General features: G+C 41.9%; 1 protein-coding gene across 3 annotated transcripts; it reads left to right on the forward strand.

Moving 5' to 3' along the window:
- The first annotated feature begins 20,294 nt into the window (after window positions 1-20,294).
- Window positions 20,295-106,183, forward strand: ets1 (v-ets avian erythroblastosis virus E26 oncogene homolog 1). 3 transcript variants are annotated; one of them, XM_048562172.2, is made up of 10 exons: window positions 20,295-20,413; window positions 21,361-21,442; window positions 23,439-23,580; window positions 73,478-73,597; window positions 74,804-75,004; window positions 76,793-76,879; window positions 77,213-77,455; window positions 81,947-82,207; window positions 100,258-100,376; window positions 102,611-106,183. In XM_048562172.2, exons 2-10 carry the CDS (start codon window positions 21,368-21,370, stop codon window positions 102,824-102,826), a joined length of 1,464 nt encoding a protein of 487 aa, XP_048418129.1. In that variant the 5' UTR covers window positions 20,295-20,413; window positions 21,361-21,367; the 3' UTR covers window positions 102,827-106,183. The 3 variants fall into 3 exon arrangements, with proteins under 3 accessions (XP_048418129.1, XP_048418130.1, XP_048418131.1); XM_048562173.2 differs by lacking the exon at window positions 21,361-21,442; XM_048562174.2 differs by lacking the exons at window positions 20,295-20,413; window positions 21,361-21,442; window positions 23,439-23,580 and adding an exon at window positions 46,199-46,609.
- The last annotated feature ends 37,996 nt before the right edge of the window (window positions 106,184-144,179 follow it).

Genomic DNA, 144,179 nt, shown 5'->3' on the forward strand with positions numbered 1-144,179 from the left:
ACAATGATAGTCTCTTAGTTTTCCCAGTTATTTACTGTACCTCAAGCTATCCTCTTGTGGTCCAAACACAAGGCTATCTCTGAACTCTGCAATCTCTTACCGTTTTGATAATATTTCTCATTCCTCTTGACAAAAGGGACAATTACACATTTTCCCACATTATACTGCATTTCCACATGTTTTGGCCACTCACTTAACCTATCCAATTTTTTTTCAAAGATTCTGAATCCCCTTCCCCTCCCCTATTTCTGAAGAAGCGTCTAGGCCCGAAACGTCAGCTTTCCTCCTCCTCTGATGCTGATTGGCCTGCTGTGCTCATCTAGCTCTACACCTTGTTATCTCAAAGAAGTAGGTCATCTGTTTTTGGTAGGGGTGCTTGATGGAGAATTCTTGCTCCAAAGAGCTCTGCTGATCTTCTCTGTATTGTAATGTTCATATGAATAGAGAGAGAGGGAGAGAGAGGCAGGTGGAGAGACAGAGAGGGAGAAATGGGGCTCTTAACATCACATCTAACAAAGACACTGCACCACTCCCAAAGATGGTAACACTGATTGGCCAGAATTTTCCACATCTTCAGGGCTGCCTGGAGTCAAAGTGAACGTAATTGTAAAATTAGGTGAACTGGAAAGGAATATCATGCCTCTTACCTTCTTGCCAATGTTGGCATTAGCCATCAAAAGTGGTAGGCGATGACCACTCACCTCCACAGGCTACTTGACCTCAGTATTAATATCCAGTTAAGGGTCTGCTCCCACTGTCATTGTTGCTTTACCTGTGGCACCTGGGGACTTTGCCCCCTGAGGAGGCAATGCGCTGAAACCTGGTGGCCTCCCTCTAGCTTCAAGATACAGCATCCTGTGGTCCACAGGGCACTCAGACCTAGTTACAAGAGCCATCCCAGCCCATAGGCATCTTCATGATCAAACTACCCAGCCCCAACCCCACTCACCCATGCCCTGCGACCAATAGTTGCAGCCAGCAACCCCACCCCCCACCCCCCACCCCCCACCTCCCAACAATTCCTTTTGTTCTTCCTTCATCATAGCTGCTCCAGGGACTGCTGTAGTTCCACTCCTGTGGTGGCGCTGCTGGGACTGGGGAGCTGCCCATCCTACGATTCAGCAGCTCTTAGAGAAGGCCAACTACAGATTCATCATTTTCAGTGCTGGGTGAAATGGAGCTGCTCCTGGCTTTCCAACTGGTGAACAGGGTCACTGCCTTTGTACAAAAATTCTCAGTGCAGAACCAAAAGCAAAAACCTAGGCATTATGTTCAAGTCCATGGTGCTATTTGATCCCACAGCCATGTGACTCCAAATCTCCAAGTTTAGAACACTACCAATTGAACTAAGAGATATAGTAAGAACCGCTGATGCTGGAGACAGAGACAACAAAGTGTGGAGCTGCAGGAATACAGTGGGCCAGGGAGCATCAGAGGGGCAGGAAAATTGACATTTCAGGTTAGGACCCTTCTTCACTACTACTTCTTTTACATTAATTCTAATACTTAAATATTATTATTCTGCTCGGTCTCGTCACCATGCCAACTCTGGAACTGTTTCCAATTTATCTCAGGTGGATGGTAAAAACCCCACATCACCACTTCAAAGAAGAAAAGGAGATTTATCCCAGGTGTCTTGACAGATATATTTATCCCTCAAGCACCATGGCCAAAAATAGATCATCTGGTCATGATCATATTACTGTTTGTGGCACTTGCTGTGCACAGGTTGTCTGCTATGTTTCCTATATTTTAATAAGCAAGCACATTTTCTAAAAGTAATGAATTAATCACATCTTAAAGAACACTTTTCTATCTCCTCCACTATTAACACCAACAAGAATTACAAGGATTTCAAAGATCAAGGCCATGCAAACAGCTGCCACTGACATCCCCATCCTTAAGTACATTGAAGTCTACCCGCTTGTAAATGAAATCTAACACAATATTATTAACATTGTTATGTGCAAGACAATTGAGGCTGGAAGACTACACTGCTTTTCTGTTCCCACAACATCACAGGTCACAACATAAAACAAAAATGCTTTACTCAGCCACCAAGAGGCCACTTTAAATACCTTTTCTTCACCAGTTTTCAAACAACAAGATCTATCATCCAAGCTTCTTTAAAAAATCAAATATGTACATATTATTGAACTAAAATTATTCAAAACTAATGCAATAATTGGTTGAGATAACAAGGTGTAGAGCTGGATGAACACAGCAGGCCAAGCAGCATCAGAGGGCCGCTTTCTTATTCCTCTGATGCTGCTTGGCCTGCTGTGTTCATCCAGCTCTACACCTAGTTATCTCAGATTCTCCAGCATTGGCAGTTCCTACTATCTCTGTAGCAACAATTGGTTAACGTGCACAGTCAGCAGTAAAGAAGTAAAAATCCTTCAAAGCGTCTGCAATACATAAACACACATGCATGCACACACTCGGTTTTAGGAAAAGTGGGGAAAAAACTGATTTCCTTACAGAGATTGGCCTCTGAAAGAAGAAGCTTTTTGCACTTTTTTGCCAATGAGAAAGTGTAGAATGTTGTGAAGTCTATTTCTCTAATATTCCAGCTGGTTTGGTCACATCACAAGTCACATATGGTTATGTCTAAAGGCTTGCAGACACAGCTTGCTAAGAAATATAAGATTGAGAAGTTTCTTGTCTCACTCTTTCAGAAGAACAAATCCCTGATCTGATTGAGAGGTTTTTTTTTTCCCCAGAAATGAGAGAGTTCAGTTTCACAGTTTGTTCCTCACGAGCATTCTTCAGACTCAACTTATTCATTCATGGGATTTGGGTCAGCATTATTGCCCATCCGTAATGCCATTGAGAAGGTGCCAAGCTGCCTTCATGAACTGCTGCAGTTCATTTGGCTGTAGGTAGATTTGCAGTGCTATCAGGGAGGGACTTTCTGAAGTTTACCCCAGTTGCACTGAAAGATTGACTATATATTTCTGAGTCAATATGATGATTGACTTGTCGGGGGCAACCTGCAGGTGTTGGTGCTCCCAAGTATGGCTTGCCCTTGTTCTTCTCGATGGCAATGGTCATAAGTTTAAAGGTTCCTTCATGAGTTAACGGCACACACTGATGCAACGGTGAACTGTGTGGAGGAAGTGAAAGCTTGTGGGTATGATGCCAATCAAGTGGACTGCTTTGTCCTGAATGTTGGCATTGTTGGTGTTTTTGGAACTCCTTCAAGAAAGTTATTCATTCACAAGCTGAGGGTGGCATTGGCTAGACAAGCAGTTATTGCCCATTTCAGAGGGCAGTTAAGAGTCAACCACATTGCTTTGAGGCTGCAGTCTCATGTCGTCCCGACCAGGTATGGATGGCAGCTTCCTTCCTTCAAAAACATTAACTTGTTTTTCCAACAATTGACAATTAAGCTTTTATCAAATTCATATTTCATCACCTTCCATGATGGGATTTGAGCCCAGATCCCCAGTAGGATCATAGAGTCACAGCATCATACAGTCACGCAACATGGAAACAAACCCTTTGATGCAACCAGTCCACGCTGACCATAATCCCAAACCAAACTAGTCCTACCTGCCTGCGCTTGGCCCATATCCCTCCAAACACTTTTTATTCATGTACTTATCCAAATGTCTTTTAGACATATTAACTGTATCCACACCCATCACTTTCTCTGGAATTCATTCCACTCGTTTAAAAAAAACATTCTTAAATCTTTCTCTTCTCACCTTAAAAATATACCCCTCACCTTGAGATCAGATACTCTTCATTCACCCATCTATGCTCCTCATGATTTTATAAACTTCTAAGGTCACCACTCAACCTTCTATGCTCCAGTGAAAATGAGTCCCAACCTATCCAGTACATTACCTGTGAGTCTACATTAACAGTCCTGTGATAATACCACTAGGCATCATCCAATCATAATGCCACAACACCTCCCCTGAATATTTCATTGTGCTTCTGATGTGAACCTTGTTGATGGTGAACAGGCGTTGGGAAGTCAGGAGATGAGTTAAGCACAACAGGATTCCCAGACTCTGATCTGCTGTTGTAGACATTGTACTTAAATGGCTAGCCCAGTTCAGTTTCTGGTCAATGGTAACCCAGAGCAGGCTTTCTTTCAACTCAGCTTGTTCTTAATAAGCTTCCCTCTAAGGGAAACATATAAAACAAGCACCTTTCCAACTGGTCAACTCGAAGTATGCACCGAGAATTGTACCCTTCTGTTATACAAACCATGTAAATGAGATCAGTAATATGACCAATTTGACTGACTGACTACTATTTAGCATGAAAGTGAACTCAACTAGGTTGCTACCGTTCAGAAAGATAACTTTATTCATTGTAAGGGACTTAATTTTAACAAGAGAAATAATGGAAAGGGTTCCTAATTAGTTCAACCTAAGTTGTGGCCCTTCAAACCATACACCCACAGACACTCAAAACGGTTACGACGGACAAACAATAAACAATTTACCACATGCACAGTGAAAAACAAATACAACTTTTCCTTTTTATCTGTGGATTCTTTTATTTGTGGATCCATGTACTTGTGAGATCCTTTTCATTGGTTACAAAGTCAGCCCAAAGAATGGAAACGTGTAACTGTTCTCACAATGCTATTCAAAAGGTCAGGAGGTCTCTTGTCTTTGGAGTGTAGCATACAAGCCAAAAGGGATATTAAAAGATGCTTTGGCTCCATATGCAGATACTTATAAGGAATCAAAGAAAAACATCTTTGCAACTCCTGATAAAATTATTCCTTACAAAAGTGAAGCAAGCTACAAATCACAGAATTATTATGGCACACACTTGGCCACTGTGCCTGGAAAGAATCACAATCCCTTACTTCTTCTTTGTTGCCATCTTCTTCCCAGCCTCCTGTACTGAATATGTCAGCTTTGCTGTATCCATGGACCTGCATTTTTTTCAGTATCATGGGATATCTTAGATTCTAATCCTCATAGCAAGAACTCACTGGATACATGGGGTGAACAAACCTCTGAAGGACAGAAGTCCAAACTATAAAGTAGAAAGTTACTTCCCTGACAGTTCTTTTAACTTTGTGCAATGAGGGTGACAGTTATGCTTTGATTCAACAGTTGAGCAGGTGGATGTAGACCATTTGTTGTATGAACACTTTCTTTTTAGCCTATATGGCCTATATCTTTCCCCTACAAAAAGAGAAATCAAATGCGTGCGAGAGAGAGAGACAGGTATTTTCTGTTTACAGGCTTTGGATGTTTTTCACTCTCTGCTGCATTTTAATATTTTGCAACAAAACCAATCAAAGGCCTGCTGCCAGGTAGAAATTCCTTAATTCAAAAGATTCTTGGTGCTATTTAGTCTCTCATTTCTTTCCTTCTACTGCTTCCAAAAGCAACATTGCATTGCGCAGCTCAACAGTTGATTTCCAAATAGCAAAGAATTTCCTGCTATTCTAATTACAACAATCATATCCCCATTTCAGGTTATAGTCCTAAAGTCTTATACAGCCAACTTTGTTTTAACTAGAATCTTAAGAACTAGCACTCTCCATAAACCAGCAAAAATTATAGACTTGAAATGCTGGAGGTTTACTACATAATCACAATCTCCAAATTGTCTGGGTAGCCAGCTAAGGGTGTAAGTGAGAGGTTCTGTGCTAGTAAGTTTTATTTAAGGCAAAGTTGCATTATTCTTTAAGTGATTTAGGCTGTAAGTAATGTATAACAATGATGCAGAAACCGAAAGTACTGCTAATGCTGTAAGTCAGGAACAAAAACAGAAGTTGCTGGAAAAGCTCAGCAGGTCTGGCAGCATCTGTGAAGAAAAAAATCAGAATTAATGTTTTGGGTGACCTGAAGAAGGGTCACTGAACCCAAACCGTTAACTATAGCAATGATGCACATCGCCCTTGTATTACATTTCTATTATCTAGTGTGTGGTTTTCATATAAATATGTGGATCCCTTGGTCAACCGCAATATTTGATCAACTGGCTCGCTCCTGGTCCCATAGATGCTGGTTAATAAAGGGTTTTTTCTAATTCTTAAAATAAAGGTATAATTAAACTTTTAGTTCATCTCCATCCCACCTCGCCAGGAACCTTTACAGTACCTTTTTTAAACTATTAATAATCAACCATGAAAATGTAACTCCTTACTTTCTCATCCAACACCCCCACCCAATCCCACAGTCCCTTCCTCTTGAGGTATTAGTCTCCTACAGCATTCTCAGCTTTCTTAGAGCATGTACAAGATGTGAATGGCTCCTTGTCAGCCCACAGTGCAGATAGAGACCATTTGACCCATCAAGCCTGTATGTTCCTTCCAGGGAGTATTCCATTAAGACCCACACTGCCCGTTCATCCCTATAACACCATATTTATCATGACTTATCCACCCAAACTGCACATCTCTGGACTGTGGGAGGAAACCAGTAGAAACCCAAACAAACACAGGGAGAACATGCTACATCCACGCAGATAGTCACCTGAAATTGAACTCAGGTCTCTGGTGCTGTGAGGCAGCAGTGTTAACCATTGAGCCACAGTTGTGCTGCCCTCAAATCATTGACTGGGAAGTTTAGCTCAAGGTTAATGTGTGATAACAGGTTTCTTGCAGGTCTGAATCTTTCTGGAGATTCATCAAACAGTAGAAGTACTTCATCATTGATGAGGAAATAAAATTCTGGACTAGTATCTTTAGAATTGTGGTCTATTGACCAAATGGAAAAAATAGTACAATAGGCTGAATGGTATCTGTTAATACCATATGAACTCTGTGATTCAGTGCTTTACAACCTTAAGTATCTCTAAATATTTATTCAAAATTGCCACGCTATTCTGTACATGCTCTCTCAACTTACTTCTGCATGATAGTCAAGATTCACAGTGATCTTGGAGCCTTGAACTTTTCTGTGAAAGAAAAATCTTTTTCCTCTATTTGCATTTGTCACTTGTATGATTTGGCTATCTATGCACAAGATGTTTGGAAAACTTCTGCAAACTTGTCCTTCCTGTCTCTGAGGTCTTATTGCAAGGTCCAACTGCTAATACCTGTAATTTTAGGTCTAAGCCTCTTCGAGGTGGTTAAACTGCTCCAATTCCTGTTTGATTTCAATCTGTTTGAGGTCCTTTTGATACTTGAATTTAAGCGTCATTGAGGTGTTATGTGTCTGTGCAAGCTCTATAGCATAATTCTCTGTCCATCTGCTGAGTAAAGCCTTGAAGGCTTCCATGGAATGCTGATGAGTCTTAGCTGCAGACGTTAGTTGGCTTTTATTTGGATATTTTGGAGCCAACCTTTCAGAGGTGTTATGATACACCTCTGGCAGGTGTAGATGAGCAGATGAGACTTGAACTCAGGTCTCTTGGCTCAAAGGTAAGGACACTTCCACTGCACCATAAGAATTTTTCAATCTTGAATATTAATATCTTTGTGTTTGTTCTTAAGCAGACACTTTTCTCTGGATAGGTTTACATTAGTTACTTGCTATTCTTCTCCCAAGGAGAATCCTCTTGGTCTTTAGCGGCATCCATTTATTGGACAATGCAGAACTGAAGTGTTGTGTTTTGAGATGTTTTGTTGTTTCTTGCTGCTTCACCAAACCATTTGAAAAAAAGTTTGTATAACTTTCCCAAAATAGCATAGACAACAACCAATAGCAGAAGTAGAACTATCTGCCCCTTATGGTTGCTGTTTGCAGCTCTAAGATTAGTCATGTGGACCCTGACAGACGGAATAGGCTGGCCCCAGGAAAGTTCTCTGTTCCCTTTAATAAAATATATTTTCTGCTTTCTAAATACTGTCTGTTGGTGAACTGCACTATTTGTGAAAATACAAAACCTTCTTTAGGCTGTGAAATTTCTGATTGAGTCTCATCTGGGGCAGCACAGTGGCTCAGTAGTTAGCACAGCACCAGGAGCCCAAGCTTGATTCCATCCTTGGGTGACTGTGTGGAGTTTGGACATTCTCCCCATGTCTGTGTGTTTTTCCTTTGGGTGTTCCTGTTTCCTCCCACAGTCCAATGAAGTGCTGGTTAAGTGGATTAGCCACGCTAAAGTGCCTATGGTGTCCCAGGATGTGCAGGCTAGCTGGGTTAGCCATGGCAATGCAGAGTTACAGGGATAGGGTGGGGGTTGTGTCTGGGAAGTATGTTCTTCAAAAGGTCAGTGTGGACTCAATGGGTCAAATGGCCTGCTTCCACAATATAGGGGCTAGATGATTCTGTGATCCCGCAAGCCCACTTGAAACCCACAAGAACATGATACTGACAATTGTCAATGAGAATAAATTATTTTCCCTGTTCTCTTTTGCTCGTATTAAACTTCACTTAATCTATAAGAAGGATTTACCCTCAACTGAAGTAGGATTTGAAAGCTTTAATGCATTGTCATAGATTGCAGTGTCTGCAGCCATGCTTTATCTGGCAACAGTAGCATTGTCACAGTATTGATCAAATACGACAATGGTCTGTGTCTGACTTTGCATTAAGACCTGAAGGAGCATGCTAATTGCTAAACTGTCAACATTATTACCCACAATACGTGGCCTGGCCAAGTCCCACATATTTTCTCAATAGGCTAGTGAAGGCAAGATTCCTTCTCCGTCGTCGTTATATTTGCTACATGCTCGATGGCAACTGAAATGCTGCTGTTGCTTTCCTGTGTTTTTCCAAATTTCAGCGTGGGCCTTTGCTTTCCGTAGTCTATTCTGCAGGTCACCTCTTGTGCAGTTGTCCTGTTCAGTTTCTGATACACCATACTATTTATTCACTGCTGCTGATAGATTTTCCTGTTATTTTCCGCACACTTTGTTTTGGACTTTCTCCCATGCATTTTCAGCTTTTGCAGTTCTCCTCTCCATGATTCAGCGCCTCGGTGTGGACTGATACGCAGCACTTGCAGCCTGCCGTCATTAATCAGCTTCTTTTCAGCTATTGTCCCCAGTTATATACTCAAATTTGTGAGGGTGTCCACTTTCATTGAATTACTCTGCAACTCATTTACTCCACTTGCTGCATTTTCCAATGATAAAGCCAGTTGTAGTGCCTGTTTGAAGTGCAGTTGGACTTCAGCTCGTAGGCACGTTTATAGCATTAATCGCACAGAGCATTACAGAAACAGCGATTACAACTCCTTAAGTTTTAAGACAGCTATGAATAAGGTTAAGTCAGGACCTCACGGCAAGGTACTAAACTAGGGAGGGGAAATTTGTCGGTACTAGGCAGGAGCTAGGGAGAGTTAATTGGGAGAAGCTGTTATCAGGTAAGTCCACATTTGACATGTGGGAATTGTTTAATTACCTGCTGAGTTTAGGAAAGGTTTGGGAAGCTAAAATTGGACAGGGACAATGGGGAATACAAAGAAAGCAGGAAGGAACTCAAGCAGGGAATTGAAGAGCAAGAAGGGGCCATGAAAAGACCTTGGCAAATAGGGTTAAAGAGAATCGCAAGGCATTCTACACATATATTAAAAACAAAAGGATAACTAGGGAGAGGGTAGAACCACTCGATGTTAAAGGAGGGGACTCGTGCTTGGAGGCAGAGAATGTCTGTGTGATCCTAAATGAATATTTTATGTCAGTATTCACCAAGGAGTAGGATATGGAGGTTAGTGAGATTTGTGTGGAGCATGCTAATGTACTAGAGCATTTTGAGATCAAGAAAGAAATGGTGTTGGGTCTCTTGAAGACCATTAAGGTGGGTAAGTCCCAGGCTACGATGGGATCTACGCCAGGATGTTGAGAGAGGGAAGAGAGGAGATTACTATGGCCTTGACCAAGATCTTTGTATCGTCATTAGCCACTGGAGAGGTCTTGGAGCACTGGCAAGTAGCTAATATTGTTCTTCTATTCAAGAAGGGCAATGGGGATAATTCAGGAAACTATAGATTCTTGACTCTCACTTCGATGGTTGGGAAGCTATTGGAAAGAATTCTTAGGGATAGGATTAATGCATATTTGAAAAAGCATGGCTTAATCAGGAATAATCAGCTTGGCTTTGTGCAGGGCAGGTCATGTCTGAATAATTTGATGGAATTTTTCGAGGAAATGACAAAGGTGATTGGACAGGTTAGAGCAGTGGATATTGTTTACATGGATTTTAGAAAGACTTTTGACAAGGTCCCTCATTGTAGGCTCTTCCAGAAGATTAAGATGCATGGGATCCACGGTGACTTGGCTGCATGGATTCAGAATTGGCTTGGCTAAAGAAGGTGGAAGGTAGTGATAGAATATTGTTTTCCAGACTAGAGGTCTGTGAGTAGTAGTGTTCTGCAGAAGCCCGTACCGCGTCCTTTGCTGTTTGTGATATATATAAACGATGGATGAAAATGTCAAAGGATGGGTTAGTAAATTTGCAGATGACACAAAGATCAGCAGGGTTGTGGATAGTTTGGAAGATTGTCAAAGGGGATCTGTATATCTGTAGCAGGTATGGGAAGGTAAATGACAGATGGAATTTAGATGCTGTAATTGTGAGGTCCTGCACCTTGGGAGGTCAAATATTAAGGAAAAGTTTCCAGTTAATGGCAGGACCCTGATCAGCATTGATATACAGAGGGAACTTGGGGTTCAGGTCCATAGCTCCCTGAAAGTGGCATGTAAGTAGATAGAGTGATAAAGAAAGCATATGGCATGCATGCCTTTATTGTTCAGGAACTGAGTGCAAGAGTCAGGATGTCATGTTGCAGCTTTATAAGACTTTGGTTAGGCCACACTTAGAGTATTGCATTCAATTCTGGTGCCACATTACAGGAAGGATGTGAAGACTTTGGAGAGAGTGCAGAAGATGTTTACCAGGATGCTGCTTGGATTAGAGGGTATGTACTATAAGGAATTGCTAAAAACACTCAGGTTGTTTTCTCTGGAGTTGCAGATGCTGAGGGGAGACTTATTAGAAGTCTAGATAATTATGAGATGCATAGATAGGGTTGATTATCAGAATCTTTTTCCTGGAGTTGAAATGTATAAAACAAGGGGGCATGCATTTGAAGTGAGAGGGAGAAAGCTCAAAGGAGATGTGAAGGGAGAGCTTTTTACACAGACAGTGGTAGGAGTGTGGAATGCACTGCCAGGAGTGGTGGTGGAGGCAGACACAATAGGGGTATTTAAGAAACTTTTAGATAAGCACATGAATATGTAAGGAATGGAAGGACATGGACAGAACAGATTAGTTTAATGTGACATCTTATTTGGCATAACATTGTTTCTAAGGGTCCATTCCTGTGCTGTACAGTGCCATGTTTGATGTACTATATGGTCTCATTAAGGGTTAAACCAAAGCCATAGGTTTCTGCTTGTCTCCTTGATCTAGTCAAAAATCCAAAAAAGGATTCTCCTGTTTCTCGAAATGTTGAATAAAGCAATAGCATCTCAGAAGGTTTGAAACCATAATATTCCTTAACTATATCTGTCAATTCTTGAAAGATTTTAGAGTCTGCTGCCTCATAGAAAGTCGGGCTCCTATTAAAGAAAAAGCTACAGCTCCACAGGCTGTCACGAATATTGCTCACTGCATTTCATCTGTTACAATATTGTTTTCCCAGAAAAAAATAATGGATTCTTTCCACGTACTGGACCAGGTCTTCACCGACAGGTTCGAACAAGTCGAGCTTCACAAACAAAGGTATGATGTAAGAAATGCTTACCCAACTCAAAGATGATTGTGAGAATTGAGCTTTACTTCCATTGCTACTGAAATAACTTAACAGAGGCTTCTTAGAGGGCAGCCAGAGCTCCCTGATTGGACCAGATTAATAGCCCCAATCAGAGAACTCATACTCTACAAGGTCCAGCTGGATGACCTTGTTACAATCACGACACACAGTAATATATTTTAATTCATCCAAAGGATGTGGGTTTCGCTAGGCAGCATTTTATTACCCATCCCTAACTGCCCAGACAGAGAACCCCATTGGTGTGGGTCTAGAGTCATATGTAGGCCAGAATGAACCATATTAGGATATTAGTGAAGCAGGTGGCCATTGTAAAACTCTTAACTGCAGCACTTCATTAAATTCATGCACAAATGACTCACCTTCTGCTCCCTTAAACTGATTGTCATAAGGCTACTTACTAACTTCCTCTCCTGGTTTTTTGCTAATATTAATATGTTCAGTCTCTTTAGGTTCTAATTTTCTCCCTTTTAATTCTGAAATGATAACCTTCGTCCTCAAAAAATAATCTAATCCTTAAATCCAAGGTCTTTGTAAACAAATTACACTTCACAGTACTTCTAAAGTTAGCCTTATCTGGAAATATTGAAGCTGTTCACCAAAATCTATGTTACTAATGCAGATCTGAAAAGCATTGGTCAAACTTTCTCCGGTCTGTTGTTCACTTAGCACTTCAGGTCTGTCCCTTTTCTCCATGCTTAAAGTCTCATTTGCTAGATTCCTCCATTTACTCACCTTTTCCCATTTATATGCCTGTACTAGACTTTTGGATTCCCTTTAGTGCCATCACTTGCTATGATTTTTCTTTCACCTCTGCAAATTACTGCTGGTCTCCCAAGGATCTATCCTTGGTGCTTCCTATTTTTCATCAACATGCTGCCCCTTGGTGGTATCATCTGAAAGCACAGGCACATACCATCGCCATCAATGAGATGAAAACAAAAAATACTGGAAATCAAAGCAGGCCAGGTTGCACCCATGGAGGCAGAGCAAACTAACATTTCGAATCTAGATGACTCTTCATCAGAGCTTAAGTGAAGTATTATCTAAACTGAAACTATTAGCTTGCTCTCTCTCCACGGGTCTGGCTAGCCCACTGTAATTTCCAGTCTTTTTTTTTGTTTTTAGTACAGTACAGTATGTATAGTGATTTTTTCCAGCAATGAGATACTTGTTTTCACCTCTGTAACATTTTCTGACTGTGTTCTGACTCGGACAATAGCGAAAAGACAAGCTTAAGGGCTTTGTGAGTTAATGCACAGGGCATTTGTAATAAAGTGGATGAACTAATTGCGCAGATAGATGTCAACAGGTATGTTATAATTGTGATAATGGAAACATGGTTGCATGGTGACCAGGAATGAGAATGGAATGTCCCAGGGTATTCAGTATTTTGGCAGGATAGGCAAAAAGGTAAAGATGATGGAGTGGCATTGCTGGCTAAAGAGAAAAGTTAACACAATAGTGAGAAAGGATATTGGCCTGACAATATGGAGTCTGGATGGGTAGAGTTGTGAAATACCAAGGGCAAAACCATTTATGAGTGTTATATATAAAGCCCCAAACTGCAGTGATGTTGAGAATGGCATTAAACAGGAAATTAGAGATGCATGTAATAAGGGGATATTAGTGATCATGGGTGATTTTAATCTGCATTTGGATTAAGCAAATCAAATTAGCCACAATGCCATAGAGGAAGAATTCCTGGAGTGTACACAGGATGGTTTTCTTGACCAATATGTGGTGGAACCAACTGGAGAGCAGGCCATCTTAGACTGTAATGAGAAGGGGATTATTGCCAGTCTTGCTGTGTGAGATCCCTTGGAGATGATTGATCACAACATGGTAACTTTTTTTTATCAAGATGGAGAGTGATGTAGTTGATTCAGCGACTAGGGTATTGAATCTTAATGAAGGAAATTATGAAGACATGAGACATGAGTTGGCTTAGATGGATTGGAGAGAGTTAATTAAAGGGATGACAGTGGCTAGACAATGGCCAACATTCAAGGAACACATGGGGGAACTGCAACAATTGTTTCTTTCTGTCTGGCACAAATGAAACATGGGTAAAAGGGCCAATGCATGGCTTAAAAAGCAAGTTAGAGATAGGATCTGACGCAAAGCAGAAGCATATAGATTAGCCTAGAAAAATATTATGTCTGACAATTGGGAGAAGTTTAGAATTCAGCAAAAAAGGACCAAAAAATTAATTAAGAAGGGGAAAATACAGTATGAAAGCAGGCTTACAGGGAACATAAAGACTGACACTAAGAGTTTCTATCGTTATGTAAAGACAAAGGGATTGGTGAAGACAAATGTAGGTCCCGTACAGATGAATATGGAAGGTATAATAGGTGACAAAGAATTTGCTGAGCAACTGAATACATACTTTGGTTCTGTCTTCACAAAAGAGGACACAAAACAGATATGAGACGTGTTGGAGAATGCAAGATTTAGTGACAGGGAAGAATTGAGAGAGATCAATATTTGGAGAATATTGGGAAAATTGACGGGATTGAATGCAGATAAATCCCCAAGGCCTGATAATCTACATCCCACAGTACTTAACGAAGTGGCCTGAGAAATAATGGATACATTGATGGTCATCTTCCAGGATTGCACAGATGCTGGAACAGTCCCTGCGGGTTGGAGCATAACTAACGTCACTCCAATATTCAAAGTGGGAGGTAGAGAGAAAACAGGAAATTATAGACAAGTTGGCCTAAAATCAGTAGTGGGGAAAATTCTCGAATCCATTATCGAGGACTTTATAGCGGAGCATTTAGAAAGCAGTGGCAGGATTTATGAAGGGTAAATGCTTGAAAAATCTGTTGGAATTCTCTGAACATGTAACTAGTAGAGATGACAAGGGGGAGCCAGTCGATGCGGTATATTTAGACTTTCAGAAAGCATTTGACAGAGTCCCATTTAAGAAATTATTGTGCAAGATTAAAGCACATGGGATTGGGGGAAGTGTGTTGAGATGGATAGAAAACTGGTTGGCAGAGAGGAAACAAAGAGTAGGAACTAATGGTTCCTTGGCAGACAGTATCCAGTAAGGTACCACAGGGATTGGTGCTGGGATCCAGCTATTCACAATAAATATTAATGGTTTGCAGATGATACCAGTTGGGTAGGAGGGTGAACTATGATGAGGATGCAGAGATCATTCAGCATGGTCTCGACAGGCTGGGTGAGTGGGAAAATCAATGACAGATACAGTATAATTTGGATAAATGTAAGGTTATTCATTTTGGAAACAAAAACAAGAAGGCAGATTTCTACCTGAATGGCTGTAAATTGGGAGAGGCAAATGGGACCTGGGTGTCCTTGTGTACCAGTTGCTGAAGGGAAGCATGCAGGTGCAGTAGACAGTAAAAAGGGCAAATGGTATGATGGCCTTTATTGTAAGAGGTTTCTAGTACAGGAGCAGTGATGTGTTGTTCTAGTTATACAAGGCCTTGGTGAGGTCACACCCAGATATTGTGTGTATTTTCAGTCTCCTTTTCTGAGGAAAGGTGTTCTTTCCCTCAAGGGAGTGCAGCAAAGATTTACCAGGCTGATTCTGGGGATGGCAGTTCCGACATATGAGAAGAGATTGACGAGGTTAGAATTGTTTCTGCTGAAGTTCAGGCGAATGAGAGGGGCTCTCATAGAGGCATATAAAATTCTAACAGGAGTAGCCAGAGTAGATGTAGGGAGGATATTCCCGATGGTGAGTGTGTCCAAAACCAGGGTGTCACAGTCTGAGGATTTGGCGTAGATAATTTAGAATGGAGATGAAGAGACATTTCTTCACCCAAAGGGTGGTGAGCCTGTGGAATTCATTACTGCAGGAAGTAGTTGATGCCAAAACATTGAATGTATTCAACAGGCAACCAGATGTAGCACATGGGGCAAATGGCATCAATGGCTATGGGGAGAAAGCAGGATTAGGCTATTGAGTTGGATGATTAGCCATGGTCATGAAGATTAGTGGAGCAGGCTCAAAGGGCTGAATGACCTCTTCCTATTCATATCTTTATGTTTCCTTGTCTCTACATTCCCTGCTCATCTCTTTATTCATGCATTTCTGACATTTGGATTTGACTACTCCAATGCACACTTGGCAAACTTCCCAAATTCTATTTTCTGTAAACTTGAGGTCAGCCAACACTGTGCTGTCTGTATCCTTGCTTGCACCAACTCGTGTTTACCAACTGTTAATGTCTTGGCTTTAGTCAAGCCACTCATTGATTTAAAAGCTCTCATTCCTTTTGTTCATCTTCTTCCAGTACCTAGCCCCTTCGTATTTCTATAATCATTTCCAGCCCCATAATGTTCTGGAATATCTGCACTTATCGAATTCTGTCTTCTTGGCCAACCCCAACTTTAATTGCTGCACTATTGATGGCCATGAGCCATTTTGGCTGTAAGCTCTGAAATTCACCTTCTGAGTCTCTCTGACTCTCCGCTCCTTTAAGATTTTCCTTAATCCTACTTCTTTGATCAATCTTCTAACCTTCTTCCCTATTGATGTGCTCATGTGATTTGTTTTCTAATTTGGTTTACAACACTCCTGTCAAACGCTTTGAGACAGCTCATTCTGTGCACCATGCTATATAAACACAAGTTGTTGTTAATTGAGTCTAAATTTAGAACATCCTGAGGACATTCAGGCACTATAATAACACAACCTTTTCTTTTATCTATTTCCTTAAATCTAAATTATCTGTTTTCCTTCCTTATACACATTTAGTGCCAATTTTCTGTAAGCAGTTTTACTGAGAGTTGCAGAACCATAAGAATTTCATTCTGGATCTCTAGAGGGGAGTAGGCATTTGCATTTTCAGGAATATTGACTTCAGATGCGAAGAGGCAATGATCTCACCACAGTCCGAATAAGATGCAAGATTGGCTCAGCTGTAACAGTTGTTTGCAAGTGCTAATTTGTATTTGAGAATTCTCTAAAAGCACCTGACCTATAATGTGGACATATTAAAAGATTTCTGCATTCAATATACTCTCTTAATGACTGTCTGCTTGTTTACATGTAATTAATTAGAATATAATTGTTTTGCTTAACAGTTAGGTCCATTTCTTCGTGTATTGTGAACTAAATTTGTAAGTTGGGAAAGTATTTTACTGTTGTTCTAAAACACTCAAATTGTGGTTGCTAAGAAAAGACTGATTCCAAGTCACAGTTTCCTTCACTGTCATATTCTCAGTCATCATTCACTGGCCAACAAATCTACCACACCATGCCCACAGTCATCATATTACTTGGTCAGTTTATCCTCTGATTGCTGTGCAATCCCTGGACCTGTATCGCATGGGCATTATATTGTCAGTCATTGTAATGAAGTCTCTGTTTTGTCAGTCACCATTTGTGTTGTTACATATCCACAATTAGCTCTACTGAAGTTTCTACGTCTCCAGTTACCGAATATCCTGTCACTGTTTCTCTACTCACTTTATCCCTCATCACCATTTTCCACTAAGTTGAGTCACTCACTGAATAGGGAGCAGGAAATTTCAAACAACTGCCATAGGTTGTAACTGGGCAAAATTGTGGAAGATGGAACTCAAGAGAGGAAGGTGCATGGGCAATTAATTTGCAACTAAGACAGATTTAATAAAAGATGTGAAGCTGGTCACCTTAAAGAAGACAGCGATTTAGCCATGCCAATCACCTCTTTGTCACTAAAAACTAGTGGATGCATGCAAAAACTAATGAACTGGATGAATGGAATATTGCTCTTCTGAAGAAGAAGCCTGGAATATAAAGAAGTGGAAATTATGTTAAACTGAATTAAAGTTCTGCTTTGATCTCTTTTAAAATACTAAATTGAGATCAGCTATGACATTTATGGAAGGATATATTGTCATTTCAGATTCTAACCAAGTGCAGACAAGAGAAAGGGAGGTGCTTTTAGCTATGATCTTCTAAAGAAAGCTGTCTTGATTCTGGAATGGTCCTCACACTGCTTTTACTTCATTGTTACTTGGTCAAATTCCTGGAACAGCTTCCATAATGACAATATAAATGTCCCAACAATATATGACTTGCAGCGTTTCCAGAAGATATCTGACAACAACCACCTTCTAAAGGGCTGTCACTTTAATTTTCCAACTGTCAGGTGGGACTTGAATGCAGAACCTTGTGGTTCATGGTGGAGGGTGCCATCAGCAGATCCATGGTTGACATTAGGCACATTTATCAAGCTGAATCAGCAACTCTTCTTTCACTGTATCTCTGTTCATAGGTTCATCTGGACAGTGTGTCCCAGTCACTATATTCTTGCTTGGTGGTCACACATGCTTTAATGAGTAGCACAGTTAATGCTACATCACAGCTGATAGGTTTAAGTTCTACTCCAACACTTGACCCGCTGTACTATTGGACATGACATCTTTCACATGACAAGTTAAACTGCTGTGTCACCTACTTTCTGAAGTGGATTTATGTGATCCCATGGAACTCATTAACAGAAAAGCAGAGTTCTGTCTGTGCCCTGGACAATTTGTGCCTCAGTTTTCTTTTTTTCTTCTTTTTCCCCCTTTCTGCATTAGGGGAAAGGAGGAACTGGCAGCAATTGACTCAGGGGAAGCAGTCCTGATGCAATGGCCAGCAGAAGGAGTGGTGGAAGCTGACACAGGGCAAGCAGTCCTGGAACTTACATCGGAACAATTGAGGGCCTGTACAGAGTAGACTGGAAGTGTGGAGCAAGGTCATTTGTTGGACTGGCTTCTGGCGCAGGTGGGGGCTATGTGGTGAAGTCTCAGTTACAGTAATGTAATGTTCATTTGATTTTTTTTATCTGATTGAAATGTCAATCCTTTAACTATGTCTTTTTTAAAAGCTTATTCTTTAAATACTGTAAAGTAATGCAGTTATTTTTCTTTTAATTCCTCTTTTTGTTTCTAAGATTTGTACCTAGGATGGCACATAAGATGTAACATTGTAAAGCTTTTCACTGTACTCCTGTACCTCTGTCCTCGAGTACACATGACAATAAATGGCATTCTATTTTGTTCTATCATATAGATTTCCAATATTATCACAATGCTGTTTGTGGGACCTTGTGAGCAAATTAGCAGCTGAATTTCCTCCATTATAATAGTAACCACACCTCAGTTGCTGTACAGCACCTTGGAATATTTTGAAAGGTGCAGTATAAATGTAAGTCTTCCTTTTAGTCAATGTGTCTTGGCTAACACAGTCGTAGAGTTATAGAGGTGTACAGCATAGGAAAAGGCCCTTCAGTCCATTGAGTTCACGGTGTTCAAAAAAGCCACCTAGCTACTCTAATCCTATTTTCCAACATGTGGCTCATTGTCTTGTATGCTTTGGCATCATGAATGTACATCTAAATACTTCTCAAATTTATGAAGGTTTCTGCCTCTCTTGCCCCCCTGCAAGAGAGTTCCAGATTCCCACCACTCTCTGGGCAAAAACAAATTTTTCACCTCTCCTCTAAACCACCTATGTTATCCCCTCTAAACCCTAATTTTGTGCTCCCTAGTCACTGATCCCTCATTCAAGGGGAAAAATGCTTCCTATTTTCTCAATTGGTACCCCTCACAATTTTAGACATTGTCATCGGCTGCTGCTTCCCTGAACATTGCATCCCTGGTTATACTCTCTCCAGTCACTGTATCTGGTTGCTGTATCTATTGTATGGTCATTGTCTCTCTGGTTACTGTGTCTTGAGGCAGTGTCTCTAGTCACTGTATCCTGGTCAGAGTCTCTGATCACTGACTGTGGTCAGTGTCCCTAGTCACTGTATCCTGGTCAGAGTCTCTGATCACTGTCTGTGGTCAGTGTCCCTAGTCACTGTATCCTGGTCAGTGTCTCCAGTCACTGAATCCCAGACAGTGTCTCTAGTCACCGTATCCTGGTCCCTGTCTGTGGTCAGTGTCCCTGGTCCCTGTCTGTGGTCAGTGTCCCTGGTCCCTGTCTGTGGTCAGTGTCTCTGGTCCCTGTCTGTGGTCAGTGTCCCTGGTCACTGTCTCTGGTCCCTGTCTGTGGTCAGTGTCCCTGGTCACTGTATCCTGGTCAGTGTCTCTGATCCCTGTCTGTGGTCAGTGTCTCTGGTCACTGTCTCTGATCCGTGTCCCTGGTCACTGTCTGTGGTCAGAGTCTCTGGTCACTGTCTGTGGTCAGTGTCTCTGGTCCCTGTCTGTGGTCAGTGTCCCTGGTCACTGTATCCTGGTCAGTGTCTCTGGTCCCTGTCTGTGGTCAGTGTCCCTGGTCACTGTATCCTGGTCAGTGTCTCTGGTCCCCGTCTGTGGTCAGTGTCCCTCGTCACTGTATCCTGGTCAGTGTCTCTGTTCACTGTGTCCTATTCACCGCGCTCCTGCTTGTTGCTTCACAACACGAAGCCCAGCCGCTGGTCACAGGAAAGGGCTCACCTATGTTCTGAGTAGCTCAAAGACCAACGTTTCGATTAGTCCAAACGAAAATCGGCCAGCTCATTCTCTACCTTTCTCTCTTGAGCAGTAATATTTTCGGCTGTGCGAGAATTAATTGTAACTGGACCAGTCCCGAATGACCTTTCGCAATTCCTGTTTCAGGAAGGTTGGGATCCGGTAGGACGTGATGTAAATTATCCTGGTCTGTTAAATAGGTGGAGTCCACTCGCTGTGCCTGCACTGCAGCCCTGAGGAATTGAAGATTGGCGTTTCAGTGGAGAGCACACAGTGCTGGGAAGGTGTGAGAGTTGGACTGGGACCAGGACTCCAAATCTCTGAGGAACCGGCTTTGTCCCTGCGCAAGAGCTTTAAAGTGAGTAACGGTGTGCTGAACTTATCATGCAGGCGGCTTTAACTTTGAAATGTCTAAAACCCCCTTCAATCCAGTTTCGAGGTTATTGAGGGGGAAAAGGTCACGAACCAGAATTCGTTGTTTGTGGGAAAGGGGAAGAAAAAACAGATGTATAACCTTTCTTCTCTAAACTGGGTTCAGTGAAAGTGTGGGATTGCGTGCGCTGTCGAGTCCGTGTGCACATGATTCAGCCAGTGTGCTGTTAATCCCGGACTGGGGGATCAATCCGTGTCCCAACACAGGGCATAACCCAGGGAATGTGCAGAGTTTCTTAATTCTCTGCACACAGAATGCGCCTCTCAGTAGCCAGTAAAGTATCAACAGCTGTTTTAACAACGTATATGAGTAACCAGGTACGAACAGCCCATGTCAATTGGAACGAGTTCTCACTTAATTTAATACATCCGTGACTGCTCAGCAGAAAATAATCAATTAGTGTTCATTACTGTCCGCAATAACCTGAGCCATAGTGTACAAGATCATGTAATATAACAGGGCAGTGTGTCAACAACTACATGCGTAGCCTAATGCACTGTGCACCACTGCCCATGTTTCATTATTCCCTTCACTGGGTAGATCTGTGAACCCACTTCATATAGAACCCTGTTTTTTTTTTGTGTGTGGTCACATTGATGAAGCTTCTACCCATTGTTTCACTGCATTCAATATTACTGTCAGCAATGTCAGGACAACTCTGCCAGAAAGCAATACGTAGATGACCTGTCTTACACATTTAATTTTGACATAAATGTTCATAACATATTCAACATTAATGTTTGTGTTAAGAAAAATCCACAAAGAAAAGCATACACTTGATGAAATGGGAATGAATGAGGTTGGTGTTTCTCTTCCCTGGGGACTGTCAGACGATCCAACATTTAACAGGCTCTTGTTTCTTGTGGTTTTAGGCAGATCATGACGATGAATTATTACCCTGAAGCAATGGCTGGAAGCTGCAGCTCCTACTCTCCACCTTACAGGGGCCTTATGGTAGGTTGTGCGGAAAGGCAGGCATCCTGCTTTTTCGAGTCTTGAGTGAGTCAGGAAATTGTAAAATCACACAACCGAGGCAGATGTATAGGAAAAATGCAATATTACTCACTGTTTAACAGGCACAACATTCCCCACCACTGCCACCTACCCATTAACTGTCCTAATGAGAACAGCTTAGAGTTTGCCAACAGGACCATTAGAATCATTAGCTGGCAAAAAGGAAGCACTGAAAGCTGAAACACAACAGAGAAGGAAACAGTGTTCTCAGCTCTTATGGTGTGTTAAAGGACAAAGAAACTGGATTATATCCTGCCATTTCCAAAATATCCACTGAATTTGATTACTTAATGATCTTCAGTATGAGAAAAAAAACATAGACTTAGAAATTAGATTATTTTGCTCTGACAAATGTTTTATTAATCTGTGGTAGGATTGTGCTACTTGTCATATTGGGAAGACTCCGTCTTAAGCATCCAGTTTATGCAAGCAAAAGTTGAACTGCCAGTTTAATTTACTTGCGAATGGTCGAAGCATATCTGATGTGTGTTATAGTCAGAGATAGTAGGAACTGCAGATGCTGGAGAATCTGAGGTAAGAAGGTATACAGCTGGATGAACACTGCAGGCCAAGCAGCATCAGAGAAGCAGGAACACTTGACGTTTCGGGCCTAGACCCTTATTCAGAAAAAGGGTCTTCTGAAGAAGGGTCTAGGCCTGAAACATCAGCCTTCCTGCTCCTCTGATGCTGCTTGGCCTGCTGTGTTCATCCAGCTCTAAACCTCATTATCTCTGTGCTACAGTCAGCTCTTTTAGCTGCTTTAAATTTCTTAAAGTGGCTGCTGAAGAATTCTACATTAAATTAATATTTAAAATCTTATTCTCACTTTGTGAACTTCTCCTACCACTCTAAACTGACTGGCTTTGGTAACCCCTGTGATCATTGACCTGTTTCTAGGGCCACATTGGACAAACCTGTCTTTGGTTTTTCATTTGTCATGATACTGTGACAAACTATAGATTTATTCAGCCACTCCCTTACCGGCATGATCATTTTAACATTAAAACATTCACTGCCTCTCATACTGAGCATTCTAGCTGCCTCCAACTTCACTTTATTAAGGCCAAAAGATGCAGTTTTCACTATTTGAGCCTAGAAAGCTGTAGAGTTCCCAAGTGGAAAATGAAGCACTTTTTTTTAGCTTGTGCTGAGCTGCACCGGAACATTTCAACATACCACTTGTTCCCAGGCCAACATCACTGTCTCAGGCTTGCACTAGTGCCCAGCGAAGCTCAGCGCATACTGGAAGAACTGTATCTCGTTTTTCACTTGGGAACTCTACAGCTTTCTGAACTTCATATTGTGTTCAACAATTTTAGGCCTTTAGGCAGCTTCGCCTGTGTCCTGCCCCAACCCCTACTTAACTTGAATGAACCTTAGTCGGCATCTAGCCTATATTATAGTTGCCCTGGCACAGCTTGATGCAGTAGAGTCAAGGAGTTTTAGTTTCAATCCAACTCATGCTGTATCTGTACCTGAGAATGATGGACAGTGTCAAGAGGAAATAATCCGGGATCTAATCTACACTGTACCCACCTTGCAAGTATTTGAATGGGCAGTTTTGAGGGATCTTTATATTCAGCTCACGTTTCACCTGATCTGGAATTTTTGATGGGACTGCATTTGGACTTTTAGTGTGCACCAATTTGTGCTGCAGTTGTAGTTGAATTGAAAGTGCTGGCTTCAATAATATTTGTATGGGCTTGCAGAGCAGGTTCAAAGTTCCTGCACCTAAGTCCTAAGTTTCAATGTTCTTAATGATGTCTGCAACTAATCTTAGTTTTACCTTGTTCTTACCATTCCCATAAATCAGCATTTTGTAACCTCTCTGAATCCATCCATCAAAAGCATTATGACCGCAAGAAAAAAAAATCAAAGATGTTTTGCCGTCTTTGAGTGGGGATCTGTACAATGAGGTCCTGTTTTTGTATTTCAGAAACACATCCCTGTTGATATGTGTGGGGACCCATCCATGGTAGGATTTCCTGAGAGCTGCTACCAGCAAGGATTCTACAATGGACAGCAAGAGGAACTTGCAGCTCAGGAAGTGCCTACTGGTCTTGAATACTCCACTCCAGGTAAGAGGGCAGAACACACTGGTAACTTTCTCCCTTTCTCACACTGCTTATTAAAAACATCAGTGCTGAATGCTTCTGGCTTCATTTGGCTGCATTTTATCCCTAGAAATGGGTTCAAATCGAGACTGATTAATAATTAGAGGTTTTCTGTCTCTGAAAATGTATAAAGGTTTATTCACATTGTTGAAGATTATTTTCTTTCTGATGAAGACCTTGTCTATTCAGTGAGATTGTCCCACAACAATAAATATCTCCTGCCCTTGATTATTATTTCTTCTCTTTTATCTTTGTCAAATGATTCCCTCCCTCTGATAAAAGTCCTTTCTTTCTTTGATGGCATTTAGCTGTCTGGCCTCTCTGAGGGCAATGTCCTCTCATTGTTGAATGTCTCACTCTCTGAAATGGCAATCAATGAAGTTTTTTTTAAAAAGAACTGAAATTATACCAGAAAATGTTGAAAATATATAGCAGTTCAACTGGCATTTTAAGGAAGAGAAATACAATCGTTATGAAGCCTTCATTAAGACAGAGTTAAAATTAGTTTTCTTTTAATGTTTCATCCCTTCCCTTCATGGTGTGAAGCCTACAAGTGCCACTGCTTATGCATCGAGGATGCATACTTTGGGTCCCACCATGATTCTGACCCCATCACATCAATTTCCACTTTATTATTTTACTTACTATCGCTCCTGGACCTTCTATCATTATTTCACTTTGCCCTGAATTCCCAAATTCCTATCACAACTCTTTAGTCTCCATATTCACCTGATTTACCTACACCACCCTAAACTTGAATCGCTTTTTGATAAGCTTCCAGGTTCACTATGGATCTCTGCTAGGATTCTCCAGAGATCCTCTTGGGGGGCTTCCTGTCTTGCAGCAGTCTCAATTTCCCAATCCAGTTCTCTTGTTTACCCTTATCCCTGTCTAACACACTGTTCTCAATGATAATCCAAAACAGTCTGCCAATAGTACTGCTATCATGGCCCCTTCCCATTCATTCCTCCACAAAGCCCATTCAGCCACGACCAATGATCTTGAAATCAATGAACCTATTCTGGATGATTCATTTCCCTGATGGAAAAATGGTTGAGAGATGGTGCTTCTTTTCTTCTAATTGCCTACTGTGTTCACCATTTCACTGATCCAGACATTGTAATGGCAATGTAGCTCTTTGAACCAAATTTCACCATGACCCGAGCCTCCAGTAGGTTTCCCCTTCTTTCAGCATTTCACCTTGTTCTACCACCCTTGTCTCATTCAAAACCCTGTTGTCTGCCAGCCATCCACATAGCATGACAGTTTCTTAATTATATATCTTCACTCCTTCAGCTTTTGCTTGAATAGCTTCCCATTTCAGGGAATTTTGACCTCATCTCAATTCATGACATCCTGCCTCTTTCTCCTGAATTCAGCCCCCTTCTTTGATCTCACATTTTATGTAAACACCCCACCTGTATTCACAGTTACCCACCTGACCTTACCAATACTCCAAACCTCCAACTCTGAGTTATTTGAAGTCCTATGATTCTGGTGTATTCAACCCATTTAACGCTTCAGAGTTGTTAGATCTGTCCACTCTTGTGATGCAGTTGCAGTGCCCCTACCTCTGATCTAGGAGGCCCAGGATGAATTTCTATCTGTTCCAGAATTGTGTCATAACATCTCTGAATAGATTGTTTGGAAATAACTATGCCTGAATACATTATGCATGATTGACCAAGACATCAGAATTATAAAGAAAAAAATTCTCTTAGATGGGATTACAAGTTGCAGAGCTGGATGAACATGATACCCGAAGAAGGGTCACAATCCAAAACGTCAGCTTTCCTGCTCGACTGATGCTGCTTGGGTTGTTGTGTTCATCCAGCTCTACACCTTGTTATCTCAGATTCTCCAGCATCGGCAGTTCCTAATATCTCTCTAGATGGGATTCAGCTTTCAGAATCTCTATAGTGTGGAAACGGGCTATTTCGCCCAACAAATCCACATCAACTCTCCAGACAGTATCCCAAACTCACCCCCAACCCTGTATTTCCTACGACGAATCCACCTAACCTACACATCCCTTAACACTATGGACAATTTAGCATGGCCAATCCACCTAAGCTGCATTTCTTTAGACTATGGGAGGAAACAGGAGCGCCCGGAGGGAGCCCACATAGATACAGAGAGAACATGCAAACTCCACACAAAGAGTCACCCAAGGTTAGAATCAAACCTGGGTCCCTGGTGCCGTGAGGCAGAAGTGCTAACCACTGAGCCACCATTCCATTTGGCAGCTGTAGAAAACTGCCAACTTTTCTTGATTGACACCTTTAAATAATTACAATAAATTAATCTTTCTGTGGTCTCTATTGGCAATGTCTCAATGTTTATTTTCACATGATCAAGTGCTGTGAAGCTTTTGAAGTCTCTGGTCATTGATACTTTAATGATCTGTTTGATACTTTTAAAGAGCTGCAGGAACTGTAGTTCTTTTTTTTTCAAAAAATATTTGTAATTGGCGTTTTCTGAGCAGTCCCTCACGTACCGTTATTACTAATTGTCTAGTGAATTCCTTATATGGAATGCCCATTAATGTGGAGGATATGGGAAAGTGGGCCAAGGGATCATGACTTTCCCATGGAAGAGATGGGTAAGATCTTTGAAATATACTTTATGGACATTTGCTGAATCAAGACAATGCTTTGTGAATCCTCTGAAAAACTATTAGCCACAGTTCATTCAGAATTGGGCCTGATGACAGTTGAAGGGGTCTAGTCTACAAGATGCCTATCTTGCACAATGCAGCCAGTCAATTTAGGAACATTGTTCACTACCCATATCCTTATCTTGTGCCAGTGAAAACTGATTGGGAGTGGGAGGCACCACAACTGGATAATGCGTTCCATCATCTAATGGCTCCAACGTTCTTCTGAGTCCAGATTGAGGTCTATATGGCAATAACTCCTTTTTCTTCTCAGTGGTAGTCATGAATGAAAGGAGCTGCAAACATGCCAATGCAGTGTTTGTTCTTGATTTTAGTGGTAGGACTTGTGCATTTCTCTGAACAGAGTAATTCCTAACCTGGATGGAACGTGTCTCAGTATTTCCATCCTTGTTGCCCTGCCTTTGGTTTTCCAATATACACCTAACCACCTACTGTTCTCAACACCACAGCAACATTCAAGGACAGTTGAACAACATTTGCATGCTGCTTAAACCACAAAGTACAAACTGAGGTCTATGAATTTGGCTGTGACTTAACATTGACAAGTAGCGAGATTATGATTAGTATGTTGGTTCCACATCTCACAGGCCTCATAGCTGCATCTGTGGCAAGAAAACATTTGAATATTGAATAAGGCCTAACCATTTTTTACATTAACAAGTGTTAATAGTACTTTATATTTCACTACAAGTTTCATTGACATTTCTGACATAAAGGAAGATGGTCCAGCTTCAGTACTGCTAGTTGGCATTCACTTCAAAAAATGTTACTATGTTTGGACCAAAAAAAAATTGGAGTTTATTCTCGAAAAGAATAACACACCACAAACCAACACAATAGCAATAAATGGTGATGAGCAGAGAAGTATAAACAGGAAAGCCAGCCTGAGCACTTAGTGCAGAGTTACCACACATCTGAGCTCAACTTTATCATAAACCACATTGAGTCATCACCTCTAAAACAGCAGCTCTTTTAGGACCTTTCTGGTGTATCTCTACTCTATCAAGAAGGTTAGTGTTGTTTTTTTCATATTTTTACTCTTGTTACATCAGTAAGTTTTAATTAAATCACCCTTTACACTCTTCCGTCTCCCTAACTTGACCAAGCAGAAACAAAGCATTTTTGAACCCTAACCTGTTCTACTTCATTCATTCCCAAACTTTCAAAATTTCCATTATGTTGCCTCCAGCAATGTTTCCTTCTTCCTGAAATCTGCTATAAGTTTTGGTATTTAATTATTATTTTAAACTCACTTTGTCTTCCTGATCAGGTGGTATGCTGCTACGTGGACTTAGCCCTGGACATCTCAGCAATACAACCTGTAAAAGTCAACAATATATCGCTAACACGAAGGCCTTCAATCAGTATAATAAAACACACAGTTGCATTTCCCTAATCAAACCTAACCTATCCTCAGATTTATTTATTTTTTAAGAAAATGTATTTCAATTCTAATGACCCCAGTCTCAATAGCATTCATGGCTTCTTGATACTCTGTAACTCTCATTGTCATTCAATCCCATCTCTAGCCAAAGGAACTATTCCCTTTCCTCATTCTCTTCATCTCTTTCTGAATCCTCCGACATCTATTTTTCCCTCTTTCTCCTTCAATGCATTGCTCTCTTTCACTTTTGTTCCTTTCTCATTCTTTAACAGTTTTGTCTTCCACTTTGTGAGATCATTAACCTTTCTCTCTTTTCATGAATGGTTCTTCTTGCATTTTACATCCTTCCCTATTTTTATACTTTAGATTTCAAGTTTCTCGTTTTAAATACTTTTCCTTTTGACTCATCCATTCAATCTCTTCTAAACTTGTATCACTTCAGTTTTTGCATGGTATGTATCATAGAAATGAGGTTGTCAAAATAAAATGTGAATCAGAAAGGGGAGAAAAAAAAGAATCCAATATAAACCAGACATAAAGCCTTTGAAATAAGGAAGGGGACTGGAAATATAAAATGCACAAGTAGTAAACAGACAGTTCAGGTCTTGTTGAACTTTGTTTGGGAATTTCTTGAGAGCCTCAAGCAATGACTGTCTCGCCCAACATTTAGAATTATGCCTATCCTTCAAGTTTACAGGATGGATTTGATCTCTTTAGGTTAAGGGGTGGTCTGAGAAAAATGATAAGGGGGCTTTGAGTACATGTAGCAATTAACTGAGATAAGCTACGGATCAAGTGCATGCTTTCTTTAAAGCTGCATGTCTTGGTAACATACCCAAGAGTGTTCAATTTCTCTGGTTCAGCATATTTCACGGGTTCTTTGTGAAAGCCTACTGTAAGCTCAGTTTTTTGTTCACTAATGTTCTGCATATCCGTTTAAACAGCAGCTAGGTTTGTGTCAGGTGATTTGCACTATATAAATTTTCAATTCATCAGGTCTGAGGAAGGGTCACCGGACCCGAAATGTTAACTGTGTTTCTTCCTTCACAGATGCTGCCAGACCTGCTGACCTTTTCCAGCAGCTTTGTTTTTGTTCCTAATTTACAGCATCCGCAGTTCTTTTTTGTCAATCATTTTATTTAATTTTGGTTGAGTGTTGTCTCATTAACTAATGATCTTGCCTATGCTTAAAAAGAAACATTATTCAATATCCAAGTGCTAGTTGAAGTGAATTTGAGTAACAAGTCACTGCACATACTAGGTCTCATTTGCTCATCCAGGTTACTAGGGCAAAGGTATTATGATATTTAGATGTTTATCTTGAATAGTAGTGTCGTGAGCCATCAGGTTAAAGAGGCTTTAGGTTTTTTTTAAATATGATGAAGAAATGGCTTCAAATAATTATTTTCTTCATCTAACTTTAAATATATTTACTAAATTTATTTTATATATATGAATACAGGAAAAGAGAGAAAATAAATCCAACAATGTTTGTTTACTCCGTGGATCTACATTCCTTATACATTCACCACCATCCATAATTGTCAATATTGCTAAACCATGGGGTGGGGAAATGGTTAAACTGTCTCTTTAACCTGACCTAGTTGTTTGTTAAGACCGAATGTCAAGGAAATTCCATTGAAGCTGGTTTCTTTATACTGTACTGTAATTTTCTGAGATGAGCATCTAATGATCTTTAATGTCTTTGCCTTAGTCCAGATAAACAGATGAGACCCATTGCTTGCCATAATTTGTTGCACAAATTCACTGCAGCTGGCATTTGGATATTGAATAGTGTTTCTTTTTAAGCATAAGCAACGTCATTTAGTTAATGAGAAAATGCTCAATCAAAATTAAATAAGATGAATTGACACTTTGCATAGGGAAGCATCTGCTACAAACCACGAGTTGCTGTTTAAGTGAAGTCAGTGAATACGCATAACATCAGTGAACCTAAGCTTACAGTAGGCTTTCACAAAGAACATTTTAATTTTTAAAAAATTTAACCTATTTTTGAATCAACCTGTTCGGAGGTGTTACTACACACCTTTGGAGCAGGTGGGACTTGGCCCCAGACCTCTTGGTCCAGGGGTAGGGACACTGTCATTGTGCCACAAGAGGGCTCTTGTTACATCTTTTATAACTTTTGGAAGTTTCAAGTTTCTTCATAGCCAAGTACTTTTGATGTGCTGTGTTCTAATAGAGGAATAACTCAACAACCTATTAGGACAAGTCCCATAACCAGCAAAGACATAAATGAGCAGGTAGTGAGTTCCAATTGTGTTTATTTGAGAGAGGAATGTTGGTCAAGAAATCAGGTTAACCACACTACTCTTTTTTTTAAAAGAGTGTCTTAGGATGTGGCAACTTGGGCTATAGGTTTCTATCTTATCCCTAACAGCACAGCCATTCCTCAATACAGCACTGAAACATTTGCCTAGATTCTGCACATAAACTTTCTAGACTGATACTTGAACCTAGGCCTTCCTACAACCAGATACAATGCTTCTCCCTGATCCCAGGTTTCCACAAAACACTGAAGAATGACTGAGATGGACTCCGAATTATAGCAATTAGAGTTAACCTGCATGTAATGTCAACAGAGCAGTAGGATTTGCAACTGAATTTAAAAACCGCTTCAAGTTTCCGAAAATAGTTCATCATGACAGGATCAGTTTCAAAATCAACTAGTGGTGAATAAAGCTTCTCACATCCCACTGATTAAAAACTCTCAACAAGCTTGGGTAAATGTTGCCTTGTCTGGTGCATAAATCATTCTCAAATTTTGGAAATACGTATTTGGTAAGACATATCCAATGACCATTCACAGCAGGCATATGTTACCAGCATATGCTTGAAAATCTCAGAAAACCATGCTCAACATTGATTGATTGTGATTCTGCCAATGGAAATCATTTACTCAATAATCCAGACTGTGTTAACAGTTACACCAAAAACCAATCTAAGATCATCAGTCACGGTGATGGTGTGATGCATTTGCATGCACTAGAAGCTACATATATAGATACCCAGGACTTTGTTTTATGCTGACAACATCCTTACAAAAGAAAGATCATGGAGATACTCAGTCTCTGCCGTACCCCCATGGTAACACCCTGCCCAATCAGAATCTACCTTCCTGGCCTTAGAATTAAGATTGACAGTTAACTATTCCTGCTGCATCTCAATACCAATGATGGACAACCATTCAATGCCCTCTTCTCAGATTGAATAAATTGATATCCCTTTGTTCAAAACTTGTGCTTGTGTTCTCATTTTGAGTGCAAAGCAAAATATTTCAATTTGTTGTCTCCTTAAAGCAATGTTTAAGTTCTCTACTACATGGAAATACATATCTGTTATTATCAACAGAAAGACTGGGTCCTTTTGGAAATGAATTTGTGCTTCAATGGACAACCTAAAGAAACTGCCAAAGTTTGAAGTTTTAAAAATATTATTGTGGCAAACAAACTAAAAGCACTAACCACTATTGTTTAGGAAACTTATTTTCAGTACTACAGAACACAAAACCTTGTTAAGCCTATAATGTGACCAAAATCAGCATGTTTATACATTGTCTCTTAAGTTAACAGACTATTCTCATGGAACCAGTCTGATGTGATTCTGACTTCAGAAAGCTTGCTTCTCTTATTTCCCTGTTATAATTATATCATTTCTAACCCATGAGCTGGCTTTTGCAGTGCATGATAGCTAGTAAGAGAAACCTCCAAGATAAAGTCAGAGAAATATTCTAGTCTTGTTTAACTTCTCACAATCTCAATCTCCTTAACTTGAAAGTGAGCTCCCACCTGCACTCTTACATGGAAAACTGTAACCACATACTGTCTTTGTCTTTTAGCTCTCTGTCTCAGGTACTGGCAGATTGACACAGATCTATGAGTTTCAGTGAGCTGATCATATTGGTGGTTTCCTATAGACTCTTCCCCCACTCTAAGTATATTTCCATGGTGCTTTAAATCACCTGGCCCTTGTATCTATGTGGAAATGTTATTTTATGACTTTTGGACTCTCAATCTCATCCTATCTTGAAATTAAACAAACAGTTTAATGTATACTTATTTTCAAAGCCTGACTTTCCAACTACTTTCCAAGGTCTTTGGAGACTAACTGTCTATTCATAATCCACCCAGATGCTCTGGTAATTGTTCACAGCACCTTCTTCCAAATAAAAGAACCAGCCCCTTCCCTTTAATTTTTAACATCAAAACCAGCTAAGCTTGCTCTCAGCAAAATTCAGAGCAGAACACATGACCCCCAAATTCTTACATTTTACCTTAATTTAAAGACACATGCCTGAAACACAGTGTTCTTATAAATCTTTACAGCCATAACAGATCACAAAGCAATATACAGGACGTGACCCCTAGCCAAAAATGAGTTTTCTGGCTCAAGATATGTTTTTGTCTCTACGTTTTATGAACACTATTGAAATGCATACTTAGGGTGATAAATTGTAAGATGTGGCTTTTTCTAGTGTATAATGGACACTTGTATAATGCCAATTTATGCCTCTTAAATACTTCAGTAGGATAAACTCAAAACCGTTTGTCTCCCCAGAGATATTTTAACCAATGCATTCAGACAAGTTATGACACATGCAAGATCTGGTAGCATCTGTGGAGAGTGGAACAGAATTGACGTTTCAAGTCTGGTATGACTTTTTTTCAGAAGAATTGGACTCAAAATGTTAACTCTGTTACTCTCACCACAGGTGTTGTCAAACCTGCTGAGTTTCTCCAACATTTTCTGATTTTATTGCAGATTGTCAACATCTGCTTTTACTTACATTATGACACACCTTTGGAGCAAGGGAGACTTGAATCTGGGCCTTTTCCTCAATGTAAGGATATTATCAACGTGGCACAAGAGCCTAGTTGTCCCCTGTACACTGAAGTCAAGAATTTCTTTGAAGTTGCTTCCTCTGCTGTAACTTTGCCAGAAACAGGGCAGAAACCTGTTCTGATGTACAGAAGTAAGGCTTCTAATGTACTTATGACAACTTTACTGTGACAGAACAGAAATCCCCAGCTTTGCTCCTTCATCATACTGGTGCACGGACAGCCATTGATCAGCTCAGTGTTACTTTTTTTTGTTTCAATATATTTGCATTTCTTTCTCATCTCCACAAGGCTGACATGAAATCTACTCAAAGATAGTGGGAACTGCAGTTGCTGGAGAATCCAAGATAACAAAGTATGGGGCTGGATGAACATAGCAAGCCAAGCAGCATCTTAGGAGCACAAAAGCTGATGTTTTGGGCCCCGGAATGTCAGCTTTTGTGCTCCTAAGATGCTGCTTGGCCTGCTGTGTTCATGCAGCCTACTCAGGTCATTACATATTACTCATGCTGGAAGATGAATCAGTGTTTCATGTAAATTAATAATCACTGCTCAGGGTTTGTGCTCCCTCCCTTAACGTTACAACCAGTACCTGGGTGATATTTCCCAAGTTTTACATTGCTAGACAAGATACCTCAAATTGTCAAGCTCATTAAGAGGGGGAACTGGCTCCCCGCCTTGGCTGTTCAGCCACCCCATGGTTGTTGTCTGCAAGGTTTGTTTTAAATGAATGCTTTCCCTGTGGATACCATTTTCCTAGACTGCTATGAGCTCAAGTTTTGAAAACAAAAACCCAATTTGACCATATTTTCTTGAATTGAAGTGAAAAGAATCTTTATTAATTATTAAAAGCAAAGGAAAAGTAGTCATATAATATATGCACAGGTTAGAAATAAAAAGTGAATTCAAAAGATACAAGTCATTAAAAAGATATATGATTCAGTCTTTGAAATGTCCATAAAGAATATTTTGGCCATTGCAATGGGGGCTACTGTTGACATTGCAATTGGTAATTGGACAGATGTTTTTAAACTTTGTGGTTTTGAGGGCTAATTGAAACTCTTCATCCTAATTCCTTTCTTCAGCCACTGTCTGCCAGCTCTCAGAGTGACTGTCTGTGTACCATTTGCACCTTCTCCCTGGGTCTGCGTGGATTTCCTCCAGGTGGCTTGGTTTCTTCCCACAGTCCAAAGATGCGTAGGTTAGGTGAATTGACCATGCCAAATTTCACATAGTGCCTAGGGATGTGCAGGCTCAGAGGGTCAGCCAAGGGAAATGTAGATAAGGTAATAGCATGAGTCTGGGTGAGGATGCTCTTCAGAGCATCAATGTAGACTCGATGGGCCGAATGACCTGCTTCCACACTGTAGGAATATGATGATTCTATATGCTTCTACGATTTCTCTTTTTCTTTTACCTGCAGTACAGGGATGTTTAAACAGCTGCTGTCAGAACTGTGACCATCACAATACACTCGTCCATATACTGTGATGCCAGGACACACAGACTAGTGTTACAGTCAGTTTTTGAATCCTTGTCTTGTATATTCCTGGAAGGCCAAAACTTTCAAATTCTACAAAGAGGTGGATTTTTTCAGAAAGGTCTTCTTCCTCTGAAGTTTCCCTGACACTGTACAGTTGTGACGTTCTCTGGGTCTCGCACAGGAATTTGCCAGAGAGTGATTAAATTTCTGCAGTCATTTTTTAAACTGCACTGGACTTCTTTTCTAAAAATAAAACACATTTCAGTGAACATTTAACAATATCCTTGATACTTTGGGGGTTCTGATCCATTGTTATGAGATTATACATCCTAAAATAGTGTTTGCTATTTTCTCCACTGCTGTGTATTGTGGTATGCATGCATTGTGTCACCTGTGTGTTGTGCTGTCAGTATATTGTGCTGTCAGTATATTTATGATGTCTGCATATTGTTCTGGAGGCTTAATAGAGTTTTTAGTGGATTTCTCCTATAGATTGTCCTCACTGGCATGAAGCCAAGGCCCCTGTCCGTGTGATTAACCTAAAAGGTTGCAAATAATGCATGGATTTGCTGTTGCGAGAAGTCAATTTTGCATAAATATATTTGTTTTTGACTTATTGCATGAAGCATGCAGCAAACTGGGATTGCTAGCAAGAGGCAGCAAACAGTGCAGACCAAATCTAGTTTTGCACCATTTAGCGAGCTCATTCAGTAACCACAGAATGGCTGGTATGGGAAATGGAAAGATATCACACTAGTGTAGTAAAGAGATAGTCTTCTGAGGTTAGAACTAAACACACTGTTGAGACAATATATCTTTATCCTGCTTCAGATTCACGTTTCTATGTTGAGTATGCTTTGGGTGGTTGGATCCTTCATTAATTTCATAATAAGTTCAATTTAACAAGGTGATATTTTTCAATACACTGTTCTTTGCAAAACTAAGAAAAAATAATGTGGTAGATTAGCCTGAACTATAACTTCCTATTGCAACACTCTCACTTGTTGCATCAGTGGTAAGTTTATTATTGCTAAATTCATTTTAGAAACCAAGTTGAACTGCAAAATATTTTGATAGCTGATTTAAGAATCAAATGTCTGAAAAATTAATACCAATTTATTGTGTGAAATGTATAGGGTATTTTTAAGGTCTTAGTGAAAATTTGTAGCTTGGGTTGTGGATGCAGTTGTTCATTAACTCACTGAGCCAGTTGTTCCATGGTGTGCAGATGTTTCATTACCATTCTAAGCAACATCAGTGTGACCTCTAATTGAAGCGTTGGTGTTTTGCTCAGTTCCAAGTTTACATGATCCTCTGGTGTGATGCGACTTGTCACTTCTATTTCTATCTTTTAGCCGCAGTCTGTACATGGGATCTACTTTTATGTGTTTGTTAATGGAGTCCCATGTTGAGAACCAGGCTTCCAGAAATTCCCTTGCATGTCTGTTGTTCACTTGACCCGGTATAGTCACTTTGTCTCTGTCAAACTGATGGCCCTCATTGTCTGTGTGTATTAAGATAAGTGAATATTGGTCATGTCTTTTTATTGCCAGTTGGTGATGGTGTATACTGGTTGTCAGTTTCCTCCCAACTTGTCCAATGAAATGCCTTCTGCATTCACTGCATTGGACTCTGTATATCACGGTAGTCCTGTTTACTGTTGGTATAAGGTCTTTAGTCTGTAATTGGGGAGATGCTGGCCTTGCGGTATTATCGCTGGACTGTTAATCCCAAGACCCAGATAACATTCTAGGGACCCAGGTTCAAATCCTGTCATGGTAGATGGTGGAATTTGAATTTAATAAAATAGCTGGAATTAAGAATCTAATAATGACTATGAATCCATTGTCGATTGTCAGGCAAAACTCATCTGTTTCACTAATGTCCTTTAGGGAAGGAAATTGCCATCATTACCTGGTCCAGCCTACATGTGACTCCAGACCCACTGCAATGTGGTTGGTTTTGAACTGCCCTCTGGGCAATTAGGGATGAACAATAAATGCTGCCTAACCAGTGACACTCTCATCCTGTTAATGAATAAAGAGAAAAACGATAATGTTTGACATAGTGCTGATGTAGATTTGTGTGCAATCGTGATTTTATGCAGTCTGAGGAGTCTGGTTGTCATTTCTGATGTGTTTTTGACGTGGGGTAGTATTGGTAGTGTCTTCTGTTGTACCATGTCCTCTGACTGTCGTTTATTTTGTAGGCATCTGCAGATGAAACTTCTTAAGTATCTTTTATCAGTAATTACTTTGTACAAGTGTTCCTCTTCCATTCTCTGGAGTTATGGGGTGTTGCAGTGTGATATCGGGATATGATTTACATGACATTCAATTGACATTTTTTCATTACACTACATTAACTTGGTATTTTTGGTTAACATCCAGATCCTAGACCTTTTCTCAATGAGTCTGTATGATAGAATCATTCAGTCGTACAGCACAGAAATGGGCCCTTGGGTCCAACCAGTCAGAAATTCATTTGGATATTGAGTCACTCACTAAGTGCTTATGGTTAGCCCTGATGTAACTTTCACCTGGATTATGGCTTGCTTGGTATAAATGAATGATAATATTTCATAATTCAATCTTACTTAGCTTTCATTTCTATTAATTACATGAAAATACATTAATAAAGACAGCGATTGAAATCACTGCACGGTATTTAGGGGATTTCTTTCTGATAGCTGTAAATCAATTGAATGTATTGAAATTAAGTTTAAGTCTAACTACAGATAAAAAACACTTATTTTCTTTGCAAAATCATTAGCAGAAATAAATATATTGTAGTCCGAAGTTAGCTGCTGCACTAAGTTACTGGCAGCCATCCGGAGGAAGGGTCACCCAGACCCAAAACATTAATTCTGATCTTTTTCTTCACAGATGCTCCCAGACCTGCTAAGCTTTTCCAGAAACTTCTGTTTTTGTCACTGAGAGCTGTTGTCTAAACATTTACATCCTATATCCTCACTACCGTAACACTGAGTAGTATGGGATGAGGGGTATTTTCTTATTAGTCTGTCAGTCTTGATAGCAATTGAGCATCACAACTTTCTCTCCTACTGACATTGCAATGAATGTTCAGAATAAATTTTGTCAGTTCCACAGAACTTGCACATAATTCTAGATGTGTTCATTCTTTTTCTTAAGAATATTTGTAAATGTCTGACAAGAATTAACTAATAGTAGGAAGTGAAGCTAAGGGGATCTAGCATAAGGATGTATTTGCACATTGCTATCTCCACCAAATAGGTGTGAATCTGGGTGTGATTTAAGCATTTCCAAAACTCCCATAAAGAGATTATATTGCTCATAAAGAGATTTTAATACCTCTTTCAAAAGGCTGATCATATAGTCTCATTACAATGTCAGGCCAGGCAGTATTTAATGCCAACTATGAATGTCTATAACAGTAAGTGTTCCACTTCTCAATATTATCCTTTCCTCCATGGACACAGAGAAAAGGAAATGAATAGACAACTCGGAGAGTAATAAGGGAATTGAACGCTTTGCCTGCAACGGTAGAAGATTCGCCAACTTTAAGTACATTTAAGTCATCATTGGACAAGCATATGGATGTACATGGAATAGTGTAGGTTAGACGGGCTTCAGATCGGTATGACAGGTCGGCACAACATCGAGGGCCGAAGGGCCTGTACAGTGCTGTTATGTTCTATGTTCTATATAATGCTTCCAGTGCTGTTTTCCTTTTAGAAATACATATGGATGTGCCCCTCCGGTCTGCTAAAATGAACAGCCGAGATACAGGGGCTTTTCAAAACCAGTAATGCATGATTTTAACCCCTCAGTCACAAAAGTAATCTCAACTGGTTCCCATTCTCAGCTTCGAGCAATAAATTAGAATGACTCTGATGGTTTCTAATAGTTTCCCAGATGACTACTCCGGGTACCTTGTGATATTTCTACCTCTACCAACATATGGCGTTGGGTAAGGGCTGTTTGAAATCATCGACTGCTATCAGTCCTCTTTTCTCTTTGCTTTATCTTAAGTGCTAGCTCTACTCCTGGCAATATGTATATGTCTCTGACATATTCTTTCTAATATATCTTCCTGAAGTGAAACTCAGAAAATGGTTCTCCAGGGAAGTATATGTTCTCCGGTAACTGGCTGAATGCTTGGTATGGTTGACCCTCAAGACATTATCAGTGAATTGTCGCATATTATTGTTCACTCTTTTGTTCTTATTGAATTTGATTGAACCAGTCCTGGCTTGCCTCCCTTTGTTTCTTCTCACTCAAATGAAATGCCTCTTTTATACCATTGTAAGTATCTCAATGAGTTTTTTCTTCTCTTTGGGTTCCACAATGAGACTAGAAAGCCCATGAAGTCTTTGACTAGTTGGTCAACAATGATTTGTCTCCGGACCAATCATTCCCTTGGAACCAATGGGACTCTTTCTGCCTTCTTAGGGACGTTGAGGCACAAACATGCATGCTGGCTGAAAAGTGAGGTGTGTTGACTGTGAATGATGTAAGCATTTTCTTCTGCTCCCAGCATTACCATGAAACTTGTAACATTCCTACAATTTTAACAGTTATTTTATCTATGCACCTTATGTAATCTTTGTAGGTTGTAGTATCTGCTTCTTCAGGCATGGTAATTGATCTGAGGGGATAATGATCCAGGTGTTGGCTCAAGCTTAAATTCAATAGAATATCCATTGAAAAAAAAATTCTATGAAGCTTGGGTCACTGGCATTACTTGACTCTCCTATCAATACCTCCAAATAAGATTTTTCCTCTGTACTGAGCTCTTTGCATTGTAATATTCCTTTCTTCCAAATCCTTTGTAGCTGTCCTAATTCTGCACTTGATGTTTAATTTTGAGTAAATGCAGTATTTTAAGAGCTGTCGCCTCCACAGAGTCCAGTTTTGTGTTTTGTTTGGAAATACTTTGTGGTAATATAAAATCTTTTTGAATTTCTTCTTCGGTTTTACCTCCTAGAGCTTACCATTGCTCACTAAAGACATTCTTTCACTGTATTTTTGAAACGTGGTTGGCTTTTCTCTTTTTTTAAAAATTAAGTCCACATTTCTATCTCAGTACTTGTTACCAGCTTCTAAATGAAGTTTTACCTTTTGAAATGCTTTTGTTTTGCTGTATGTCTTTATTGAGAATCATGTTGTACTTGCTGACTGGCTGACTGACTGACTGCCTGTGCTTTCTTAATGCAATGATGCTCTTAAAGTGACAACTTCATGTTTAGATTTTTTTTTCTGTTCTTCTGGATGTTAGTTTCTCATAGCAAAGAAATCTTCCATTACAAACTAGGTAATCACTCCTAGCACCTTGTTGTACTTGTCACCTCTATCAGTGTGTGGTACTAAATAAAGTTTCTTTGAGGGTGTTCACTGCCAGCAGTTCTCCTTTTGTCTTTGCTTTTATCTTGGGCCTATCTAATAATTAGTAATAGAGGATACACCACTATAGACTATCTGCAGAAGAGACACTGTTCTTAGATAACAAGGCAGTTTATTGCATGATATCAATAAGGACAACTATATTTGATCAGCTTTAATAAATAGGATGCTAGGGATTTGCTAGGGATTTATTTGTCCCATTTGAAACCTAGAGCAGACCTCCTTGCTTCTACCCACAGACTGTATGTGACATTAACAGATGGGTGGATAATGATGGAAGATATCATTAACAATTCTATCATACAGTATTTACTCAAAACCGTTCTACCAGGTCCACTCAGCTGTCGATTGTTATTACAGTCTTGGTCCAAACATGGACAAAAGAGCTGAATCCGAGGAGAATTGTAAATGCCTGACCTTGACATTATGACAGTATCTCACAGAATGTGGTAGCAAGGAGCCCTAACAAGACTGAATTCAATGGAAATCAAGGGGAAATCTCTCTACTGGTTGGAACCATGTCATGTACGAATGAAGATTTGTGATTAATGGAGATCACTCATCCCAGCCACAGTACTGCAGGCATTCCTCAGGATTGCTTCCAATCCTCAACCATATTCAGCTACTTTATCTAAAGTTCATTCATCAAAAGTTCACAAATGGGGATGTTCACTGATAATTCCACAGCATTCAGCAGCACTTCCAACACCTCAGATACTGAAGTAGTTGATTTCTAATTTTTACACAACCTGAACAATATCCAGATCTGGATCGACAAGTGGTAAGTAACCATTGTGCCTCAGAATTCCCAAGCATTGACCATCTTCATCCAGAGTGAAAACAGCCATCTCTCCTTGACATCCAGTGAATTACCTTTGCTGCTTACCCCATGATCAATATCCTGGGGTTTACCTTTGACCAAAATCTGAACTGAACCAGCTATATAAATACAGTGGCCACCTTAAACATTCACTCCTTCCAACATTGATGCGGTGTGTAAGCAGAGTGTGCCATCTACCAGATATAACTCTCAATGGCTCCTTCAACAACACCTTCCAAACTCTCAACTCTAACCACTTGGAACACCATTTTGATTGATTGTTATGCAACAAAATGACTACATTATATGAATTTGTATTGTTGAATATGTTATTTTCCAATGTGTCAGCTTTAGGCACTCACAGGACAGGTACAAATTAATAACTGAGTAAATCTCCATCTGTTAGCAAATACTTCCTTGGCATTGAAAACATGGTTTAGATGCAGAGTGAATCTCTCATTAATGTACCCTTTTATGTATGGTAGCCCCAACTTTATAAGAGTTATGGAAAATGTCAGTATAGTTATTTTTTCCATTTCCTCGATCATTACCAATTAGGACTATTTGATATGAGGCTTCTCTCAGTGTGACAAGGAGTTGAAAGAAGACCAGTGGAAAACTTATTTCGCACGAAATTCTTGCAGACAGAAGATGATCCAGAGTTTAATAATAATAATGTCTTAAAGTGTGATCCAAAGATAAAATGTTCAACAACTAATGTTGTGTAGCATTGAGTCTGCCAGAGTTGAATTCTATTGCAGGTAACAGTTTTTATCTAATCATAGGCAGAAGCTAATTTTGTTCTGTGGTCTCTGTCATAGAATAAAAGCCATGCTTTTAGTGGACAATGCTAAGCACAGTTACATTGGTGAGTACAATACTGAGGAGCCTTAGTCATGACAAAATCAAGTCCTAAAGGTTGACCTCAAAAGTTTTAAATGTTCCGTGTGAGAAAGTTGTGTGCAGCCTTGATCTAGGACTTCAATTTGCAATCTCAATAATCTCTCCTACACCCTCGTGGAATGCTACTTCGTGACTCTGCATTCTCAGGATTGCTGCCATTTGGACAAGATGTTGATGTAGGCTGTCATGAATACACAATGAGTTGAGTGAGCACATTGGGGAAACCAAGCGGAGGCTTGGGGACCACTTTGAGGAACACCTATGCTCGGTTCGCAATAAACAACTGCACCTCCCAGTCGCGAACCATTTCAACACCCCCTCCCTTTCCTTAGACGACATGTCCTCATGGGCCTCCTGCAGTGCCGTAATGATGCCACCAGTAGGTTGCAGGGACAGCAAGTCATAGTCCGCTTGGGAACCCTGCAGCCCAATGGTATCAATGTGGATTTCACCAGCTTCAAAATCTCCCTCCCCCTCCCCCTCCCCCTCCCCCTCCCCACCCCACCCCACCCCACCCCTACTGCATCCCAAAACTGGCCCAGCTCGTCCCCCCTGCCTAACCTGTTCTTCCTCTCACCTATCCCCCTCCTCCCACCTCAAGCCACACCTCCATTTCCTACCTACTAACCTCATCCTGCCCCCTTGACATGAACATCCTCCCCGGACTGACCTATCCCCTCCCTACTTACCCTCCCCACGCCTCCCATACTCTCCTCTCCACCTATCTTCTCTTCTATCCATCTTCGGTCCGCCTCCCCCTCTCTCCCTATTTATTTTAGAATCCTCTCCCCATCCCCCTTTTCTGATGAAGGGTCTAGGCCCAAAACGTCAGCTTTTGCGCTCCTGAGATGCTGCTTGGCCTGCTGTGTTCATCCAGCTCGACACTTTGTTATCTTGGATCCTCCAGTATCTGCAGTTCCCATTATCTCTGATCACAACTCAAAGCTTGGTTTGGTGAAGTGGTCAACCAATCTTGCTGGCTCAATAGGAAATCCAGTAGAAAGATACCATTGATATTCTAAACTTCTGGAATGGTAACTTTAGATCAATTCAATCATTTAAATTGATCATCATTCGACTGCTTCAGACAGTCAGAGCAGAGTTAAACCATGCTAACGCACAGAAACACAGGCAAGCTGTCATTTGACAGAGATCTTTCTGCAAAATGGCATTCAAATACTTAGCTATGGCTAAACCTGTGAAAAAATTAAAAGTGGAGCCAATTAGAATCATAATAAAGTTAATGCACTAGGTGGTGAAAAGTGAAAAGTGAGAGAACTGGGAGATTCTGACATTGAATTTTCTAACCATTCTAAAGTACAAAGGAACATGTTGGACTAGCTTGTTAGACGATGGCTGCCTATCCCATAAACCAAATGAACTCTGCTTCTGTGGTTCAAGGCAGCATAAATAGAAAACATTCTAATCTTCTCCGATCCAATCCTGTAAGAAAGGGAGTCATGGCAAAAAGGCTCGGCTACAAAGATTTCACTTGCAGCACACTAAGCAGTTAAAGATTACTGTGTTCTGCCACTGCTAGCTCCCAAGTGTTTACAAAGCCTTTAATTGTATAAGGTCAGGTCATTTTTGAGGCGAGCATAAATTGAAAAACAAAGACATGATTTGCATTTCCTCCTGCATCACTGTGTTTTCTTTTTTGTTATTATTTGATGCTAAATATTTGTAGGCAAATCAGATGACAAAGGGGCCTTCTCTGTTTTTCACAAATTTATAGGTGGATCTTGATGGGATTAATCACAATTTTACAGTGTGAAACTGACATTTCAAAACAATGACTTAATTTTCATTTATAGATGTGTTTCCAATCAATTGTTCAAATATGTTATTATAGACTTGAACCTCAGTCACCTGGCTCAGAGGGAGGGACATTATCACTGTGCTATAAAGTCCCATGATCTCAACCTCACCACTCATCTGAGGTATGGTGATCCTTAGGTTAAACCACCAGCAAACATCTCTCTCTAATGAGAGAGCTGCCGTCTGGTCCTCTGGGACAGTGGCAAGCTGAAAGCCAACTCTCGGAAGCTGAGAATATGTCTTTTTATTGGTAGATGTAAAGAATTCCACACCAGTATGCAGGACAGAATAGGGTTTCTCTCAGTAAAGACCACCAAAAATTGATACACCTGCTTTCTGCTTGTTGGGCTATTGGCCTCAAAAACAGTGATTGCACTTCAAAAATTGTAATTTTGGATTGTTCTAAGAATGCAGTTGTTTGTATCTAGATCCAACTCTTACTGATTTGAAGGTATCAGTCAGCTTCTGCAAGCTTTCTAGTTTGAGATGCATGTGCTTTTTTGGCAGTGCCAATATCCTGTGCTATCTGCATAGATATTTGACCAAGTTGTGGCACCATCTGTCAGTTGAGTACTCTATGCTGCGAGTGTAAACATTGCTTTTGGTCTTCCAATTCTCTTTTCCATTTACATTTCTGAGATGCATCTATTTCGCTGAACACCTTGAACTTCTCTTCTCCAGGAAGTGGTTTGTATTATAACAGTGGGTCCGTAGAAATAACTTACAGTTCAAAAACACATCACAGAATGATTTAAAGCAATTAATGTAAATGAAGTACTTCAGAAGTACATTTATTGCTGCAATATAGAAACCACAGCAACCAATTTTCACACTCCACAACAAGCAATGTGATTATTAATCCGCTTGTATTTTAAATGTTGTTGGTTGATGGATAAATGTTGAATTGGACATCAAAGTGAAATCACTTTTCCTACAAACAAAGGCTTAGGATCTCATGCATCCATCTGCGAAGGGAAACAAGGCCTTGTTTGAGCATCTCATCCAAAACGTGTCATTTGTACTGTCAAATAACTGGGGTGGGGGGGGGGGGTCCTTTGAACTTGTAAATCTTGTGACCTGTAGCAAAAAATTGCTTTGTCGCTGAGTCGTGACTGTCACCTCTACCATCAAATTTAGCCCAGCATCACATGGTAAGCATTTTTGAATGTACAAATGCACTATATTTCCCAAAGCAATATTGAGAACTGTAATTAGCTGCTATTTGCCCTTGTTGTATATCTCATAAAGCATACTGTATATACCGCAATACAACATATTGTGCTATTTGACCAATTGGCATTAAGCCATACAAAGTGGAAAGTTCCAGGATTGAGTACCAATCTGCACTGTGTTAGCTGGATCCGATTTCAGGTAGTTACCAAGTCACACTGGGCTAGGAACAGAAAATCACGAAGGGTGACCTCTCCTGAATGTTGTCTTATGATCCCTGTAGGAATGTCCCTGTGATTGGGCTTTTTTCTTGAGAACATACTCCCAGTGGGAGAGGCATCCTGCAGCGCACAAGTGCACAATGTTCCTAATAAGCTCAGAGCTAACCCCAGAAAAACCACAAATCAAATCTAGGACTTCCTGCTCTGCATCGCACATTCCCAAAACTAACATGTCCTACCAATTAAAATGAAAATAGCAACTTAAACATTGGAAAACATTCCAAGGTACTCTACAGCAGCAAAATTAGACACATATTTTGACAGCAAACCAATGAAGAAGCAATTGCAATCCAGAAACCTAGCCAGAAGCAACGACAGCAGCTCTTTGACCTCAGTCATCCACGACAGCTCTAATCGCCCGTATATTCTAGATAGAGCGGTTGCCTTCCATTTGGAGGGCAGTCTAGAAACTGTATGTCAAAGCATATGCAGATGAGAAACTAACCATGAGCAAAGTATTGAAGGTAGATTGTTAAGAAAAATAACTACTTCTCTTTCCCCTCATGAGTTGGTTGGTAAATCAATGAGCTGAATCTAGAGAGTGCTGTTAATACTCAACAGGACTGACAGTATTTGTGGAGACAGAAACACATATCATTTCACACTGTGACTTTTCATCACCACTCTGAAGCATTAACTCTGTTTCTCTCTGAACAGATAATTCCAGATCTGTTGCATTTCTCCAGCATTTTCTTCCATTTCAGATTTTCAGCATTTTGTTTGCAGATTAGTTGCAACAGAGCTATCTCATTTCAGAATGTACCTGGACCACACCATGCTCTATTGCTGATTGAGGTGGCCTCAAGTAAACCATTAGCATTAACATCAATGTCATTGGGAAACAGGCAAATCTAGGCTTCAATTCCTAATGATCCCCCATGAAAAGCTCACAGATTGGTGCTAAATTAAGATAGCATTGGAACCTGTTGTGATGCCTCCTCCAGTCAAATATTATAGTAAAGGCAAAGTCACTCACCCTCGACTGATCAGGCTATATGGCTTCTCTCTCATTCAAGAGGCAATCAGTGGTGGTTTTAACCTGAGGGTTACCACATCTCAGGGAAACAGATTGAGAAGTAACCTCAGGTAGTGTTGGACTTAAACCTTGCTTCATTAGTATTATTTTGGTTTGCAAATCAGCTGTGCAGCCAACTGAGCTGAACCAACTCCATTGGTAAGTGGGATAGTGATAGAACACCTCTGTTTAGGTTCACATAGAATTCACAGCCTTCGGGGCAAAGCCCAGAATAGCAACCTTGGGAGGCCTGGAGCAGTTCAAATCTCTGAGAAATAAGGAGGCAGAGATTTCATTTCAAGGGCATCCTCCACATTCAGGACTGTTAACTGTCCAGGATAAGAAGATAACCTGGGAGCCCATGTCAGAGGGCAAAACCAGAACTTTAAAGAGCTTCCAGCAGCTGGAAAACCGGAGTACAGTTGGAGTATCTTGAAGGCGTGTAAGAATAGTAAGGATTTTCAAAGATAGGGATTGAAGTGGGAGTACTGCAGGAGTAAGCATGTGTGCAGATGTGTGGTGTTTATAGAATGCCGATAGCAGGATGGTGAGTTTTCTGTTTAATGTTCTCTCTGTGAGCTACAGCCTCCCAGCTGTGGGGCTTACAGCTGGGAAGAGGTCCCAGATTGCATTTTTTTTTCCAAATACATTTCAATGTAAACATGAGTCTCAAGGTCTGGGAGGTTATGGGAAGAGAGGAAACAGCGATTGTAATCTGTTAAAACGTACACTTCCCCAGAAGAGAGAGACGGAGAGAGAAAAGAAGTAAAAAAAAGCAGAAACAATCTGGCGTCACATCCGCCTGCTACAGTCCAGAGAGGGGGGAGATTTAATTATCAGGCTGGGAGCGAAAAACGTCCTCACTGCATGAGATCCTGACAGTAAAAAAAAGGAGTGTGTGAAAGACTGAGAGCTGGAGGAGGCTGAACTGGCGTGTAACCCACCCCATCAGCAGCAACATACAGAGCCGCCCTAAATCAGTGAGTGGCTCAGTGAGGTCTCACTCAGACCCACACAGATACCAGAGACACAAGCACCAGATACCTCCAGGACAAGCAGCACGCCTCGAAGTTTCTCTCCTCAGTTCAACACAACTGTGTTCAACTCTCGACTGCTGCTGTGAACCGGGGGGAGACGGACGATGAAGGCAGCTGGCGACCAACCGACTTTGACAATCATTAAAACCGAGAAAACTGACGGTGAGTTTCAGCGCGGATTTAGCCTCCCACCCCGGCACTTCTCTCTCCCCGAGCGTCTCTGTGTGTGTGTGTGTGTGTGTGTGTGTGAGAGAGAGAGAGGATTTCTGAATGGAACTGTCTGAGATCTGTCACTCGGTGAACGCATCTTCCTTTACTTGGAATATTGGCTTGGGTCGAACTTTTTAAACTGAGGGATGGGGCCCAGTTTGTTGTTTCAATCTTGTTTGCTTTTTCCTGCTTGGATTTATTGATTATGTTAAAGTTCTGCAGCGTGTTTTTTCTTCTTTTGTTTGTGAGGGTGTTAGCTTTGTTGTGCGTAGATTTGCTGTTGGTAATGAGTTAGAAGCTGTCACGATCTGAACTCTGCCTGTTGGTCCAGATTCCGCTAAATCTGCACCTTACTTGGACTGACAGCGCCTCACTCCCTAAACTGGGGGTGATCGGAGATCAGCAAGATTTGTAATTGCAGTTTTCACCCTACCTCCGGGTGTTTGTACTCTCACTGATATCTGGCTTAACTCCGGCTCTGTGTATTGCATGTTTAGTGGACTGTGGCTGTAAATGTAGCACTGGGACATATTTCCAATCTTCGCTTCACAGACAGCACGTTGCTCTTATCCATTAATTTCATTTTGGCTTTCTTTGATTTACTTCGGAGTATGTTTGGAGCTGTGGCGGTAGTGGTGGGGTAGCGGGAGAAGGAGGTGTGTAATGGTGTTGGTTTATTTTCAAGGCAGCAGCGCAACGAGACATTTTGGGTGGGGCTCCTGTAATATTCCTGATGTAGGTGGATCTCATGTTGCCAGAGGTTGCAGTTTGGTTGTCATGGACCAAACTCCGGAATGAATTACCCGGGATTTGACAGTAAAATTCCAGGCTGTCATTAAATTAGGCAGACCCACAAGGTCCAAGGGGGCCACTCCGTCAGAAATGAGTTGATGTCCAAAAGCTGGTTTGATTAATGTACTCATTACCCACTTATAAATTTAACGATAGGGACACAGCTGTATATCGGGTGATAACGCTATGCTCAGTCAGGACTTAAACGGAAATAACAAAGTGCTGCATTTGAATAACGCCGAGAACACGCTGTCAAAATGTCTCTTTTGTGAGAACTGTAACTCTGGGAACAGGTTTTACACAATGATTCTCAGCTGAGGAGTAGAGAGACAGCCAAGTGCCGTGATGTTCCACTCAGGTTTTTTTTCATATATTTGAAAGGGCTGTGGTTTCTGTCTCAGAACTCAATTTCAGTCCAGTCTGACGCAGCTGTCGTATATTACTCGTGAAATTCTGTATTTATGTATTAAACAAAAAGATTTCCAGGAATTTTCTCCCCATTGCCGCGTTTTACGTCCTGCCCACCGCTTTGTAGCAGTGGACATGTTTGGCTTAATGTTGCAAAACATGCAAAGAGTCTCCTTTATCTCAATCTGGTGTTTTTATTAAAACACCAATCCCCAGTTCACAACCATCAGCCCGATTTTCGTGCGGGTGCAGAATTTCTGGTACAGTTTCTGAGGAAGGGAGAGTGAGATTAATTTGGATTCCAGTGACAGCTACAGACTTAATTTAGACAGAGAGAAAAAAAATGAACAGATAGTTTACTTTAACATTCAAGGTCCAGGCACCAGGGCTCTGGCTTTCAGTAAATTTACATATTGCAGAGTTCTGCTCTGAAGTGAAGCAGCTGTGTGAGTAAACGTCTTCGAGAGTACAGCAAGGACACTGAACCTGACTGCTTACTAACATTTGACTGTTTTATTGCTGACATCACATCCGACCGCTGGCTTTAATGCTGTCCAAATTCGGCTCAACCCCAGGCTTATTAGCATACAATAGCACAGGACTGCATTCCGCCAAACTCTCTCCGCCCGTCGGGAAAACGCCGCTGAGCTCTCATTACACGCATATTACTGGATTCCACGAAACGGCTGTTCCTTCTGCTCCCATTTTCGATGGCGGCTTGGCTGCTCGAGGTCCCACGCTAAAACTCAGAACGCGTAGACTCCCAGTTTCACAAGCTCACAAGTAAACAAACCTCACTGGTGATCAGCAAGGTTAATCTGTTCGCCTGGTACCCGCTGCCTTGTCTAACAGTGCCATGTGGACTGTCTGTGGGTACCCAGCACTAGTGTTGAGTGGGTGTAGCACTTACTGAGAAGCTACAACTGCATGACCGGCTACCACAGGAGCCCGGAGAACGTCACTGGTCACATATTGATCCCAAATAGTGCTTGACATGAAGACCTTCTTTTGTTAACTTTTTAAAATTTCTTCATGGGATGTAGGCATCACTGGCTAGGACAGCATTTATTTCCTATCCTTAATTGCCCAGAGGGGTAATTATGAGTCAACCACCTTGCTGTGGGTCCAGAGTTACATATAGACCAGACCAGATAAGGATGGTGGTTTTCTTCCATTCCTAAAGGGCATCAGTGAATCAGATGGTTTTTTTCCCCCTAACAATCCATCCATGGTCATTTTCCCCCTAACAATCCATCCATGGTCATTGTTAGACTTTTAATTCCTGATATTTATTGAATTTAAATCCCTCTATCTGCAGTGGCAGGATTTGAACCCCGGTCACCAGAACATTACCCAGGTGCTTGGATTAACAGTCCAGTGATAATGTCAGTAGATCATTGCCTCCCCTTGTTGAATTGACCCACAATAGTGTTAGGGAGGGAGTTCAAGAACTTTGCTGCAATATTGAAAGAACAGCAAAAGATTTCCGAGTCAGGATCGTGGGTGGCTTTGGTAGAGTTTGCAGTTCGATGTTTTTGCATGTATCTGCTGCCCATGGCCTTATAGGTGATAGAAGTCAGAGGTTTGGAAGGTACTGCCAAAGGAGTTTTGTTGAGTTGTATCTTGTAGCTTGTTCACACTCGCCACAGGTGTAAGAAGTGAATGTTGAGAATGGTGCTGTTTTGTCCTTGATGGTGTTGAGCTTCTTGAGTGTTGCTGGAGTTGCACCCATCCAGTCAAATGGGGAGTGTTCCCTCTCACTCTTGACTTGTGCCTTGCAGATGATGAACACGCACTGGGGGAGTCAGGAGGTGAGTCAGCCCCCGCAGCATTCCTATACTCTGATTCCCAGACTCCAAGAGTTAATTACTGACCAGTCCTCCAGATAGATGCCTATTTCTTGTTGCCCAGACAGTGCAATTAGAGGATTCAGGAGCTGGAGAGTGTGGAGGGCATCATAGTTGATGCCCACACTATCCTCATCCACCATTCACACATACTGAAAAGGGTCAAGGGTCACAGAACAGGTGTCAGTGAATGGGATCCCTGCTGCTATACTTCTTTCCCATCCTCTCTGCAGGTATGTAGTTCCAATTCTAGTTGATGTACAGCCATCCCAGTTCAAAGCAATGAACGTTGGACTGATTAGGGTTCCAAGCTGGCCCATGCCTCACCTTCCATTATGAAGCATTCTTCATATTTCTCAGAAGTAGCACATCAGTCGCTTTAATGTTCAGTGACTCTTGGGTCGATGATTCACATTCCACAATAAGATGTGGTGATTGGTCAGTTTCTCATATAATTGATATTTCTGTGGGTTAGTGCTACATGAAGGAAATTAACCCTTTGAGTGGTTGATGTATTCTTGATTTCATGAGAAAGTGTAACACAAGGTTAATGGAACATACAATGCGTTTCTGAATACATGAAACTCAGTCCTTGAATTCTCCATTCTTAAGTTATAACTCTTAGCTTGGATTCCCAGGATGATGCACTGTGGCATGTAATGGGTGAGGGTGCAGACACTTGCTTACGCCGTACCTTACCAGCAGCCGGATGGATGGGGGTGCTGACATTAGGTGGCACTGCACCTGGAACCCCATCTGGATCTTCCACTTTTTTTAATGTTTCCAAGATATTACCAGCAATAAAGCATATCCAATGCATCTCGTCAATGGTCCAGGTCCTTTACTTTCTCTCTTGCCTGTTCCAAAGAATCATACTCAAGACTTAAAACATTAACTCTATTTTCTTTCATTGCTGATGTTGCCAGACCTGTTGACATTCTCCAGTACATTCTACTCTTGTTTGTGACCCCTTTGATCTGTGAAGATCTGATACAGTCCCAATATGAACAACAGAGTGCTTGATCGGACTGAGTCTGAGTAAGGCAAAAAACATTTATACCTAACAAACATTTGAAATCTCAGGTGATTTCTCTTTAAGATCTTTGACATTCCCCAGGTTTCATACAAGGGAAAGCTCTCTGCACATGATCCCATAAAGCATTCTCAGGACAGTAAGGGAACTGATTTAGATGCAGAATAATGCTGTCTTTACTCGGATCAGGTATTGCCTTAGGGTATGTTTTCTATGAAATCTTGACACCATTCTGTAACCTAAATATTGAACTACTGACTGAACTATTGTGGTACCTCAAGCAGCAGCAATAATTCTGATCTCTGAATGAGAAAGCCAATTGAGTGAACTTTGAGCCAAGTGAAAAGCTGTTTCCCCATTTTGTTTCCTTTTCTTTGTAAGTTTTGTTTTGTTTTTGTCCTCATTGCCTGCTCGAGCCATGCCTTTAATTTCTTTTCTTGCCCCATCACTATACTCTTGGATGTCTTCTCTCATTCAATTGCTCCTGTCCTACACTCCATCAGAGATCTTTTTGTACTTTCGGCACACATTCCTTCCTCAAAATTTTGCCTCATCTCATGAATATTCCCGATTTTTTTTTCTACTTTTATTTTAAGGGTGAATTAGGGGTCACTTCATTATGAGATTGGTTTGAAACTGCCTGCGGTTTTAGGAATAACTCAAATTCAACACAATTAAGTCACAGTTGTTGTGGGTTACTTCAGTCAGAGGGTCCTGTATCTTTGGAACTGTTTTCTGCAGAGAGATGTGGAAGCAGAGCCATTGAATGTGCTTTAAGGCAGTGGAGAAAACTTCTGACTCCCTCATTAGTCAAGGATCTATTGGGATTGACAACAATGTGGAGTTGAGGTCAGATCAACCATGATTTCATTGCATGTGTGAGCTGGCTTGAATGATCTATTGAATGATCTACTCCTGCTTCTAATTCATATCTATGTTCCTCTGATGGAAGCAATGCTGTAATATGGTAAAAGTTTCTAATGGGAAAAGCCCTTCTAATTCTCCTATCAGCAATTTTCTCAAAGCCCCTGAATCCCATTTGTCAATGACAGATTGTGTAGTTCCTCATTGAAACTTAATATTTCTTGATCCTGTTCTTGTGATCTGCTCCAGGTAGCCTATTAGCACAAAAAATGCACCTGTGTTTGGCCTTTTCTTTTAATGCCTTAGAATTGTGAATGCAACTCCTTGGGATTGCATTCTATAAAAGTTTGAATTGTATCCAATTTGTCCCAACTTTCAGACAGTCAGAAATATCCATCATATTTCCCTTCTTTTCCAGAAGAAACAGACAAAGGATAATTGATAGAAAAGATAGATTTCTGAAGAAGAGCCCCGACCCGAAACAGCAACTCCGCTGCTCCTCTGATGCTGCCTGACCCACTGTGTTCCTCCATCTCCACACTGTGTTGTCTCTTACTCCAGCATCTGTAGTTCTTGCTATCTCCAAAGGATAATTGATCTTTTCCCAAGCATTTTTTTCAATAAACCTTTGGCAGTCCTTCTCTGAATCTCACTTTGCAGTCTATATCTGCTGTTCATAATATTCTGATAACAAATCAATTAGCTTAGTTCTGTCATAATGTTGCCTTGCAGTGTCTCGTAGATCTTGCAGTATGATCAAGGTTTTTGAGTTAGATTTTCTACTTTGCCTAATGGCTTCGTGCTCTAGAGTAATATTGAATGAATTGAAATAGCTCAGAGGGCAGGGAAACCATATGTCAGGCAGCTTGCTGGTATCCTGTAACTAGTTCAATAGGGCACAAGCATGTGGTATGTTAGTGACAAAATATATCAGTAATCAATTCACCAGTAAAACAGAGATCATTGTGAGTGACCAGTTTACGAGTATAGCACTAATTTTGGGATGAATTTATTTGGATGAATTTCCAGCTGTGTGTTCTGATTTTACTTTTGACTTTTTTTTCATAAATAATAGCATAGTGTTTTATTGCAATTACTTTCGAAATCCAGTCGCTCAATTCATTGTCTTAAGTTTAATAAAGTTCCATTCAATGAATGAGAGACTCATGTGCTCCTGATTAGTTGACATAGCTGTGCTGGAATGTCACTGGCCATGCCATCTGCCCAGGCGGATTCCATAAAACCACAAGAGCGGCATAACTCATTTCATTCTCCTTTCCTTTAAGCAGAAAGAGAAATGAAATATTTATATTCATTATCTTTGGAGGCAGTCTTCTGTGTTCGCTGTCAGAGGAATTGAGGCCTGAGGTCTGAAGCATGCCTTTTGAGGAATGGCAGAGAAGGGCACGCTGTTTACGAGAGGTTGAAGGGTCACTATTATCATGACCAAAAGTCTTGCTGCCCTGTTAGAGATCCCATGTTCCTAATGAGTCATTAAACTAAGAGTAAACTGGGAGTGATAGGGGTCCTTAGTGATGAGGAGATTTTTTCAATTGAAACTTACAACTATCACAATGTAATTTATGTTACAATCAACTGGAAATTCTCCTTTCCATGCTGGATGTAAATGATCCAATGGTATTATTTAGAGCATAGCAAGGGGTGTTCTCCATGTTAGTGTCCATTATTTGTGTCTCAACCAACATGAGAAAAGCAGATTCTTACACAAAGTTTAGCAATCAATTCAGTCCAGGTGGTCAGTGTCAGAGATTATCCTTGTTTTTTTTTAACCTGACCCCATCAACATGACATTTATTCCTTCACCACCCCACCCCCACCATGTACCTACCTAGTTTTGAAATTCTCATGAACAAGCAGATATTCTTATCAGCTCACCTTGCTCCTGTGGTTACCTGCCCGCTTATCGCATTGCTGTTCATGCAACCTTGTTATTTGCAAGTTTGCCGTTGCATTTCAGTGTGAATCAAAAACACTTTATTGGCTCTAGAGTGCTTTGGAGAATGCTGAGGTTCTGAAAAGTTTGCTGCAACTGAGAATTCCTTCATATTGTTGATAAAGCTTTGGAAGTGCCCAGATCACTCTGGTTTAATCATGATGGAGACATATCGAGGTCATCTGTAAGGCTTTTCCTTTACACAGTTTATATTGATTGAGTGTACATCAATCTCCTTGCTATATTTGATAACTGACAGGTTTTGGGAAGGCAGTGTCACATTAACTGAGGTTAGCTGATAGATGGTATCCCTCTTAGTTTCAAGACAGCCTCCTTTAAAATAAAGACAGCGACTTATTGTTTCTCGAAGTAGACACATTCTCACAACTGGTGCTTGTTGCCTCCTGTTCATGAGGTGGAACTCTGAGGGCATCACATTCAAAACCCGTTCATTTACACAGAGTTAAAACCAAATCCAAATGGAAGATGCTGTTGTTTGTAACACCAAATGAATGCTGTCTGAAAGACAGAATTATAAGATTGTCATATAAAAGTTAAAATGTAGGGAAAAAATGGAAAACTATATATTTCTAGTCAGAGTGCAAATGTTGTGTAAATGCAGAACATGCTGACTGTGAAAGGAAAGGTTGACAAAGTGATTAACAAGCCATGTGAGCTTTATAAGTAGAGGCATAGTGTAGTGAAGTCTGGTGACTTTAAAAAAAACACTTGCTCCCCTTCAGCTGGAGTATTGAGTCCAGCTCTGGAAGCACAGGAATATATTAGCATGCAAAAAAAGATTGAAGAGAATATTTCCAGGAATCAGGGATGTAAGTTGGGTGAAGAGACTGGAGAAACTGGGGCTATTCTCCTTCGAGAGAAGGCTGACCAAAAGTTTCATAAAGCTGTTCAAAGTCCTGAGTGATCTGCACACAGTGAATAAAGAGGAACTGTTGCTGTTGGTGGAAGAATTAAGAAACAGAGCCTGCCAATTTTTAGTGATCACTTAAAGAAACAAAAACAACTTTAAAAACAACTCTGGAATGTGGTTGCAATCTGGAATGCTGTGCCAAAGAATATGGTGGTGGCAGAGTCATTTGTGGTTTTCAAGAGTATTGGATTATTGTTTGAAGACAAATTATTTGTAGGGATATAAGAAAAGGAGAGGGAAGTGGGACAAGTTGATTAAGTCTTGCAGAGGGCCAGCATAGACATGATGGGCCAAACAGCTTCCAATCATTCTATGTAATCATTCTATGGTTCATAGAAAGCTGTCCTCTGATGAGGTATTGAGTAAGTTGGGGCCGAAGTCTTTGAAGTTCAAAAGATCAAAAGATTGAAATATGCAAGCTATTGAAAGAAATTCCAGACTAGATACCGAGGAGTTGTTGTTTTCCTGGCTGGGTGCCCTGGACTGGACCAGCATTGGCTCATCCTAACAGGGAAATAATTTAGGACTGATATGTGGAGAAATTTCTTTGCTCAGAGAATTGTGAATCTTTGTATTTCTCCGGCCCCTGACAGTTGTGGAGAAGTGGTAGTCTAATGGTGTTATCACTAGACTATCGATCAAGGTTCAATAAAAATCAGGAATCAAAAGTTTAATAACAGAACTCATAAATTCCCTCTGGGGACAGGAAGTCTCTCAACCTCACCTGGTCCGTCCTATATGTGACTCCAGACCAAAGGCAATGTGGTTGACTCTTATCTGCCTTCTGAGCAATTAGAGGTGGGCATTAAAAACTGACTGAGCCAGTGATGCTCACATTCCTTGAATGAATATGTTAAAATTATGAGTTAAATTGCAAGGGGCATGCCCACCTACCTGTGTTGAGATGGCCCCATTGCAAGCCCACTTTATATGAAAACATAGTGGAAACACCACAAACCAGTGAAACCTGTCTTTATTTCTCAGTTTGTTGACATCTTATAGTCACCTGACCTTTTACAGCACCAATCATTTTTTAAAAAAGCTTCAGGATTAACTCTGGAAAACTTCAGTAATCTTCTTCTGCCAAGCATGCAGTCTTCAGACAAATCCATCATGTTGTCACTTGTGGTCAACAACCATGTTTCCCATGTTCTTCTGCGACTGTGTGGTATCCCAGAGTAGTTACATGGCTTTTGTTTTATCTCTGAGGAACCAGGCAAGTGATGAGTGGACATTTGTTGGCTTCTTAGGGTCAGCAAGGTGATTAGTATACCTTTTCTTCCACTGATATATTTTATGCACTTCCCTGACCCACACCTCAAAATGCTGTAGGTCATCCAGGCAGTTTCATTAGCCTCAAATTGCATGAATAGTCCTTGACCTCCACAAAGTTATGTGATTCCTTTGACCTTCCTGTTCCAAGAAGCAGCAGCTTTTCAGCGCCACCCATCTGCTCATAACAGAGACTCATTCCTTGCTCTACTTCAGGGCATGGGTGCGAGCATTTTACAGCCATTGTTGCAGATTTGCCTGTGCTTTTTAGCTTTAGGATGGTCTAATTCCAGCTCATTTGGAAGCACGGTTATATGACACGAATACACAATTTACAGCCAATTTGGAATTACCAGTTTGGAACTTTAGATTGTCATAAACATCCTTCTGTTGCATTTCCTATTTTGCCAGTGGGAATGGCTGACAACTTCACCACAACTGGAGTTTGGCTATCCAGTTTTAACTCCTCATGATTTCACCATATACGAGGCTGGGATAGAGAGAGTTTTTGCCTTTTGAAGGATCTGGGGAATAGTTGGGGAAGTTAAGATAAGGCAGAACGCCAGCCATGATTGAGTTCAAAAGGCCATATAATCTTACCATGCTCCTATTTCTTATGTTCTTAAGTTTTTGTCAGCAATGGATGACGTTGTGACCAAGGTATGTGGAAGGAACTTTACTCTGTCTCACAATGTGTCTAATCAGGAAATGAGCGATGATGACAACGGAAATTCGAAGTCAGAATGCTAATATCCCATACCTTGGACATTAAATCTACAATTTATGTGGTGAAGGCAGGAGCATTTCCATGACATAGCAATCACATTAGCTGGAATTATGATGTGGTCTTCTCACATTGTCAATGTTAACACTGTTTATGCTGTGTTTTCACACTTCTTTAATGTGAAGTTTGCCTGTTAGAGAAGGTTTTGTGGATCCTTCCAGATCCTCTGTTAAACTCATACAACATGGAGATTTATTGCAGGTCAGACTGCTCTCCCCACTGAACGTATGTTGTATGCACATGCCTTGATGCCTGTAGTTGTCCTGTCATTTCTGATTGAAAGGTTACAATCGAGAGGCAGCTGGTGCGATACCATGATAATAAAATGTGAGGCTGGATGAACACAGCAGGCCAAGCAGCATCTCAGGAGCACAAAAGCTGACGTTTCGGGCCTAGACCCTTCAGGTCTAGGCCCGAAACGTCAGCTTTTGTGCTCCTGAGATGCTGCTTGGCCTGCTGTGTTCATCCAGCCTCACATTTTATTATCTTGGAATCTCCAGCATCTGCAGTTCCCATTATCTCTGGTGCGATACCATGATGCTTTGTCAGACTTTAGCCAGGAGGGATTTTCAATGTTAGAGATAATGGGAACTGCAGATGCTGGAGAATTCCAAGATAATAAAATGTGAGGCTGGATGAACACAGCAGGCCAAGCAGCATCTCAGGAGCACAGATGCTGCTTGGCCTGCTGTGTTCATCCAGCCTCACATTTTATTATCTTGGGATTTTCAATGTGATCCCTTTTCTCTTGGCTGCCCATCTTTCCTTCCTCAACCTGCAAAAGACAAACAAGCAAAGGAACGGAAGGTGGCTATTCTGAGTCTATTCTGTTATTCATTTAGCTAATCCGATTTGTACCTTCACTCTATTTGCCAAATTTGATTATGCATTCTTTGGCACCCTTGCCTGCCAAAAGTCCAAACGTATCACATTGAGAGTTACCAAACCTTCCCAGGCCTGCAAAACCCACATTTACTTCTGTGACAGCCACCTACAGTTAGGAGCTTAATGCTTGAATGCTTTAGGTTAGGGAAGATGTCCAGCAGGACTTTCAGTTGTAGCAGCAATTTGTACTTAATAATCTATACCTGGCTACCTTTGTACTTAAGATGGCGCCCCAAGTGGCGACTTGTAAACTTTCAACTACTCATTTGAATACGTGTGATGGTAAAGCTTCAATTCAATTGTAAGTAGTATGAGGTATCTGTGGAAAATGTGTGTCACTTCCAGGTTTCCTCCCCCACCCCCCCACCACCAAAAACAAAATGATTTATGTCCTACTGCCCTCATGAAATCTAACAAAGGTAGAAGGAGAAATGGTGAGAATGGAGGTCTGTTGTAATGTGAGGCACAATCCTCGGGAGGGTTGGAGGTAGTAGTGATATCATGGAAAGGTAAATCAGGAAATGAACTGGGATGACTATGAAATCCTGGTTTAATCCTGCTATAAGCATCACCAAGATGTGAAGCTGCCACAGAGGCTACTTTGCAAAAAGTTTAAGAACTGAAGTTTATTACACATGCTGCAATTTCCCAACAGACTGCAGAAGGGTTTATAGGGATTGACACAAAATAAACAGTTTTTTGTGTGGGTGTGTGAGTGGGTCCCATTCCAGATGGTTCATACGTTCATCAAAACTCAACATAATAAGTTCCAAATAAAGCAACAAAGATGGGTTTAGTTTTGAAGCCAGTGAGAGATGAGAAATTTCTGTAACCATTCCAACATAAAATCTTTCAAGAACTGAAGATGAACTGCTTTTAAATTTGAGTTCAGTAGCATTCTTTGAGTTTTTCCATGCATTTGTGATGAAGCAAGAGACCAGTTTTCAAAGCTGTACCCAGAGTTGTATTACACAAGCTTGACAGTAACATAACGCTGGAGTTTAATTAACATTGCAGATATTGAAAAATAAATGGAGAAGTTTGCTGAAGATATCTCTATTCATTTTGAATGCTGTGACATGATCACCATTCTGTGAGCAATATGATGTGAACAATTTAATTGATTGAATATGACATTGAAAAGCCCTTGGGAGGTCAATATTAATCGGTGAAACTTTCCACTGGCTGCTGTCATATCTAGCTCAAAGGAGGGTAGTTGTGGTTATTACTGATCTAAATCCCAGGGACCAACTGGGAGACATTGACCATTTCCCAGAATAGAGGGCCTGACCACCTCCTTCAACATTATCATTTGCTGACTTTCCACCCTGCTATGCTCCTGTCAACATTATTGGTGTTACCATTGATCAGAAACAAAACTGGACCAGCCATATAAATGCTATCGTGTGCTGCGTTAAGAAAGATGGTTTGTTTGTTGGAGGTTAGTCACCTCCAGGACATCTCTCCAGATATCTAAGGGGACAGTCCAAGACAATAACATCTTTAACTGCCTCATCAATAAGGTCAGAAGTAGGGGTATTTTCTGTAAATATGCAATGTTTGGTGCCATTTGCAACTCCTCTGATACTGAAACCCATGTTCAAATGTAACAAGACCTGGACAACATCCAGGCTTGGGCTGAAAACTGGCAAGTGGCATGGCACACAAATGACAGACGATGATAATTGCCAACAAAAGCAAATCTAACTATTACTTTTTAACATTCAATGATTATCAACACTCTGAGGGCTACCACTAACCCGAAACTAAACTGGACTAGTCACGTAAATAAAACAAAGAACTCTGGGTTCAAGATTTGAAAACAAACCAGAAATTGCTGGTGAAGCTCAGCAGGTCTTGCAGCATCTGTGGGGACAAAGCAGAGTTAACATTTTGTGTTTGCTGACTCTTCTTCAGAAGTACTTTTGCGATAGGAGCAGTTAAGAAGATAAGAATCTTGTGGGTAGCAATGCACCTCTTAAATCCCAAAAGCCTGACCATCATTTGTAAGGCACAGATCAGAGAATTGATGGAATACTCCCCACTTGCCTGGATGAGTCCAGCCCTAACAACACTCGAGGCCAGTATTCATCCAGAAAAGCAGCTCACTTGATTGGCACCACATCCACAGACATCCAAGCACTGATGCTCAGTAGCAGCGGTGTGTACCAGCTGCAAGATGCAATCCAGCCATTCATCAAGATTCCTTAGATAGCACCTTCCAAACCTACAGCAACTACTATTTAGAAGACCAAGGACAATTAATAGATGGGAACAATGCCCCCTGCAAGTTTTCCTCCAAGACACTCACCATCCCAATTAGGAAATATTTCACTGTTTCTTTGGCGTTTCCTGGTCAAAATCCTGGAACTCCCTCACTGAGTGCATTGTGGGTCAACCTACAGCACATTCCACTACAGTTCCACTTGAAAAAAGTATAGTAGATCAGAGCTCACTACAGGAGGTGACAACTTTTTCCACATATCACTCATCTCTGGTAATTCTTATCAATTACCGAGCTCTGCACTCGTATAACTTGTGAAATACTCTTTGTATCCTCCATAATCTATCCAGTTGAAATAAATGATCTACACAAACACATTATCTCCTAAACCAAACAAAACTGTTGTCACATTTTAGTCTATAATGTATAATAGCTCAGCTTTGAGGCTTTTTTTTATTTGCTTTATCTAGGATTCAATAGTAAATGTAGACAGTGTGCAATCTGGTATTTTTGGATTTGCAGTGCAGTTTTTGGTTCAAGGTAGAAGCTATTTTAGTATGACGTTTCTATTTATTGAATGAGAAATTCAAGATTCTTAAAATCTGGGAATTACACGCTTACTTGTAGAAAATGACAGTCAGATCTTGGCCTAATTGAGAGATACCAGGATCTATTTTATTTTCCCTCTGCCTATTCCAGTCACAAGCAGCAAAGAGGCAAGTTGGAAGCTCACTTGTTATGACTGACCGCAAGTAAGAATGCAAGAGAGGCTGAGATGTGAGTAATGTTGTGGCATATTGCAAAAATGGGATCTATGCAACTTTTGTAGGTCAAGGCATTTACACTTGGGCCACATGAAAGCTTTGGTTAGCTGTAATATCATATATATTCAAATCTGCAGGAAGCCATGACCACTGACAGCCTCATTTTTAACTGGGTTAAATACTGACACCATCTTATTATAACTCCAGGGAGGTTAGGATCTATGTAAGGAGTTGTGTAAAAACTCAGGCTTTCTTCTCCCCATATTAACACATCCTCAGACTTCTTCTACCCAACATCCTCAGGCTTCTGATAAAAATTAATCTATTGCAGGTTCAACTCTTTATGTTGCAACCTTATTCCACTCATTTAGTACAGTTGTGCTGTCCTTTTCCATATGGAGCTGAAAAGCTCTGTGGTGTTGCTGGGTTCATAAAGGGTCTGATTGATTGGCTGCTTGAACATCTCATTGAATGGATACACACAAGGACGATGCACAGTTTTCAGCCCATGATTAGAACCTAGTTGTTATTTTAATCAGTCTGTTCAGACATGTTGTGCACAGCTCCAGGGCGCATGGGATGTAAATGCACACATTCTGGCTGAAAAGTAAGGGTACTCTCATTGCACCAGAAAATACTACCCAACATTGTATTTTTAAAGACAATATTGATTGGAAAGAGTGCTGAGTGAATAGTCTCCTTTGCTTCGTTTGCTAATACAATTGTCTCGTAACACAGAATAATAGCATCTCCTGTAAAGAAGCAAGCCACTTTGCTGAAGTGGTCTAACTTTTGGAGTGTTTGTGCCACACAATGGCTGTCACCAATGCTGGATGCCTGACAGTGTTCAATAGACATATTGTGACATCACTATATACTGTAGTTATTGTGTTTAAATGTCAATGTCCAACATGATGTGTAACAGGTTGATTTTGGGCATTGTTATTTTTTGGATTTCAATTAAACCTAAAATTTCTTATCACTGCAATAATTTCAAAATAAAAATACTGCCAATGCTGGAAATCTGACAGGAAATAATCACAGGCCCGACAGCATCTCAAAAGAAACAGAGTTTGTGTTTCAGACCAGTAGGCTGATGACAGATTGTTGACCTGCCTGACATGTTAGCTTAGTCGTTACTACCATTTTTTCAGGCATTGTGAAAAACACCCACTTTAGTTTCTAAACTGCAAAAATGGATTTTGTGTGTTGAGGTGATTTTGGTTTCTCACTCCTTTAATCAATAAAAGGACAGCATGGAAACCAGTCATTTGTCTGAACAGGTCTGTGTCAGTGTATATACCCCACACAGCTGCCTCCCACGCTCATTACCTCTTTCCATCCTGTCTCCCGAGTCTCTTAGTTGCCTCTTCTACTTAAAGGAGACACATTAAGGGTTAATATCAGCCCAATTGATTATGATACTTTGAAGAATTCCTCAAAGGGTGTGAAGGATAAAATTAATTGTAAAGTAAAAGTGGATGCATTTTGTTTGCCGTCAGTGCTTGGTTAGCTGAACAGTAACTTCCCAACACAGAGGTGCCAACAGTGTGGGTTCAATTCCCGCACCAGCTGAGATTACCAGGAAGGAGTCTCTTTCTCAACCTTTCCCCTCACCTGAAGCATGCTAACCTTCAGGTTAAACCATGACCAATCATCTCTCTGTCTAATGAGAGAGCAGCCCCATGGTGTGGTAGAACTGTAGTGACTTTGCCTTTTTACTTTTGAAGAATTTTTCTTCAATGTGGAAAAATAAGGCTAATAGGAAAGGGAAGTCAATCAAAACACAAATCTATCAATGTGGGAGTGGAAATCAGTGGGTGATTTAGGAGGGGGCAAGATGTGATGTTGATTTCACAGTGTAGACAGTTAAATAACCTATTGTCGTTTTGATGCACTGTCATATGGTAAAGACATAGCATTGGTATTGGGCCTGATTGCAACTTTACCCTAAGAAAGAAGCAAAGATTTTCTGAGCCTCAGACTGTTACAATGTTGACAGTGGGCTATTCCTGCTAATTATCATTGAGAGGCCTGGACCAACTTCTTATTGAAACTTGATGTTTCTTGTCTTTAGCTGAAGCTACAGGGTCAAACAGTCAACCTTTAATTCCACAAAGTTCACATTGACCATGATGACCGATCTCTTCTAACCAGCGGGACAATTTTTCTTAACACCCAGCAGCATACCATCCGCTCTGCCATCCTAACTCTCCAGGATATTGGCTACACTGTGTGTACAATCCAATGAGAATGAAAATACGGACAAGAAATGGGATGGGCATCTCTCAAGTCTGAAGAGTTAATTGACTGCCCATTAATCCCAGTTACAGATGGATATAATAACATTAAATTGTGACTCCATCACTGCTTGGGAAATGGAGATCTCCCAGGTTGCAATCCAATCATAATCCTTCCAGCTTTGATTTGCCTTGGTTTCCTTCTGAAGATTTTTCAGTGTCTCATTCCTATGAGTTAGTGTGATACAGTCTGTATCTTTTGCTTGTGAAGGTCTGGTTTTAGCCAATGTAAATAGAAACCCCTGCTAAATGTAATCTGAAATAAGAACTAATAGTGAGTTTTACTCTCCTGCTGACATATAAGGCATGTACTGCCCCCCCCCCACCCCCCCATAACTGCACTTAGCTTCTTGTAGGTAAAGCTGTGTGTGTTGCTGAAACTACCACTATGATCTAGAGAAACCTCCCTAGTTAGTTAAGTAGTTTGTGTACCGGCTGTGCATTAGACATTGACAAGGAATGCTGCTCAAGTGGCCGCACCCTGTGACAGAGATAAGGACAGATGTTGACAGCGGAGAGACAGAAATGCTGCAAAATTATTCTGCTTTGAATTGTTTCAAAATAATTGCTATTGCCAAAATGAAACTGAGATATTGACCAGCAACCAAATGAAGCATCACACCAAAGTCCACCTATTTCCTCACTCTGAGGCTGCAGATGTCTTCTCTCCTGCAGAATAACAACCGAGTTTGTTAAAGTTCAGACAGCGGAAGGTGGGGTAAATTTCCCCTCAGCCCTCTCCTCGTCCTGTAAATACATTGGCACAGATTGTTACAGCTTGTGCCCAAATGAAATCACCTAATTCAGCATCAATGGGCGATCAGAAATGAAACTCCTCTCCATCAACAGAGCTACAACACACTGTCTTTCAATTACATACTGTGCCAGCACTTAAAGAGCATTTGTTGCGATGTGAGTAAAAATTATTTCAGTTGTTTTGTTGTCAGGATAGCTCCCAAGTTTTACAACAAGATATCTTAATCTCTATCTGAAGTTCATGTGTGAGGTGCGTATTGTTTTAGGGGACAGGTATTGGTAGTTATACAGAAGCAGAGATACGATGGAATAGAAATTTTGATTGGAAGTGAGATAGTTGTGGGCAGGAAAGTAAAGGGCGAGATAGAGAGAGGGAGACATAGAAAGAGACAAAGATGAAGTGATAAAGGGTGAGAGAGATTGAGGAGGGAGGGAGAGAATTTGAGAAGGAGAGAGGAACACGATATATAAAGAGATGGAGAGAGGAAATGAGAGAGGCCAAGAATTGGGTAAGAGAGTGGGAGAAAGGAAACAAATGAACAGGGAGATCAAAGAAGAGAGTTATAAGGAAGGACAAAATTACAGACAATGAAATAGGGAAATATAGAAAGAAATACACACACACACACCCTGCAGGACAGTTATTGCAGTACATGGAGCAACATTTCAATCTTTTTTTCTCCGAGAGATTTTATACTGCTCTCAGAGAAGAAGCCCTTTGATCCCAATTCATTGAGGACAACTAGCAGCTCCCCACTGTCCGGGGGGATGGTACAGTGGTGCGTGTGGAAACAGAGCCTGCAATGTATCAGAGCGTGACCTGCAGCCTGTCTCTAACTCAGTTACAAGGGCCAAGTCATCCTGGGTCAGTCACTGCAAGGGCTTTGGCCTCAATCACATCTGATTACACTGAAGCTACTGTTCTTTCTTTTGCTGAAGGTATGGTGTTAGTTTGAGAAGGGAGTATGTCCCATGGGGTGGGTTTCTGCTTCATACTTTGAGGCTGAACAAAGGCTCTTTAACCCTGGAGACAGCAGATCAGGTCTTATTTATATCAGAAAACAATAATCATTCTCTTTGAAAGGAATTGATATTTAGTCCTTAGCCTCTCAGCCTCCGACCTCGTCAGTCCCACACACACAGGCTCTGTTTAATTGTGCTGCGTTATGGCTGATGTGTCCTCTCCCCATTGTGGAACTTGGAGTTCCTGTGATTTAAGGATTCAGAAATAACACTCGGGTTATTGAGAAATGAGCTGGATGCTTATTGTTAAGGTTATGATCATTTCAGGCCTTCAATCAGTGAAGAGTGCATGGGAGTCCGAAAGGCCTGGGTGACAAGACTGATAACCCTTGCCATGTTGTTTGACGTGAGTGAACTGGAACAGAACTAGCTGTAAACCCTGTAAGAGGAAACAGTCGGGCATGTTGTTCCTGTCAGCTGGAGTCTTTGCAAAATATGCTGTGAAGTTTTTAAGTAATTTCTAGTGCACAGCAGGAAATCTGTGAGGGAAATTATTTGAACCATCTTTTGTGTCAAATCCTTTAGTCTAAAGTGCTGTAAATATTCAGGGAACAGATCACTTGAATGCAGCTGTCAGTTAAAACTCACTTAGCAAACCTGAGATTGTTAACAGAAAGATCCCAACCCTGTCTACTTCAGTCAAACGTCTCCAATTCCAGCCCTGTTCACTTTCATTATCACATGGACTCATGACACTGTGCACTCACAGTAACATCTACCACATTACTCCACTCACTCCTGCTGAATCTCCACTTTAGCTACTTCTGTTCAGATCAGGGACTGAGCTGTGCCCACTTCTAGTGACATTTAGAACTCTATTCAGCCCTGGATATTTTGTGAAAATGTGTTAGTTTTCTTCAGAGGGGAAGACTTAAGTGAATTCTGCTTTTCATCCAACAGCCTCAAAGAGAGAGAGAATGTGAGCCAAAGGCCTGTGCTTTGATCCAAGATTCTGGTTTGTGCCTGAAATCAATTGCACTCCACTGTGAAGATGTCACTATGTGGTAACATCCTTAGAAAATGTCGAAACCTTTTAACCACAGCACTGACATCTAGTATCTTTCTAGCTGACGGGCTGCCAGCACAATGGATTCTGTTGAAACAGATCACCCAAATATTCAGTAAAAACCAAAAGAACTCAGAATTCTCTAAATCCATAACATTTGGATAGAAATTGCTGGGAATGCTCCGCTGGTCAGGCAGCATCTGTGGATAAAAATCAGAGTTAACGTTTTGGGTTGAGACCTTTCCTCAGAGTTCTGAGGCTGGGTCCTTGACCTGAAACATTAACGTTGATTTCTCTTTACAGATGCTGCCTGACCAGCTGAGCTTTTCCAGCAATTTCAATCCAAATGTTACGTGTCTGGTGACTGTTTGACATTGATGGGTTACCACTGAAGGAGAGTATTCATTTATCACAAAATTTTTAGGGCTTGTTACAACTGGAATTAATATAGCTGTGCTTCCAGATGTTCTGAGAAATAGGTAGTCATTGGAGGTCCAACTGATGATAATAGTGAACTGTAACTTCAGATGTTTATAGATAAGAACTGGTCTTTCAAATGTTTACCACATTGGACCATGTGGGCAGTGAATGCAATCAAACCGATTTTATTGTATTAAAATTCTGTGACAACAAACAGTTATAGGCTTGTGATGTTAACGCAATCTCGTGAGATTCTCTAAAGATTGACATTCAGGCCTTCAATCATTAGGTCTTAGTTAATTGGAACAAATTGTTTGTTTGTATCCAGTTGTTGAACTGCCATATAGGAAAGGGTCACCTGGCGAAGTAGCAGCGTTTTCAAAGCTTGTGATTTTAAGTAAACCTGTTCGATTATGACCTGGTGTTGTGTGACTTCTGACTTTGTCCACCCACATCAAAAAAGAAAGGAATAATCAGCGAAGGACCTTATCTCTCTGGTTTAGCCTGAATGGCTCCATTCCAAGGCAGAACAGCAGAACTTATGATTGTCCAGAATTTCTGTCTTCTTGCTGTGTAATTATGCCAAGTTGGTGAAATGTTTTGTTTTGAGGGTGAATGTTGAATGACCTGTAGTTGTACAATGTGGAGCTGCTCAGCAACCTGACTCCACATCTGAGATAGTAGGAACTGCAGATGCTGGAGAATCTGAGATAACAAGGTGTAGAGCTGGATGAACACAGCAGGCCAAGCAGCACCATAGGAGCAGGAAAGCTGACGTCTGGGCCTTCTTCAGAAGGGTCAGAATCTTCAGATTTCTGAAGAAGGGTCTAGGGCGGAATGTCAGCTTTCCTGCTCCGATGAAGCTGCTTGACCTGCTGTGTTCATCCAGCTGTACACCTTGTTGACTCCATATCTGGCTGTATTCTTTTATGAGTGAGACGATTGATCAATGTAAGTCTGACCTTTGTACACTCAATCAAACTTGTAATATTGCCTCAACACAAAGCAGTACAACTTGCTGATGCTGATGGATTAGTGAGAGGTTTGGGAAGGCAAGGAACTGTTCCATGCCTCTTTAGTTTGCTCATTTAAAAATAAACTACCATTAAAGCAAGTTTATTATGTAAACATTGACCAGTTTCAAAGTGGCATCTTGTTTGAGGAAATTTAAAATTAAGCATGCTTCTTGCTAGCAAAATATTGACATATTCTTAATCCCCTCCTTGTTCTCTCTTTCTTTCCATCTCTCGTCTTGATCCCTTGCTGTCCCTCAGTCTCTCCTTATCTGTTGCCCCTTTCCTCCCTCTTCCTCCTATGTCTTCATCCTTTCTTTCCTCCTCCCACCTCTTCTTGTCTACCTTCTTCCGCTCTCACCTTCTGGCTGTCTTTTCTCTCCACTTCTAACTCTCTCTTCAGTCCCGCTCTATCCCTCCCTAGCTGTTCTCTTCCTCTCTCTTGTCCCCTTTCTCCCTCTTTCTTTCCCTCACTCCTTCAATTCTGCCCCTCAGTAGTACTATCTCTCCATTGAGGAATCAGAGAATGGTCAAAGAAAGAATAGGGCCGATCAGGAATAGCATAGGGAACTTGTGTGTGGAGTCTGAGGAGGTAGGGGAAGCCCTAAATGAGTTTTTTGCTTCTGTCTTTAGGAAAGAAACAAACTTTGTAGTGAATTAAACCTTTGAAGAGCAGGTGTGCATGCTGGAATGGATAGAGATAGAGGAAGCTGATGTGCTGAAAATTTTGTCAAACATTAAGATTGACAAGTCGCCAAGCCTGGACCAGATTTGTCCTCAGCTGCTTTGGGAAACAAGAAATGCAATTGCTTCGCCACTCGCGAAGATCTTTGCATCCTAGCTCTCCACTGGAGTCATGCCTGAGGACTGGAGAGAGGCAAATGTAATTCCTGTCTTCAAGAAAGGAAATAGGGAAATCCCCAGTAAGTTTCACGTCTGTCGTCTGCAAGGTGTTAGAAAGGATTCTGAGGGATAGGATTTATGACCATCTGGAAGAGCATGGCTTGATTAAATGCAATCAACACGGCTTTGTGAGGGGCAGGTCATGCCTCACAAACCTTATCGAATTCTTTGAGGATGTGACTAGAAAAGTTGATAAGGGTTGAGCTGTGGATGTGGTGTATATGGACTTCAGCAAGGCATTTGATAAAGTTCCCCATGGTAGGCTCATTCAGAAGGTCAGGAGGAATGGGATACAGGGGAACTTAGCTGTCTGGATACAGAATTGGCTGGCCAACAGAAGACAGCGAGTGGTAGTAGAAGGAAAATATTCTGCCTGGAAGTCAGTGGTGAGTGGTGTTCCACAGGGCTCTGTCCTTGGGCCTCTACTGTTTGTAATTTTTATTAATGACTTGGATGAGGGGATTGAAGGATGGGTCAGCAAGTTTGCAGATGACACGAAGGTTGGAGGTGTCGTTGACAGTATAGAGGGCTGTTGTAGGCTGCAGCGGGACGTTGACAGAATGCAGAGATGGGCTGAGAGGTGGCAGATGGAGTTCAACCTGGATAAATGCGAGGTGATGCATTTTGGAAGGTCGAATTTGAAAGCTGACTACAGGATTAAGGATAGGATTCTTGGCAGTGTGGTGGAACAGAGGGATCTTGGTGTGCAGATACATAGATCCCTTAAAATGGCCACCCAAGTGGACAGGATTGTTAAGAAAGCATATGGTGTTTTGACTTGCATTAAGAGGGGGATTGAGTTTAAGAGTCGTGAGATCTTGTTGCAGCTCTATAAAACTTTGGTTAGACCGCACTTAGAATACTGCGTCCAGTTCTGGTCGCCCTATTATTAGAAAGATGTGGATGCTTTGGAGAGGGTTCAGAGGAGGTTTACCAGGATGCTGCCTGGACTGGAGGGCTTATCTTATGAAGAGAGGTTGACTGAGCTCGGACTTTTTCCATTGGAGAAAAGGAGGCGGAGAGGGGACCTAAGTGAGGTATACAAGATAATGAGAGGCATAGATAGATTTGATAGCAAGAGACTATTTCCCAGGGCAGAAAAGGTTAAAACGAGGGGTCATATTTTTAAGCTGGTTGGAGGAAAGTATAGAGGAGATGTCAGAGGCGGGTTCTTTACACAGAGAGTTGTGAGAGCATGGAATGCGTTGCCAGCAGCAATTGTGGAAGCAAGGTCATTGGGGACATTTAAGAGACTGCTGGACATGCATATGGTCACAGAAATTTGAGGGTGCATACATGAGGATCAATGGTCAGCACAACATTGTGGGCTGAAGGGCCTGTTCTGTGCTGTACTGTTCTATGTTCTATGTTCTATAATCTCAAAAGTTGTGATTCCATGCAGTGATGTAAACTTCAACATAACAGAGGAAAGGTGTTGAGGGGTCTATCATTTATGATTCATGTCCGCCAAGTTTTGTAGTGTCTTTTCAATTATCCAGAACCATTGCCCTGCCTCAAACTGCATCATTTTCTGAGCCAAAACTTTGAAAGAATGGAATACCTTAGGCTTCACACCTGATAATCAATAGACTGTAAAACCCAACCTTATTATAACAAAGTCACCCAGTTTTAATGTAGAACTTGTGCCTGGATCCCAGCTTCTGAGTAAAGTTGGCACAGTGAAAGAAATGTCAAATGACTATTCGGAGGGTAAACACCTTTCAATGATGCCATTGAGTTTCTATGTAGAGTCATTTTCCAATCAGATTTGGGATGTGGGCATCACTGGCAAGGAGCATTTATCATCCCAGACAGATTCACAATCTGCTGATAAAGTGGACAATTTTTATTTTTTCGGTGACTGATCCTGAGAGAATCTACATTTTCTGATCTCCTTTCCCTTCTGATCTTGCAGGTTGCTTTTGGTTTCTTCTCCACCTCCTCCGATCTTTCACCCAGTACAGCAAATCCTGACCTTGTCTTCTCCTAATCCTTTCTCCTCTTTTCCTTTTATCTTCTCTCCATCCATATCACTCCTTCTCTAATCTCCTGCCCTGTCCCTTTCTGCTCTGTCCTTGCCCATTGTCCTGTAGAAAGATGGCATCTCATTTGATCCTCTCAGAACCCCTTCCTTTACAGTGAGCTTAAAATTGTTTGCTGGTTAATGATAATTTCCAGCCTATAAAACTTGCTAACAGACGAGGGGTTGACCACAGTCTGTCATGTGTAACCATAACAACTCACTGAATGGAATATACCAAAAGAGCTCTAACAACTGTAAAGATAATTGGCACACTCAAGTGCCAGTCAATGCCAGGGCTTTAATCTGTTGAAGAGACAATTGTGAAGTGGGAATTTTAATTAACAACTAATTGTTTTGGAATAATTAATTTGCAGAATTTAGAACTTGTTACGCCTCACCAGTAGTGTCAATACAGACTGAATACAACTTTTGAAAGAATATATTAACTATGAACTCAAACTTTTGTCTCCGCCCCCACATTGATGGTAATTCCCAGACGGGAAAGACATAGACAAGCGTGAATTATTTATCTGTGCTCTTCATACGCTTTCAAACATTGCATTACTGGCCACATCGTATGTATACTGAGTCAAGCAAGACCCTGCTAAAAGGTGTCAGCTGCACAAAAGCACAAAGTACTGGAAATGCTAAGCAGCTCTGACAGCACACGTGCAGAGAGAAACAGAATTAATGGTACAAGTTGAATGCAACTCTTCTTCAGAGGTTTTATTGAAGTGGAGGCTGCATTAGAAGGTGCATTAGCGTGGGCAACAAAATCACCTGAGTTACTTCAGAATGGCTCAGTTCTGATTTTCATTCTATTTTCGCAGTCCTGGTTTCAGGCATGACAAGTGGGCGTTGTGTGTTAATAGAGGCCTCTTGCTGAATTCTGATAAGACCAAGGGTTTGTCAGCTTCCAATAAATTACTATCTCTCTCCAATCTTTTGATTCCTGTGTGATGCATGCTGCTTCTCGCTGTTCAATGTTTCCGCACTGCTCCTGATTTGGTCTCCTCACCCATGTTTGAATGGACTACCAGTTCTAATCCAGCCTTTGTTTATTGAGCTGTCTGGAGCTTTCTGGTGCTTTAGATATGACTGCCAAAAGATATGTATCATATCAGCATGAGTAATTCCATGATTTGCCATGAGTGAATGTAAAAGTAATCACCAGGAGAATACTGCTTGGAAAATGTATGGCAAAGGACACTCATTGAATTCCTTTCCTTCACTGCTGTGTTCCTTTAGGGGACACCTCATCTTCACCATGGACGTCCAGTCCCTGTACACCTGCATTCCGCATGGAGATGGCCTCAAGGCCCTCCGCTTCTTCCTGTCCCGCAGGCCCGACCAGGCCCCCTCCACCGACACTCTCATCCGCCTAGCTGAACTCGTCCTCACACTCAACAACTTCTCTTTTGACTCCTCCCACTTCCTACAGACTAAGGGGGTGGCCATGGGCACCCGCATGGGCCCCAGCTATGCCTGCCTCTTTGTAGGTTACGTGGAACAGTCCCTCTTCCGCACCTACACAGGCCCCAAACCCCACCTCTTCCTCCGGTACATTGATGACGGTATCGGCGCTGCCTCTTGCTCCCCAGAGGAGCTCGAACAGTTCATCCACTTCACCAACACCTTCCACCCCAACCTTCAGTTCACCTGGGCCATCTCCAGCACATCCCTCACCTTCCTGGACCTCTCAGTCTCCATCTCAGGCAACCAGCTTGTAACTGATGTCCATTTCAAGCCCACCGACTCCCACAGCTACCTAGAATACACCTCCTCCCACCCACCCTCCTGCAAAAATTCCATCCCCTATTCCCAATTCCTCCGCCTCCGCCGCATCTGCTCCCACGATAAGACATTCCACTCCCGCACATCCCAGATGTCCAAGTTCTTTAAGGACCGCAACTTTCCCCCCACGGTGATCGAGAACGCCCTTGACCGCGTCTCCCACATTTCCCGCGACACATCCCTCACACCCCGCCCCCGCCACAACCGCCCCAAGAGGATCCCCCTCGTTCTCACACACCACCCTACCAACCTCCGGATACAACGCATTATCCTCCGACACTTCCGCCATTTACAATCCGACCCCACCACCCAAGACATTTTTCCATCCCCTCCCCTGTCTGCTTTCCGGAGAGACCACTCTCTCCGTGACTCCCTTGTTCGCTCCACACTGCCCTCCAACCCCACCACACCCGGCACCTTCCCCTGCAACCGCAGGAAATGCTACACTTGTCCCCACACCTCCTCCCTCACCCCCATCCCAGGCCCCAAGATGACATTCCACATTAAGCAGAGGTTCACCTGCACATCTGCCAATGTGGTATACTGCATCCACTGTACCCGGTGCAGCTTCCTCTACATTGGGGAAACCAAGCGGAGGCTTGAGGACCGCTTTGCAGAACACCTCCGCTCAGTTCGCAACAAACAACTGCACCTCCCAGTCGCAAACCATTTCCACTACCCCTCCCATTCTCTTGATGACATGTCCATCATGGGCCTCCTGCACTGCCACAATGATGCCACACTAAGGTTGCAGGAACAGCAACTCATATTCCGCCTGGGAACCCTGCAGCCATATGGTATCAATGTGGACTTCACCAGTTTCAAAATCTCCCCTTCCCCTACTGCATCCCTAAACCAGCCCAGTTCATCCCCTCCCCCCACTGCACCACACAACCAGCCCAGCTCTTCCCCCCCACCCACTGCATCCCAAAACCAGTCCAACCTGTCTCTGCCTCCCTAACCGGTTCTTCCTCTCACCCATCCCTTCCTCCCACCCCAAGCCGCACCCCCAGCTACCTACTAACCTCATCCCACCTCCTTGACCTGTCCGTCTTCCCTGGACTGACCTATCCCCTCCCTACCTCCCCACCTACACTCTCTCCACCTATCTTCTTTACTCTCCATCTTCGGTCCGCCTCCCCCTCTCTCCCTATTTATTCCAGTTCCCTCCCCCCATCCCCCTCTCTGATGAAGGGTCTAGGCCGGAAACGTCAGCTTTTGTGCTCCTGAGATGCTGCTTGGCCTGCTGTGTTCATCCAGCCTCACATTTTATTATCTTGGAATTCTCCAGCATCTGCAGTTCCCATTATCTCTCTTCCTTTAGGGGAGGTTGGTTTGAGGTTGCAGAGGGCTGCTGGGGCAGATGTTGTGAAATGACAATGACAACAAGAAATATTGGAAAGATTCAGCAGGTCAGGGAGAGAGGAAGGGTGTTCAAGTCTCTCAAGAACTTCTGCCTGACCTACTGCATGTTTTTACTTCAAATTTCTAGTAGCTGCGGTGTTTCACCTTTGTTTAAACAGAAGTCAAAGCCCACAGTCACTTGTATCTGAAGGTGCTATGTGAATGGGAGAGCTGATGGACTGTTTAAAGCCAATGATAACTCAGATTCCAGATGTTTATTTTTAGTACTTCCCACACTTGAAACCTCACATCCAAAAACGTATTGCTTGGCATTGAATTTTGCAGACATATCCTATATCTAAATAACACATCACCCCACTATATGTTAATCCATTCGCAGATCCAGAAGTAAATGTTGTGACTGCCGGATGTTGAGTTTTTGTATAACAAGCATCTTTCTATTTTCTGAATCCCACTCAGATCTAGAATGTGGAGATATACCCTTGCTGACACCCAGCAGCAACAAAATGATGTCTCAAGCCCTTAAGGACACATTCAGTGAATTCACAAGGGTACAGCAAAGACTGGGAATTCCAAAAGGTAAACACTACCACTTGCTGCAATTGTGCTTGTCATATACTACTTTCACCTTGGGTATCCTTCAGCTAAATGCTGGTATAACCTGGAGAAATGTAATCTTCATTGTCAGAGAAGCTTACTTCCCTCCTTACTTTGTTACTATTTCATTTTTTTGTACATTTAACCTCAAAAAATGGCACTCAACTTTCTCAAAATTGAACTGCATGAGGAACACTGCACTTTGCAAACTCATCAGGGCCATTTACTAAATAATGCTCAGACATTTCCAAAATAAATGTGCATGAAAATCATTTGAGTGTAGAATGATTCTTGGTTGCACCATTTGTTTAAATTCAGTCCTGTTTGGATTTGACAGTGACGTTTGTTAATTTTGGATTTGGATGAAAAATTTGAGCTAATTATTGGTTCTACATTTCGATTCAGCAATGTGATTCAGTGGAAGGGGGTGAAATTGCATATGGGCTGAAGGTAAATGAAGGAACCAATCATGCTCTGATCCTTTACCATTTCTGACTTCAGTGATATCAGTAGGGAAATGAACTTGCATTTCTCAACATTACACTTTTAAACTTTAGATTTCTTTGCTTCCCTTTCATGCTGGTTGTGACCAATTTTAGGAGATTTATATAAAATTGATCAATCTCCAAAATTAAAACAATAACTAATCAAACTAGCCAGTGGCTACTTTGCATGTATATGAGCCACTTCCACCCACATGTAGACTAGTAAGTACCAACCTTTGGCTGGAGAGTTAGTTTGGAAGGATGTGAGCTACATACTTCCACTTAATTGATAGATCAACTCAGCTTGTTTCGTGTGTCCGCTACTGCAGCTGCTAGGCCTGGAATTAGACACCATCAGGAGACATTTACTCCATAGGATTACTTTGTCCCCAGTCACCCTGTCCAATTGCAACCCCCCAATATTTTTAATAAACGGAAGAACATGAAAATAAAGCACACACTTTTTAAAGAAAAAAAATCTTTTTGGTAGTTTTTATGAATATCATGTAGTAGTGTCCAGAAGTTAAGTGTTAATTCTTGAAACTTCTATGTCAGTCCTGGAAAGTCTGTACCTCTACCCTGAATAGAATCTTTTATGAAACCCTCTAAGCCATGCTGCACCGTGACCCCTCCTATACTTTGAAAATCGTAATGATTGTAATCAGATACAGAAACACCATGCGTTTGTTATGTCTCCCTGCAGACCCACGACAATGGATGGATGAGCATGTGACTCACTGGTTAACCTGGGCTGTGAATGAATTCAGTTTGAAGAATGTAGATTTCCACCAGTTGCGAATGAATGGAGCCACTCTATGTGCCCTGGGCAGGGACAGCTTTCTGGAGTTGGCCCCTGACTTTGTGGGTGACATCCTGTGGGAACATCTTGAGCAACTTCAGAAAGGTAAGCCACAGGCTCATGGCATTGACCTTTCCTTCCTTATTGTTGGATCATGCCCATGAGATATTTAACAGCTTTCTGACTTAAATGCTGGGAGGGTGCAGAATTGTTCTATTGTAGTGTTTTGCATATCAGTTAGATATTTACCTGTTGTACTGGAGACCCTCCACCAACTTGCAGTATCCCTCTAAGGTATTTTGAGTGGTGGCGACCAAATGCTGCAAGTGTGTGTGCGTGCTGGCCATAAAGAGAGTGAGTGCATTGTATTGACACTGATCGAGAAAACCCTTTGTCACAAAACTACACTATTGATGGTGAGGAGTACACAATCTCATGACTATTTTTCCCAGGTCCCATTTTACCTATTAAGTTTCTTAAAAGATAAATCAAGTTATACTTAAGACGGTGTTTGCACATTAAGACTTTGCTGTGTGTTTCTTTTCAAAAAACTAGTAATTTCCCTTTTCATATCTGACTGCTGCACTGACCGCAGGATGGTAGAAGCGTACCCTGTTCTGATGACAAACAGTGCACTCAGTCTGCCTGGTGATATTCAGAAAGAGACTACTGTATATGTGAAACTGGTCTTGCTTAGGGAGCAGTAATATTCTTAAAAGTTTGACAAAGAACGTATTATTGATTTGAGTGGTTAATTTGTCTCACTGTAAACATGAAACATGTACAGACATGTATGCACGTACGGACACATATTCACATACATACACGCATACATACACACATATATGCACACACCTGTTTAAACAGACATATATGCACACACATGCATGAACTTGCCATTAATGAAGCTGGGAGTGATGCAGATATCAGTAATGAGATTTGATTTGATGTGTTTAATGGTGCAGCTTCTAATATTTGAAGGTTTTGTGATAGTGTTGGAAAGTAAGGATTATTTTAAAGTCATAGAGGTTTACAACACAGAAAAGGCCCTTCAGACCATTGTGTCTGCCAGTCAAAAACAACCACCTAATTTTGTCCAGGGTTTGGCTCATAGCCTTGTATGTCTTGGTGTTTTGTTGTATTCTTTCATGGGAAGTGAGTGTAGGTATTTTTTGCCAATCCTAATTGTCCTCGAAAGTTGTTGAGGATGTGACTTTTTGAACGGCTGCATTCCATCTTATATAACAGGTTCTATAAAGATCATGTGAAAGCACTTTCGGGATGCTGGTCTTAATGTAACCTCACCTAGTCTTTCACACTTCTGTATACTTTTACCACATTGTCTTGACTGGGATGTAGCTCACTCCAGTCTTCAGCCTTGCTGAAGATCCAATATGAGGGTGATTGGAGAATGTGAACTCAGTTCGTAGCAGAGTGTGCCTCAGCTAGGAAGTGCCCCTGACTCATCATGTGTGCGTCAGAAATGCATCTTTAATGCAAAGTATGTCATGTAGTGCATCACAGATAAGCAAAGGGAAAACAATCAGTACCAAATTTAAATTGATAATCTCACTCACCAGGCAGAAGGTGGCTGATATGGCACTTGAGCAACAAAGTGGAGCACTCAGAATTTGCACAATTGAAGAGCGAGCTTTACTCTGTATCTAACCCTGTGCTGTCCCTGTCCTGGAAGTGTCTGAGGGGATAGTGTAATGGGAGATTTCCTTTGCATTAAGCCAAGTTGTATATGACTGAGAGATTACATGTCTACATTGCAGAGTGTCCTATTATGCATCTCAAGCATCTTCAAGACAGTCTCAAATTGATTACTGTGTAAAGAGGCTGTTTTTTAAAGAATGTTGTTTGCTGATTGTTGAATTTCATTTCTGTCAGAATGCCAAGAAGACATCAAGCCCTACGTGGTAAACGGCGTGGTTTCCAGTTACTCTGAAAACAGCCTCTTTTCAACCTATCCCTTGGGTAAGTTAGAGCTTAACCTCTGGAAGAGTTAGACCAGGGTCAGTAGCACCAGGAATGAATGAACTGCCCCAGGGATACAAGACTTCCTCCCGTCATATTGAGTCCAGACTTAGACATGGGGTGCTTGCAGTGTCATTCAGGAGTGGTATGAATTGTGAGCAGTGTGCATTAGAACTGGTACAAATTTGGACCAGTGAGAATCAAGAATCTACTTTGATGTGAGGACCATTCTTTGAAGATACCAATTCTCCTCCCAGCTTGCAATTTTGATTCTACTTCTTAGAAACTGTTTGTTTCACTACTGTGCATTAATTTCAGTCTTCCTCCTGACAGGGTACGGCAGTGAACATGCACAGTGTGTTCCTCCATCTGAATACTCCGACCCAGGATTTATTACAGAGTCCTACCAAACCCTTCATCCTATCAGCTCAGAGGAACTGCTGTCTCTAAAGTATGAACCGGATTATCAGGCTGTGATCACTCGCGATGCTCCTGTGGAGTCACTGCAGGCCGAGTATTATCTCAAACAGGAAGTGGTGTCTCCTGACAACATGTGCGTGGGCCGCATTAGCCGAGGTATGTTGTTAATATGGGGCTGGGTAGCGAGGTTCCAGGTGACCAGAAGTGCAGTAGTGACCTATGGCTAATACTTTGGAACTGCAATGTCTTCGAGGAGAGGCTGAATTTAGTCAGAGTTGCTGACTGTCTAGAATTATCCTGCAATCTTCACGACGTGACGTTTCATATTTTGACCACAGCTGAGTGCAAGGCCTCTGAGAAAAAGAATTATTATAGAACCAGAAAACAAAAATGATTTCCCTTCCTTTGACACTTCCCACTTCCATTTATAAACTTGAATTCATCTGTCTGCAACCTTCATAAGACATTTGAGTCTGAGGTGATTTTCCAACCTCATATGAAAACTGCAGATGCTGGAAATCTAAAACTGAAGAAGAGTCACTGGAATCTCAACATTTATAAATCTGCTTCTCTCTCCACAGATACTGCCAGATCCGCCAATTTCCAGCATTTTCTGTGTCTTTTCCAGCCTCTTATTCCATCTTTCCACCTCTGTAACATTGCTTGACTTTACTCTTATCTCGGTTTGTCTGCTGCTGAAATCCTCATGAATGATTTTGTTACATCTAGACCTGACTGTTCCCACACATCCCTGTTTGGTCTTCCACATTTCTGCGCTGTAATCTTGAAGTCGCTCTTAACATATGAGGAATGCTTGAGGACTCCGGGTCTATACTTGATGACGTTCAGAAGGATTGGGGGGGGATCTAATTGAAACTTGCTGCAAACTGAATGGACAAAGTGGATGTTGAGAAGATGCTCCCATTGGTAGGAGAAACTAGGACCCGAGGGCATAGCCTTAGAGTAAAGGGTCGATCGTTTAGATCAGAGATGAGGAGAAAATTCTTCAGCCAGAGGGTGGTGAATCTACGGAACTCACTGCCACAGAAGGCCGTGGAGGCCAGGCCATTGAACATATTTAAGATGGAGATAGATAAGTTCTTGATTGTCAGAGGGATCAAGGGCCACAGAGTGAAAGCGGGAGAATAAGTTTTTTTTTCAAGCCCTTCAGCCACGTTTGCATGGCAAAGCAGACTTGATGGGCTGAATGGCCTAATTTTTGCTCCTATGTCTTATGGTCTTCTCTGCTGCCCCTATCTTGACTCACAACAGGTTCCATTTCCTTATGTAACTCACTGTTTTCTTTCCCCTTTAGGACACTTTTATTCAAGACTACCTCTTTGATCAAGCTTCTGGTCACCTTACCTAATATCTCCTTTTACGGCTCATTGTCACACATTTTATAATCCTCCTTTGATAAATGTTCCATTATGCTAAAAACACTGGTTGCCACCCAGGTTGACAAGGCTGTTAAGAAGGCATACAGTGTTTTAGCTTTTATTAATAGAGGGATCGAGTTCCGGAACCAAGAGGCTATGCTGCAGCTGTACAAAACTTTGGTGCGGCCGCACTTGGAGTATTGCATACAGTTCTGGTCACCACATTATAAGAAGGATGTGGAAGCTTTGGAAAGACTGCAGAGGACATTTACTAGGATGTTGCCTGGTATGGAGGGAAGGTCTTACGAGGAAAGGCTGAGGGACTTGAGGCTGTTTTCATTAGAGAGAAGAAGGTTGAGAGGTGACTTAATTGAGACATATAAAATAATCAGAGGGTTAGATAGGGTGGATAGGGAGAGCCTTTTTCCCAGGATGGTAACGGCAAGCACTAGGGGGCATAGCTTTAAATTGAGGGGTGAAAGATATAGGACAGATGTCAGAGGTAGTTTCTTTACTCAGAGAGTAGTAAGGAAATGGAACGCTTTGCCTGCAACGGTAGTAGATTCGCCAACTTTAAGTACATTTAAGTCATCATTGGACAAGCGTATGGACGTACATGGAATAGTGTAGATTAGATGGGCTTCAGATTGGTATGACATGTCGGCACAACATCGAGGGCCGAAGGGCCTGTACTGTGCTGTAATGTTCTATGCTCTATGTTCTATGTAAAATCTAATGTTTTGTTGAATGATATTAGCATTTAAAGAATAAAGCTGTTTTAATATTCAGAGTCACAGAATGAAAGAATTGCAATATGGCAGAAGGAGGCCATTCAGCCTGTTATATCAGCCCTGGCTCATCCAATGAACGCCTTTACCTAGTTCCAATCCCTTGGTCTTTCTCCTATACCCTTGATGTTACTTTTATCCAAATAATCCACCAATTACCTTTTGAATGCTTCAATTAAACCTGCCTCCATCACATTTCCTGACAGTGCATGCCACACCATAATTACTCACTGAGTGAAAATGATTTTCTTACACTATTGCCTTCCTTCTTTTGCAGGATCAGTGTCAATCAATACCCTTCTATTCCTGTTCATTTTACAAGCGGGAGCATTTTCTCCCAATCTAATCTTCTCTTAGCCTACTTCTGTCCAAGGTCAATAGTCCAGACTTCTTCAATCTCTCCTCATAACCCAAGCTCCTCATTGCTGAAACCATTCTTGTAAATCGCTTCTCTATTGACTCCAATGCATTTCCAATAATGTGACACCCGTAACTGTACACAGCTGACGTTTAACAGGTGTCTTGTATAGTTCAGCATCACCTCCTTGCTTTGTACTCCACGCCCCCTATTAATAAAGCCAAGGATATTGTGTAATTTACTTTATTACTCTCTCTGTCTATCCTGCCACTTTCAATGATCTGTGTACACAAAAATATCCAATCTCCTCTGCTCCTGCACCCTCTTCAGAATTCTTCTTTATAGTGTCTTTCAAGTCACTAAAAGTCAAGGCTGTTCTATGTGGGTGGTCACGTGGTATATCCCTCAGGAAGATATCCAGCCAGAACTGTCATATGCTAGCTATGGGATATCCCTAGACTTGCTTGTTAAATGGATTAAGTTTGGAATTGATGTTTGCTGCTAAAATTCAGTAATCTCTGTGAATAACTTGTTGAAAAGATGACCCAGATTAATGGAAGCTGTAAAACAGTGAGAGGCTGAGGCAGTAAGGCAAACGGAGACTGGCTGTGGAAATTAGTACCTTGATAATACTTGGGTGTGACACTGTGCTCTGTGACTAATTCTTACTTGCAACAGGATTGTTCCTGTGATACTAGAGAGTGATACCAATCTCAAAAGGCTTGTGCCGGGCTACATTTGTCATTTTTGCTGATCAGCATGTCTTTTTCTTGCCACTTCAGGTTTTTTTCTCTTGAGTTGAAAGCCTGTGCTGACAACTGGGAACAATTATAGCTGAAAGCAGACAGAAGCTGCAGCAAGCTGGTGGAGAATAGGTGTTTAGTTCCAACTGGATACTTTGGAGTTGTTATCAGGGACTGTGAAGGAACGTGTCAACTGACTCCAGTGTAACAGCTGAGACTTTGAGCCTGAAGATGAGATGAATAATTGCTGTGGTGACTATTCCTGCAGAACAAGTCACGACTGGAAACATTGACTTCATGGAGCCGTGCCAAAAAAACTGACTGCTTTTAAAGTCATTGTATATAGAGATTATCTGGGACCAACCGTATCCTGATGAATACTTCACTGTGTTTAAAATAGGAAGAGCAGTAAACCATTAAACCCCTTAAAGCTTGTTACAACATTTGATTTATATGAATCGAGCTGCCTTGCTTCTGTAACCCTGAATTCCCCACATCTAATGGTAAAAGATTGTTAATCCCCGGTGAAAAACTCTCAACTCACCTTCTACTTGTCAACTTTTGGACGGAGCATTAGTTCCAAATTTCCACAATCGTTTCTGTGAAGGAAGTGCTTCCTGATACCCTGGATTTTATTCGCCGCCACCGGTTCTGCTTTTCAATTGGGCTTCCCATTGTCCCAACCCAAAGAAAACTTTGCTGAAGCTCTGCATTATTCTATTGCTAATGATTTTAAAATGCCTGTGAGTTACCAGTTCACTGGCCAGCAAACAGTTTTCTTTTTCTAATTCATCTTATCGAAATTTCCTAATTATGTGAACACTGCAGACAGATTGTGCAGGTTAGGTAGATTGGCCATGCTAAATTATGCATTGTGTTCAGGGCTGTGTAGATGAGGTGGGTAAGAGGGAGGTGGGTCTGAGTAGGATGCTCTGAGGGTCAATGTGGACTTTTTGGGCCAAAGGACCTGTTCTATGAATCTCCTTACGTTGTCGTCAAAAGAGGCGCAGTTTTTGCAGTTCTCTTCTCGTACAAAAACTTTTCATTGTAATATCTTTGGGATGAACCTGTTCTGTACCATAACTATGACATTTGCCCAAATATAGAGTACCATACGAGCTGCCAACTCAATCAAGCAAAAACCTGACATATAGGTTCACAGGATGTGTTATCAACACAGCTGTGACCTGCATGTATGGTGCAACTTTCAGTTTAAGTTCACGATTTCCAACTCCCCAATTTAAACCAGTGTGAAAACCTACATCGCGGGGGAAATCCTCTTCAATCTAAAATCTTTGTTTTCAGTTGGAAGATGAGATTTGCATTTGCAGATGCTCAAACTGCCTGTTGACCTCTCGCTCCCTTGTTTTACCCCTCAGGTAAACTCGGTGGCCAAGATTCCTTTGAGAGTGTTGATAGTTTTGACAGTTGTGACCGCTTAACTCAGTCCTGGAGCAGCCAATCCTCATTCAACAGCCTTCAGCGAGTGCCCTCCTACGATGGCTTCGACTCTGAGGATTACTCCAGCAATCTTCCCAATCACAAGCCCAAAGGGACATTCAAAGATTACGTGCGAGATCGAACTGACCTAAATAAAGACAAGCCAGTGATTCCTGCTGCTGCTCTGGCAGGATACACAGGTAGGTTCTGCCTTTTATCACCACGGGCTTGTACACTGGCGGCAGTTAAGAAAACAAACCCAAATCTGGATAGTTCGATCAATTTAGAAGCATCTTGTTTGAGATGACGGTTCAGAAAACACTCCTGCTTTATGTTTGCAAAGTGGAAGTCGATGCCTATTTGTCACAAATTCACAAATAAAATGCGTGCCTTCACATAGCATATTTCACATCCTTAAGACACACCTAAACATTTGTGAAGTGAATCACTTTTGAGATTAGGGTGCGCAGTAGTCAATTTGTGCACAATAATTTCCCACAATCAGCAATGAGGTCATGAATGTATCAGAGTGTTTCAGGGTGTTGGTTGAAGCTTAGAAATTGGTCAGAATTCCCTTGCATTTCTTCCAATAATAATACCTTTAAGGGAAGATGGTTTTGTGTTACATTCAAGAGATGGTACCTCCATTAGTGTAGCGCTCTCTCAGTGCTGCATTGAAGGGTTGGTCAGTCTTGACATTGAGCTCAAGTCTCTGGAATGGGACTTCAAATCTGTGATTCAGAGGCAACAGAACTACCAGTGAGCCAATGCCAGCATTTGTAGAGTTGAGGAACTTTTCTTTTTATTCATTTATAGGATGAGGGCGTCGCTGGCCAGGACAGCATTTATTACCCATTCCTAATTTGCCCAGAGGACAGCTAAGAGTCAGCCACATTGCTGTCGGTCTGGAGTCACATAAAGACCAGACCAGGTATAGAGGACCGATTTCCTTCTCTAAAGCACATTAGTGATCCAGATGGGTTTTCTTGACAATTGGCAATGGGCTCATGGTTACTTTTATTCTCTTAATTCCAGACTTTTTTTTTACTGAATTCAAATTCACTAGCTGCCATTTTGGGATTCAAACCCTGCTCCCCAGGCATCTTATCTGGGTCTCTGGATTAACAGTCCAGTGATAATAACTCAAGGCCGTTGCATCCCTGATCGGGGAACAGAATTAAAAAGAAATCTGAGGTTAGTTTCTACAGGAAATTGGACAGAGTATTGATAATCCAGACATCAGGCTCGGGGTGAGTCTATAACCTCTCAACTTTGGGTGTTGTTGAAAAAAAGACATGCCATCTGTTTGCCACTGGCTAAACCAGCATTTATTGCCTGGCCCTATTTGTCCAGAGGCAGTGTGTCTTGAGTCACATGTAGGCCAGACCAAAAAGGACACTAGTGAACCAGGTGGGTTTTTAAAACATTTTAGTGGTTCCATGGCTCTATCCACACATTAGATTGCAGATTTTATCAAATTCCAGATCAGCGTTAAGGCAAGATCAGTTGGGGAATGAAGTTTTTCAATCCTGTGTCTAGCTGACTAGCCTGACAGCTTTGTGTGAGTAATAAGAACCTTCTCTAATTTTGCTAACATTATCTAACAAAGCTATATTGGGATTTGACCAAGGTGTGTATGGGGAGGTTCCACTGTGTGGGAGACAAACGACAAACACTTGTTAATTCACCCAGCCTATGTCTGCCAAGAATTGGGAAGCCTGTACTTGAGCTGAATCCTCACTTGGGCTGGAGGCAAAAGTGGCAATAGCAAATTAATTCAAAGTGCTGGGAAAGTGTTTCCTTAAGTGGATCATCAGATCCAATTTACATTATAGTTGAATCTTTGACTGCCATTGATGGCAACACCATTTTAAAATTCATTCTCTGTACCACTGGCAATCCCTAGTTGCTCTGAGAAAGGAGTAGTGGTGTGTCTGCTTCTTGAGCCACTTGGCAAGTGGTTTCATACAGCTGTGGCTTTCTAGGCCACTTCAAAGCCCGGTTTAGCATCAACCACATGAGTGTGCAACTGGAGTCATACATAAGTTGGGTATCCGTCCCAAAATAATGTTAATAAACAATTGAGTATTTAGGAGAATCCAATAACGTTATATGCAATTTTACTTTTACCCATACGTTTTCAAAACAATTTTTGAAATGACAATGGTGGGACTTGAGTTTTCCTTTTTAGGATAACTGGTCAAATAATGCGACCTCTTTCCTGTTGCTATAAAGCATCCTCAAAATAGCATGCAACTGCAAACTAAACCATCCATTTAGAAATAATACATATTAGTTAATGTGTGGCTTGCAATTGGTTCGTCCCTTGTCTTGAAAAATTCTTGAGCTGATTATTTTGAACAGCAAGGTGTTTTCTCCTTTTAACTCTCCTGATTTAACAATTTAACTTTTACCTGGGGCTCTGAAACATGCTATGCAATTCTTTTGAACGTTTGAAGTTGAATGTTGAAGCAAATGTTGAAGATTTAATGTACATCTAGGCTCTTGGTAATAACTGCTTGTTATTGATCTTCCGTGGCTAGCGCCATGGTGAGGAGAGATGAGAGATGAGAGATGAGGAGAGAGCAGAGATCGAGCTGGGACCCTGTGTGGCTCCAAGTACCAAAGACTACTATGACATTTTGACTTGGATTTTCCCAGTCTAGTTTAGCACATTACAAATTTTAATACTTTAGCAAACGTATTGCAAAGAAACAATTAAAACAAAGTTTATTTCTGCTCCTTAGGTTGCCATGGAAACCTCAATCCTTTGGTAGAAATAGGTCAGCTTGTGGGGACTGATAAAATCACACTGATAAAGTGTTTTTTTTAAATAAGAAAGTGAAAGACACAGAATTGCAATTGGCTTTGGAAATTGCCTCACGCTGAGCCTTTACTCTAAGTGAGGTGTTCAGCAACGGTTTAATGCTTATATTTACCTGTTTTTCTTACTTTTCCTATTCACTGAACATGTCTGCAGGTTCCATCTCAGTTTACTCATTTTCTGATTGAGAACATATTTCATGTTCAAGGACATACACAGGATCAGTTATCACCTTGTTCCTAATGTTGAGTGAGCTGTGATGAGGAGCAACCTGATGAATAGCTCTGGCTGTAAGAAGCCTGAGTTTAATAAAGCTAGGACATTGTTAACTAATGCATTGTTCCTGACCTTCAGTTCTATCCTCACTGATCGTAAATTAGCAATCACACTCAAGACACCAAAAGATGGTTGCTGTTGGGCAAGGTGATATTACACTGGTACTATAGTGTGAGTGATAATGGGAACTGCAGATGCTGGAGAATCCAAGATAATAAAATGTGAGGCTGGATGAACACAGCCGGCCCAGCAGCATCTCAGGAGCACAAAAGCAGACGTTTCGGGCCTAGACACTTCATCAGAGAGGGGGATGGGATGAGGGTTCTGGAATAAATAGGGAGAGGGGGGAGGCGGACTGAAGATGGAGAGAAAAGAAGATAGGTGGAGAGGAGAGTATAGGTGGGGAGGTAGGGAGGGGATAGGTCAGCCCAGGGAAGACGGACAGGTCAAGGAGGTGGGATGAGGTTAGTAGGTAGGAGATGGAGGTGCGGCTTGGGGTGGGAGGAAGGGATGGGTGAGAGGAAGAACAGGTTAGGGAGGCAGAGACAGGTTGGACTGGTTTTGGGATACAGTGGGTGGAGGGGAAGAGCTGGGCTGGTTGTGTGGTGCAGTGGGGGGAGGGGACGAACTGGGCCGGTTTTGGGATGCGGTGGGGGAAGGGGAGATTTTGAAGCTGGCGAAGTCCACATTGATACCCTTGGGCTGCAGGGTTCCCAAGCGTTATATGAGTTGCTGTTCCTGCAACCTTAGTGTGGCATCATTGTGGCACTGCAGGGGGCCCATGATGGACATGTCATCTAAAGAATGGGAGGGGGAGTGGAAATGGTTTGCGACTGGGAGGTGCAGTTGTTTATTGCAAACCGAGCGGAGGTGTTCTGCAAAGCGGTTCCCGAGCCTCCGCTTGGTTTCCCCAATGTAGAGGAAGCCACACCGGGTACAGTGGATGCAGTATACCACATTGGCAGATGTGCAGGTGAACCTCTGCTTAATGTGGAATGTCATCTTGGGGCCTGGGATAGGGCTGAGGGAGGAGGTGTGGGGGCAAGTGTAGCATTTCCTGCGGTTGCAGGGGAAGGTGCCGGGTGTGGTGGGGTTGGAGGGCAGTGTGGAGCGAACAAGGGAGTCACGGAGAGAGTGGTCTCTCCGGAAAGCAGACAGGGGTGGGGATGGAAAAATGTCTTGGGTGGTGGGGTCGGATTGCAGATGGCCCCTGCCACAACCGCCCAAAGAGGATCCCCCTCGTTCTCGCACACCACCCCACCAACCTCCGGATACAACGCATCATCCTCTGACACTTCCGCCATCTACAATCCGACCCCACCACCCAAGACATTTTTCCATCCCCACCCCTGTCTGCTTTCCGGAGAGACCACTCTCTCCGTGACTCCCTTGTTCGCTCCACACTGCCCTCCAACCCCACCACACCCGGCACCTTCCCCTGCAACCGCAGGAAATGCTACACTTGCCCCCACACCTCCTCCCTCAGCCCTATCCCAGGCCCCAAGATGACATTCCACATTAAGCAGAGGTTCACCTGCACATCTGCCAATGTGGTATACTGCATCCACTGTACCCGGTGTGGCTTCCTCTACATTGGGGAAACCAAGCGGAGGCTTGGGAACCGCTTTGCAGAACACCTCCGCTCGGTTTGCAATAAACAACTGCACCTCCCAGTCGCAAACCATTTCCACTCCCCCTCCCATTCTTTAGATGACATGTCCATCATGGGCCCCCTGCAGTGCCACAATGATGCCACACTAAGGTTGCAGGAACAGCAACTCATATAACGCTTGGGAACCCTGCAGCCCAAGGGTATCAATGTGGACTTCGCCAGCTTCAAAATCTCCCCTTCCCCCACCGCATCCCAAAACCGGCCCAGTTCGTCCCCTCCCCCCACTGCACCACACAACCAGCCCAGCTCTTCCCCTCCACCCACTGTATCCCAAAACCAGTCCAACCTGTCTCTGCCTCCCTAACCTGTTCTTCCTCTCACCCATCCCTTCCTCCCACCCCAAGCCGCACCTCCATCTCCTACCTACTAACCTCATCCCACCTCCTTGACCTGTCCGTCTTCCCTGGGCTGGCCTATCCCCTCCCCACCTCCCCACCTATACTCTCCTCTCCACCTATCTTCTTTTCTCTCCATCTTCAGTCCGCCTCCCCCTCTCTCCCTATTTATTCCAGAACCCTCACCCCATCCCACTCTCTGATGAAATGTCTAGGCCCGAAACGTCAGCTTTTGTGCTCCTGAGATGCTGCTGGGCCTGCTGTGTTCATCCAGCCTCACATTTTATTATCTTGGTAATATAGTGTGTTGCTTTTGAACTGTGGTTAAGCCACATTCTTGGGGTCAAGTGTGGGTTTGGCTTGATACTGGTGTGTTGAACCTGGAAATAACTAGCCGTCAGAAGTGCCTAAACAGTTCCAGCTGATTCCCTTTGTTAAGAGCCATCAAGCCACTCCACTGAGATAAATGTCCAAAAATGATCGCCTGTCATCTTGACTGAATGCATGGCAACCATTGAGACACTTTCACAATGAATGATATCCAAGGCAATTACATGTTTCACTTTGCTACTAACAGTCACAGATCTTATCTGTAATAAAATGGAACGCAGTATTGTCTCAGATGAGTCAGAGGCCAAGACCCTGGCTTGAGAGTTTCTGGTGACGTGAAGTTAGCAGAAATATTTTAGGTTTGGAGATCTACCCTTTACTTTTGACTGATTCTCTTTTTCGTAATCTGAATTATGGTGGTGCCATTGGCTAGAGTTGAGGCTGAAGGCACTTTTTCACATCATTCATTGGCCTGTTTAGTGAATGCAGCACAAGGCTGAGGGCAGTTTCAACCTTAAGCAGCCAGCCAATCTCAGTAGCAGTAAAAAAAACTGCAGTTGGTTTTCAGCTGAAAAAGTGGGGGAAAGAAATACAGAATTTTCACTTCAGTCCTGTCAGCACATGTGGGTATAGCCCAATGCCAACATTAAACACAAATCAAATTCCATCTACCAATGTTGTTATGTCTATAGTTCAAATTGTATGGAGTAGTAAATATGTCAAAAGATATTCTTTGAGGTGGGAGGGGAGCAAACAGGCGTAGGAAAATCTGCACCCTTCAGCCCTTTGCTAATCTCTTTGATTTTGTTAAATGCTGGATGGAGGATTAAGGGGCCATCCCATTGAGGCCCAGTGGCAAGGCTTTGAGGATGGAGATTGGTCACGGGGAATGTGCCACATTGCAACAGCTTTTTATCCTATTTAATTGTTTTGGGCAACTGGATGTTTGACAGACTGAGTGAACAGGGCCACATTGAATTGATGTCTGAAGAAGGGTCTAGGCCCGAAACGTCAGCCTTCCTGCTCCTCTGATGTTGTTTGGCCTGCTGTGTTCATCCAGTTCTACACCTTGTTATCTCACATTGAATTGAGTTTATTTTGGAACTGGTCGTAAAACATGATTCTAGAGAATACCCATGTACAGTGAAGATTTCAGTGAAAGTAGGTTAACTGCAGCCTTGGCAAGTGGGAAACAAAGTAACACAACAGAGATGGATTGTAACTTATTTTAGTTTTAACAAGTGAGTTTTAGAACTAATGAGCGGAAATGGAACAAAACCTCACATTGAACCGTTCTGCGTCCAAAACGATGCCAACCTATTCTATTACCCTCCCTCACCACTGGCAATTCGTACCTTCACTCCGACCACCAGAATCTGATGCTCAATACTCCCAGTCACATGCCATACTGAATCAGATAACTCTGTCCTTCCTGTTGGATTGACAGTTGTTTACTCAGTGACCGATAAGATTCCTAACTCCAGGAAAATTGATATCGGTGTTTTATTCGATGATCCTCCACCAGTAGCCACATAGTGCTCCCTCAGCTCCCCCTCCCAACCATTGGTCACCTTCCTAAGCCAACTTAAGACAAATAGCGTCCTCGTTGCCACACTTGACTGTTATATCGCTTCTTTCCCCTTTCTAACATTTTATGCTCGTTGAACAAGAAATTTTGAAAATAATGTTCCTTTGATTTTTCCTTCTACTTGTTCCTCAAAATGGCTTGGAGATTAATCTCCAGAAACCTGAGATTCCAACCAAGTCCTGACAGCTGGGGAACCGTTCCTACCTGAGATAAATGGTATGCTGGACATACTGAAACACCCAGGTGTAATAAGGTTGCTGTGAAGGGGTTATTTTCCCTGGCTGAGGAACTGTGAACATGAGGTCACAGTCTCTGATTAAAGGCTCAGCCATTTAGGACTGAGAGAAGAAGAAATTTCTTCACTCAAATGACTGCAAATGTTTGGAATTCTGTATTCCAGAGAGCTGTGAATTGCTCAGATATTGAATGTATTCAAGACTAAGATAATAGAACTTATGGTCTTTAAAAAATGAAGGATAATGCAGGAATGTAGAATGAGCCTACAAAGAAGAAAGAAGAGTGGACCTCTTGTCCTTTTTCAGCCTGTTCTGCCATGCAGTAAGATTTTAGCTAACCTGATTTTAACTCAACTCTGCATTCCTACATAGACCCAATAATCTTTCATCCTCTTAGGACGAAAGAATCTAGCTTGGCCTTAAAATATCCACTGTATGCAAATGTCCTACTCTTACATCTATTTCTTACAGTTTTACAACAGTGTACTGAAATGTTCACATTTTTCTCCCTCTCTCCAATCAGCAGTGACTCAGTGAGATATTGCCAATGTTAGGGGATGTTTATGTTGAATTAGCAGTACTGTTGTACCTGGTAGGGAGCTGAATTGAGACCGAGTAAAATATATTTTAAGAAGCATTTCAACGGCCAGTGGAGAGTGTCAAAACTTTCATTTTGTCATTATAGGTTAAATTCAGACCTGGGCCTGGAGATGAGACCTGGCAAGTTGTTTTCTAATAAATGTTGTATTTTTAAGCTGGCACCAACTATCATTATCTGGCAGACAGGCCCGTGGAATCCTGACAATGTGGAAGCAGGCCAATTGCCCCATTGAATCCACGCTGATCTACCAAAAAGCAATCTACACCCTTACATGTCCCTGCATACCCCAAGACTAATGCACTTAATGTACACACCAGTGTGTACATACGTATACCTGTGGGTATTCATGTACAAGTATTAAAGAAATAGCAAGCAGAGATGTTCACATTTAAACTCCCTTCAGTCTTACGAGCAATCCTTACCCTGACTACACATGGCAAAAAGCTTTGCTACATTGAATGCTGGCTGGTGGAGAGGGTTTCCTTTCCCAGAAGGGTAATTGCACTCAAGTACATCTCAAGTATCAGAGTGCTACTGCGAACTCAGCTTCCATGTTCAATCACATTGTGAGGCTTAGAGACAGAGAATTGACACTTGTGTGATATCTATAGGCCAGCAATATAAGGTTGATATTACCAAAAATTGACAGCTCATAAATAAATTGTATTACCCAGAGAGTGGTGGGAGGGTGAAAGTCGATACCACAGTGTGGTTGAGGCACATAGCATAGAAACATTTAAAGAGAAGCGCAACAAAATATTGCTAGAGACGAGTAATGTATTATGATGACAGAATTAGTTGAAGAAGGATAGGAGGAGACTTAAGCGAAGTGTAAGTGTCATTGTGTAGTGGTTAAGGTGGATGCTCTGCTGTCTGCTCTATAATTCTATGTAACCTAATTTTAATTTGCTGAACTGCATTGGGGCTGTGACTAACATAAGGGATTAGTGCTTCCTGAGGTGTAACTAGGCCACCCGCAAGAATTTCATGCAAAGGACTGTTTGGTCTTGCAGTGTGGTGCACGCCCACACAGTCACGTGTGTTAGCTGCCCACCAGATCTCAGATGTGGTGTTGCCCTCACAACGATGCTAGCATACCATTTATAGTTTCTGCTTCACATGTACCATAGTCTCTGATTCTAGCTATGCAAGGCACAGGTGGAGATCAGCATGATGCTTATTCATCCTCCCAACTGATCAGCAAAACAGTGCTGTGAGTGGCTAAATGTATTAAAGTGCAGCTGCCTCCATCTTATTAGATTTGTACTGGTGGGATGTCTAAAACACAACTTGTGCCATTTTTATTCTGGTAGGTGAGGTCAAAAGCTGACGCTATCCTTTATAGAGGTAGCTACCATTCTGGAAAGGCGAGATATCCTTTTGTACATGGTCACCATACACCATCAGGAATGGTTAGCTGTTCTTTGAGATGTAATGTGATTTGTAGAAAAGGTAAAGTTTCATTGACTGTTGTTAAAAGCAGACATGAATGTATGCAGTGACCTACAGTACCAAGAGTGTTCTAGTATACGGCTCAACAAGACATTGAGCATTTTGATGTAGAGCAGTACAGGTCATTGAGTGGTCTAAAAAGGGGCTGTAAGTACACAGAACATTGAACCCGTACAGTGTGGAAACAGGCCCTTTGGCCGACAAGTCCACACCGATGCTTGGAGCATCCCACCTGGACCCTGTTCCTTATAACCCACCTAATCCCTGAACACTACGGCCAATTTAGCACAGCGAATCTGCCTAACCTGGACACCTTTGGACTGTGGGAGGAAACTGGAGCACCTGGAGGAAACACATGCAGACACTGGGAGAATGTGCAGACTCCACACAGACAGTTGCCTGGGGGATGGAATTGAACCTGGGTTCCTGGCGCTGTGAGGCAGCAGCGCTAACCACTGAGCCACCGTGCTGCCCCTAGTACAGTAAATACAGTCACTGTTCTTATATAGTGCTGTACTACATAAAATTTTCTTCACGCCTTCACAGTTTTGTGGATATTAGGCTGTATTACACTGTAGCAAGGCGTCAAATACCATCTGCTTTTGGCTGGACAAGTCTTAAATGTTTGGGTTATAAGAATTGCTCAGTGGCATATTACTTGAACTGCCAGTTGACCATGATGCTATAAGGAAACTAGCATGAAAATAATTGCATTATGATATTTAACAGCTTTGAGTGTAAATTACAGTCAGTGAATTCAATATCAAATGAAGAACGGAAAATAATGAGGGAAAGAAAAATTAGATCTACAGAGCAAAGGAGATAAAGTTAATTTCATATCTGAAATTTTAATAATAATTTCCAGCAACAACCAAAACTTGAAAGAATGAGTCTCTTCACACGTAAAAATAATTTTCAGTGCCAGAGAGGTTAACTGGCAGAAATTGAGGCTTATATTATTATAATTAGAAAGGAATTTTGAGTGAATTTTCTGGAATGGATTTGATTGCTATTGATTGCGCAAGCATAATTGATGTGTCTATTTCAATGCGAAATATAATTTTTAGAAAGTTAATGCTGGAGTGGTATAACCCAGGCAGAAATTATGAATGTCCTGTTAAATCATGCTTCTGCTATCCTTAGCATTGCTGTCATTTGTCACTTAGTAAGACAGAGTGTCATCAGCCCCTTCCTTATTTCAACATACCTGTTCTAGGTTGCAATATTTTATTTGCTGGTGTACCAGTTTGCTGCAAAGCACAAAAAAGAAATTTAACTTCAACCCTCTGTCTTGCAGTGATTGACTGGTGAGCCATGACTTAAAAGATTTGTCTACTCACTCCCTGATTAAAGTTGTTTTCTGTTCAGCTCAGAAGTAGGAAGAGAAGAAAAAAGTATTTCTCCATGGTCCAGAGTCTGAATGCAAAGAATTCTGTTGCTATCTATACATGAATCATGAAAGTGTTTGGGGAAGTGCTTCTCCGTGTACAAACATGGAGCAGCATTTACCTTATAAGGAGACACCTTCATATGAGGGTCTGCTGTGTGTTAACTCCTTAAACATTCTGAATTGTTGAAACATGACATGATTCTCTCACTCCTGGGCTGTGAGAAACTCCAATGGCGTTTTCAGGTCTCTAATTTAAATATGCTAAAAGGCAATTCATTCAGAATTTATTCTGGTATTCCGGGGTTCTAAACTAAGTGAAACTTGCTGCAGTCAGCAAGGTGCAAACATAGCAGGGATTCTGTAAAATTAAAAGCTTTGAAGGCTGATGCAGCTATTGCTTCTTCCCTACTTGTGCTCCCAGGATTTGTTCTGAAGACTTGCTTTCACTGCTTTGTGAACAATTTCCAACATCTTGGAAGCATTCCACCTTTTTTGAGTTCCCTTCACCTTGTTCTATATCTCTGTGATTGTGGGTCTTCAGTACAGCGTGGGAACAATTGACGAAGCTACACCATGGGCTTCTGTTGAGGAACAACCAACATCAGTTGCCTTCTGCATGACTACATGCTACTGCACAGAACAGAATGGACCTGTTATATTCACTCTGGGGATGGAGCCAGAGCTGTAGCTTAAAGGAGGCAATATCCTCAGAGCAGATTGGCCCAGGGTTACCCTACCCATTGTATCTTTCCTGAAGGAAGGGCCTTACCTCTGAGCAATTAAAGCCTTGTGAGTGACACCTTTTATTTTCCAGCTCCCATGTAAAGTTGAAATGCTTCCTAAACAGGCAAACAGGTGCTTAGTTTAATCAAACTATATCTCAACCTAAGAACGATGCACTTTTTAGATCCTTCTTTGAACTTTCTATATATTTGGACTTTTATATTTTAGGCATAAGAATAGTCTAAGTCTTAGCGTCATGTCATTTTGATGACATGCCACAATATTAAATGGAAAATTTTTCTTCAAATTAATTTTGCTGTTTGTTTATGCTGTGGTATTGTGGGTTTTCCCTGAAATTCTGAGAAGTGTTTTATTACCACTAATGGTAGACCTTCATACTAGCTGTAGTTGACAAAATAATTTACTGATAAACTTCAAAGTGCAATGCAAATAGTAAAAGAAACAGTAAATAATATCATAATACGGCAAACCTTTTTTTTATTAGCCAGCACTAGTGGACCAGGAGTGTACCAGTTGAGCAAATATTCCAGAGGTCCACATAATCAATGTGAAAGCACACACACAGTAACAGAAATATAATACAAGGGTATTAATATAACTGTTATACTTTATTTAAGTGTCTTATGCAGTAAATAATAATGCAACTTTGCCTTAAATAAAATTTCATGTTAGAACCCTCAGCTGACTACTCGGACATCACACAGATTGGGATAATACAATAAAAGTCACTGCAGTTGAGGGGCATAATTTTTACTGGTCTATCAGGGGTGCTGGTTCATAAGGTGTCGGTTAAAACAAAGTTTGCTGTATAAGATAATAAAATGTGAGGCTGGATGAACACAGCAGGCCAAGCAGCATCTCAGGAGCACAAGTTTGCGGTAGACACTCCCAAATGGTGATGTCAATCCGTTAACTCATACTTTCAGTTTCTGAAATTGAGTTCCAATTTATTTCAAAAGAATCCAATTTCTTCAAATACAAAGTATTTCTATTTTCTTGAAATTGATGCCTTAGGAGAATTGGGCAAAAGAGTCAGCAAATATCAATGCATTGCTTTCTGCACCTTACCCTGCCTTATTTCTACCGTTACCTGTCATCTCTGAATGGAGCATCCAGATTGATCTCTGAACTATGTTTCATTGCCACCTCTCTGTAATTTCACATTTTTGCACCAATTTCATGATATTTCTCTCTGTTGCTTATGTGAACAGACCTATGAAAATGAAAGTTAAACCCATTGGGATGTAGCTCCACCACCGCAGCTTGCCAAAATAGCATATTTCAAACCTTATGTGCAATCATACAGCATTGAATGTGCCTTATACAAAACACCTGTTTTGAGGAAGTTGCCAACTGTCAGCTAAATGGAACTAAATACTTCATTTGTCATCACCTGTGCCTTTGGATTTGTCAAGAACACTGGAGAATCATTTGAGGCCTGCTTTCACAGACAGCCAACATATTACAATGTATTGTCATCCAGAGGCACCCAGGAAGAACCAAAGTAAGGAACATAACAAACAATGGTAATCAAATTATCTTGGAATTCTCCAGCATCTGCAGTTCCCATTATCTCTATAACAAACAATGGGTTGTTTTTATTGTTTCATTGCACAACCAACCTTTCTACTTCCAAAGACTGGCTTTTCATGATAGAAACAAAGGTGTGTGTTAGGAAGTTTTCCTTCTCTGCACAGCTATCTTCTTAATGGAGCCCCTCATCCACCATAGTTTCCTTCTGGGAAGGTGAGAGTCAGATGGAATCAGTGCTGTCTCAGGAAGTAGGCTGTAGTTAGCAAGCAAGATGACAGATAACGTGGCCAGCAGGCTAAAAGACTCACTTGCGATTACTGCCACACCAACAGAGATGCAATTATGACTGTTAGGTCTTCAGGTCTTCACCTCTCACTCCCTTCTCTCATATCTACTGCTTCCCTTCCATGCCCTCTATCACCCCTGATACTTACACCCACATGCCCATCCCCCCCACACCATACATCCTTCATCTCCACTCTCTGACTATCCTTCTTATGTAGAATGAATGAACTAATGATGAGACTTTGAATTGCTCATGAGACTAGCACCAGAAGAAAAAAGGGCTTTCAATATCCATTGTTCAACTTATACCTTGTAAGAGCCTATCAACCAAAATTATGCATTCTATTAAGCTTTTATTTTCTCGGCACCTCTTAAAACTAATGTGAATAACACCCAGACATTGAGAAAGATCTTCAAAACCAATTATTACATTGTATTGAGGGTAGCAATGAACAAAGCTTGTAGTTCCGTCTGCAGCATTTGTCAGCATAAGCTGCTGAGAGCTAAGTGATTGAAACCTTCTTGGAGCTCAGCCAGGCATTCATAATGTGCCCAGCTGAAAATTGTATCAACAGAAACTGTAAGAACAGATGACCAGACAGCTGTTTCTTCAGACAGTATCATTAAGAATGCTGTAGGAAAGCATAATTGGGCTGTGAGCTGTTCAGCAAATTGCGCATCTTGTTTGACTGGGTTGTTGCAATCTGTTGTTTGATAAAATTCATACCACATTGGTTAGTGAGAGAAAGAAAAGTCACCCCTCCTTAATCCTTGTTGTAACTGGTGGCCTTTGTTGGTCAATTTGCATGTCCCTTATATCTCTTGTGTCTGTTTATGGAGATTTCTGTGAGACTGTGTCTGAGGGTATACATGTGCCAAAGTGTGTTTGTTTATGTTTGCTCACTGGGTGAGAATTGTCTCAAAATGATGCCCCTTAAATGCCTGCAGCAGTTTCCAAAACTTGAAAGCTGCCGATTGCCTCTTGTTGAAGCTGAGACCGTTCATCAATGAAAGAGCCAAGTTGGAGAGGTGTTAAAAAGAGTGACACCCTGTCCTGATTGTAGATCCAATTAGCAAGTTAATACAGTATCAGTACATGAAAAGTAGGGCATCGTAGCTCACCTATCTTATTTTGGAATTTGTTTTCCACATAAGCAGTCTTGACATGCCACATGCCTACCTTGACCCATATCTTTTTAACCCCTTTCCCTTCGATCACCTTTTTAATCTGTACTTAAACGTGTCACAATCTCTGTTCAATCACTAATTCTGGTAGTGCGCTGTACAATTGTAAATGAGATTATGCCCATTCTCTGTTTGAAATGTATCACATCTAACCACATGTTTTGTACCTTATTTCCTGCATCTCCTCATTACTGGAAACAGTTTAGATCAATCCATCTGGTACCACTCCTCCATACATTACAACAGTCCTCTGTAATACTGTGCAATCCCGTCTGATCTCATGAAAATAACTCCAATAGCTGGTGGTTTAGTAAAAGATGTCATCACAAGGAAGTGGCATTCTTTAGAGCACAATGTGAGTCGGGGTGGGAATTTGGTGGCAGGGGCTGAGGAGTACGTTGCTGGATATTGCAACCTGTGATTTAAGGCTCCCAATGATGGCTTCTTGGCTGAGAATTTGGTGGCACTTGCCTCGAGCTCCCCTCGCTGTTTGCTCACATTCTTAAAGAGTTGGATCGTCACTGCCATAAAAGGGTTTCTTAATGAAATCAGCAGAAAAATAAAGAGACCTAAAGAGTCCAGTACTGTCACCTCGTCTTAGACGGAAAAACTGACAGAGTGTCTGTGTACAATTATCTGTACCACATTTCACAGTCTCATCAATGCTTTGCCTTGTTCCCAATTGGGAACAGAGACCCAGTAATGCTCAGTTTTCACATTCTAATGAACTGATGCCATCATACATCTGTGAGCTTTGCTTAAATATTTCTGCATGAACTTTTTATTTTGGGCAAAGGAAGATTTTGCACAGCAGACACTGCACTCATTGTGTGAAATGTTTTGCGTGTGATCCCTGCTATAAGCTCTATTTTTAGGTTGCATGCAAGAAAGAGCAGGGTTAATGAAGTGTGAAGCCTACACACCACCTGAGGCTTTCTTGTAGTAATGTAACTCGTGGAGATGAGTGAGTGAATGAGTTTGAATTCTTTGCTGATGTATCAAACTTGCCTCAGTAGCAGCACTGTTAGCACTAAGTAAGAGGTCATGGGTTCATCCTCTCCTCTGTAGACACAAGTATGCAATCCGAATAATATTCCTTAGCAGTACTGAGGAAGTTCTTCACCGCCAGAAAAATCATCTTTTGAATGACATGAACTGAAATTCCATTTGTCTTCTGAGGTCAAAGGTCTAATGACACTGTTTCCAAGAAGGGCTAGGGAATTATCTCTGATGTCTTGGCTAATATTTATCCTTCCTTATCTCATTGATGTCTGGGGAAACTTTCATTATGTAGCCGGTCTACGTGTTGTTACCTTAAAGCATGAAGACACTTCTGAAAACATTTTTTGCGTTATACTATTTTGGCGAGTTTACAGAGTCCTGAGATCATAAAAAGGTGCTGTATAAATGGAAACCTTATTTAATAGTGCCATTGCCAGATGCACAGTTAAAGGTTATTAGATCTGATGTGTGATTGGGCTGCCTGTTTGTCAGTTAATAAGCACTGATAGAGAATATGTGTCATCGGTGGGGTAGGTAGACCTCTGTCATTAAGTTACAGATCCTGACTTCTGTTTTGACAAGACTACAAAGTCACTGTTTTCTAATCACTTCAAACTACATTCAACTCCTGGAGAAAAAAAAACTAACCCTTATAAATCTGCCCAGAGATTACTGAAAGGAACCTAACTTGTGCTTTGATGGTTCTGATTTTCTGAACTTGCCCCCTTTTCTCAAGCATAATAAACTTGATACAAAAACAGAAATTGCTGGAGAAATTGAGCAGATCTGGTAGCATCTAGTGAGAGGAAACAGAGTTAACATTTCGAGTCTAGCTACTCTTCTTCTGAACTATTGCCAGACCTTGCTGAGTTTCTCCAGCAATTTGTGTTTTTGTTTCAGAGCTCCAGTATCTGCAGTTTGTTGTTTTAATTTAATACAGCTTGATGTTGGAAATGTTTGTGATGGATAGAAGAGCAATGGTATTGCATTAGCACGTTACAGATTGTCGTGGTCCCCTAAGGTTGATCAACTGAATGGGGAAGCCCCTTCTGTCGTCATTGTTCCTCTTGGACATTTCAGGCTGCCTGGTGCTTAGGTTTAAAGGTTGTTTGTTGAGTAATGTGTGATTATAATTATCACCTATTGTGCTATAGCTAACAGCTACTTTCAGCTCAGACGATTTTGCTCACCTCTACACGCTATCACGACTCACCAGGCAAGTCCCACAATTCCCAGAACCATCACAAATTGCAGAAATTTAGTCAAACTATCCAAAATTCCTAATTTACCAAACTGACAAACTCAGATGAAAAGAAAACACTCACCACTTTTCTCTACATAAGAAGAAAATAGCAGTTTGAAAATTGCTGACCTATAATTCTCTAACTTACACGCTGTCCCTTCTTAACATCTTCCACTTCTTAGCCGCCTTCCACACACCTCAACCACACTGTGCCTCTCGGGTCCAATACATTATGGAATTCTAGAAGCCTAAAATAGATTTTGCCAGATCTATTGCAAGAATTCATACGTTTTAACTTGTATTTACATGATGTCGAAACATGTTTAATTCTTGCAATGATGCGTTAGTGGGTGTGTGTACTGTCTGTGAATCCCATCCCATGGTGAGATTACCTACTTTGACCCTTCCCCCTTTTGCCTGCCCTTTCCCCTCTTTCCTGATGTTTTCTTCTCTTTTTTTCCCACCTTTTCTGACTTCTTTCAGTTTAGTCTACCGTATTCACTGCTTACACTACAGTCTAATCTACACATATGAGACCAAATGCAGATTGACAACTTTATGGCCTGACTGCAAGAACAACCCAAACCTTCCTGTTGCTTCCCACTTCAATAAACCCATCTTTCTCTCTTGCCAACATTTCTGTCCTAAGTTTGCTGCAGTGTTCCAGTGAAAGTCACAGGAGCTGGAGAAATGACACCACACTTTCTGTTTAGTCACTTCACAGTTTTTAGAACTCAGCATTGAGTTTAATAACTTCAGACTGTGAATTCTGTCCATTATTTTAGTTCATCCTCTTCCTCACCTTCTCAGAGTGTAGTTTGCATGGATTTGCTGTTGGCAGAGCTGACCCATTATCTGCCACTCACAGCCACAATTAACATTTACTCTTGCTCTGTACATCTTATCTTCCTCTATATTCCTTCGCTACTACCATTGGCTCGCTTAACTCACTCGACCTTTACCTCTGGGCAGCCTTGCTATCTATTCTGGTTGTCCCTTCCAGCCCCGCAGCATAAACCCCCTTAATCTTCTAGCTGTCTCTGAAAAGGAGTCATGTTGAACTCAGAAGTTTATTTCTGTTTATATCCCTGCAGATGCAGCCAGGCTTGGAATTTCACTAGCACTTTCTGTTTTTATAATTCTCATTTGTCCTTTATCAAATGCCATCTTTTTATGTTTCCTTCCCCTCCTACGTTTCTTATTCCTCCTGATTTTTTTCCTCCCCTTCATCATTTTTCCCTCTACCCTTCTATTGCAACACTGCTCCATTTGCTTATCGCCTGGCTCTCGCCAATCAGTGGTGATTCATGACCAACCTCCTTCATGTTGGATTGCAGAAAGTGAATGGTATCTGAGCAATCTAATTGACCCTAACAACAAACTAGTGGGATTATTAAGATGCTGGAGTGTTACATTCAGTTTGTTTGCCAGGATTTGTGGACAGATTTACTCCTGTCAGCAACACAAAATTTGAGGCAGAGCTTAAAGTTTGCGATCTCTTTGGGACCTAAGTACTAAAGTTCTTCTCTCTGTCTCTCTTTCTCTCCATGACAGGGAGTGGGCCCATCCAGTTGTGGCAGTTTCTGCTGGAGCTCTTGACTGACAAATCTTGTCAGTCATTTATCAGTTGGACAGGTGATGGCTGGGAGTTCAAGCTCGCAGATCCTGATGAGGTAAGGGCATGCTTGCTTTGTCATGAGCCTTGTCCAATTGCCACCATGTTTCCATGAGTTTCACATGTTCAAATTCATACACAGAGCATGGGGTCATGCCATCAAACTCAAGGACAGAGGACTGGCTACCAGTCATTTTAAACCCGTTAAGAGTCAACCTTTCTCTCTATTCTCTGCATTAACTCTCTCCTGCTCTTGAGCAGTTTTGTACTGAATACTTGAAATAAACATGTGATCTGTTAACTTTTCAGCCCAAGATTTTAAACATTTCCTTTTTGTCACTTCTAGTTAGGATTAAATTTAAATTTAAAATTGGCTTGTTATAAAACCATGGTTGGGTCACTTAACCTTGTTGCTGTATTTTACAACCATAATGCTTGTACTGCTGCTGTTACTGTCACTAAATGTCCCCAGTTTGTGGACCTGCAGTGGTTGTATAAATGTCCAAACAAATTGAGATGTGATCACTTGAATTTCTTGGTTGGAATTGTTTCCGCACCTTTATTTTTGGAACTTCACTTCTCTTCTCCATCTATTGTAAAGACCTCTAGGACTTGATATCAGTGTAAATGTTGAATTGGCAATTTAAAAATCCAAGTTTTTTTTCTCGATTAAAAGAGACAAGAACATATGAACAGAAAAAATAGGAGCTGGTGTTGTCCCCTCGAGCCTGCTCCGCCATTCAATAAGCTCATGGCTGATCTTTTTGTACACTCAGCTCCATTTACTCACCCACTCACCATAACCCTTATTTCCTTTACAGTTCAAAAATCTATCTATCTTCCCCTTCAAAACATTCAGCAAGGTAGCCTCAACTGAACCCTTTCTGAGGCCTTTCAAGTTTCACAATATCCTTCCTATAGCAGACAAACCAAAATTGAACACAGTATACCAAAAACGGCCTTCCCAATATCCTGTAGATGTCCTCCCAACTCCTATACTCAATGCACTGACCAGTAAAGGCAAGCATATCAAGCATCTTCTTCACTACCCTGTCTGCCTGTGACTCCACTTTCAAGGAACTATGAACATGCATGCCAAGGTCTCTTTGTTCAGCAACACTGCCCAGGACCTTACTGTTAATTGTATAGTCCTGCCCTGATTTACCTTTCCAACATGTAGCACCTCACCTCTATCTCAACTCCACCTGCCACTCCTAGATCCACCAGCCCATCTAATCAAGGTCCCATTGTACACTGAGGTAAGCTTCTTGGTTTCCTACTATGCCTCTAATTTTGGTGTCATCTGCAAACTTACTAACCGTACCAACTATGCTCACATCCAAATCATTTATATAAGTGAGAAGCAGCAGTGGACCCAGCACCGATCCTTGTTGCACACCAGCCTGAAAAGCAACAATCCACTACCACCCTCTGCCTCCTCCCTTTGAGCCAGTATGATTATATAACTTTGTTAGCCATCTACCATACAGAACCTTGTTGAATGCCTTAATGAAGTCTTTTAAATATTGTAATTGCACCCACCTCGACCACATCCCCTGGCAGCTCATTCCATACACACACCACCTACTGTGTGAAAATGTTGCCCGTCAGGCCCCTTTTAAATTTTTCCCCTCTCATGTTGCACATGTGGCTTCAAGTTTTGGACTCCCCTTTCCTGGAGAAAAAAAGCCTTTGCTGTTCTCCTTATCTATGCCTGTCATGATTTTATAAACCTCTATAAGGTCACTCCTTAATTTCCTGTGCTCCAGGAAAAACATCCCGGCTTATCTAGCCTCCCCTCGTAATACAAACCTTCTGGATGCTGGCACACTGGAAAAGATGCAAACAAACACTATTCCAATGCTGCCATTGGAACGGAGAAATTATAACTGGCAGAAAACATCCGAATAGGTTGAGGCTGCTCATGTAGTGATCTGATAGAAGTCGTTAACATTAATCTGAATGTGTCTTTAACATTATAAAAAGGTGGGATGTTTTTACTTGCTGGAAAAATGAAAACTACAGGACATATGTAAAAGCTAAGCACATAAATGAACTCAAGCGGTTATCTTTTACCTAGAAAGAAGTTGGAACGTGTAACTCACTGCCACATTGAAATGCTTAAACAAATGGCGTTGGTGCATTTAGAGTGAAGGAAGCTAATACATAAGGGTGACAAGAACAAAAGTATGTATTGATTGGCGGTGACGGAGTGGGAGGAGGCCCACAGGAGCCAAGTTGGGCCAAATGGCCTCTTTCTGTGCAGTTCTCAAACACTGCATTCTTTTTCAGGTGGCCAGACGATGGGGAAAGCGGAAAAACAAACCGAAGATGAACTACGAGAAGCTGAGCCGAGGCCTGCGTTATTATTATGACAAGAACATCATTCACAAAACAGCAGGCAAGCGTTATGTGTATCGGTTTGTTTGTGACCTTCAGAGCTTGCTGGGCTACACACCAGAGGAACTACATGCCATGCTTGATGTTAAACCTGATGCCGATGAGTAAGGGGTACCTGCTTGTGGGACTGGATTCCAAGCTGTGCTCACTTGTGGGACTTGTGTATGGTTTGTTTGCTTAAGCTTCGTAGAGAAAGCCAGAAAAAATCATTGCATTGAAGGTGGACATTTCAAAACGATGCACAGCTCTACAAAGACAAACCAAGCCAGTTTCTTCTTTTAAAAAAAATCATCTTTATTTGTGTTTTTTGGTTTTGTAACCTCTCATTTTTCCTGCATTACTAGTGCAGCAGACAGACTGTGTAAGGATTGTGATGACATTGTGCATTGTAGGACACAGGAACACTGCCCGAAAGGAAAACCATTGCCACTGATGGGCAGCTGCATGACTGTCACAGGCATCATGCCTGTTGACAGCTTTGGCACATTGGTGAACTGAAGTTAATGGATAAGGTAGTCAGTATTTTAAGTATTTGCCAGTATTTTTTTTTTGTTTTAAGCTTATATCTAAGATGGTCTCAGTATTTGCAGCCTTGTGTAGGAACCTTACCAGCTCTGATATGATCAAGTTTTGAAGGTGGGTAGACAACATCAAAGATGACTGTAGTAAGAACCTGAAAGGGGGCTTTAATAGGTTGAAAAACATGCCAACAAAGTTACATTACACCAAGCCTGCTGGAAATTGTACCTTTGTTCTTTGTCCAGTGTGACAATTAGTGTGGTTGATTGCATTTATTGTTTTTTTAATATAAAATAGTGAACTACAAAGAAACAAAAGATGAGATGCTTTGAAGCACTATTGTAGTTACCCATACTGTCTAACACAACTGTACAAATATATATATATATAGAGAGAGAATGTGTATTGCAATATGTTCTGTGAACAAGACCATTTCTGGGAATGTGTTTTAGAAAGCTACCTGAATAAGTAGATTGAACACTGTCCCTAGTGGTATTCCAAATAGGTCCAATGGGATGGATATGATTCTTGATTAGATCTCCAGTTTGATCAAACATCATAAAATGAAGCGTAGAAGTATATGTAGGTCCAACTGAGGCCTCACAACTCTGTAACCTTGCAGATGAACTGAGTTAAGACTGTCTCTGCCCACTCTGCAGGTAAGAAGAGTTTAAAGGAGAGGAGTATCAGTGAATTAATGGCCATTTCAAACTTTCAAATATCCTGTGATGAATGATTGGAAAGTTGCTTGAAGTTAAGGAAAATTCCATTGTTAAGGCTAAGCAAGGGAAGGCCAGGTTTACTGGTGCATTTGTGTGACTACTGAACTAGAAAGGCTTTAAGTATGTCACTGGATATAAATTGGAGATGATTATTCTTTCCCATCTTCAATGAGCCAAAGACTGTTGTATAATTTTGTTCTAAAACATTTGAGCAGGGTGCCTATATATTGTCTGGAATGCACTGTGTAACTTCACTTTGTGTTTCTGCTCTCTTTTCCTAGTCAATTTGCTAGAGGGATGTTTCTGTCAACCATCTGAGTCACTGTCTCAGACCCATGTAGCTCAGTCTGACTGTACCAAGCGCACGTCAGTGTAGAACTGAGGTGCTGCACTGGGAGATATCAGCTAGTTCTTTTATGGTTAAGTGCCCCGCAAGCAGCATTATCTTTCTGACGAGCACATGTGTCTTTATTGAAAATGATGAAACTGGAGTAATAGAGCAAAGGAATTTTGGCAGAATGGCAAGACCATGTGGGAATTTCGTAATCAAATGCTGAAGAGTTATATATAGCTGTGGTTTGTTACCAAATGTTTCTCAATAGCACCATTCCAGAACAATACATTAAGTAAGAGTCACCGTCAGAAATGTTGGGAAATGCAGTGCTGGGATGTAAATAAAAGAAAGGCTTGCATTTACACAGCCCCTTTCATGACCTCAGCATATCCAAAATCAATTTAGTGTCAGTGGAGTACTTTGAAGGGTAGCCACTGTTTTAATGTAGGAAGCACCGGTAGCCAATTTGCACAGAGCAATGGTCACACAAATAGCAATGTGACAAGGATCTTATAATCTGCTTTATCAGCTAAGTATTGACGCGGACATTAATCTGCATCTATGATTTCTCCCACGCAGAGAACTCTTAACTTTCAATGTTTCCTGGAAAGGCAATTACTGAATGAAAGGCTAGTTAATTTTCAGAGGAAGGGAAAGCTGCAGAGCCAGCTATTCCATTTAGGAAGGCTGTCTTTACTTAGTGTATGGAAGTTGAGATGGACAGGCTTCCTAATGAGTGCTTAGTTTTGCTTCCCTTGACAGCAAGAGCAAGAGTGGCAACAGTACTGACTCCCAGCTTAGTCAGCACTACAGAGATCGATTACAAATAATGCCCAGAGGCACATGGTGTAGCAAGTCTTCTGAGGACAAAAGGTGAAGGAGGGGAGGCTACAGCTAGCCTCATAGATGTATGATGAGTGTGACTGCACTAGGGAAAAATTAGTTTGCAACTTGTCCACTTTCTATCGCCATTTCAGGGGTGATGTCAGAATTACTGCTTGATATCCCTTGGGAATTGAGTAACAGTGAAGAATAGCTTGAACCTCGCTCTGTCGGGCCTAGATTGACTGCATCATTTGCAGTTCATCATTCAGTTGGTTAAGGAATAATCTGTTTCTAAACATACCTGTATATCTCACTGGTGTAAGCAGAGAAGGGAACTGTAGTTATATGTTGCAAGTATGTAGAGAGTGTGTTACAGGAAACCTTGAAATGTCCACATGTATTGTCCAGAAGCACAGATCACTGCTTCAGAGTTGCCGGGACCAGATATTAACCCACCATATGTTCCATTGGCTCTGTGATGTTTAGATTAAATCCAAAATAATTGCCTCAACGGAATAGTTTCTTACTGTAGGTTTAAAGTCTAAAATAGTGGATATAAAAAAAGATATTTTATGTATTTTGTTCAAGACTTATTTTTTAGCTTTTTTAAGAATAATTTATATTTTTTAAAAGGACAAAAAAGCAAAACGAAAGCTGGTGCTTTGTAAACTGAGGTAGCTTAGAGATGTAGCGATCTCATTGGAGCAGAGTGAAGATTCCTGTAAGTTTAGTTGCTGATGCTGGCACATCATGTTGCTGGAGATATTTTATATAACTGTACTCTTTCTATGCTGTTACACATTGTGGAAATGCTTCATAAAAAGAAATGAGCTGTGAAATTTGGATTATTTTGACTCCAATGTAATACCCATGCCAATGTTCAACGATTTTGACATCAAAGTTGTTAGAATCTACCTCCTGTAGCTCCAATTCAAACTCTGCCCTCTGCGGACTGAATGTGAGACTCTTATTGCCTCCATATCCATTTGAGATGGAACTGAAGACTCTGTTTTTATGAAGATTATCTAGAATTATTTCAATAAAAGAAATTCTTATTCTTTTGAATTTGGTGTGGTCTGTTTGCTTCCATTTTATCCTATGTTTCTCCATGCCTCATGGCCCACTTTCAGCTGAAGTGAACAAGCACTTTATGGTTAAGAATGAGAACATATGAGATGTTTTCCCATGGCCTTCCTCACAACTCTGTAACCTTGCAGACAACTGGCTAATCGGCAGGCAACAAGAGGTCAAAGAGTTGTTAATAAGATCAGAAATCTCTTTCCCAAAGAATTCCCTGCCATAAGCGACCATTGCCCCTCAAGCTTCCAGCTTTTCTGCTAAGAGTGCTGATAGTTGGTTCAATTATTGTCTATGGCTCATAACCCTGAGTATGGGACATTCAGCTGACACTGGTCTAACCTGCTAAATAGCAGGGGCAGTCACTGAGTGAGGTCTCAAATGATCCTGTCGCTGTTGAATATATTGTCGCAATTTTCTCAACCGCTAGGTAATGGTGCCATAGATATCAGCCATTTCAGAGTCATTTCATGGAAGGATCTACAAAGCTGAACATGAAGACAAGTAATCAACAGCTATTATGATGTATGACTTGAGTTTGGAAACAAGCCAATGCTGTTGTCTTGTTCAGCAATAAGCCACCTTTCAGAAGCTAGTTCCAAAGTCTGGCATATGTTAGCGGCTGAGTATACCCTCCCTGATTTTCAACATTTTCAAATTAGCTGCAATTAGTTTGCGTAATTGAACATTAAGCTGGAAAGAAAAAAAAACAAGCTAAAAACCAAATAATAATTCTTGAAAATGAGCTTCTTGCCCTTTATTTTGCAATAAAAGTTGCCATACTTCTAACAGGCCTCAGGGCTGCTTTCTCAAATAAGAGAGATGACTGGTAGCTTTCTAAATGTTAGGACAAGTGAGATGTTGAAAAAGAATACACTTGCTGGTAGCTTCAGCTGGTGTAGGAATTGAACCATGCTGTTAGTGTCACTCTACATCATAAACTAGCCATCTAGCCAACTGAACTAACCAACTCCCCCAAGCCCATTTGCAAGTTTTAGTTAGTTTTTCCTTCTTAGGTAGCATTCTCTTGGTAACATTGCATCACCCTGAATGCTTACTATTTGTGCATCCCAGCTTTTCCATGAATTCTGTGCTTTCCTGAGTGACAGGTCTTTTCCCTATTTCCAAGATTACTATGACCTTCTTTAATCTGACTCTAGACTTATTTGCTTAAGTAGCTCTAATTCTTGGTGGTTCACCTTGGACTGCGAACAGCTCTGGCAAAGCATTAAAAATCTCAAGTGATGTCCAGCCAGTTGTGGGGCTTGTTTTTAAACTCATTGAAGCTGTTTTGTTGCAACTCCCACAGTCATCTTGGATTGTAAACCCATCAAATTCTGGTTAAGATTCAAATGTCCAAGTGCTTTCTGAGGCTATTTCCGCATGGCAGTAAAGTAAACTGGTGGAAGCTAACTGTTTCACCAAACCGTTAGACAGGAGCAGCTGCCATGAAATATCAACTGAACATGATGTCCATCCCAGTAAGGGGATGCCATGGCCAAGTGGTATGGTTGCTGGACTGTTAATTTAGAGACCCAGATAATGTCTTGGAGACTTGGGTTTGCTTGCCATGGTGGATTTTGAAGTCAATTTTTTAAAAAATCTGGAATTGAGAATCTAACGATGACCATGAATTAATTATTGGCAAAGCCCATTTGGCTCATTAATGTCCTTTAGGGGTAGAAACTGCTATCCTTACCTGGTCTGGCCTACATTGTGATTCCAGACCCACATCAATGTGATTGACTCTGAACTGCTGTCTGGGTATTAAATGCTGGCCCAGCCAGCGATGGCCTTATTCTCAGAGATAATGGGAACTGCAGATGCTGGAGAATTCCAAGATAATAAAATGTGAGGCTGGATGAACACAGCAGGCCAAGCAGCATCTCAGGAGCACAAAAGCTGATGTTTCGGGCCTAGACCCTTCATCAGAGAGGGGGATGGGGAGAGGGAACTGGAATAAATAGGGAGAGAGGGGGAGGCGGACCGAAGATGGAGAGTAAAGAAGATAGGTGGCGAGAGTATAGGTGGGGAGGTAGGGAGGGGATAGGTCAGTCCAGGGAAGACGGACAGGTCAAGGAGGTGGGATGAGGTTAGTAGGTAGATGGGGGTGCGGCTTGGGGGTGGGAGGAAGGGATGGGTGAGAGGAAGAACCGGTTAGGGAGGCAGAGACAGGTTGGACTGGTTTTGGGATGCAGTGGCTGGGGGGGAAGAGCTGGGCTGGTTGTGTGGTGCAGTGGGGGGAAGGGGACGAACTGGGCTGGTTTAGGGATGCAGTAGGGGGAGGGGAGATTTTGAAACTGGTGAAGTCCACATTGATACCATTAGGCTGCAGGGTTCCCAGGCGGAATATGAGTTGCTGTTCCTGCAACCTTCGGGTGGCATCATTGTGGCAGTGCAGGAGGCCCATGATGGACATGTCATCTAGAGAATGGGAGGGGGAGTGGAAATGGTTTGCGACTGGGAGGTGCAGTTGTTTGTTGCGAACTGAGCGGAGGTGTTCTGCAAAGCGGTCTCCAAGCCTCCGCTTGGTTTCCCCAATGTAGAGGAAGCCGCACCGGGTACAATGGATGCAGTATACCACATTGGCAGATGTGCAGGTGAACCTCTGCTTAATGTGGAATGTCATCTTGGGGCCTGGGATAGGGCTGAGGGAGGAGGTGTGGGGGCAAGTGTAGCATTTCCTGCGGTTGCAGGGGAAGGTGCCGGGTGTGGTGGGGTTGGAGGGCAGTGTGGAGCGAACAAGGGAGTCACGGAGAGAGTGGTTTCTCCGGAAAGCAGACAGGGGTGGGGATGGAAAAATGTCTTGGGTGGTGGGGTCGGATTGTAAATGGCGAAAGTGTCGGAGGATGATGCATTGTATCCGGAGTTGGTAGGGTGGTGTGTGAGAATGAGGGGGATCCTCTTAGGGCGGTTGTGGCGGGGGTGGTGTGAGGGATGTGTTGGCCTTATTCTGTTATTTTTTTAAAAGGTCAGAGACTCTTTTAAGTATTCAAGATGATCTCAGAACATTTTTTGTAAATTTTGACTTGGAGTACAAGATACCTAGATTAGAGTTTATTTTGCATGTGTTTCACAGTTAAATACAAAATGAAACATCTCAATCAAATACAGTAGGAACTTCAGATGCTGGACAATCTGAAATAACAAGGTGTGAAGCTGGATGAACACAGCAGGCCAAGCAGCATCAGAAGAGCAGGCAGCTGAGGTTTTGGGCCTAGACCCTTCTTCAGAAATGGACTTCAAGACAAGACCTCCTCTAGGCCTGAAATGTCAGCCTTCCTGCTCCTGTGATGCTGCTCGGCCTGCTGTGTTCACCCAGCCCTACACCATCTCAATCAAATACATAGCTTGAGTAATGTGTCAAAGTCATCTTCCACTGCATCTGAGTTTTGTAATGATTATCTTTCCATTTTTTCAAATGGTGTTGTTGCCAGTATTTGTTGCTCATTCCTAATTGCTCTTGAATGGCTTGCTTGGTGAGCTGGGTCTGATTTTGGAGTCACATATGGACCAGACCAGGAAGGACAACAGATTTCCTTCCCTAAAGGACATGAATGAATCAGATGGATTTGTACAACAATCCATGATAGTTTCATAATCTCCATTCCAGAGATAATATTTCCATTCCAGATTTATTGATTGAATTTCAATTCCACGAGCTAAAATAGTAAGATTTAACACAATTTATCCAGCGTACTAGTTTGGATGTCTCAATTGCTCATGGGGTTACATTATCGTTGAAGTATTGTATCTTCATGTGTGGAGAATGACACAGAACAGCCAATCAGCCCAATGGAAATCTAGATATTTTAACTTCAAAGCATCACCTATTTAGTCCTCAATGTAATGTTCTGATCAGGGTTTGGAAGCAACAGCAAGATTGAATATCATTTGGACTTCCAGGAATCAATGGGTATCAGGGGCAAACGCTTCAGTGGTTAATATCACACCAGACACATAGGAAGATGGTTATGGTTGTTGGGAGGTCCGTCATCTCAGCTCCAGGACATCTCTGCACTGGTTCCTCAGGATTGAGTCTTAGGCCCAACTATCTTCAGCTGCTTCATCAGTGACCTTCCCTCCACCATAATGTCAGAACTGGGGATGTTCGCCGATGATTGCACAATGTTCAGCACCATTCACAAATCCTCGGATATTGAAGCAGTCCATATTCAAATGCAACCAGATCTGGCCAAAATCAGGGTAGCATGGTGGCTTAGTGGTTAGCACTGCAGCCTCACAGCGCCAGAGACCCAGGTTCGATTCCAGCCTTTGGTGACTGTCAGTGTGGAGTTTGCATATTCTTCCCGTGTCTGCGTGGGTTTCCTCCAGGTGCTCCGTTTTCCTCCCACAGTCCAAAGATGTGCAGGCTAGGTGAATCGGCCATGCTAAATTGCCCATAGTGTTCAGGGGTGTGTGGGTTATGGGGGGATAGGTCTGGGTAGGATGCTCCAAGGGGCGGTGTGGACGTATTGGGCCAAAGGCCTGTTTCCACACTGTAGGGAATCTAATCTAATCTAATCCAGGCTTGGGCTGACAAGCAGCAAGTGACATTTGTGCCACACAAATGCCAGAAAATGACTATCACTAATAAAAGACACTTTTTCCACCAACCCTTGACATTCAATGGTGTTATCATCACTGAAACCCCCATTATTAATATCCTGGAATTATCACTAAGCAGAAACTCACCTGGATTCACCACATAAACACAATAGTTACAAGAACAGGTCAGAAGCTAAAAATACTGCAGCAAGTAACTCACTTCCTGACTCCTCAAAGCTTGTCCACTCAAGTCAGGAGTGCGATGGAATACTCCCTAATTGCCTGGAAGGGTGCAACCTCAACAACACTCAAGAAGCTTGACACCATCCAGGACAAAGCAGCCTGCTTGATTGGCATCACATCCACAAGCATCCAATCCCTGCTCCACCAACGCTCAGTAACAGCAGTGTGTACTATCGACAAGATGCACTGCAGAAATTCACCAAAGATCCTCAAACACCACCTTCCAAACTCATGACCACTTCCATCTGGAAGGAGAAGGGTAGCAGACAAATTGGAACACCACCACTCCCAAATTCCCCTCCAAGCCACTCACCATTCTAACTTGGAAATATACCGCCAATCCTTCACTGTCGCAGGGTCAAGATCCTAGAATTCCCTTCCTAATGGCATTGGGGGTCAAACCAAACCACAGCAGGAGGTTCAAGAAGGTAGCTCACCACGAACTTCTCAAGGGTGACTAGCGATGTGCAAAAAATTTTGGTCAGGCAGCAATGCCCACATCCCACAACTGAACACAGAAAAAAGTGCAGGACCTGCCAATATAAATTGGTAATGTCATTCACTGAAATGCAAAATGCCTTTGGAGGACAGCTTGCTGCAACTTAATTTCGTTTTGGCCAAACTTAAACCATTTTCTTGTCGATGCTCAGGGTTATGTGTCATATATTTAAGCTTTCTTATTTTCTTTGCAACTGGCTCTGATATTGTTGCAAAGAGCAGCTCTATGGGAAAAGTTTCTGAAAGACAGATTTGGGTGGGAATTCCAGGCTGGTCATACTCTGCATCAGCAGCTTGCTCAGCTGTATTCACAAACAGGGTGCAACTCTCTGCAATGTTCAGAGCAGTCACACAACCATGAAACTGAGTCTGCCATCTGCTGTAAGGATGCCTGCAGCTGCCATGTAATACAGGGTGACCGTTGCCAGGGCAATAACTGTGTCTTCAAGTTGTCTGCCCTTGTTGGCTTCCAGTCAACATGCAGTGCCTGCAGTGGGAGGCTGGGCCACCTTCGTCAACAACTTAGCACCATTTCCACTTCACCAGATTACAGAATGGAATTGTTCCATTCCATTTGATATCAGGAAATAACTGGAATCAGTAATTAGCAATGAAGTAGATGAACATTTTGAGCTGATCAGACACGTTTTATTTTACACACAGGGTGGTGGGTGCCTAGAACTTGCTGCCAGGGGACGCCATGGAAACAGGTACAATAGTGACTTTTAAAGGGCACCTTGACAAATACATGAATAGGTTGGAAATCGAGGGATACGGTCCCCGGAAGGGTAGGGAGTTTTAGTTGTGACGGGCAGCATATCGGTGCCAGTCTGGAGGGCCGAATGGTCTCTTCCTGTGCTGAAATTTTCTTTGTTCTAAGTTCTGAAAGATTTGAAAAGGATAGGTCATTCCTAGTGAACTGAATTGGGTTTTTTGAAGTGATAGTAGAAGTAAAGAGAATGAGATTGGATGATATTCATGTGGAAATCCAGAAAATCCTTCAAAATATAAAAAGAAAACATAGAAAATGCTGAAAATTCATAACAGGCCAACTTGCAGCTGAGGAGAGAGAAACAGTGGATATTTCAGATCAGTGACCGTTTTACAAAACTGGAAAAAGTGAAAACTGAAACAGCTTTAAAAAGTTAAAGAGTGAGGGAAAGGAAAAGAACAACAAACATAAAAGAATAAAACTGAAAGCCTGTAACAGAGTGACAGGTGGGAGAGATAAAATATTAAATGAATGATAATGCAAAACAAAATGGGAAATGGAGCTCTGCACATTATCCCAAAAACAATGCTGAAAGTTTTGCAAATATCTTGAATTAGAAATATGGAGCGGATGATCCATCTCAATCTCTTTGTGAGGCTGCAGCTACCAGGATGTAAGTCTGTACCAAATTTAATTCACTTCATGTCACATGAAGAAAAGTTTAAAGTCATTGAGTAAAGAAAGCATTACGTGCTCTGAGAACTAAAACATGGCCATAGTTGAGGAGACTTGTGAACCCAAAGCCATGTCCTCTCCAAGAATGCCAGGTACAGCTATGAAACTGACATCTACTTGCAAAGTGGAAAATTATCCTGCCTATGAAAAGCAGGATAGGTATATCCCCATCAGTCTACTGTTAATCATTAATAAAATGATAAAAAATGTTGTTGATAGTGTTATTAATTAGCACTTGTTCAACAATGACCTGCTAATTGTTGTGTTCTGCAAGGCCTACTCAGCCTTTACAGCTTTGGTCCAAAAATGGGCAAAATAGATTAATTCTAAAGATGAGGTGAGGATGACTACCTTTGGTATCAATGCAGTTCACCACCAACCTCTCAAAGGTAATTAGGGATTTGAAATAGATATCCTTACCAGCCGTACTCACATCCTAACAGTGGGGTCTAATGACGATTGGATGAGGGAAGGCACCCAAGGTGTCATGACCCACTGGGGTGGACCTCTGGAAACCAAGCCTCCGTTTTGCTGGAGTCATTGCAAATAAGAAATGAAATAATCAAAATGTCCAAAGTCCCTAATTTACCTGATTGACTGTACTAGGTTAAAAGAAAAACTCATCAGATTTCTGCGCTGAACAAGAAAAAGAGCATTTATTGCTAACAAATTGTTTTTAACCAATGGAAAGAAAGAAACACAAATTGCAAGCTTATAACTGACCAGAAGTTAAATTCTACTCCGTGTGAAATATTCCCACACAGAGACACATAAAGAAATGACACATAATTTTTACCAGTGGGGTAGGAGTAAAAATGTCAATGCAGCACAATTCTGGCACCAGTCCAAATTACAGGGCTTGACAAGATGTTTTCCTTTAATTTGTTTTTACTCTTTGATGGGCACATGAAGTTATGGACACACTGAGTCTCAACCTTTCATTCACTGATTGACGGTTTGCCCTTTGACTCTGAAGGCTTTTTTTGTTCCTTTCTCCTTTCAAGCAGGGGTCTTGCAGAGAAAGCTACTCGGGATTTTCTTTTACTTTTCTAAAAACAGATGGGAGAGAAAAAGAGAGATGTTTTCTCTTTCAGAGAGTGATGTTTCTGCTACTTTGTTTAAACATATCCATTCTCACAGGAACCAAACAAGAAGCTGCTACAATGCTGGGTACTCGTGAACATTCAAGATTTGTCCTGGTTCAAACCCAAACAAATGTCTGTCACTGGGAACCACTGCCTCTGGATGTTTACAGCTATAGAGCCAAGATATCTATCATCCTTCCCCACTATTTGAATAAGGCAATCAATAGAAACAACGCACAATGAGTTTCAGTTTAAAAAAACTATCTCAGAATTCCTTATTTTAATGTGGCATCCCTTCCCAATTTTAAGTTCACACTCCAAAAATAAAATGGTCTTTATATGCCTTCAACATTAAGAAAGTTAGAACACCATTTCAAAAATACATTTCATCATAAAGTATATGACACATAGGCATGAAACATTAGATTTAGAGACATACTTCCACTCATCACTTATACAAGTTTTGTACAATCTTTAGCATCGGTCTCTTAATTTCTTAAGCTTTTCCATCATCTTTAATTCTGGAGAATTTATCTGCTATCATATTCACTTTGCCAAAATGTGAACAATCTTGACATTAGTAAATTCGATCTGAGCAGTCTCGCAATATAGTGCGAGCAGGTTATGGTCAGTATAGATACATGTTTCTTTGCAATGTTGTCAGACATACACTTCAAAATGTTGAAGAACTAATAGGAGACCTACAGTTTTTTTTTCTACTGTGGAGTAGAATCACGGAACCCCTACGGCGTAGAAGCAGGCCAATTGGCCCATCGAGTCCACACTGACACTCCAAAAAGCATTCCACTCAGTCGCAACCCTTCCCCTATCCCTGTAATCTTGCATTTCCCATGGCTTAATCTGCCCTAACCCACACATCCCTGGATGTTACAGGCAATTTACCATGGCCATTCAGCTAACCCACACATTTTTGGACTGTGAGAAGGTACCAGGGTGCTCGAAGGAAACCCATGTAGACACAGAAGAACATGCAAATTCTACACAGACAGTTGCCTGAGAGTAGAATCAAACCCAGCTCCCTGACGCTGTGAGGCAGCAGTGCTAACCACTGAGCCACCATACTGCCCCACACTTCACAGATTTGCTTAATTTCTGAGAAAAATACTCACAGATTTCTGTATTCTCAATTCTATATCTTGCAATAAGATTGACTTTTGCCCAAGTCACTCGCATCACTTGCCATTTTGACCAGCTTGGCAAAATCAGGGGCATCCAATACTGGCTCATTTATTCAGACTTTTCTACTCAAGGCTGCCTGGCACTCTGCTGCTCATGCTACTTTTGCTTGGCTCTGCATCACATTTGTCAAAGGTATAGCAATTGTATTGATGTTAGATAAAAAAATTCTGATAAAACTCACACACTTCTAAAGATCTCATGATTTTATATATCATTTTAAAAGTGGGGAATTCAATCAGCACCTTCAGTTTTGATGTTTTTTGGCAACACTTGCCTTCACTATATATGTATTTGGTAAGTCACCCTTGCTTTTGCAAATTCACTTTTGGTCAAATTTATTTCTTGGCCAGCTGACTACAAATGCTAAAATAGATGCTCTGATTGGCTTCCATTTTCCTCCCATGTATTATGTATATTACAAAATGGTTTAGGTAAACTACACAGTTGTGTATTTCAGCTACAACTTGATTCCTAAGTCTTTGGAAGGTAGCTGGGTGTTTTGAAACTCAAATGACATCACACAACATTGGTACATTTCATTCATTGCAACAGAGATGGATATTTCTCCAGCTTTGATGTTAATGGCACTATGCCTTCAACAGATCAATTTTTAGAAGAATAAGGTACTGCCAACCCTGTTGATAAATCTTCTAACCAAGAATCGAATGTGAATAAAAGCAAAATAATATGATGCTGGTGATCTGAAAAAAAAACAAAAAGAAGTGCTGGAGAAATGCAGCAGAGCAGACAGCATCTGTCGATAGAAAGACAGAATTACTGTTTTGAGTCCAATTTCGGCCCTTCAGAATTAGGTAGCACTTACATTTTATGTTTAGTTTCATTTACATTTACTTTCCATGGTCCATATAGAATCTAGTTGATTCATTGAGCTTAAGATCTAACACCACTGACAAACTCTAGAGTTAATAGGAACTGCTGATGTTGGAGTCTGAGATAACAAGGTGATGAGCAAGATGAACACAGCAGGCCAGGCAGCATCAGAGGAGCAGGAAAGCTGATGTTTCGGGTCTGGATCCTTCTTCAGACAACTCCAGCTGTTCTGGCTTTGTTTTATCAACATGTAGTGAACTTTTCCTTCCACATGAACTTGTTTCTTCAGGCTCAATGGACGATGATCACGTTTTGTTGATACTGCGAACTCTACATCTACATCATGTCTAACTAACATTGTACATCCAAGTGCATTGGTACAGATTCGCCTGTTTTCCCAAACTGACATTATTAAATCTTCCCTTTGTCCTTCCTCCAAATACAAGAGCATAGCATCTGACTGTACCAGTATTTCCATATTGGCTGGGAAAATTGAATTAGGATCACTTTTGTGAATTGTCTACTCCTCCCTCTAACTCAGACTTATTATCTCTGAGATAATAGGAACTGCAGATGCTGGAGAATCCAAGATAACAAAGTGAGGGTCTAGGCCCAAAACGTCAGCTTTTCTGCTCCTGAGATGCTGCTTGGTTTGCTGTGTTCATCCAGCTCCACGCTTTGTATTCTCTTATTATCTCTGATGTTCTCACTACTCTTTTCACCCAACACTTCTTCTGTCTTGTCTTCTTCCCAGTTATTTTGTTTCAATATATTGCCGAGTATTTATCAGATAACAAGGTGTAGAGCTGGATGAACACAGCAGGCTAATCATTATTAGAGGAGCAGGAAGGCATATGTTTCAGGTCTGGATCCTTCTTCCGAAATAAGTCACTTTACCAATCCTCCTAACCACCTTATAGGGACCACTACATTTTGATATCAAAGGTAACAATACCAATATTTTGTCTTCTGCTTGAAATATTCCAGTCATTGAATAGTTTTTGCTCCATTCTTTCACTTTTCACTTGTCAAGGTGTTAAATGCTTTTGTGTAACTTTTCATGTTCCTGTGAGTCTCATGAACACATAATAAAGCAATAAGCAATCAAATCCTTTATCCCAATCATCTCTGGTACTGAAGACAATAGGCACAGTAGTTGATTATATCCTGAAAAGTATTTCACGTAAAGTTAGAAACTTTGTCAGTAGGTTATTTAATTGGTAGTGCCTAGCTATTGAAAAGTTAAGATAATATTTCTACTACTACCTTAGTTGCAATTGTCCTTAAATAAATAATGTCAGGAAATTGGTTGTCCACTCAATATTGTAAGGATACATCGACATTCTGCTTCAATTTTGGGTAGTGATCTTGCACAATCTACTAACACCATACTGATTGGTTCTTCAAACATGAGCTTGGATATTCAAGGTGACAGCTTAATTATTTGTTAATGTTTACCTACTACCTGACATGTATGACATATTCTACAGAATTGCACTATGTAGATACGAATTCTTGGCCAGATAAAATGCCTGTTTATCAATCCTTACGTTTTCTATATTCCTACGTGTTCTGCCATATGACTTTTAAGTATACATCGTAAAATCTCCATTCAATATAATGAAGGTGCTACTGTATGATGAACAACTATCTATTCCTCACCCGAAGTTAGAGGTCCACTTCTTCATCAGACCTCCAGTCTTAATAAAATTACACTATGTAACTCCTACAGCCTCAACACGATCTATTTGTGCTAACTTGTTCAACTCCTGATTTACTTTCTGAGCCTGAATGAATGAAAATATGCAACTACCTGCTATAAATTATACCCTTTTGCAAACACAGTTTCAGAATCTCTAATGTCTGATCATGGCATTGCTATGACATCTCGTAATGGACTTTTTTTATCCATTGCTCTGTTCACCATTCATGACAAAAACATATCTGGAACAGAGAGTTGCAGAGTCATACAGCATGGAAAAAGATCCTTTGATCCAACCAGCCCATGCTGGTCCTTCTAATAGTTTCATCTCTTTAATATTTCTCAAGATTTCAATGACTTAGGTGAAACTGTAAGTTTCACTCCAGCCAAATGATTTTGCAAGAGTAAGTCAACTCCATTTATGGGCAATTTCTCAACAAGTTGTACAGTCACTGTTCCACATAACAAGCCACACTAAAATTGCACTTTCTACAAAATAACTGTTATATCTGCTTCACCTATCCCATTTACTTATGCATTGGCTTTTGTCCTACTTTCTTAGAGGGAAAGCTAGCTCCTTCTACAGTTTGAGTAGCTCACATGTCCCTTAGTACATTCAGAGATAATAGGAACTGTTGATGCTGGAGAATCTGAGATAACAAAGTGCAGAGCTGGATGAACACAGCAGGACAAGCAGCATCAGAGGGGCAGGAAAGCTGACGTTTCAGGAACGTCATTCAGACGTATTCAGAAATAGGGGGGGTGGGATAGATGTTCACCTGCACATCTGCTCATGTGGTATACTGTATCCACTGTTCCTGATGTGCTTTCTCTACATTGGGGAAACCAAGCGGATACTTGGAGACCGCTTTGTGGAACATCTATGCTGGGTTCATGACAAATGACTGCATCTCCCAGTTGTGAACCGTTTCAACACCCTCTCCCACTCCTTGGATGGCATGTCCATCCAGGGCCTCATCCAATGCCACCTGAAGGGTGCAGGAACAGCAGCTCACATTTCACTTGGGAACCCTGCAGCCCAATGATATCAATGTGGACTTCACAAGCTTCAAAATCTCCCTGACCACGACCGCATCCCAAAACCAGCCCAGCTCGTCCCTGCCTCCCTGACCTGTCCGTCCCTGCTCCCACCTATTCGTTCCTCCCACCTCAACATCCACCCCCACCTCCTCCCCAACAGTTTCATCCCTGCCTCCTTGACCTGTCTGCCTTCCCTTGACTGATCCACCCCCATCCTAACACCCCACCTACACTCACCTCTGTTGGCTCCATCCTCACCTCCCTGACCTGTCTGCTTTTTCTCCCACTTATCTGCTCCTCCCACCTCAACCCCACCCTCACCTCCTACCCACTAGCCTCATCCCTGCCTCCTGGACCTGTCCATCTTCCCTTGGCTGACCAACACCCTAGCTCCCCATCTACACTCACCTCTATTGGCTCCATCTCCGCCTCCTTGACTTGTCTCTGTCTCCTCTCCACCTAACTGCTCCTTTGTCCAACTTCCATCTGCCTCTCTATTTATTTCAGGATCTGCTTCTCTTCCCCCATTTCTGAAGAAGGGTCCAGACCCGAAACGTCAACTTTCCTGCTCCTCTGATGCTGCTCAGCCTGCTGTGTTCATCCAGCACTACACCTTGTTATCCCTTAATACATTTATGGATTCAGTAGCATTGTTTGAAGCATATTTAATCTGTTCTGTTTAACTCATCTGCAATAGCAGTTTTTGTCTTTTGTTCACCAGTTATAGTTAAAGATATCATTTGACCATGATATTTTTCACCTGGGTTCCGTTTTTGGGCTCAGTTCCTTGAATTCCAGTGAGTCCCACATGCTTCCCTTGAAACTTACAGCATTCCGATTGAAGGTGCCCGACCTTATGACAATGTAAAGAGATAGGCTTTTCATTTTCCACCCCACCCTCAGAATCTTCCTTTCTGATCTGAGGAAGTGATCTTGAGGCATTCCCAGTTGTCTTTTCTTTAACATGACTACTTTTCTTCTTTTCACTCTCCCACCCTCTATCGTCCTCAAATTTACATTTATCTTTTTTTTATATTTATGTTTATGTTTTTTTATCAATTGTTAGTCTTTATTGTGGTCTGTTTAGCAGTTGCAACTGTTTTGTTTCCAAAACGGGTTCTTATCAGAAATGTTTATTTTTTAAATTCTTGGAAGAGAATGATATCTTTAAGAACATCATATGTGGTTTTATCTTGTAATGCTTATATCTACCTGTCAAAATTACTTTGTTTAAATCTTCCAGATTCCATGTAAGTTTGGCTTGGCTGTCTCCTTCAATTTTGAAACTTTTGCCTGTATGCTTCCAGAACCAACTCTCATACACCCTGCAAAGTTATTTTTACAGTGTCATAATCCCTGGGGAAATCTCCTTGGTCAGTGAAGCATACTTGCTTTCATATCACTTCCTTTACCTTCTTGTAATTTTAAGTTACATAATTCAACCAGTTATTAGTCAGGACATGTCATCTGAAGAAGATAAGCAAAAACTGGCATTATTTGAAGTATTCATAGCGTTATATATAGGATGAACTATAGAAGGCTGACAGAGGAGTTTCATTAATCAGTTTGGTTTTGAGACTGTCAGACAACTACAAGATGACAGTTAGTAAAGCTAAATGTTTTTATATGACTGAATTCAAATACTCAAATTGATGTGAGCGCTGTATGATTTATTAGCCCAGGACTGTGGTTTACCAGTTCATGAGGGTGACAATTGACATGACTCCTTGAGGCAACTACAACATAGAAAACATTCAAAGGTCTTAGAGGGGAGCTAGGTGCAATCACCATTGTCAATGTTCCCAACTCCCAAAAGGTCATGTGTTGTCTTATTTCCAAATGAGGACCAGAATGTTCTGTACAATGGATTGTTTAATTTTAAAACCTTTGATTTTTGACTCAGATCCAATGAAGCTCAGCTTTGGAATGACTCATGATCATTTTGATGAGTCAAGGATTGACTCCTTTCAGCTGGATGAATCAAGCCCATGTCCAATCGGGTGTCCAGTGGCTGAAAGGTCAGGGAGCAGAGAGGTGAGGCAGACAACAGAAACTCTGGGAGATACTAGGCAGTGCAGTTGCTGGAGAATCTGAGATAACAAGGTGTAGAGCTGGATAAACACAGCGGGCCAAGCAGCATTAGAGGCACAAGAAAGCTGATGTTTTGGGCCTAGAGGCCTAGGCCAGAAACATTAGCTTTCCTGCTCCTCTAATGCTGCTTGGCCTGTTGTGTTCATCCAGCTCTAGACCTTGTTATAACAGAAAGACTGTCCTGGCTAACAACTTCACGGCTTCCTATCGTCTCTCCATTGTTTTTTGTTACATCAGGCTACAAATGGTGCAGAAATGAGGTCCAATCACATATAAATACTGCCACCTTCAGCAGCAGATACCACATGGAGCCTTGGCCCTTTATTCTCACTCGCCCTTATGTTGCCACCTCACATCTGAACGTTCTGCATTTCTTTTGGCTCTGAATTATATTTTTTACCTGACATCTATTATAAACATGTAGTTTCTCTTTGAATCATACAGGAAGGAAACATGCCCTTTGACCAATTAATCCACACTGACCATGTTTCCAAATGACACCAATCCCATTTGCCTGCATTTCGCTCCTATCCCACCAAACCTTTCCTATTCATGTACTTATCCAAATGTCTTTATATGTTGTAACTGTACCTGCATCCACCACTTCCCCTGACAGCACCTGTCCTCTGGGTGAAATTGCTGTGGACAACAAACATTTACAATCCATCAGTCTCGTCATCTTTGACAAGCTCACATAGTGCAGAGTGTTTTTCAAGCTGATGGGTTAGCTTTTGATTTCAGTGGCACCCTCCATCAGTAATACCCATGATTAGCTCGATAATGTTGGATTCCTGACGTAATACTATCTCACCATATTTTAAGTAAGCACAAAGTTGTGGGGTGGTGCTAAGGAAAGGGGTGTTGTGCTCTGTCTAATTTATATCCTCAGATTTCAGTCCTTTTCTCCAAACGGTGAGCAGCATCAATTAAAACCATGATGTCAGTCCCATGCTGTATGAGGATTTAACCTGGGAGCATAATCTAGTGAGCACATCATTGTTATGTCAAAGACAGATACAAAATATTCATTTCACACTTCTGTCATGCCATCCTACGTCCATTTGTAAAACCACTTTTGGTTCCCATTTGGTCTTACTACACGCCTTACCAGCCTTCTCCTATTTTTGTATTTGTTGAAGATTCTGGGATTTCCCTGTATGTTAGATTCCAGCCCTTCATCATAAATCCCTCTTTGCAACATTTATTTGCTTTTTTTAAACTCCCCTCTGAAATTTCTGCTTTTCTCTTGGCTCTGAATTGTATTTTCTTTTATATGACGTCTATCATATATTTTAGCAGATATTGTAGAGTCATAGAGTCATGCAGCGTGGAAACAGGCCTTTTGGCCCAACTAGTCCATGCTTAACATATTCCCATTGTAAACCTGCATTTGGCCTATATCTCTCCAAACTTTCGTATTCATGCACTTTCTATATGTTGTAACTGTACCTGCATCCATCATTTCCTCCAGCAGCTGGGTCCAAACATGAACTGCTCTCTGTATAAGAAAAGTTGCCCTTCATGTTCTTTTTAAAACTTTCTCCTCTAACCTTAAAAATATGCCCCCTAATTTTGAACTAGACCACCCTAGGTGAAAGACAATTGCCATCCAATTATCCATGCTCCTCATGATTTTATAAACCTCTAAAATGTCACCCCTCAAACCTCCTCTGCTTCTGGGGAAAAAAAGTCGCAACCATACAGCCTATTTTTATAACTCGAGCCCTCCATTCCCGGCAACATCCTGGTAATTTTCTTTTGAACCCACTCCAGTTTAATAATATCTTTCCTTTTACTGGGCGGCCAGAACTGGACACAGTATTCCAGTAGAGGCCTCATCAATATTTTGTACAACCTCAACATGACATCTCAACTCCTAAACTCAAAGGTCCGATCAATAAAGGTAAGCGTGTCTAACTGTCCACATGTGATGCAAATTTCAAAGAATTATGCGCCAGAACCCCTAGGTCTCTCTGTTCAACAATACTACCCAGGACTCTACCATTAATTGTATCAGTTCTGACTTTCTTTGTTTTGCTAAAGTGCGAAACTTCTCCTTTATCCAAATTAAACTCCATTTTGTTCTTTGCTATCTCAGGAGATCTAAATTTGTCCCACTCTTTCCTTTTGAAGGAATATACTATTGCTGTACCTTGACCATCTCCTCTTCAAAGGTACCCCATTGTTCATTTATTGTTTCTCTTGGTAATCTTTGGTTTCAGTCTATCTGATCCTGCTCCATTCTTGCCCCCCCTCTGTCCCCCACTGCCAAAGTCATCTCTTCACCAGTTGGTTTTTCTGACTTTGGTTTGTACATTATCATTTTCCACTATTATCGTAAACCTGATGATTTAGTGACCACAATCCCTCAATTGTCTCTACGCTGACACACACTCTATTTGGCCACTTCATTCTGAAGAACGGTTCCAGCAGGATCTTCTTTCTTGTTCAACTGGACATACACAGCTCAAAGACACTCTCCTGAACACCATCTAGGAATGCTTATCCCTCACTGCTACAATATGGTTATTCCAGTCAATGTACAAATCATTATAATTCCCATTATAACTACTCTACAATCTTTGCAGCTTTCTGTCATTTGCAGATGTGTTCCTCTAAAACCTTTGCAGCTGTAGTTGTTTCTTGGGAACTGCTGGTGGATACCCATTTCCTATGTTAATGTTGCCACCACTTGCAATGTGACACCTTTCAAAATGTTCTATCCACATAAGACAGTAGGTTGTACGAGCAGCAGTATGCCATTCAGTCCATCAAATCCATCTACCATTCAGTGAGATCATGGCAGATCTGATAATTATCAGCTCCACATTCCTACTTTATCCTCATAACCCTGATTCCCTTACAGTCTAAAAGTTTGCCTACCGCAACTTTGAATGTACTTAATTACCCAGCCTCAAAAGCCCTTTGTGGTAAAGAATTCAACTGACTCACAACCTTCAGAGAGAAGAAATTCCTTCTCATCTGTGTCTAATCCCATGATTATCCTCTGGTCCTCGGCTCTTCCTCAAGAGTCAATAAACTTTTCACATCAACCTGAAGAATCTTAAATGTTTCAATCTAGCCACCTCTCATTCTTCTACCTTTCAATGATTACAAGCCCAACTTACTCAACTTCTCTGCATAAGACAGTCCCTCCACACTTGGCCGAAAGTGACCTTTTCATATACACTTGCCCATATTTATTTCTGTTGAACTGGTTTACATCACTATTAATGTCCTCAATTTACACTCAGGGAACATGAGATCGCAAATTTCTATGCCCTTGTTGGCCTTACACACATAGAAGCCAGAGTTAACATGACCCGTTTTCAGGATACCCTGGTTCCAGAATTCTCAGTTCCCCCTGATTCATTATGACACCTGCCTACGATTTTCAATGCCCCCTATCAGACTATTCTCTCAACAACTTTGTTTCATGAAGGCCATGCCTAAAATTATACTGCCCACTTTTCCCATCATTCCATGGTACTACCTCCTGATTAACCCTCTGATCTTCGTTGACCAAATACCCATGACTGGCCATGGCCCATTCCCTGGACTAGGTTAGCAGGACAGAATTGACTGACCAAGACCCACCATCTTAGACTGAAACCTCCAGAACACATCAAAAGACCTATCTGTAATCCCTTGACTATTTGCATTTGATGTGCAGGACTGAAACTGACCATCGCTTAATTCCCAGACTGCAAGGACACAGTTCCAGGGCTGTGGTAGGACTAGGTGCCTGATTAGAAAAACATAGAAAATAGGTGCAGGAGTAGGTCATTTGGCCCTTCAAGTCTTCACCACTATTTGCTATGAACATGCAATTTCAGTTTCCCACTCCTACTTTCTCTCCTTACACCATGATCCCTGGCAAGGGCCAGCTTCCTTTCGAAAATATGGAATGAAATGGCCCCAACAGCTTTCTGTGGGACAGTATTCCACAGGTTCACAACTCTCTGGGTGAAGAAATTCTTCCTCACCTCAGTCCTGCCATCCTGGGAATCAGTCTGGTGAACCTTCGCTGGACTCCCTTGAAAGCAAGAATGTCCTTCCTCAGACCAGGAGACCAAAACTGCACACAATACTCAAGGTGTAGCCTCACCAAGGTGCTGTATAACTTCAGCATGACATCGCTCTCTTACATCCTGTCACTATGAAGGCCGGCATGCCATTAGCTTTCCTCACCACCTGCTTCACCAGCATGCCAGACTTCAGTGACTGTTCCACCGTGACAACCAAGTCTCATTGCATAGCCAACAGTCTGAAGTGGAATATGATGAGCCCCTTGACTGAAGTGGAGGTATCTCCTTACCTTTGACCCCATTAAAGACTTCTATTTTGAATTTCGCTCATTGGCATTTGCTTGAAGCATATGCAGCGTGTTATCCATGTAAACTATTATTGTGTGCTGCAGTTGTGATGTTGAACCAATTCTATGCAGTGTGGAAACCATCCCTTCAGCCCAACAAGTCCTCACCACATCCTACTCAGGCCCATGCCCCTACAACACACCTAAACTACACTACGGGCAATTTAGCATGGCCAATCCACCTAGCCTGCACATCTTTGGACTGTGGGAGAAAGCCAGAGCACCCAAAGGAAACCCACGCAGACACGGGGAGAATGTGCAAACTCCACACAGACAGCTGCCCAAGGGTGGAATCGACCCCGGGTCCCTGGTGCTGTGAGACAACAACGTTAACCACTGAGCCACCGTGCTGCCCATTGTAATCTAATGCCATACAGTAACGTGTCCACCTTCTATCTGCTTGACGGATTGACAGGTTGATAGTTTTTAACATTACAAGCTGCCTCTCCTTGCGAATTAAAATGCAGTCTAAGTCACAGGGGCTGAAAGCTGCAACTCAGCATTGAAGGCCTTGTGTGCTGAGAAACCAGTGCAAGCAAACTAAGGACAACAGATTTTGTGTGCCACCAAAGCAAAGTAATCCAAACAGAGACTGGCAATCTGTAAGCCAACGGCAATACCGGTATGCACGAATAAATGAAGGTGAAGCGCGCAATGGTTGGCAGCCTCCAAGTGGGCGTTGAAATGATTGAGCGCTAAGGAAGCAGGCAAGGAGCCTATGCCCATGTGTCAGTGACAGAGCAAAGATATTCTGCATAGATGCATGAGATGTGATTTTCTCTGTTCACAAAGTGATCTAGCAGAAAGGAATAGGCGTCCGTGAACTCAAACACAAAGTATTAATGGCCTGAACTGGTGTCTCAGTTGGTTTGATAATGGGCTCAGTGATGTGGTGAGGAGGTGGTTGGCTGCTATTGGGCAGTGTGGGTGAAGCGTCAAGGATGTTGGTGTCCATGGCGCATGTAGAGACACTGTTCAGTAAAAGCAGTAACATAAAGGACAGGCATGAATCAAGTTTCTGCCTCTACGGTTCCGCTCTGTGTTGGAATTTGCAAAATCTAGTTTCTTGATAGCGATGAGAAGAATCAGAAATGGATAGCTCTGATGAAATGCAAGTCTGTGGCAAGACCATAGTTGGCACTCAAAGGCAAGATTTTGAATTTTCCATTTGGCACTTAAAGAAAATCTCAGGAAGGATTTTCTCAATGTGGAGAATTTGATTTTTTTTCAAATTACTCGTTATTATTCTCACCACAGCAGGAAGGGAATTATCCAATCCCTATTTTGACAAAAACTCATCACAAATAAATGCAACAAATTCTTTTGTGCTAAAACTCAATACTCTCACAAATCTTTACATCAAAGTGTTCCTTTCTCATTTCTTGATGAACTGATGTCAGAAACAAGGCTGTTAATATCACAAACATAACCAGCTCAACTTCTTCAGTTAACCACAGGCTCCTATAGCTTTTCACACCTAGCCTAACTGTCAGTTTAACAAACGAAACTACAGTCAACGTATGTATGAAGTGCGTGAACTCATCCCCTTCCCCCTTCACACACATACACACCAGCAACAACAGGTCACATTTGTAAATGTCTTTAATCAGTATAATAGTGACTGCACTGAGGGAAAAAAAAAGTCGTCACTGTCTGTAAAATGCCTTTCAGAATTGCTGATGCTGTAAACGGTTCAGGAACAAAAAAAAAACGTTTTCTGTGATACTTTTTTGCAGTGGGCACATTTATTTCACAGGCTTATCAGAACAATGACAGAAGTCTGATGAAAGTTGTGGATGAGTGGAGTATGAGAGCCATAGGGTGGCAAAGAGATACAGAGGAAATTTGAGAATTTATGGGAAGCTGGCCATCGCATTGATGGCTAAAGCTGACACAAGGAGCCATCCAGCTCTTGGTTTTTAACCCTGAAGGTTAACGTGCTTCAGGTACATTTTTGTTAAAATGCGATGTGGATTTGTGCTCCTACCATCCTTTTAGAAAGCAAGTTTCATGTACCCAACACCATCTGGGTGAAAATGTTTCCCCCAATTTCCTTTTAAATCTCTCAACTGTTCCCCTAAACCTATGCTTTTGGTTATACACCCTTTAACTGAGTTAGGACTGTCCTATCTACACAGAGGCACGGGGTCCTTGTAGTGCCATGGTAACGTCCCTACCTCTGTGTGAGAAAAGCCTAGATTCAGGTCCGACCTACTACAGAGATGTGTGTTAGTATCTCAGAAAAGGTTGATTACAAACCATCTGTGCAATGTTGACATAATTTTGTTCAGTTTAATTGTTCAGCCTCCTGTTTCAAAGAAAACCACCCTAGCCTATCTAATCTTCATTAGGGAAATTCTTCAGCACATGCAGCATTTTTCCTCTTGACCTTCTCTGGTGCAATTACATCTCTCCTGTAGTGTAGAGATTAGAACTGCCCATGGTGTTCCCCATGAGGCCTGAATGTTGACTTGTATTGCTGTAACTTCTGATCTTATATTCTACACGTCAGTTTAAAAGAAAGGTTAATATCCTGTCATCTCGACCACTTGGCTGAACCGTCTAGTCATCTAATTAGATCTGTGGGCATGCACTCCAAAATCCCTCTCTTGATCTGGAGCTCTGGGAACGTTAACATTTATTGTGTATTCCCTGGTCTCGTTAGCCTTCCGCGAATGCATGAGTTCACACTTCTCCAGATTGAACTGCACTGACAACTGTTGCACAAATCTGACCAAATTATTGATACATTCATGAAATCAAGAGCTTTCTTTCTTATTGTCGTGGTCAATTTTTGTAACATTTGCAAGCTTCTCAGTAATAGCTCCTCCATTTATTATTATTTGAGCTTAGAGAAGAGAAGCCCAGTACTGAGCCCTGTATAACCAGCTGGAACCAAACATCCAGCCACAAAAGTGTCCATTGGCTGTAACATGTTGCTTCCTGCTTCTAAGCCAATTTTGTTCCAAAACAACACTCTCCATTGGATCTCATGAGTTTTTACCTCCATGACTAGTCTGCCACATACAACCTGATCCAAACCTTTGCTAAAATATACAAAAACGACAACTTTCTTTTGTACATCCTGAAAAAAAATACAATCATATTCACCGGATGTGATCTTCCACTAACAAATCTACGCTGTCTTTATTAATCTGTTTTGGGCCGTAAGCTAGAAAATTGATCATGTGGTCAGATTTCTGTTGACTGGCATGGACATGATATGCTATAAATATCTATGAGTTTGTAAGTTTTGTAATGGAGGGGAGGGATCTAAAGAAGCATACACATTTACACATTGGTGCCAAGGAAAGGAGGAACCGAGGGAGGCTATTCACGTTCAAGTGAATATATAGTTATAGATCAGGAGAGTATGAAAAAATGTTAGGCTAGCCTAGAAAAAGAGTTGAAACGATTTTTACAGCACAGTGCCTGTAATAAAACTGGAGAGCTGGAGGCAGTTATGATTTGTAAGGAATCTGACATATTACAGGTTATGGAGAATTTGCAACAGAAAAACTAAGATTGGGAATTAAGCACAACAGGGTGGAGGGCAAGTGGGTGAGGCAAAATAGGTATACATACTCAAGCTAACACATTGGCACAAGGAGAAAGTGGCACAGACATTAATAAATCAAACATGAAATCTGCAAGAAAGAAATAAAATAGGTGCAGTCTACATACCACCTAACATTAGAAGGAAGTAGGAAGAAGGAGAGACAGACAAATTAGCAATTAAAAAACAGGATGACAATCAAAGGGGATTTCAACTACTCTGATATTAATTGGATTGAAGAGGTAGGTAAAGGCGATAAGCGAATAGAGATCCAAAAACATGTACAGGACTTATTTCTAAATTAATACATAAAAAGCCAGCAAGGGATGATTTAACATTGAATCTAGCATCAGGGAACATTGAGGTAATAGTAACCATAATATCACACTCTTTAATATGATCATAGAAAAGGGCAAAACTATGATTAAAGCAAGCTAAAGGTTGAAGAAAACTGATTTTGAGGTTTCAGATGATTAAACGTGGCAAAATATAATGGGCAACAACATTAGCAAGCAATAAATGATTAACTATGAAGGACACACCAAATCATATTTGACAAATTGCAAGAACAGTGCAATCCACAAGAGGAAAGTGTAAACTCAAAAGTAGTGAGAAACCATGGTTGTGTGCAGAAGTAAACAGTGCTAGTAGTGCACCAGGCATGTGCTGAATCTTTTCAAGAAAGGGAATAGGGAAATTCCTGGAAATTACAGACCAGTCAGGCCTACGTCTGTGGTCAGCAAGGTTTTAGAAAGAATTCCGAGGGATAGGATTTATGACTATTTGGAAAAGCATAGCATGATTAAAGGGAGTCAGCATGGCTTTGTGAGGGGCAGGTCATGCCTTACAAATCTTTTTGAGTTCTTTGAGAAAGTCACGAGACAGGTTGACGAGGGTCGAGCAGTGGATGTAGTGTACATGGACTTCAGTAAGGCATTTGATAAGGTTCCCCACGGCAGGGTCACTCATAAAGTCAGGAGGTATGGGATACAGGGTGATTTGGCTGTCTGGATTCAGAATTGGTCGGCTGACAGGAGGCAGAGAGTGGTTGTAGATGGTAAGTATTCTGCCTGGAGGTCAGTGCTGAGTGGTGTCCTGCAGGACTCTGTTCTTGGGCCTCTGCTCTTTGTAGTTTTTATAAATGATTTGGATGAGGAGGTTGAGGGGTGGGTTAGTATGTTTGCTGACAACACAAAGGTTGGAGGTGTCGTTGATAGTATTGAGGGCTATTGTAAGCTTCAGCGAGACATTGACAGTATGCAGAGCTGGGCTGAGAAATGGCCGATGGAGTTCAACCTGGATAAACGTGAAGTGATGCATTTTGGAAGGTTGAACTTAAATGCTGAATATAGGATTAAAGGCAGAATTCTCGACAGTGTGGAGGAACAGCGGGATCTTGGTGTTCAAGTGCATAGCTCCCTCAAAGTTGCCACCCAGGTGGATAAGGTTGTTAAGAAAGCATATGGTGTTTTGGCTTTCATTAACAGGGGGATCGAGTTTAAGAGCCGCGAGGTTATGCTACAGCTCTACAAAACCCTGGTGAGACCACACTTGGAATATTGTGTCCAGGTCTGGTCGCCCTATTATAGGAAAGATGTGGAGGCTTTGGAGAGGGTGCAAAGGAGGTTTACCAGGATGCTGCCTGGACTGGAGGGCTTGTCTTACGAGGAAAGGTTGACTGAGCTCGGACTTTTCTCTCTGGAGAGAAAGAGGAAGAGAGGTGACCTGATCGAGGTGTACAAGGTAATGAGAGGCATGGAAAGAGTCGATAGCCAGAGACTTTTCCCCAGGGCAGGATTGACTGCCATGAGGGGTCATAGTTTTAAGGTGTTAGGAGGAAGGTATAGAGGAGACATCAGAGGGAGGTTCTTCACTCAGAGAGTTGTGAGCGCATGGAATAGTTTACCAGTGGTAGTCGTGGAAGCGGAGTCATTATTGACATTTAAGTGACTGCTGGACATGCACATAGACAGCAGTGAATTGAGGGGAATGTAGGTTAGGTTATTTTATTTTTGGATTAGGAATATTCCACGGCCCAACATCATGGGCCAAAGGGCCTGTACTGTGCTGTACTTTTCTATGTTCTATCTCTTCTTGCTAACATTGGGTGTCCACTCAGGACAATGTGTGGACAGTCGACAGCACCCAGAACCATCTTGAAGTCTGCCACCCTCGTCAACATTTTTTCAACGTGCTTTCCCCCAATCTTCCCATCTCAGAAAAAAAGAGATAGAATACTGAGATAACAAGGTGTAGAGCTGGATGAACACAGCAGGCCAGGCAGCATCAGAGAAGCAGGAAAGCTGACATTTCAGTCCTAGGCCCTTCCTCAGAAATGCGGGAGGGGAAGGGAGTTCTTAAATAAATAGGGAGAGAGGGGGATGCAGATAAAAGATGGATAATGGAGAAGATAGGTGGAGAGGAGACAGACAGGTCAAAGGGGCAGGGATGGAGCCAATCAAGATGAGTGTAGATGGGGATTTAGGGAAGGGAAGGTCAGTCCAGGAGGATGGACAGGTCAAGGAGGCAGGATGAGGCTAGTAGGTAGGAGATGGAGTGGGGCTTGAGGTGGGAGGAGGGGATGGGTGGGAGGAAGAACAGGTTAGGGAGGTGGGGACAAGCTGGGCTGGTTTTGGGATTTGATTGGGGGAGGGGAGATTTTGAAGCTTGTGAAGTCCACATTGATATCATTGGGCTGCAGGGTTCCCAAGCGAAATATGAGGTACTGTTCCTGCAGCCTTCGGATGGCATCACTGCGGCACTGCAGTAGTCCCAGGATGGGCATGTCGTCTGAGGAATGGGACGGGGGAGTTGAAATGGCTCGTGACTGGGAGGTGCAGTTGTTTGTTGCGAACCGAGTGGAGGTGTTCTGCAAAGCGGTCCCCAAGCCTCCACTTGGTTCCCCCAGTGTAGAGGAAGCCACACCAGGTGCAATAGATACAATATATCACATTGGCAGATGTGCAGGTGAACATCTGTTTGATATGGAAGGTCATCCTGGGGCCTGGGATGGGCCTGGTCAACCCATTGTCTCAGCCTGTTCCTGCCCCACCGAGCTCATCTCCACCTATCTGGACTCCATTTTATCCCCGTTGGTCCAGGAACTCCCCACCTACGTCCATGACACCACCCATGCCCTCCACCTCCTCCAGGACTTCCAATTCCCCGGCCCCCAAAACCTCATTTTCACCATGGACGTCCAGTCCCTATACACCTGTATTCCTCATGCAGATGGCCTCAAGGCCTCCACTTCATTGTGGCACTGCAGGAGGCCCATGATGGACATGTCGCCTGAGGAATGGGAGGAGAAGTTGCAGTGGTTCACGACTGGGAGGTGTAGTTGCTTATTGCCAACCTAGCGGAGGTGTTCCGCAAAGTCATCCCCAAGCCTCCAACTGGTTTCCCTGATGGAGAGGGGGTCATATCTGGAACAGTGGATACAGAATACCACATTAACAGATGTGCAGGTGAACATCTGTTTGATGTGGAAGATCTTCTTGGCGCCTGGGATGGGGGTGAGGGAGGGCGTATGGGGCAAATGCAGCACTTCCTGCGGTTGCAGGGAAAAGTATCAGGTGTGGTGGGGCTGGAGGGGAGTGTGGAGCGGACAAGGGAGTCAGGGAGAGAGTGGTCCCTCCAGAAAGCAGATAAGGGTGGGGAGGGAAATATGCCTTTGGTGGTGGGGTCGGATTGCAGATGGCAGAAGTGTCGGAGGATGATGCTTTGGATCTGGAGGTTGGTGGGGTGGTACGTGAGGACGAGGGTGATTCTGTTTTGGTTGTTACTGCTGAGAGGGGGTGTGAGGGATGAGTTGTAGAAAATGTGGGAGACATGCTCAAGGGCGTCCTCGACCACTGAGCGGGGTGAGTTGTGGTCCTTGAAAAATGAGGACATCTGAGATATCTGGGAGTGGAATGCTTCATCCTTGGAGCAGATGCGGTGGAGGTGAAGGAATTGGGAATAAGGGATGGCATTTTTTCAGGAAGGTGGGTGGGAGGAGCTGTATTCTAGGTAGCTGTGGGAGTCGGTGGGCTTGAAGTAGATATTGGTTTCCAGGTGGTTGCCAGAGATGGAAACAGAGAGGTCCAGGAAGGAGACAGAGGTATCAGAGATGGCCCAGGTGAACTCAAGGCTGGGGGCGAAGGTGTTGGTGAAGTGGGTGACTTGTTCAAGCTTCTCGTGGTAGCATGAGGCGGCACTGATACAGTCATCAATGTAACAGAAGAAAAGGTGGGGTTTAGGGTCCATGTAGGTATGGAAGAGGGATTGTTCCACACAACCTACAAAGAGACAGGCATAGCTTGGGCCCATGCGGGTACCCCTGGCCACCAACTTTGTCTGTAGGAAGTCGGAGGAATTGAAAGAGACGTTGTTGAGGGGGAGGACGAGTTTGGCTGAGCGGATGCGGGTGTCAGTGGAGGGGAACTGGTCAGGCCTGCAGGACAGGAAGAAGCGGAGGCCCTTTAGGCCATCAGTATGGGGAATGTAGGTCTATAGAGACTGGGCTTCCATGGTAAAGATGAGGTGTTGGTGACCAGGGATTTGGAAGTTTTGGAGGAGGTGGAGGGCATGAGTGGTGTCACAGACTTAGGTGGGGAGTTGCTGGGCCAAGGGGGGGAGAAAATGGAGTCGAGATAAATAGAGATAAGTTTGGTGGGACAGGAGCAGGTGGAGACAATGGGTCGACCAGGGCAGTCAAGTTTGTGGATTTTGGGAAGGAGATATATGCGGGCGGTGTGGGGTTGGGGAACAATGATGTTAGAGGCTGTGGGTGCGAGGTCACCTGAAGTGATGAGGTTGTGGATGGTGTGGGACATGATGTTTTGGTAGTTTGGGGACAGGGTCATGATCAAGCGGGTGGTAGGAGGTGGTGTCGGAGAGTTGGCACCTGGCCTTGGTGGTGTAGAGGTCACACCATACCACAAATGCATCTCCCTTGTTCACGGGTTTTATGGTGAGGTTATGGTTGGAGCGGAGGGCTGTACGTTCTGTGGGAGAGAGGTTGGAGTGGGCGAGGGGGTGGAGAGGTTGAGGCGATTGATGTCATGACAGCAGTTGGAGACGAAGATGTCGAGGGTGGTGTCCAGGAGGGGGGAGTGTTTTGGAGACGGGAGAAGGGGTTGGAAGAGGGAGGGTTAGGCTTGCGATTAAAGAAGTAAGCGCACAGGCGGTGGCGGCGGAAAAACTGTTCGGTGCCCAGGTGTGAGCCATATTCATTGATGTTAGGGCGGAGGGTGATAAAGGTGAGCCCTTTACTGAGGACTGACTGTTGGTCCTCAGTAAGGGGGAGGTCTGGGGAGATGGTGAAGACCGGGCAGGGCTGGGTGCTATTGTCTCCTCTGGGGTTGCTGGCTGTGGAGGCGGTGGGTGGAGCGACGTCGGCGTTGGTGTCAAGTCCCCGAAAAATCTTGTACGTTTCAATAAGATTGCCTCTTATTGTTCTAAACGTCTATGAGTACAAGCCAAACCTACTTAATCTCTTTTAGACCATAAGGCCATAAGAAATCTGAACAGGATGAGGCCGTTCAGCATCTTGAGCCTGATCTGCCATTCATTAGGGTCATTGCTGATCTGACATTCCTTATATTCACTTACTGTGTTTTCCCACTAACCTTTAATTCCCCAACTGATCGAGAATCTAACGATATTGACCTTAAATATACATAAAGATTGTGCTCCCAAAGCTCTCTGGCAAAGAAGTTCCAAAGACAAAAGCCTTTAAGAGAAGAAGATCCTCCTCATCCTCATTAAGATATCCCTCCGTACCCAGAATCTATGTCGTGAACCATATTTGGACTGCTCCTAATATCAGAATATCATGGAGAGAGACTGAACTGTTAATCCAGAGACTCAGATAACATCCTGTGGACTCAGGTTCAAATCCTGCCATGGCAGATTGTGGAAATTGAATTCAATAATTACATGGAGTTAAGCATCTACTGATCACTGTGAGTCAATTGCTGGGGAAAACCCATCTGGTTCACTAATGTCCTTTAGGGAAGGAAACTGCCATCCTTACCCGGCCTGGCCTACATGTGACTCTGGGTGTGAGTTTGCTTGCTGAGCTGGAAGGTTCGTTTTCAGACGTTTCGTCACCTTTCTAGGTAACATCATCAGTGAGCCTCCGACGAAGGGCGAATGGTGATGAAACGTCTGAAAATGAACCTTCCAGCTCAGCGAGCAAACTCACATCCAGAACCTCAACCTGAGCTACAAATCTTCTCAAAACTCGCTAACATGTGACTCTAGACCCATAGCAATTTCGTTTCTCTAAACAACCGTCCGGGCAATTAGGGATGGATAATAAATGCTGCCTGGTTAGTGATGCCTTCATCCTGTGAATAAGGGAATGGTTCTTGAGACAAGGGGACCAAAACAGTTTACAGCATTCTAGGTGTGATCTAACTGGTGCCTTGTACATTTTCAGCAAGACATCCCTCTTTTTACATCCCATTCGCTTTGAACTAAAGGCTAATATTCCACTTAAGAAATTATTGCTGCCCAAAGAACTTGGAGCAGCCTTTTTGTGATTCCTGCACAAGAAAGCCCTTGAAATGGTAACTTCTCACAGGGTCTAACAAGCAGACTTTATTGTTTGTAAATTGGAATAGCTAATCATATTTAATGCTTGAATAACAAAATTAGGACAGACATTGATGTGATGATATTTTAGTCCACAACCATGCTTCTGCTTTGTAAATGCTGAGGAGAGAACATTTATAATTCAGAAGAAAGGAATTTGCATTTGTCTATTAGTTTTCAGAATCTTGGAATTTCCCAAAGTATTTTACAGCCAATTTTGAAATGTCATCATTTTTACAATTTACAACGCTTAGCAGTCAATTTGAACGTAGTAAGAGCCCAGAAAAACAGCAAAAAAATGACCAGTTCATCTGCCTTTGAATTGTTTGAGTGAAGAATAAATGCTCCCCAGACCATCAGAGAAAGATTTGTAAATCTGCCTTTTTGCAGGTTGTTAAGGAAAATATCTGTTCAAAAGGTTTGCCAAATTCAAAAGCATCTTTTTATTCATTCATAGGATGTGAGTGTCACTGTGGAGCATTGATTGACAAACCTATGCGCAGTGATTCTATTGAAAGCAGCCAGCTGGACCTCACAGCATATGAGTTCCCTTTTCGAGGCTGTTAATCTGGTCCAAACAGGAATCCCTGGCCAACAGATATAAAAGGCAGTGTCAGTGATACTGCTACTCTGATGCCACTCTGAGGAGGTAGTACTAAAATCAAGGATTGTCCACGTGAAGTCACATGGGGTCCACGGTGTGCTAGCTAGATGGATAAAAAACTAGCTGGGCAACAGGAGACAGAGGGTAGTAGTAGTTGGGAGTTTCTCAAATTGGAGACCTGTAACCAGTGGTGTTCCACAGGGATCTGTGCTGGGACCACTGTTGTTTGTGATATATGTAAATGATCTGGAGGAAGGTGGAGGTGGTCTGATCAGCAAGTTTGCTGATGACACTAAGATTGGTGGAGTAACTGATAGTGAAGGGGACTGTCAGAAATTACAGCAGAATATAGGTAGACTGGAGAGTTGGGCAGATAAATGGCAGATGGAGTTCAATCCGGGCAAATGCGAGGCGATGCATTTTGGAAGATCAAATTCAAGGGCGAACTATACAATAAATGGAAAAGTCCTAGGGAAAATTGATGAATAGAGAGATCTGGGTGTTCAGGTCCATTGTTCCCTGAAGGTGACAACGCAGGTCAATAGGGTGGTCAAGAAAGCAGATGGCATGCTTTCCTTGATAATAAAATGTGGGGCTGGATGAACACAGCAGGCCAAGCAGCATCTCAGGAGCACAAAAGCTGACGTTTCGGGCCTAGACCCTTCATCAGAGAGTCTCTGATGAAGGGTCTAGGCCCGAAACGTCAGCTTTTGTGCTCCTGAGATGCTGCTTGGCCTGCTGTGTTCATCCAGCCCCACATTTTATTATCTTGGAATCTCCAGCATCTGCAGTTCCCATTATCTCTGGCATGCTTTCCTTCATTGGACGGGGTATTGAGTACAAGAGTTGGCAGGTCATGTTGCAGTTGTATAGGACTTTGGTTCAGCCACATTTGGAGTACTGTGTGCAGTTCTGGTCGCCACATTACCAAAAGGATGTGGATGCTTTAGAGAGGGTGCAGAGGAGTTTCATCAGGATATTGCCTGGTATGGAGGATGCTAGCTATGAAGACAGGTTGAATAGATTAGGATTTTTTCATTAGAAAGACAGAGATTGAGGGGGGACCTGATTGAGGTCTACAAAATCATGAGGGGTGTAGACAGGGTGGATAGCAAAAAGCTTTTTTCCCAGAGTGGGGGACTCAATTACTAGGGGTCATGAGTTCAAAGTGAGAGGAGGAAAGTTTAAGGGAGATATGCGTGGAAAGTTCTTTACACAGAGGGTGTTGGGCGCCTGGAACGCTTTGCCAGCAGAGGTGGTAGCCGCAGATACATTAGCGTCTTTTAAGATGTATTTGGACAGGTACATGGTTGGGCAGGGAGCAAATGGACACAGACCGTTAGAAAATAGATGACAGGTTAGACAGAGGATCTTGATCGGTGCAGGCTTGGAGGGCCGAAGGGCCTGTTCCTGTGCTTTAGGTTTCTTTGTTTCTTTGTGTAAATAAAGAGTGACTTAATGACATAGTACAGGCCTCTGCGGAGTTATTTCACCAGAAGTCCCAGAGAATGTGATGATGAGCTGACCCCCTTGAAAAATTGTTGCTCATAGGTAGTTCAACCCACAATAATGTCCAGAAGACAGTCCCAGGATCTTTACCCAACCACAATGAAGGACTGGCAAATTACACCTAGTCAGGATGGTTTATGGCTTGGAGAATAATTTGCATGTAGTGGCATTCCAATGCAACTGATGCCCTCGTCCTTCTAGACAATAGAGATTGCAGCATTTCGAAGGTGCTTGCGAAAAGGGAGTTACTACAGTGTATCTTGCAGAAAGTGCACATTTCTGCCTCTATACATGGGTGGTAATGTGAGTGACAGATTCGGGTGGCAGATACAGAGTCAAGGATGTGATCTACTTAGTCCTAAATTGTATTGGCCTTCTTGAATGTTTCTGGAGCTATACACATCCAGGAAAGTGAGAAGTATTCCATCTCACTCCTGACTTGAATCTTGTATTTGGTTGGTAGGCTTTGGGAAATCAGGAGGTGATTTACCTGCCTGAGAATTCCTAACCTCTGTCCCGCTCGTGTAGCCACGGTTTTGTATGGTTGGTCCTTCTCAGTTTATGGACATCAATGGTAAATTGATATAATATATTGCAAATAATATTGCAATATAGTAGTCAAGGGGTGCTGGCTAGATTCTTTCTTGTTGGAAATGATCATTGCCCATCACTTGTGTGCCATAAATGTTTCACTTATTAGCCCAAATCTGAATGTTGTCCAGGGCCTTGCTGCTTATGGGCACACACTGCTTCCGTATCAGAAGAGCCATGAATGATGTTGAACATTGTACTGTTGATCACAAACATCCTCATTTATGGCCTCATCATGAAAGGAAGTTCATTGATGATGCCACTGAAGATGCTTGGGCTAACCTAAGGATCTCCCACAGAGGTGTCCTGCACTTGAGTTGACTTCTTTTTACTCATTAATGGGATGAGGTTGTCACTGGCTAAGCGCATTTATTGCCCATCCCTAATTGCCCAGAGGCAGTTAAGAGTCAATTACATTGCCGTGGGTCTGGAGTCACATGTAGGTCAGACCAGGCAAGGATGGCAGTTTCTTTCCCTGAAGAGAATCAGTGAGCCAGATAGGTTTTTCCAACAATCAACAATGGGTTTATGGTTATCATTAGATGCTTAATCCAAGATAAATTTATTGAATTCCAATTCTACTATCTGTCGTGGCAGAATTTGAACCCAGGCCCCCAGAACGTTAGCTGGGTCTCTGGATTAGCAGTTCTGCCATAATACCACTAGGCCATCCCCTGATCTCCAACAATCACAACCATCTTCCTTTGTCCAAAGTAGGATTCTAGCTTGCAGTGAATTTTCCCAGAATTCCTAATCACCCCAGTTTTGTTCAGGTTCCTTCATACCACACTTCATTCAATGTTGCCTTGATGGCCTGTCATGGACAGTCTCCATCACTTCTTGCTTGGGATCATGCGTCTATGTTTGGACTGAGGCTACAATACATTTAGAAGCTGAATAGACTTGGCAGGATCCGAACCGAGAGTCAATGAGCAGGTTATAGCTGAGTAGGTGCTGATTGACAGCCTAGACTAATAGAGTGATTTGTCTTGTTTTGTACAGACAAAACTCACATCAGAAACCTGAAACTATTCTCTGAACTTCCTTCATTGGGTAGCATTTATTTCCCATCCCTAAATTCCCTTGAGAAAGTGACGTTGAAGGTTCTCTTGAACTGCTGAAGTTTGTTTGGTGCAGCTATGCCCACAGCTACTTGGAAGGTATTTCAAAGATTTTGGCCCAGCATGGTAAGTATAATGATAATTATACAACATATATAGTAATTAGTATTACTTTTATATGTTGCTGTTTAGTTAGATGTTAATGGAGCTATAGTTACACATCCGAACACATATATATCTAAAAGTCAAATTAACAATCAATTGCTCTGTTTGCAGGTGCTGAATAAAGATGCAAATCAAATATAACTCATTAACAATAAAGTCATGTCAGCCCATATTTGATGAAATATCCTGAAAGCAGTTGCTGATAATTAACTGTCAGATATTTCAATATGACTCAAACAGAATTACTTATGAAATCTACTGGCTAAAAAAAAGATCAAAACCAAGCCCAGCCTCTGGGACCTATGTCAGAAGGTAATCAGAGATCTATGATAAAAGCTACTCGTGATCACCACAAAGGTGGGGGCATCTTACGACTGTGAAGGCAAGGTCTAAAGGCATTGGTCAAAGGTGATGATGCATAAATAAAAGGTGAAGCAGAGTTTTTTGAACGATATGAAGGTTATAGAGTAAGGTGAGGGCCCATGGTGTTCAAGGTGAGCTACTGGCTTGGACTGAGGATTGGCTGTCTGACAGAAGGCAGAGAGTTGGGATAAAAGGTTCTTTTTCTGAATGGCAACCTCTGACAAGTGGTGTTCCGCAAGGATCAGTGTTGGGGCCACAGCTGTTCACTTTATATATTAATGATCTGGATGAAAGGACTGGGGGAATTCTGGTGAAGTTTGCTGATGATATGAAGTTAGATGGACAGGCAGGTAATACTGAGGAGGTGGGGAGGCTGCAGAAAGATTTAGACAGTTTAGGAGAGTGGCCCAGGAAATGGCTGATGAAATTCAATGTGAGCAAATGCGAGGTCTTGCGCTTTGGAAAAAAGAATACAGGCATGGACTATTTTCTAAATGGTGAGAAAATTCATAAAGCCAAAATACAAAGGGATCTGGAAGTGCTAGTCCAAGATTCTCTAAAGGTTAACTTGCAGGTTGAGTCCATGATTAAGGAAGCGAATGTAATGTCGTCATTTATCTCAAGAGGGTTGGAATCTAAAAGCAGTGATGTGCTTCTGAGGCTTTATAAAGCTCTAGCTAGGCCCTATTTAGAATACTGTGTCCAATTTTGGGCCCCACAACTCAGGAATCTCCAGTGGAGATTCACACGGATGATCCCTGGAATCGTAGGTTTAATGTATGATGAACGGCTAAGGATCCTGGGATTGTATTCATTAGAGCTTAGAAGGTTGACGGGAGATCCAATAGAAACTTACAACATAATGTATGGCTTAGAAGGGGTGGACGCTGGGAAGTTGTTTCCGTTAGGCGGGGAGACTAGGGCCCATGGGCACAGCCTTAGAATTAGAGGGAGTCAATTTAGAACGGAAATGAGGAAACATTCCTTCAGCCAGAGAGTGGTGGGTCTGTGGAATTCATTGCCACAGAGTGCAGCGGAGGCCGGGACGTTAAATGTCTTCAAGGCAGAAATCAATAAATTCTTGATCTCGCAAGGAATTAAGGGATACGGGGAGAGTGCAGGGAAGTGGAGTTGAAATGCCCATCAGCCATGATTAAATGGTGGAGTGAACTCGATGGGCTAAATGGCCTTTCTTCCACTCTGATGTCTTATGGTCTTTTAGAGATGGAAATACAGTTGAGAGAGTTGGAATCATTGAGTTGGGCAAGGATGAAGTTTTTAGCAGCAAATGATTCTTGGGCAGTGATGAACATGGATGATTTCACAAGAGAGGACATAGGCAAACTTTGAGGCTGTGAGGATAGGGGGTCAGAAACGTAGTCCAGTATTAAAAAGGACACCAAGGCTGTGAAAAGTCTAATTCAGTCTCAGCCAGTATCCAGGAAGGCGATGGAATCAGTAGATGGGACCAATGGCAATGGCTTTCGTCTGCCCAAATGCAAGCAGATACAATTACATTTGAACCATTGGCTATACCCCGACAATATGAATCATCTGCAGTGACCATATCAAGAGGCAAAGGAGATACACGAGACTGAGATAGAGGAGGACAGAAGTTTTCGCGGACGTTACTATACTTGGAAGGCTGTTCATATTTCACTCGTCTCTGGTTCCTCTTAAAAAAAAAATTCCCGGATATCCAAGGTTTCAAAACTTCCTTTTCTTGAGAGGCTGTCATAGTGATTTCTTGGCAAAGATCCAAGAAAAGGCTTTTAAAAACTAACAATCATCCTCAACGTTATACAATAGCACTTCTAAGAGGACAGACAAAATTTATCTATTTACACTTGTGAATTCCTCTGGGCCTGTCTTATGGAGGCCTTTACTCGGCTTAGGGCTTGAAACTATGGGAGGGGGCTATATCACAATCCAATTGCTGGGGCATGGACCTCCAGGAGCCTTGCTGTGCTCAGGTCAGGGGTCAGATCACTGTGTGGAGATCAGGGGCTATCATGTACAAACACTCCAGCCCAAGAGCAGCACTATGCTCCATGATTTCAGTCCTTATCTCTGTGCTCTTACACAGGCCACATCAAGGGGATCAGAGTATGCAATCAGTGGAATTCAACATAGGTTCTCCACTGTCTGCTGTTATACATTGAGAGGCAGAGTCAGGAATTCAGGTGACTTTATGGCAGTGTGGCTGTATGATGGCCCTGCTGTAGCTAAACAGCTGAAAGTAGGTGGAAGCTATGAATTGTGGGTGTGAGGCTAATGAATGTGATAGCTGTATGATAGTGATTCAAAGCAGCTGAATATTAGACATGGCTCTTGATTGCTTGAGGTCATTGACATGTGAGCAGAGAGGAGTGAGGGAATTTGAGATTGTGATGAGTTGGCAATCTCATCCTAATGATGCATTCCCATTTGCATCCTCCCCTATAATGTCATTGGCCTTTTTGACATTGAATCCAGGTTTTGAGGGCAGATTCCTGACACTAACCATGTGCGATCATTCCCTCATTTTCCACAGGCTTAGCCATTTTTACAGAAAGGGGGCCTCTGTCCTCCTTTCCACATTTCACTTTAAGATCTCTAGCACTATTCCAGAGAAATTGAAAGTCCTCACTCTCTCTCTCTCTCTCTCTCTCTTTCTCTCTCTCTTTCTGGCCTGCTACTCCTATACTCTACTATTCAGTGAGATAACACCTGCCCTTCAAGAGAGATTTTGCAAAGCTGGTGTTATCTTTCATTGGTGTTTTACAATGATTGGACCCCTTGCTGCTTATGTCACTCAATGCTGGCTTGTGCACCACAGTAATGATATGAACCATAGTCCACAAAGATCCACAGGCATCTCTCTTCATGAGAGAGAGATAGTCGATTAGATAAGATAGGCTATAAGAATGGGAGCATAAGTAGCTTGAGGTATGGCACACCACAACTATGATGTTGAGGCATGGAGGCAGGCCTTTTATGAGTCACCATTGCTGCTAAAGGGATTAAACCTGCAGCATTGGCATCATTCTGCATTGCAGGCCAGCTATCTCGCCAACTGAACTAACCAACCCATTCACATTTGTCGGGCATTGCGTAACTACACAATGTAATCATCAGGCTGACTAATGGAACTTATCCAATTTATTACAGTGACTGTAAATAATTCGGTGAAAGTGAGTACCAAACAGAGATTCTTATTTATTCAACCTTCTGTACAGCTTTTATACATCCTGCTAAAATAAATGTTTCCTTTGTTTAATGGATAGCAACAAAGTATGATGTACAGTCCTCAGGAGCACAAAAGCGGTTGTGCTCCTGAGATGCTGCTTGGCCTGCTGTGTTCATCCAGCTTCACACTTTGTCATCTTGGATTCTCCAGCATCTGCAGTTCCCATTATCAATGATGTACTGTCCTTCCACCTTTCTGAGATTCCACACAAGATTTGGCCTTTCTTTGATGAAGTTTTGGTGACCACTGAATCATAGCAGAAATGAAATGAAGTCCAAAGACTAAGATGAAATTCAGTTTGTTAGCGAGTTTTGAGGAGATTTGTACCAACTCAAGGAAACCTAACCAGATAAATAGAAAGCGGTACATAACACCAGCGCTTCGTTGGAGACTCACTGATGATGTTATCTAGAATGGTGACGAAACGTCTGAAAACTAACCTTCCAGCTCAGCGAGCAAACTCACATCCTGAAATTCAGTTTCTAATGTATGAAAATCCAACAGCACATTATTGTTCATCTCTGAAGATAGATTGCGAATCATAACCTGAAAGGCTCTAAGGTCATAAGATGGAGGAAAAGATATAGACAATTGAGTTTGCTCAATCAAATTATTATCATGGATAGAGCAGGGTCAGGAATGAATGTTGCAGGTTCCAGGGTTTAGATCTTTCATTAAGATCAGGGAAGGTGGTAAAAGACGGGGAGGTGTGACTTTGTTAGTCAAGGACAGTATAGCAGTGGCTGAAAGAACTTTTGATGAGGACTCGTCTACTGAGGTGGTACGGGCTGAGGTCAGAAACAGGAGAGGAGAGGTCACACTGCTGGGAGTTTTTTATAGGCCCCCACAAAGTTCCAGGGATGTGGAGGAGAGGATTGGTAAAACTATTCCGAGCAGGAGTGAAAGGAACAGCGTGGTCATTATAGGAGACTTTAACTTCCCTAACATTGACTGGAAATGCTTTAACTCTAGTATGTCAGATGGATCAGTTTTTGCCCAATGTATGCAGGAGGGTTTCCTGACACAGTACATCGAAGAGTCGACAAGAGGGGAGGCCACATTGGATCTGGTACTTGATAATGAACCAGGCCAGGTGTTTGATTTAGTTTTAGGCGAGCACTTTGGAGAGAGTGACCATAATTCAGTTATGTTTACTTTAGCAATGGATAGGGATAGGACCATGCCACAGGGCAACAGTTATAGATGGGGGAAAGGCTATTATAATGCAAATAGGCAAGACATAGGATGCATAGAATGGGGTAG

Source organism: Stegostoma tigrinum, chromosome 32 (assembly GCF_030684315.1).
Source record: "Stegostoma tigrinum isolate sSteTig4 chromosome 32, sSteTig4.hap1, whole genome shotgun sequence".
NCBI classification, from domain to species: domain Eukaryota; kingdom Metazoa; phylum Chordata; class Chondrichthyes; order Orectolobiformes; family Stegostomatidae; genus Stegostoma; species Stegostoma tigrinum.

Bases quoted from the DNA above. Each gene is read 5' to 3' on its own strand.
- ets1 (XM_048562172.2), top strand. From the start codon at position 21,368: ATGACGATGAATTATTACCCTGAAGCAATGGCTGGAAGCTGCAGCTCC. The intron at 76,880-77,212 runs GTAAGTTAGAGC...TCCTCCTGACAG, and splicing joins CTTTTCAACCTATCCCTTGG to GGTACGGCAGTGAACATGCA. The intron at 82,208-100,257 runs GTAGGTTCTGCC...TCTCCATGACAG, and splicing joins TGCTCTGGCAGGATACACAG to GGAGTGGGCCCATCCAGTTG.